This window comes from Actinia tenebrosa, unplaced genomic scaffold, assembly GCF_029948245.1.
Source record: "Actinia tenebrosa isolate PJP-AT-01 unplaced genomic scaffold, QUT_ActTen_1.0 PGA_scaffold12__29_contigs__length_12842862, whole genome shotgun sequence".
Classification (NCBI taxonomy): domain Eukaryota; kingdom Metazoa; phylum Cnidaria; class Anthozoa; order Actiniaria; family Actiniidae; genus Actinia; species Actinia tenebrosa.
This window is the reverse complement of record NW_028292572.1, coordinates 7,763,217-7,904,527: the sequence shown is the minus strand read 5'-3', so window position 1 is coordinate 7,904,527 and position 141,311 is coordinate 7,763,217. Positions and strand designations below refer to the sequence as shown.

At 38.1% G+C, this 141,311-nt stretch overlaps 15 protein-coding genes and 1 non-coding gene across 22 annotated transcripts in view; 7 read left to right on the top strand and 9 right to left on the bottom strand.

Moving 5' to 3' along the window:
• LOC116289017 (E3 ubiquitin-protein ligase MARCHF5) overlaps positions 1-1,522 on the top strand; it is a 4,556-nt gene extending 3,034 nt beyond the window's left edge. Inside the window, exon 3 of the mRNA XM_031695925.2 lies at positions 1-1,522. This exon is cut by the window's left edge and continues 750 nt beyond it. The gene's annotated coding sequence lies outside the window, so the exon portion shown is untranslated.
• On the bottom strand, positions 1,522-4,616 carry LOC116288833 (adenine DNA glycosylase-like). Its single transcript, XM_031695719.2, has 2 exons — positions 4,026-4,616; positions 1,522-3,591 (listed from the first exon to the last, which is right to left on the bottom strand). The coding sequence occupies exons 1-2, from the start codon at positions 4,413-4,415 to the stop codon at positions 2,533-2,535; spliced, it is 1,449 nt and encodes a 482-aa protein (XP_031551579.2). The 5' UTR covers positions 4,416-4,616; the 3' UTR covers positions 1,522-2,532.
• A 127-nt stretch (positions 4,617-4,743) lies between these two features.
• On the bottom strand, positions 4,744-13,496 carry LOC116288922 (3'-5' exoribonuclease 1). The gene is made up of 6 exons (XM_089027866.1): positions 13,203-13,496; positions 12,891-13,104; positions 12,647-12,730; positions 12,109-12,218; positions 10,366-11,999; positions 4,744-9,966 (listed from the first exon to the last, which is right to left on the bottom strand). Exons 1-5 carry the CDS (start codon positions 13,367-13,369, stop codon positions 11,729-11,731), a joined length of 846 nt encoding a protein of 281 aa, XP_088883992.1. The 5' UTR covers positions 13,370-13,496; the 3' UTR covers positions 4,744-9,966; positions 10,366-11,728.
• Positions 13,497-13,670: 174 nt separating this feature from the next.
• On the top strand, positions 13,671-19,677 carry LOC116292081 (uncharacterized). The gene is made up of 9 exons (XM_031699357.2): positions 13,671-14,196; positions 14,489-14,766; positions 15,153-15,238; positions 15,981-16,029; positions 16,151-16,387; positions 17,049-17,270; positions 18,202-18,357; positions 18,607-18,792; positions 18,928-19,677. Exons 1-9 carry the CDS (start codon positions 13,896-13,898, stop codon positions 19,135-19,137), a joined length of 1,725 nt encoding a protein of 574 aa, XP_031555217.1. The 5' UTR covers positions 13,671-13,895; the 3' UTR covers positions 19,138-19,677.
• A 186-nt stretch (positions 19,678-19,863) lies between these two features.
• On the top strand, positions 19,864-25,302 carry LOC116290429 (allantoicase). Of its 2 annotated transcripts, XM_031697491.2 has the most exons (11): positions 19,864-19,944; positions 20,068-20,130; positions 20,399-20,612; positions 20,881-20,966; positions 21,068-21,188; positions 21,353-21,423; positions 22,132-22,321; positions 22,452-22,501; positions 22,914-22,971; positions 23,429-23,520; positions 23,845-25,302. In XM_031697491.2, exons 1-11 carry the CDS (start codon positions 19,864-19,866, stop codon positions 23,998-24,000), a joined length of 1,182 nt encoding a protein of 393 aa, XP_031553351.1. In that variant the 3' UTR covers positions 24,001-25,302. The 2 variants fall into 2 exon arrangements, with proteins under 2 accessions (XP_031553351.1, XP_088884195.1); XM_089028069.1 differs by lacking the exons at positions 23,429-23,520; positions 23,845-25,302 and adding an exon at positions 23,148-23,384.
• Positions 24,074-28,376, bottom strand: LOC116286949 (dCTP deaminase). Its single transcript, XM_031693581.2, has 2 exons — positions 27,547-28,376; positions 24,074-27,187 (listed from the first exon to the last, which is right to left on the bottom strand). The coding sequence occupies exons 1-2, from the start codon at positions 28,063-28,065 to the stop codon at positions 26,261-26,263; spliced, it is 1,446 nt and encodes a 481-aa protein (XP_031549441.1). The 5' UTR covers positions 28,066-28,376; the 3' UTR covers positions 24,074-26,260.
• Positions 28,377-29,044: 668 nt separating this feature from the next.
• LOC116286849 (dCTP deaminase) lies at positions 29,045-31,613 on the bottom strand. Its single transcript, XM_031693471.2, has 3 exons — positions 31,284-31,613; positions 30,357-30,634; positions 29,045-30,203 (listed from the first exon to the last, which is right to left on the bottom strand). Exons 1-3 carry the CDS (start codon positions 31,471-31,473, stop codon positions 29,196-29,198), a joined length of 1,476 nt encoding a protein of 491 aa, XP_031549331.2. The 5' UTR covers positions 31,474-31,613; the 3' UTR covers positions 29,045-29,195.
• Positions 31,614-34,220: 2,607 nt separating this feature from the next.
• On the top strand, positions 34,221-41,478 carry LOC116286751 (signal recognition particle subunit SRP72). Its single transcript, XM_031693362.2, is given in 23 exon segments — positions 34,221-34,371; positions 34,439-34,553; positions 34,846-34,972; positions 35,208-35,273; positions 35,390-35,470; positions 35,678-35,789; positions 35,868-35,899; positions 36,062-36,105; positions 36,260-36,340; positions 36,648-36,705; positions 36,898-37,029; positions 37,621-37,749; positions 38,194-38,266; positions 38,521-38,585; positions 38,680-38,775; positions 39,327-39,436; positions 39,724-39,801; positions 40,103-40,243; positions 40,511-40,554; positions 40,696-40,806; positions 41,017-41,056; positions 41,199-41,318; positions 41,320-41,478. Coding segments are annotated over 23 exon segments (2,031 nt in total). The 5' UTR covers positions 34,221-34,226; the 3' UTR covers positions 41,351-41,478.
• Positions 41,479-41,480: 2 nt separating this feature from the next.
• LOC116287835 (uncharacterized) lies at positions 41,481-48,391 on the bottom strand. Of its 2 annotated transcripts, XM_089028041.1 has the most exons (13): positions 48,079-48,391; positions 47,738-47,868; positions 47,528-47,586; positions 47,266-47,351; positions 46,741-46,807; positions 46,388-46,450; positions 44,124-44,418; positions 43,894-44,019; positions 43,557-43,648; positions 42,764-42,819; positions 42,308-42,369; positions 42,068-42,194; positions 41,481-41,730 (listed from the first exon to the last, which is right to left on the bottom strand). In XM_089028041.1, exons 1-13 carry the CDS (start codon positions 48,250-48,252, stop codon positions 41,617-41,619), a joined length of 1,452 nt encoding a protein of 483 aa, XP_088884167.1. In that variant the 5' UTR covers positions 48,253-48,391; the 3' UTR covers positions 41,481-41,616. The 2 variants fall into 2 exon arrangements, with proteins under 2 accessions (XP_088884167.1, XP_031550430.1); XM_031694570.2 differs by lacking the exons at positions 41,481-41,730; positions 42,068-42,194; positions 42,308-42,369; ... (2 more) ...; positions 43,894-44,019; positions 44,124-44,418 and adding an exon at positions 44,427-46,080.
• A 55-nt stretch (positions 48,392-48,446) lies between these two features.
• Positions 48,447-51,364, bottom strand: LOC116287999 (uncharacterized). The gene is made up of 7 exons (XM_031694747.2): positions 51,190-51,364; positions 50,882-50,971; positions 50,720-50,809; positions 50,226-50,348; positions 49,910-50,041; positions 48,975-49,091; positions 48,447-48,906 (listed from the first exon to the last, which is right to left on the bottom strand). The coding sequence occupies exons 1-7, from the start codon at positions 51,319-51,321 to the stop codon at positions 48,793-48,795; spliced, it is 798 nt and encodes a 265-aa protein (XP_031550607.1). The 5' UTR covers positions 51,322-51,364; the 3' UTR covers positions 48,447-48,792.
• Positions 51,365-51,771: 407 nt separating this feature from the next.
• On the top strand, positions 51,772-55,347 carry LOC116287741 (kelch-like protein 20). Its single transcript, XM_031694461.2, has 2 exons — positions 51,772-53,326; positions 53,829-55,347. Exons 1-2 carry the CDS (start codon positions 51,958-51,960, stop codon positions 54,143-54,145), a joined length of 1,686 nt encoding a protein of 561 aa, XP_031550321.1. The 5' UTR covers positions 51,772-51,957; the 3' UTR covers positions 54,146-55,347.
• A 5,305-nt stretch (positions 55,348-60,652) lies between these two features.
• On the top strand, positions 60,653-114,827 carry LOC116298364 (histamine H2 receptor). 5 transcript variants are annotated; one of them, XM_031710851.2, is made up of 5 exons: positions 60,653-60,876; positions 73,765-73,812; positions 78,293-78,559; positions 95,569-95,648; positions 111,143-114,827. In XM_031710851.2, exon 5 carries the CDS (start codon positions 111,184-111,186, stop codon positions 112,756-112,758), a length of 1,575 nt encoding a protein of 524 aa, XP_031566711.1. In that variant the 5' UTR covers positions 60,653-60,876; positions 73,765-73,812; positions 78,293-78,559; positions 95,569-95,648; positions 111,143-111,183; the 3' UTR covers positions 112,759-114,827. The 5 variants fall into 5 exon arrangements, with proteins under 5 accessions (XP_031566711.1, XP_031563024.1, XP_031563756.1 ...); XM_031707164.2 differs by lacking the exon at positions 78,293-78,559; XM_031707896.2 differs by lacking the exons at positions 60,653-60,876; positions 78,293-78,559 and adding an exon at positions 65,038-65,112.
• On the top strand, positions 84,321-86,020 carry LOC148912185 (uncharacterized). The gene is made up of 2 exons (XM_089028300.1): positions 84,321-84,703; positions 84,996-86,020. Exons 1-2 carry the CDS (start codon positions 84,492-84,494, stop codon positions 85,411-85,413), a joined length of 630 nt encoding a protein of 209 aa, XP_088884426.1. The 5' UTR covers positions 84,321-84,491; the 3' UTR covers positions 85,414-86,020.
• Positions 85,591-88,708, bottom strand: LOC148912184 (uncharacterized). The gene is made up of 3 exons (XM_089028299.1): positions 88,586-88,708; positions 85,949-88,236; positions 85,591-85,908 (listed from the first exon to the last, which is right to left on the bottom strand). Exon 2 carries the CDS (start codon positions 88,194-88,196, stop codon positions 86,289-86,291), a length of 1,908 nt encoding a protein of 635 aa, XP_088884425.1. The 5' UTR covers positions 88,197-88,236; positions 88,586-88,708; the 3' UTR covers positions 85,591-85,908; positions 85,949-86,288.
• A 1,025-nt stretch (positions 114,828-115,852) lies between the features above and the next one.
• LOC116306006 (glycerol-3-phosphate acyltransferase 3) lies at positions 115,853-126,605 on the bottom strand. The gene is made up of 15 exons (XM_031716375.2): positions 126,462-126,605; positions 125,630-125,672; positions 124,825-124,952; positions 124,559-124,601; positions 123,979-124,033; positions 123,572-123,637; positions 122,019-122,093; positions 121,312-121,401; positions 120,509-120,602; positions 120,306-120,421; positions 119,638-119,693; positions 118,931-119,016; positions 118,272-118,400; positions 117,741-117,820; positions 115,853-116,685 (listed from the first exon to the last, which is right to left on the bottom strand). The coding sequence occupies exons 1-15, from the start codon at positions 126,597-126,599 to the stop codon at positions 116,598-116,600; spliced, it is 1,287 nt and encodes a 428-aa protein (XP_031572235.2). The 5' UTR covers positions 126,600-126,605; the 3' UTR covers positions 115,853-116,597.
• A 2,540-nt stretch (positions 126,606-129,145) lies between these two features.
• Trnay-aua (transfer RNA tyrosine (anticodon AUA)) lies at positions 129,146-129,218 on the bottom strand. Its single transcript has one exon. It is a non-coding gene; the product is annotated as a tRNA-Tyr (tRNA).
• Positions 129,219-141,311: the final 12,093 nt, after the last annotated feature.

The following is a 141,311-nucleotide window of genomic DNA, read 5'->3' as shown; positions in this document are numbered from 1 at the left end:
CTGCACACAGGCTAGTATGTGTCAAGCCACAGTTATGAGTTAAACAGTTTATTTCCTTTACCTCTATTTTGTTAAATATCCATAATTGAAACCCAACATGCTACTTGTCTTAGTACTAATTTAGATTTTCATTAACAATGAAGTTTGGCAGACATTAGATCTCTCCTTTTAGAGGATCTTGGAACACTTCAAGTGGAAATATTTTACTTAACTCCAACCAAGCTATCCCTATTGTCTTTCCCTAATTATAAGCTTTATATTATGTTTTTGATTTCTTTATCACACAGTTTTGTTTTAAAATCACATTTCAAAATCACTGGATTCTTTGAGAAAAGAAATATCAAATATCATTATGATAGTAATGCAAGTAAAGCATAATAAATATTACTCAAGAAGGAACTCAAAAATTTACTTGTAATTTTTTTTTTTAAATTTCTTTCCCTAACAATATTTTAGAGTGGTGTCTTTCCTGCTATAACCAGTAAAATAAAATCTGGGATTATTCATTGAAAATGTATAATTTTATTAGTGGTTTTTGATATTCTGCAAACTCCCAATCAATAATCAGTCCATACCTTTTTTGTTTTGATTGGCGGCAGTAAAAAAACAAGCCCTTCAAACTGTCTGAATTTCCAGAATATTGAAAAGCACTGCAGTAATTTTACTATCGTATTGCTGCAATTTGTATATGATTATGGATTACTAATAAGCCTTTTCATAGTTTAAGAATTGATTCCACTGCGCATGCGATTTTATCCCGAATTTCTCACCTTTTGTTTAATTAAGAACAAAAGAAGATTTAGACAAAAGAAGGTGAGAAATTCGGGATAAAATTGCATGCGCAGTGGAATCGATTCTTAAACTATGAAAAGGCTTATTAATGCTGGGTTTCTTAAAGGGGCACTTGGATGAAAATGGATAAAAATTGGAAATGACTTTAAACTTAATTAAACGTATCTATATGGCCCCAATCGTAGCCAAGCAACATATTTTCTTCACAGTAAAATGTCTCGGATAAAAATTATCAATTTTATTTAGCATATAAATTGTGAGTAAATGACGTCATTTAACCCTATTGTTCTTTCCACTTTTAACCCAAAGTTTCTCAACTGTGAGTGGCCAGGGAAAAAAATTTACTAATCTGGTTTACATGATCATAATTGAGTCAAATTATCCACAAACACTTCAATTGTTTGGACTTTGAAAAATTGGGCCATTTTCATCCAAGTGCCACTTTAAAAAAGTGTTAGTGAATAAAGGCCCTGATGAACAGTTCCAACATTGATACCAGCAATTGTTGGGAACTGTTTGAAAGGGCCCTTAATATAATCCATTTGCAGTATTGAGAAAAAAGTATGAAATTCTTGAATTAATTGTATACCTTAACTATCTTTATAGTTTCTGTACTGCATGTGTTTTTGGATTTATGTCGTAGATGTGACAATGACAATGCAGATTTTTTAGAAGTAATTTGAATAACTACTTTGTAATTTACTTGGAATAAAGACATTACATTATGCAATACTCATATTTTTTGTCTATGATCCTCAGTACGTAGCTGACAGTATTTTGCAGGGATTGTGCTAAAAATTTTCAGCCTTGGTCCTTGGGCCTGCATTCCTGATTAGGTCTGATTAAGTTAGTCATATAATCCATATGGTTTATATATGTTGATGAATCACAGGAATAGATCCATCGGGAGAGATGAAGCACATTAGGTGGGTCCAAATATTGACAACTCTTGTCAGCATTTAAAATACCTTTGGTATTTGTAAAAGAGTGCAATTTAAGAACTTTCAAAACATTACGAGTACTTAATAATTATGAATTGTATGAGGTCCTGCGTGGCATAATTTAGCAACGCTGTCATGGTTTTGACAACACTCTTGTCAGACAACGTTTGGCGCCACGGTGTGTTACATTAATTGCTCATGTGCACTACATGTACTCGGTTAAAAAACGGTTGTGAGACTGGATTTGTTTGTCCACGGTATATCGAAGGAACCACTCTACATTGGCAGAGTCTCCCTCCTCCCTGCCTAAAAGAAGGGAGAGAAAGAGGAGAGACTCTGCTAGCAGGGAATTGCCAAGTGTACTATAATATGTAAAAGTGGATGATTTCTGTATCCATATGATTCCTTATTGCATATAGTTTGAATTCAGCAATGGGCCTATTAGATGTATCTAATCATCTGTAAGCCTAAAATTAAAACAGTTTACAATTTAATTAGTACAAATAAGTAAATTCATTTGTACTGGTATAAAATATTAAAGAAACAATGATGAACTTTTAAGAAAAAGTAGAATAGATTTTAAAGCAGGTCATTGAGCTTTTGACTCAACTAGAATCTTGATCACAATGATTGCAAGTCACATTACATGAGCTTTCATAAACCTTGACGCATTTGAATGCAGTAAATAGTTCCAGACACAAGGTATGTTGATTCTACCCCCTTCCTGATTCAAAAAATGTGTTTCTATTCTGACGTGAATGGCTTCTCTTAGTTTTACTGTATAAACTTGAGTTTCTTTTTAATTCTTTGGTTTGAAAAATGAATCCATGGTTCTTTGATTTTTCACTTGAGATGATGCATTACCCAACTTTCTCTTTTTAGCAGCCTGACTGATAGTCTTCAAACTGTCTTCATATAACTTCAAAATCTTTCTCATTGCCGTTGGCATAGCTGCTTCTTCAAACTCATCCTTTGTCACCCATCTAGATGCTTGTCCATTTAGTTTAGTACTTTCTACCAAATTATTCTCAGTGTCTTCACACACATAACTCTCTACAATGTATGTGTGATAGCGATGTGAAAACTTGTGATTCACTTCACCTATTTCCTTTCTGTTATCCAACTTTGAAAGACCAAGTTTTTCTGACAAGAAGTCATTGGTGACTGTATTAGATTTTGCTTCTAAAGTCAGTTCTATGTTCGGAAATTCCCACATCCCTGCTAGTAATCCAGTCTTTGGTCTCTGGACAATCAAAAATTGTTGTTCATCATCAGGGTTGTTTCTCTGCACTATGAATGTGGCAAACTTTTCTTCCTTTGTTTCCTTCTTCTTTGGTTTCATTGGGTAGTTAAAAACACCTAAAGCTGGATCCCAAGGTACTTCTGATGACAGACACAGCTCACAGTTCTCAATATCCAATATTTCAAATGTCTTGGAGAGTTTGTTATTGTTCAGCTTGGCATTCAAGAGCTCAGTTGATTTCTTGTTGTATTCTTCAACTTGTTTATAAGCCCTGCAGTATTCATTGAGGGTACAGTTACTACAGCTGGGTGATTTTGGGGTACACACAGTTGCCCCAAACTCCATTAAAGCCTGGTTTAAATCACCGGGTCTTTCGCCATCAACGAGGGAATTTGCTAGTTGCCAGAACTTATCAATTACAACATTTGTGGTTGTGTCTGCACCAATGGCTCGCAATCGGGAGAACACTCTTATTACATTTCCATCTACCACTCCTGTCTTCTCCTTAAATGCAATTGATGCAATAGCCCCTGCAGTATAGCGTCCCACACCTGGAAGCTCCTTTTGTAACTTTGAAGCAGATGTTGGCATGTTGCCATCCAATTCTTCTAAAATCTAATCATGCAAAACAAAGTGAGCATTTTAAAAGATTCTGATATTAATTATACCCAGAACCAAAGGGGATGCAAGGACTACCAAGCACCCTGAAAAAGTGGGAGCGGGCTTAATTGGAAAATATGAGACTATTATGCAAAAAGCTGAAAGACAGAAGGAGTGGGACTTAGATAGCAAAATTTATATATTTGTAAGAAGTGCACGGAGGACTATAGCCAACCCCTCCTCCTCTCTCTCAAGCCCCTCCCCACTCCCTGAATGAGAGGGGGTACACTTTTTGGGCAGCTCTAACGAATTTTCCCCATTAATTAATGTTCTTTTAAGCAAATCCTATTTTTACAGCAACAAGCTATGAGATAAAACCCTGAAATACTCTGCCACTAATTGCCTAGGGTAGCTGTAAATCTAAAGCAAGGCGCAAAAAAAAGCTTTACCTTCTTGCATCCCTCATGCAAACGACGTCCTCTCGAATAGTACCCAAGACCTGACCAGCACTCGTTCACTTCTTCCAACGTTGCTGCGGCAAGATCTTTCAAAGTTGGCCACTTTTCCATCCATCGGTTGTAATAATCTATCACAGTAGCTACCTGAGTCTGTTGCAGCATTACTTCTGATACCCAGACAGCATAGCCTCTCTTGTTGGGGTCTTCTTCGCTCGCGTAACGCCGCCATGGTAGATCGCGTTTGTTTTGATCGTACCAAGAAAGAAGATTCACTCGAATAGACGACTCTTCTTCAGCTAAAATATCATGAGAATGATTTTGTTTTTCAGTTGATTGCAACTTTGAATCTGAAGCTTTTCTCTTGTTGTTCCTTTTTGGCATCTTTGTAAAATATACAACTTGAAGCGTGCTCACTTTCTAGTCTCGTTATGCAATGAAAAATCCCGCTAATTTCGCTTTGACAAATCATAACCTCAGGGGGTGAGGGTCAAGACAAAATTCTAATTTCCAGATAGAATTTAAAAAATAATAATACAATAACAGCAATCTGATTTCGTATAATTGTCAATGGTTAACAATATTTACCCGAAATGTGATTAAAGATCTAAGCTCTAACTGATTGCAATGCCTTTTCATGCGAAAGTTAAATTTCGCCACAGGAAACCCACTCAACATAATCATAATTGCTTGATTTCTTACCGAAAATGAATAAAGGAAAAACCATTTTATTGCATAAGTTCTTAAGTACCTTTTTAAAAGTTTGATGAAGTTCTAACTATAATGATTAGATTTTTAAATTAAATGTAAAAAAAATATCCCAAACATCCTTACATAAAATTTTTTTTTTTTGATCTACTCCGATTTAGACCCCCTTCTGAAATTATTTTATTTGGGAAGTATATGGATATTTTTTGGAGCTAAAAGTCTCAATTACAATTGTATATCATACGTGTATTATTTCTAATGTGAAAATTATATCTTCACAAACATATTCCTTTGTTTTGATAAAAAAGTAAGGATATTTTCTACAACTATCTGATAGCATTTCAGATTTTTTAGAATGGTGTGACCCAAAAGTGATCACATTGAAATGAAAAAGAGAAAATGGAGTTTTGATGAATTTCTAGTACCTATACATCCATTTTTTCACATATTCTTCACAGTTCTGTGCATCATCTTGAAAGATAACCATTCCTGTGAAAGCAAGGCAAGAATGGTGGTGATCTTATGATGATAGAGACCTTTTTCAACACCTTGGACAATTATTCACATGTTCATGCACAGGCCAAGATACCTTTTTGAGATGGTGTAGGGAACTGCCAGTCAAGTGAACTATTTTTATAATACAGTCCGCCATAATTCCATCTAACTGATGCTTGATCAATAACTTGTGACAGAGTCAAAAGACACTATTTTGGACAGTAATTATTTAGTCATAAATCTATATTTTTAATTAGGAATGCCTCGTGTACACATAGGAATGTAATTCTTTAGTTAACTGTTTGCGTGGAAAATGCGTAAGCAAGAAATAATTTCCGTACGTAATTACATTACAGTGAGTCATGCCTAGGTTTGGCGCTTGTTTACGTAAGTTCGTGTTTGGGACATCCTGTTTGCGCCTAGGGCGTGCAACATTGCATAGGATGTGTAAGGTCTTAAGAATGCAGGTTTTTCCATAAAAGTAGGCCCAAACTAAGCTTAAATCAGTGTAGTAAAAGTTCTTGAAGACGTTGCGTTGTCTACGGATATTTTCACATATCAAGACAAGGAATTCTCTACGATGTAAAGAGATATCCTGTAATCTCGTTCCCGTTTTTTTTTTCGAGTATTGTAAAGTTGTGTGAATTTTTCAATAAATTCTTTTGTCAAAACCACTTGCAATCTGATTCATAGCTGAGCGCCTTGCCGCCGGTTACATTTTTGGTGTCAGAAGTGGGATTGCAAGAAAGTTGACATTAGTAGTTACTGATTATTTACCAACGGGAACGAGACTGAAATCATGGCAGAAGAAGCTGTGGCTGCACTCACAGAGCAATTGGCTGCACTCAAGGCACAGCTGGATGGCATGCAGGCTGAAGGAGGACCCCCTGCCCAACCTGTTCCTGCACCAGTGGTAAAAGTGACAGTGCCAAGGGAGAAGAAGCTGAGGAAGTATGCTGGTGGCAGAGACGACAAGGTGCTTGAAGACTGGATAGCGGATGCACAGAGGTCTGTGGCTGCCCAGAAGTTAACTGATCAAGAGGCGGTGGATTTCCTGTACCATAGCTTAGAAGGAGCGGCTCGAGATGAAGTTCGACTAAGGCCTGCGGATGACTTGACAGACCCGGAGGGTTTCTTCAGGATTCTGAGAGACGTCTTCGGAGAGAAGCTCACCAAGACCCAGCTTCTCCAGAGGTTTTTCGCCAGAAAACAAGGTGACAGGGAGCCCATCCAGGACTTTGCCCATGCCCTGATGTCAATGGCGGAGCACATAACCAGAGTACACGTAGGAGCCCTGGAAAACAAGGACCAGAACCTCAGAGACACATTCGTTGAGAACTTGCGTGACAACCTGTTGCGCAGGGATCTCAAGCGCTATATCAGAGAACATCCCGAGAAGACCTTCAACGAGGTGAGGCAAGAGGCCTATCGTAGCTCGGAAGACACAGATAGAGGAGCACATCGCCATGCAGCAGCCAAGGAGGTGTTGGTGGAGAGCAACCAAGTAAATGCCATCCAAGAGCTTACAGCAGGACAGAAGGCCCTGGTGGAGAGGCTCATGCAGCAACAAAAATTGCTGGATGAGCAGCAGAAGCTGCTAACCCAACTTACCATGAAGTTAGCAAGCCCATCACCACCACGAAGTCCCCCACGTGGTCCGAGGAGATGTTACAACTGCCACGAGCTTGGACATCTTCGGCCGAACTGCCCAAAGCCCCTGAAAGACAAGGCACCAGCAGCACCACAGAAGGAGTCAAACTCCAGCTCTCCACGGCAGTGAGCCACGCCGTGGAGAGGAACTGTAGTGGCTCTAATTCTCTTTTTCAGAACGAAAAGTTTGTCGGGACAAGTCCCACAGTGGTGGCGAGGATTGGCGGAGTACCTGTGAAAAGCTTAGTGGATACGGGCTCCATGGTTACCCTCATCACCGAGTCGTTCTACAGGGAAAAGCTACAGCCAACCCTAGGAGACCTACACCCTGAAACAAGATTACTGCAGCTGCGAGGAGCTAACGGTTTGGACATCCCTTACATTGGATATATCGTCGCTGCAGTAGAGATCGGAGGAGTGGTGGTCCCTGGGTGCGGCATCTTCATCACGAAGGACACAGCAGCCACTACAGTCATGCAGAGGAGGGTACCTGGCCTACTGGGAACCAACGTTCTTGGGCAGGTGCCCCAATACCAACAGATCCTGCAAGATGAAGAGAAGAAGAGTAAACGTAAAACTGGGTTCGTGAAAGTAGCCGGCTCAGACAAAGTCTGGGTCCCTGCTTTCACAGAATCTGATATCTTGGTCACAGGCCCATCATGGGGCACTGATGCTGTGATCGAACCCCTTGGTGTACCAGTAGAAGGAAACCTCACCGTGGCCAGTACTCTCGTGGATACTACCAAGACGTGTTACTATGTCAGAGTTGCCAACCAGACGGCAAAGGACATATGGCTAAAGCCGAGGACGCGGATTGGAATTGTGCGAGAGGGAGAGATGGTCAAGAGAGGAGAGCAGTTGGAGTTCCTACACGGGAATAACATGGTGACAGTGTGCTGTAACCTTAGTGCTGACCCTCAGATGCCACCCCAACGGGAAGCTGTGGGCAAAGTACGATGGCAAAGGATACAGACACCCCCTCACGGGATTACCCTGGAACATTTCCCCGGGACGGAACTTCAGAGGGAGAAAGCTCTCCAGATGTTCGAAAGAAATGAAGAGGTGTTCGCTTCATGTAAGGAGGACCTTGGCTGTACAAAGACAACATATCATCGCATCTACACAGACGATGATGTGCCTGTCACAGAGCGTTACAGAAGGATTCCTCCAAACCAATACCAGGAGGTGCAACAGCATCTACAAGACTTGCTAGAAAAAGGAGTGATATGTCCAAGTGAGAGTAACTATGCCTCCCCAATAGTGCTTGTACGAAAGAAGTCTGGAGCCTTGAGGATGTGCGTCGACTACCGGAAGCTGAACCAGAAAACCAAGCGTGATCAGTACCCCCTACCAAGGATAGAGGAATCACTGGAGGCACTGCGTGGCGCAAAGTACTTTTCCACCATAGATCTGGCATCAGCCTACAATCAAGTTGAAGTCCATCCTGATGATCAGCACAAGACTGCGTTTACAACGCCCATGGGTTTGTTTCAGTACACTCGGATGCCGTTTGGACTACAGAATGCCCCAGCGACCTTCCAAAGGTTGATGCAAGGAGTCTTCCGAGAGGACATACTTCGCACCCTGATGGTCTACCTGGACGACATCATAGTCTTCTCATCCACCATTGAAGAACATCTTGAGCGGTTGGAAACGGTATTCAGTAAGCTGAAGCATCATGGATTAAAGGTTGAACCAACCAAGTGTCAACTCTTCAGAGATCGGGTGTCCTACCTGGGGCACGTGGTCTCTGCTGACGGTGTCGAGACAGACCCTGAAAAGACAAAGGCAGTTAACGAGTGGCCAGTTCCCCAGACAGTGCGCGATGTGCGATCATTCCTTGGTTTCGCGTCTTACTACAGAAGATTTGTCCCCAAGTTCGCTCAAGTGGCAGGTCCGCTGCACAAGTTAGTTGCTGAGCTCGGGAGCGGAGGAAGTAACAAGACCACCCGGAAGCAGATTGGCGTACTGTGGACAGAAGAGTGCCAAAAGAGCTTCAACAAGTTAAAGAATCTACTAACCTCAGCACCAGTGCTGGCCTACCCGGACTACACCAAGCCCTTCATCCTAGAGACGGATGCGTCCAACGAAGGATTGGGAGCCGTGCTGTCCCAAGAACAGGACGGAAGAGTCAAAGTGATCGCTTATGCCAGCCGAGGCCTGAGAGGTGGAGAGCGAAACATGGAGAACTACTCATCGAGGAAGCTGGAACTACTAGCCTTGAAGTGGGCTGTATGTGAGAAGTTCAGGGAGTACCTGCTGGGATCGAAGTTTGTCGTCTACACAGACAACAACCCGCTGACATACCTACAGTCAAAGAGTAAGCTGAAAGCTGTGGAGCAGAGGTGGGCTGCAGAGTTAGCAAACTTCAACTTCACCATCAAGTATCGCCCTGGACGTCACAATCAGAATGCAGATGCTCTAAGTCGCATCAACCGAGATGAAGAACCAACCACAGTTGAAGTAAGAAGTACCCTAGCCTACTCTACCAATACTACAGACCTACCAGAAGAGGTACGTCAACATTTGATGGTATCAGCAGCATTCATAAGCAACACAGAGACAAGTGCGCTGGAGGAGCAAGCAACCTCATTCCCAACCACACCTCTCACAGAGATCCAACGACTACAGCAGGAGGACCCATGTATCAGTCGTCTCCTCCACTACCGAAACCTTGGACGTCGGCCAAGTAAAAGGCAAAGCCAACAAGAGACAAGGGATACAAGGAAGTTGCTTAGTCACTGGAACAGGATTGAGGAAAGCCATGGAGTTCTCTACCGCCGTACAGGAGTCGGACAGGGAAGTGAGCTTCGGTTACTGCTACTCCCCACATCAATGAAATCACAAGTACTGAAGGGTGCGCACGATCAATGTGGACATCAAGGACAAGACAGGACAGAACAGCTCTTGAGAAAAAGATGTTGGTGGCCCGGTATGCAAGGAGATGTGAAGCAATGGATCTCAAATTGTGAAAGATGTGTCATTGCCAAAGGATCCTACCTTCCAGTCAAGACGCCGATGGGCAGCCTACTAGCTACTAGGCCATTGGAAGTGCTAGCGATGGATTTTACCTTGCTTGAGCCTGCAACAGATGGAAGAGAAAATGTCCTCGTGTTAACAGATGTGTTCACAAAGTTTACAATTGCTGTACCTACCCGTGATCAGAAAGCTACAACCGTAGTCAAGACCCTGATTAAAGAATGGTTCCTTGTGTATGGAATCCCCCAAAGAATACACTCTGACCAAGGCAAGTCATTTGAGGCAGAACTAGTCAAGGAGTTGTGTGCAGTGTATGGAATTAAGAAGTCAAGGACAACCCCCTATCATCCTCAAGGAAATGGGCAGTGCGAAAGATTCAACCGTACACTACATGAGCTTCTAAGAACTCTACCAGCAGAAAAGAAAAGAAGGTGGCCTGAACACCTGAAAGAGTTATGTTACGCCTATAATGCTACGCCTCATGCAACGACTAGATACTCACCCTTCTACCTGATGTTTGGTAGAGATGCAAAGCTATCTTTGGACATTCTACTTCCTGATGATGACAGACAAGTGACAGTAGACAACCAGCAATGGATTACCAAGCACCAGACTCGTCTACGAGAAGCTTATACCACTGTGACACAAAACTTGAAGGAAGCTGCTACCATCAGAAAGAAGATCCATGACCAGAAGAGCAGAGCACTGGCCGAACCACTACAAGTTGGAGAGCGAGTACTCCTTCGCAACCGTAAAGTCAGAGGAAGAAACAAGATTCAAGATAAATGGGACAACCAAGTGTACAAAATCGTCGAACGAAGAGACAACAATACATATGTCGTTGAAAGAGCTGATGGACATGGAGGAGATAAAGTTGTTAGTCAAGGAGAAATGCAAGTGTGTCCAAGACCAATGCTGGAGATACGAGGACGACACAGGCAAGCTGACAGGTCTAGACAAACATGTACTGCATCGCCAGAATCATCAGATGAAGAAGATGACATTGGAGGAATGACAATCGCCTTTCAACCAATGACAGAACCAGCTGAACCTGATGATGATGATGATAGTGACGATGCGTCTGAGGAAGAACTGGCTGCACCTGTACTCCGACGTTCCACAAGGACAACGGCAGGCCAACACAGCAACCTCTATAATCTTCCAAGATCCGCACTTCAGCACTGACGAGTCCACCTGCGTATCATTGTTCCTGAATTTGCTCGAGGACGAAGCAAACAAAAAGGAGGGGCAAGTGTGACAGAGTCAAAAGACACTATTTTGGACAGTAATTATTTAGTCATAAATCTATATTTTTAATTAGGAATGCCTCGTGTACACATAGGAATGTAATTCTTTAGTTAACTGTTTGCGTGGAAAATGCGTAAGCAAGAAATAATTTCCGTACGTAATTACATTACAGTGAGTCATGCCTAGGTTTGGCGCTTGTTTACGTAAGTTCGTGTTTGGGACATCCTGTTTGCGCCTAGGGCGTGCAACATTGCATAGGATGTGTAAGGTCTTAAGAATGCAGGTTTTTCCATAAAAGTAGGCCCAAACTAAGCTTAAATCAGTGTAGTAAAAGTTCTTGAAGACGTTGCGTTGTCTACGGATATTTTCACATATCAAGACAAGGAATTCTCTACGATGTAAAGAGATATCCTGTAATCTCGTTCCCGTTTTTTTTTCGAGTATTGTAAAGTTGTGTGAATTTTTCAATAAATTCTTTTGTCAAAACCACTTGCAATCTGATTCATAGCTGAGCGCCTTGCCGCCGGTTACAAACTGCTATAGTTTTGTAATAAATATTAATTTATCCACTAACCCTACCTCAAATAAAATGTGTGCTAGAATTTAAATATACTAATTCATTTCAGCTTTTCATTAAAATATGGCTCACAGCCATCCTCAATCAATTTTATCAATACTCTAGCAATATTCTTTGAGTCATCTATGCCAGAATGTGGCCTGCCTTCAAAGATTAAACCTAAATTCTCCAGCATTTCATTCAGCTTGCATCCAGTTTTGTAGTAATTACGATAATGCTTTCTAATGTTGATCCATCTTGAGGACCATTTTGGTAGAGTTATTCTACAAATATCACATTGTAGTTTTAGAAATCTTGATATATCCCAAGGCCTAGGAAAACAAATGGTATTAGTACATTGATTAGAGCTAGACACATGAATGAATACAATAATTAAATAATTAAGATTAAACATAATTAAAACATGGAAATTAAACCTACCCATCAGTAACAACAGCAAATTTATATTGTGTACCAAGTTCATGTTCTCTGAGCCATATGTTGAAATCATCAAAAACTTGAGGAAACGATGGGGATTTGTCTACCATTTCCTTTAAAAAAAAGAATATTGCAGTATGTCAAAAGTATCAAGAAAATGATGTTTATTAATACTAGACATTTACAAATATATCAAATTAGCTATCTTTACAGAGCTAAAAATATCAGCTGCTCAATGACTAAACAGGATGACTGGCCAGAATGGACTCATCAATGTGATCAGTCAATGTGTCCACTCAAGAAGAACAGCCAAAGCCACATTTTGCCAGACAAATGCCAAGTTTAGGTAGACAGTTTTGATTGACTGGCCATAATTTTAAGCTGTGCCTGGTTGGCTAGCTTGCATAGATATACAAAGGATCAAGGACTAGGTTAGATTTCTGCCACCCACCCCCACTCCTCAGGTACCCCCTTTTCATTTCCCATTAAAATTTTTGCAAATTTTGCAACTTTATCCATTGCCTTGAGCTTTAGTTCATACCTGAGTTATTCCAGTCAATTCAGTGCAGAATTCTGATAGAATTGGTTTTAGTAAAGGTTTACAGTATTGATGAAAAACATCCACCTTATACACACAAAAAAGGAATAATTAGTAATAAGTTTTCCTAATTCTTAATTAAATTAATTATTAATGATCTACTCCACCATGTAGCTCTTTATCCAAGTGGACTTTCATATTTTATTAGAAATGATGATAATGATAATGATTTATTGATAAAACCTACCACTTCCAAGGTCTTAGCATCGACAAGCACAGCAGGAAATTCAATGATCTCGTGTTTATAGCCCTCTGGGTTATCCTTTTCACAAGTTGCTTCAAAATCAATCACGCAGTAGTAATGTAAAACTTTCTTTTTCTCTTGTTCTAATTTAGCTTGTAAAAGCTTCTCTTTTTTGATATGACTTTTAAGTCGCTTCTGTACTACCTCTTTAACTCCTCTAATATAAATAGAAAATGTAATGAGCAAAAACGAACAAATTCCTTGAAGAAAATTTTGTAAAAACTTCTCAAACTTGTACATTTTTTTGACAGGTACCTTGCATCAAGACCCATTTCAATTAAAATGCTTCTCACTTCATTTTTCTTCATCTTATTGATCTTGCCATTAGTCAGTGATATTTCTTTATAGACAGGATGGTCGTAGTATACTTGTTCTTGTTTCGTTTCTTCAACGTCTTCTTCTTGTTCCAATCCTTCCGCCATTTTTGTTTTTCTAAACTAGTGAAGCCGCGTATCCGTTCACCGCAGGCTCAAAGTCGTTTCTAGATTCTTTGCGACAAAGTGAAATAAAAATTTTCCCACCTTCAATTTCCTATTTTACTCCATTTTTCAGTATTTATTCAATAAGTAATACTGTCCTTGATTTTAGGAAAAAATAGGTTTAGGTATAAGCATTGTTTATATTGATTTTCATAGCAAAATATAGGTCCCAGAATTCAATGCAGATTTGATGAACTCATATCCTAAATATAGAACACAGTTACATATTGAGCGTGAGAGACCGGACCCAACATCTACATGTTGATTTTTCCTTTTTTGGCGTTGAACACTCCTCCTCTGCAGTCTCCGAGGATACATATAAAAAAGATGTTATGAAATGCCAGCGAGATTACGAAAATCATGAATGTTGTAGTATGAACAAAGTTTTGAAAGAAGCTTGGCAAGGCATTTCATTTCATTTCAGCAGCAGAACTGAATCAACACCTCTAGTACATCAGTCAGTCGAACCATGAAGTCATTAGTGGATTTATGCCTTTTCTGTGTGGCAAACAACCTCAGTAAGATCAAAAATGTTGGAAATTTTCTCTCAAGAGCTGATAAAGAAATTTTAGTGGAAAGGCTGTGCGATCATGACATGTTATCGGCCGATCGCTTGCCCATCATAACGAAACATTTATTCTCACGACAATTACAAACAATTTCACTACAGTACAACTGTGATCAGGTGACGGACGCAGTGCTGGCGAACCTTGCTTCGTGCAAATGTCAGTTAAGAAGTTTGACGATTAAGTCTTGTCACAAAATTACAGGTAAAGATTGTAGTCTAAAATTGTTCATAAATCCATAATAAACGTGTAGATTTGAGTTTTCAATGTGCATACCGTGATACTATACTCTCATGCATAGAGGTTAACGTGCTTTTTTTCATACGATGACCTGTCTTTAGGGAAAGGTTAGATGCGTTGTACCCAAGCTAGACCAGAATGCTCTAGGGACCCATTTTATTGGATACATTTATTGCAGCACCCTGAAAGTGTTTTTTTGTTTCCTCACACTTTTTAACATTGTATGTTTGCTTATGCTTATTTGATCTACAAACAGATAAAGGTATGAGTAATTTCTGCAAGACTCAGAAACAGCTGGAATACTTAAACATCAAAGGAAACTCCCTAAATCAACTGACAGACAAATGGTTTTCTTATCTGCAATCACCTTGTCTATCAACTTTGATAATCAAGGGCTTGGATATAACAACTAATAATGGTATCCAAATGCTTGTAAAAAACTGCCCACAAATTCATGAGCTACGACTTCAAAGGTGCAGCAAATTGTCAGACGGAGCAATTGAAATCATTACTTTTGGACTGGCAGAAAACTTGGTTAGTAATGATTATTTCTATAATTTTTGAAATCATATCAGTACTTAATAACAGCCAGTCATTGGACATTGTCCAGCCAGAATTACAACTTATCCAGTCAAATATTAAATTGCCTTGTTGTGGAACCTTGAACTATAAACAAGGGTATGACTGAGGCAAAAATAATATTACTATGATCATGACCGGTGACTGACAAGCCGTTATTTTGCCCTGCATCTTGTAGAAATGTTCTCTTCATATGCATATCTTTCTCAGTCACCATGTTGAGAGGAGGAGGGAGAATAGGTGAAATTTGGAGTCACATAAAGAATAAAATTTTTAATGAAATTAAAGGCTTTATAAGTTAGAGCTTTAATTTTTAGTTACCAGCATATTTATATTTTCAGGAAATCTTAGATGTTAAAGATGCAAGATTGATCACAGATATGAGTTTAAGAGCACTTGGAAACGGGAACTGCTATAACCTTAAAGAGTAAGAATTATATTTGCATAGCCCTTTCTTACAATTACAGTCAATTCAAAAAACGTTGTCGTCGACCGGCTCAAGCCTACGCGACTCGACCGAAAGGAATATGGGTAAAAATCACTGAAGCGGTTAAATATTCGTTCTGAATTAATTGTTCCCGCTAGTAATAAGATAATAATGGCGAGAAACAATCCATCAAATGCATGTCTTCGGGTTTAGGTGAATAAAACAAAGTAGTTATGATTCAGTTCACAATTTCGAAAATATGAAGGCATTAAAAAACGTCTCCTTCAACACTTCCCGCTCGCCTACGAAGGTTCGTGCTGTAAACCAGGCATAACTAGTCAGATAAAATTATGGAGTCAACTCGCCTTCAATGATTACTACCCAGAGTTCCTTTCGGTCCAGTCGCGTAGGCTTGTATTGGTCGACAACATTTTTTGAATTGACTGTATACTAAATACGTTTATGAACATAAACTTCTCAGAAAAATTTTCTCTGCAAGCCTAGGAATTAAAACCCAGAGCTATGATTTATGTTTGTTTAGATAAAAAAAGTTAAAAAAAAAGAATAAAAAAGTAGGAAAATTAATGAACTAAAAAATAAAATGATATGGGAAAAGAATGTCAACATGTACTTTAGGAAAATCCTAGCTGTGGTTAATTTTGCCTATTAAGAAATAACAAGAGTGGTTTGCTATGGTTTGTATCAGCTAGAGACTAAATATCTTATTTCCTTATAAATTTAGGCTTTATTTGCAAGGTTGTAATCTTATCTCAGGAAATGGTTTAAAGCTGGTAAGTAAACTGAATTGTCTTTTTTTTTTCTGCATGGACAGAAACACACATCAGGAATTTTTCACTATACTTTAGCTTCTTTAATAAATACCTACTTATTATTATTTTTTGTTGTCTCAAGGTCCCACTAGGTTGCCCAAAGCTTGAACGCCTTGACATTAGTTACTGCTACAGAGTTATGCAAGATGGCTTTTCCTTCCTGCCAAAAGAGGCTTTCCCAGATACTCTTGTTGAATTGAGTGTCTATGGAGTACAGCTATCAGGGGTCCTTATCACTTCTCTTGTTAAGCGCTTAACTCACATTAAAACAATGAGGCTATGTGGGATTCAAGCTGTTACTGATGATGTCCTTGAAAGTGTGAGTTGTTGAACATAGATGTTAATGAAGACCCATGTCATTAGAGTTGCCCCTATGCCCAAGAAAGTTTCTTGAGCAATCTATCTGATTATACTTTGTGAAACCTTCAGCATTGATCATTAATAGATAATTACTGAGGCACGCAGCATTCGTAGGTATAATGCAGGCAGCTGAGGGCGTGCCGAAGTGATTATCTATAATAATTATTGTTCTTATCAAAATCCAATTGTTTTCTTTCTAGCTTGTTTATCATAGAAACAAAGCCAATAATGAATGTCTGATTTTCCTCTATGCATTTGTTGGGATAATGCAGACTGAAAACAATGGATTTTGATAAAATCAGTAATTATTCATGAATAATGCAATGGTCAAGTGTTATTTTGAACAAGATTTACTTAATGCATTGTTTCCTTTGGTCCTTTGGGGATTCCTAGATACAATATATATATTCCGCAAAGTAACTTGTCAGATAACCTGCTACATAGAATATTATCAACTGTGGGGGAAAAATTATGTAGTTATTTCATGTAGTGGTATATGCCCCTTGATCTCAAAAATCAACCATTAGCAACAACCTGCATTATTATGAGTTATGGCTGTATGTATACAAAGGATATTAGGAAGATAATCTATATGATTTTCTGTTTTATATTGTCATTAGGTTTGTGTAAGTGCTGGGAAGACATTAGTAGAGCTGGACCTCAGTGCATGTACAGCAATCACTGACTGTGGTCTTTCATCTATTCGTCGGCACTGCAGAGTTCTTGAGTCACTTATGATGGATTTCAGTCATAATGTGACTGGAAAAACACTGGAACCATTATTTAATGACCCAAAACGTGCAAGTGAGATAAGAGAGATAGGCTTCAGTGGCTGTAAAAATGTAAGCATCTTAAATATATGACTTATTAAATTTTTGGCTGTGTTTTCACTAGGACAATTTAAACTAGCTTAGATATAACACCAGAAATAAGGCAAAGTTAAACTACCTAGCAAGATGGTTTAAGTTGTCCTACCAAGTAAATTGGCCAATCACAGTGTTATTCTTGAAAGGTGATGTCGGATTAAAACACCTTCAGGAATTTTAGGCAAGTTAACATTTCTAGTGAAAACACAGCCTTTATGTTTAATTCCACATCTACATAAAATACTTGTTTCTGATTGGCTGTTAACTTTTTTTTCTTCGTCCGTGCAATAGACCAGTTTCGAATTCCAATTTACCGCTGTGTTCCTTGATTACAGACTCATTTGCACAGGGTTAGCCTCGTATCGGTGTTTAAATATTCACAAATACCAACGGTAAAGTAAAGAATGCACAACTTCAACAATACAAACACTTTGAAACTTGACGGACCTTGACTGGAACACGTGAATATTCTGCACGAACTCAAGCCTAACCCTGTGCAAATGAGTCTGTAATCAAGAAATACATCGGTAATTTGGAATTCGAAACAGGTCTATTTCTACTCTTAATCATGGTATTAAGCCACTTTCATCAAATGCACAATGGTATTTTTTATTAGTTCTTGAATGGTGTTATTTATTTATTTATTTATATATTTATTCATTTATTTATTTATTTAGCTTTGCCATTCAAACACTCACACATGAACCCACTCACACATACACACACACGAGAATAATTACATACATACATACATAATGGCTGGGAAACCACTACATTTCTTATACTAATATCTGTTATTTATAATAGAAATAGAAATTGTACCATTGATATATCATATAAGGAGGTCACTAGATATAATTTTATACCATGTGGTGTTGAAGTAAATGTTATTTTATTTCAATCCTAGTTTTCAGAAGACACCATTCGTCTAATTGTGATGTCCTGCCCTAACCTAGAGATGCTACTTGTAGCTGGAATCAAGAATGTAGATGATGAGCTCCTAATGTCTATGGCTAGGAATTGCACTAAGCTCGTAAAAGTTAATCTTAAAGGCTGCGAACAGGTGAGACATTAATAAAAAGAAAGAATAAGTGGAAACAAAAGAAATAAAATGTACAACCCCAAAATCAGTGTCGGTAGGGTGTTGGTAGCCAGGTAATATAAAATGTATGATTAGTGATTGCATGCACAATCAGCACGCCATCATACAGTCATACCGATTTAGGTAACTGAGACAATGAGTGATGGCATTAGGGATTTTTTTCAGGAAAGTAATGATAAAAAGAATTATTAATTGTTATTTCTTTTGAAGGTTACAGACAATGGTATATGTGAACTGGTTCGGTTTTGTCCTATCTCATGTATCGTTGTATCAGGCATACACAGTCTGACAGACAAGTCAGTATTTGCCCTCACAAACAGCTGTACCTCAACGTTAAAGGAGGTCTATGCTTCTGCCTGCAGTAAAATCACTATTCAAGCTATCAATTACCTCAAGGTAAATCAGTGCTTAATAAATAAGTTAATGAACTCAGAGGCATCATTGATTGAGAGTAGCAGTGTGTCAGATTGTCTTTAGCAAGGTTTATTTAACATAGTAGTGAAAAAATTGAATAGAAATTTGTTTTTCTAGGATTGTTGCCTAAGACGCATTTATGTGGAGCACCGTACACCTAACCTTGACCCCGATCAACTAATGGCCAAGAATCTAGACACTGGGGAATTCTGTCGTGCAGATCTTCTCGTTCAAGCTCATGCAACTACTTTTCCAGAATCTTTACGACATGAAACAACTATTGAATCTGATTTCTTACATCGGCTGATGTCAGTGGGACTTAGGTAGATAGGAATGAAATATTTTGATGTGTGGAAAATGTGCAAAATTTGTGCAAAAAATATTTACGAACCGTTAAGGAAGCATGGCTAGCCTGTATAAATTACTGGTTCCTGTCATAAACCATCCCAAACTAAATATACTACTAAGAGCTGGATAAGCCCATACAGCCCACAATAAACACCCGGTAATAAGTGATATTGCCAGCTTTAGGTTGGAATATATAAATGGATATTGCAGTAATTTAAAAGGCACACTTGTCAAAAAAGAAGAGACAAGTGCATGTGACATCTCACATTCCCAATTGTTAAAATATAGTTGAATTATTGAGTTAATGACTATGGTTTAAAGTAGTTTCTAAGCTGTTCTGGTTTGCTGTATATACTTTATGCAGAACAAGCAACTAACAGAGTTAATGTTAATCAGAGTTAATCATACTACGTCAATTCTTGTGAAAACGTTCTCATGCATAGTTTTCTCAAAGTTCTTGAAAACGGAGTTTGTGCTTTTTAAATGTAAAATTTTAAATAAAGAACAAGTTAATGTAAAGTACGATTTCTTTGTGCAAATACTATAATAAAAAGTACAAATAAGCACTTTTTTCAGCTTTTTCATCCCATTCATTCTGTTCTTGCTGCTGTGAGCATGTCCGAGTTAGAGTTTTGTGAAGTGGGCTTCCTTTGCTTTCTCAGAATACACAGGTAGCCCAGCATAGAATAACGTGTACAAATCAAAATGGCGGCTAGACCTGAGTCACGTTTGGATGGCGACGCCGCGCCATCTTTTACGGACTTAAACAACTTAGCTGCTGCTGAGGTGAGGTTTATTGCCATACAGAAGTAAGGTTAAACTACTGTAACAACCTTAGGGGGAAATCAAGACCAGATCTCTGAAATATAAGCTGAAAAATATTGTTATATAGCCTTGTTATTTCTTCAGGTTGGCGGTGACGTTGTCTTTGCCACAGATGACTGGTTTGCAATATCTGTCAACATGCTAAAGGTTTGCAGCTTGACTAATAAGATCTTAATCATTTCATATTAAAAATTATAATGATAAATACAGGTTGCTTGAATTTAAATGCAGGCCTGTTAATGTGGGGGAGACCCCCTGAGTATATGCACCCCTTAACTCCTCCCTCGCATGATTTTTCTTTCTTTGGGAGGCCATTCCAAAACTAGACTATGAACTTGGAACGCAATATTTTTCATCTAACTGAGGAATATACCAGTAACTTGGTTTTGTTGACTTTTTTTAACTTCACAAATAGTCCGATCCACCAGAGTGGAGAGAAGGGGTCTTCACAGCCTCTGGAAAGTGGATGGATGGATGGGAAACAAGAAGGAAAAGGATTGCACATCATGATTGGTGTATCATCAAGTTGGGTATTCCAGGAATCATCAAGGGCTTGGATATTGATACTTCGTATTTTACTGGGAATTATCCTCCAAGAGCGTCAATCCAGGCAGCTTGTTTACCCGAAGGTAGAATTATGAACACTTCATTTCCAGCTGTTTGTTAAACAATCGACTGTTTGCATGATGGCATCGTTATACTGTACTTACCAACCACTGTATGCACTTTGTATATTTTCCTACTTACAGTAGATTCAGGTTGAGCGTTTAGAAAAGTCTGACATTCTGAATGAGGAGTACAAATTTAACCATCACAACAAGCATGACAAAAAGTGCCATTTAACGCTCAACCTGTATCTCTTGTATTTACATTTTCATGTTTTTTACATGAAAATAGATGTGGAATTTCCAGAGTATGCAAAAGAATTAGGATCCTGTGCAACATTAGATCAGATGGAAGAAATAAAAACAATAAAATCAGAGGTAAAACCTTAATTATACTTCTTGTGCACATGAGAGGAACATTGGACAAGGTTTGAATCTTTCAGTGCTTTGGTAGTTAAATTTTTACTTTAACATTTTAGGAATGGACAGAAATATTGCCAAGAAGTAATCTTAAACCTGGATATAAAGACACATGTCACAACTATTTTCCAGTTAATTCAGAAACAAGATTCACACATCTGAGGTTGAACCTGTTTCCTGGTTAGTGTCATTTTTTCTCTCCCTCTACAATTTTCCTTTTCTCCCACTCTCCGCTTTTTTTCTCTCCTTTTTTTTACACTATTCATCAATTTTCTCCAACCAGTCTTGGCTCAAAAATAGAATATTTTTGATATACTGTAGCAGACTGGTTGTTAAATTTGTAGATGGTGGAATGGCAAGACTCAAGGTCTATGGGTATGCTCTAAAGGATTGGAGCAAGATCTCCCCAGACAAGGTAAAAGAATTCATCTCATAAAAGTGAAAAACAGTTGCACTTATAAAAGTCAAAAGGTTTTATATAGTCTTAACAAACAAACAATGAATAATTCATGAGGAAAACACAGTAGAAATCATGGGCATGAAGAGCATTCATTTGCACAAGGGCGGATCCAGGGGGAGGGTTGGGGGGGTCGCGACCCCCCTGTCATTCCTGAGGTCAAATGGGCTTCTTGTGGTAAAAATGGGACTGGGATTCCTTTGCCCACAAAATTTACCCCTGAGACCCCCCTTCAAAAAAACCCTGGATCCGCCCTTGTTGCATGATCTTTAACTTGGATTTTCATGGGCAGATCAACTTTTATCTTGAAAATTTTAGTGAAACACAAAAGAATTAACCTAGACATTTGTCAAGCAATATATGTTATTCATATCCGCTTACGCTCAAAGTTTATATATCATATGCAACATGCAGGCCACTCATACTTTATATTTACATAATGCTTTTGCCTCTGGAGTCTTGTTTGATTACCGAACTCTGTATGATGTCTGTTGGATTTTACCCTTGATTCAAGGGTGTTTCAGTTTTTCTCAGGCCTCCACTAAACTTGAACCACTGTGAGTTACCCAAGTCCTTCCTTATATTACCCCAGATGTTGTTTAACCCTTTTTTAAAAATTGATAATCATGGTAATGACCTGACTTTTCTTGTTGTTCTCTTCAAAAGATGATCGACTTGGCAGCCATGCTAAATGGAGGAATAGCCTTATCTTGGAGTAACAAACATTATGGTCACCCTAGAAACCTGGTAGCTCCAGGAAGAGCTCCAAACATGGGAAGTGGATGGGAAACAGCCAGACGACTTGATAGACCACCAATTCTACAGTACAGGAAAGATGGATGCATTGATTTTCAAGGTAGGAATTTGTAGAAGATTGCTGAGAAAACATTTCTCACTACATTGTATGTCAGTGCCAGTATGACCCACCTACTAAGTCAGTAAGGATGGACCATTTTTCATTAACATTTAAATAATTATTACTCCAGGTCACGAATGGGCAATCCTAAAGCTTGGTCACCCAGGAATTGTAAAGAAGGTAATTAAAAATAGTCATATGGCTGCATTTTGTTATTGTTTTAGCTGTTTTTTTGTGTAACACCTTCCTCCAAGATACCCTAACCTTGCGTCACTGTCAATGACAATCAATAATACATACATGGTTTGTTTAAGGCACAAAATAAGAAGTTACATGGATATTTAAAAAAAATAAAATCAAGCACAAGCAAAACATTACACTTGAGCAACACAAGCAAGTAATAAGCATCTTGAATAGGAAGTAATGAGGTTATCCCTATCTAAAAATTCCCCGAATACTGGATTTTTGTGTTACAAATGATTGGGTTATAATATAACTTGGATTCCTACTGCAGAGGAATATTTTATATTCTTCTGCAGTAGGGATCCAAGTCTATTGCTTAGTTCATGCTATTCATTTCCTTGTTTTACAGATTGAAGTTGACACTAATCATTTTAAAGGAAACTTCCCTGACTCCTGTATTATTGAAGGTACACTACTGTTGTGTAGTTTTGGTATGACTGTTAAAAGCTTGGTGCTGTATGTATGCCTTGTGATGTTTTCTAGAATTTTGGTTGGCTGTTTTTGTTCTTGCAAAATTAGATGGTCTGGCAGTGTCATGACCTTATCAGAATCATGTCCCTTCTGTGTTGATGCCTTTTTTCAGGTATTTGATTGAATGAAGAGTACGTTCTCTCAATTTGTGATTCATCTCACATATGCCTTGGCATGTCATGACTATGTTTGTGCCGTGAGAAAATTTCACAGTGAAACAAAGACTGTCTATTCCAAGTCATGGTTTTAAAAATGTTTGGAGGTACTCAAAAATTTGTAAAAGTGATAAAAATTGGAATGGAATGTGATACATTTTGTCAGAGGTTTTCTAATGAATGGTGTTCCTACACATGTCCCTTTGATGCAGCTCATTTTGATTTTTCATATTATAAGGATGTGCAATGGATGCTGAGACTGAGAATGTGTTTTCAAGTAGTCCAGAACATGTGAATTTACCTTGGAAAATGCTCTTGCCATCAAGCAAAGTAAGTTACAAAATCATAGTTTGTAGATCAATCTCTCTTATGTCCATCCCCTCCCCCAGGGTACTTACCTAGGGGCAATCAATGTCACCGACAATCATTCGTCATCATTCTGTCCTTTCTTTATCGAGCCTTCTGTAGTTTTCCACCCTGTGCCAAACCTAACACACTATCCCTTAGTTAGCTATGCCCTGATCAGCCCAGAGGTTGCTTCAAGGTATCAATAAAATTTAAGTTTGAAGGTCACATTAGTGATCCAGCATTGCCGCAAAAAGTTTGCTTCACTATTGACTCCCAGGTAATAGGTATTCATTTCTCTTGTTAAAGCTTGCACCACATAAACGGCACCTTTACACCAGTGAAGTACAAGACTGTGGTATTATCACTCATGTGAAGGTCACTATTTACCCGGATGGTGGAATAAGCCGCCTAAGGTTGTACGGCTATCCAAGAACATGGAATGGACACCAAAAAAACTTCTAAACTCTGAGATGTGCTAATGGCAGAATAACCCTTCCAACCCCTCCCTTGCTTCTAGACCTAAATAGAGATTAACTTGAAATAAATCCATGATATTTTATTAATATTTTCTACATATTAATTTTCTAACAATAATTACTATTTATTTCTAAACTCTTTGTATAATGCGATTGGATCTCCTAAAAAAATGTGAGACAGTTCTTAACTAATACTAGATACTAGTTCACTTCACCCTAATAAATTATTGACCACATTTAAAACTAACTTCTGAGATTGGAAAACAAAAGGAGAAATCAGAATAACGAAGCAAGCCACTCATGGATTTGAGGCTAAGCTCACATACAGTACAGTATAAAATGGATAATCATAATGATCTATAAAATAAGATAGCAGATTCACCTACTGAGAGCTTTAAACTATACAATCTAGTATAAGTAAAAATGGATTTGGATTTCACAAATGTGAGAACATTCTTGCCTAAAACTGGATTCAATTTCACAAAGATTTGAGGCACTATCTACAATTAAGGCAATTTCAAACAAAATTTGGTACAAAGAACAAAAATATGATAATATTCCTGTTTAATACTATTTGTGTACTAGGTACTTTGTTAAAAAGTTGAAATATATAATATTAAAATAATTACCGGTATTGTCATTGTTGTAATACTAGCTAGCTTTCAATGAATTAATTTATAATTAAACCTTGTATCTACATCTAATAAGAATGGTTGTATTATTTTATCAAAACATTAGGCAATATTTTAGTAATATACTGTATTATATATAGAGCTGTTAAGTGTGACGTAATTCGAATGAAAGACGACTTCCCGGTCCAATTTATTAATAACTTATACAGACATTTTTCTGTGTTTTTTCTTCATAGCAAGACTTTCTGTTCATATATCTAATTGTTGAAAGTAGAGAATAAAACCTGGGAATAAGTTGTTGCAAGATTTTAGCGATCTTTTTGTGTGATTGGAGTCGGAAATACGTCACGACTTAAAAAGCCTATAGTTTAATATAGTATTATTCTTAGAGTGGATTTTTATAAACCACGAAACAAAATGTACTAATTAGAGTGTAAAAGTCAGATAAAACACTACAGAAAACAAGAGAATTAGAGTGTAATAGTACTAAATAAGCTAAAGTGCATTTCATGGGTTTATGAAAAACACTCTATTTTTCATTGTGATGAACGATTGATTTTGAAGTGTATTACCTTTTCTTTCCTTTTCTTTTCTTCTTTCTCGGTATTTCTCTCTTCCTTTCTTTCTTTCTTTTTTTTTTTTTTTTCGTGGAAAATCCTCACTGTCTATTTTGTACGACCGACTAATTGGTCTATAAATATGTGTATTAATTAAATATGCAAAATAATCAGAAATTAAGATAAATAATTGTGCATGTCATTGTTAAGTTAATTGTCGGTTTTGCTATGATAAAATATTTTCTTGCGAAGAATTCGAATTTAATTTCCTGGTTGCTTTGCTTGCAACTAGATGCAAGTAATCATACAATATTGAGTAATTACCTTTAAACATATGAACTTTTCTTCTATTCTGAGGTAAATTTATAGGAAAAATGCTAAAACGGGGCTAAAGTGCCAATGACCCCTAACTCACTATTTTCAGCATTGATTCTACATGAAGTGAATAGTCGAATGGTGAAATATTTTTATATGATTTGAGTGATGCATCTTGGATATATCAAAGTTTATACTTCCAGTATGTCAATGATGTGATGTCATAGTAGGCATTTGGGTTTATTTGTCATTATTTTAAAACCAAAACACTGATTACTATGAGAAAACAAATTTGCAATAACCTTTCTATAAACCCTGAGTAAGATAATTATGTTTTATACAGGATATTTTACTACCCCAGTAAATTTTCGTATATTTAATAATGCCTCCTATGACGTCACACTCTTTAGCATACTGGAAGTATAAGCCTTGATATCTCCAAGATGCATCACTCAAATCATATAAAAAAATTCACCACTCGACTATTCACTTCATGTAGAATCAATGCTGAAAATAGTGAGTTAGGGGTCATAGGCACTTTAAAACTATATACTCGATGTCGAAAGTATGTCTAATTTGTAACTTTGTCTTTCGGACTCGAGTCTGTCATCTTTTAATAAAATTTTTTAACATCTTTTAATATTAATTTCATCCACCGAGGCGTAGTCATCTAATTGTCAGCTCAAAAGAAAATTTAACGAGAGTGCATTTTAAAACTTCGTGTAATTCATGAGACTAGGCCCTAACTTTCCATGACTAATTTTCGACTTCTTCCTTCAACCTCTTCATTGTGTCTTGCTGGCCAGTAGCCCTTGAGTTTTCCTTTCCTGAGGGCTGCAAGGAAAGCTTTGTTTTCGGGATCATCCTGTAAGGGCTCGCAAGGAACAACAACATTTGTCACACCAGCTTGAATCAGAAGAGGAACGCACTCTCCACAAGGGACCTTGTTGCTGTAGAGAATCGAAGATTTATGATTCATGTTTCTCTTATTTCTCGTCAACAAAGCATTCTGTTCGGCATGGATGACGTACGGTTCTTTTTTCTCGATGGCGCCTTGGTCAGCGGTTGACGCCCTCGGGAATTCTCCATACAGTGCCTTGGCAGGGAAGCCATTCCATCCGATAGCGACAACCTCGCCGTGCACCATAAGGATACACCCTACTGGCTTGGACGGATCGTCGCTTCTCTGTGACAACATCTGGGCCATCCTGACCATGTGAAGAGCATGCCCTTGCCAACTGGGCTCATTTGGCGTTGGAATAATTGGGATGCTTTCGGAGTCTTCAGTGACAAGTGTTTTGTCACCAATGTCACTCTGAGCGGCTGTCTTGAAATACACTCCCTCGAGAGTGTATGGGTCAATCTCCACAAAGACGCTGTCCGGAACGTCACCAATTGTTGCCCTTGCAATCCATTCCATCAAGTTGTACATATCTTTTTGTGTCTGATAATGCATCTTTTTATCGAAAGCAGGCCATTCCAGATCATAACCTGCTTTTCTGACCCACTCTTCACTCCAGTACTCGTCAATGAGTTTTCTTTTATATTCATTTATAGCATCTTCGTTGGGGCGTGCACTACCAAGGAACGGAGACCTTCGTTCTTTTACGCCTTTAATGACATTCTCGCTAACTTTTGGTATAAACACGGAAAGGCCTGTAGACGAAGCCTTTGAATAAATAACAAAACATAAATAAAAAATCAGGAAACCAACATGGATTATTTAAAAACAATTTCACCTAAGGATGATGGTTAAAAATTCTGTCTCGACTTTGATTTTTTTAATTTAAAAATAGTAATAAAATAATAATAATAATAACACATGCAGATAGAACATAAAAATATCATTTTAAAATGTCTTGTAAAAGAAAAAGAAAGAAAAAAATTGGTTTTCATTCTTAAAAACGAAGAAGTTTTACTTTCAGTTTCGTTTTCTCAAGGTCAGTTCTCTAACTTCCTGGAACATAAAGTTACCTGCAGCTGCAAGTATACTTTCTTCCGAAAAAAAAAATTTTTTTTAAGTCCTACCTTGAATAACTTATCCACTCTCTGGACATCCTCTTTGTCATTCAGTTCAGGTTCTATTGGAAGGTAGTAAACTTTAGCAAGCTCGCACTGGACAAGCAGTTTCGCGCAGTACGAACATGGTCGTCTTGACAGATAGACCTGACACCCTTTAGCTCTTTCTTGGCCGAACTTGTTGAGTGCGCTCACCGCTGCGTGAACCCCGTCTTGACTGCAGTCCACGGACAAGGCTCTGTCATTCGGCAGTACAACGACAGCACCGCTTTTATTGCATTTCCTAGGCTCATTTTCGTCCCTTTGTACCGATTCTTGAGTCGCCGGTTTCCCTAGAGCGGATAGATCTTTATAACGTGTTTGAACTTCATCTTCTTGGTTTCTCGACTCGGGTACGAAGCTGTTTGGACGTTCTGCTTGCGGAGATCTTTCCATCATCAAAGCCGTGTTCATAAACATATCCGGCTTATTAATTCTCGGGTGTTGCTTTTCGTAGTGGGAAGACTTAGCGCCTCGAGATTCAGCCATTTTTTTCTAGGTCCGCAACAGATTCTTCGCCAGTTGTTGCCTCAACGAAAACTTTCTTGCGAATGAAGGAAAGCAGCTTCTTTCCAGATATTTTCCTGCGAAATTTAAAGCCCCTGAATTTCACTTTCACTTTTAGAGTTGACTTGTCCTTGCCTGCATATTCCATTCTATATGATTGGTGCCCTTTGAGTTAAATATATCGGGGATTCCCAGAAAAAAATCGAAATCATAAGTTATTGGGTAACATTTTTAGATTTGACTGGCGGATCTGGTCTACGTATAGGCAGGTTCCAAAACATAAAGCATATGATGTCACTGCCGTACGAACTGAGACATCTCCAAAATATATGGTCGATCATTGTTTACTAGGAATGAAAACAGTTTGAATTTAAAATTTACCAGGTATTTTATGAATGAATGTCTCTTTCGCGCTTTACCGTAAGATGATATTCGAAAAGCACGGATTTCCCCCCGATAAATAAGACGAGGCAAAAATTTCATCGATCGTCAGAATCGAATTACTTGAATTATAATATTTGACTTAATAAAAAACATTTCCAAGAATCGAAGGAAGACGAATATTCAGTTGACGTCATACTTAAAACCATCTCGGTTTAAATTATTTCGCTTTCGTTTTTTGAATATAAAATACTGACTTAAAATATTCAGGAAAAAGATGCTTTTAATTAAAATTGCAACTATTCCTTGGGCTTTAAAAAGGCAAGAACTGCATATGAACTAGTGTAATGGTTAACACTTTTCTTTACTACGAATGTACTGATTCTGTAAATAATTTTTTTTAAGCAGGAAAGTGAAATACGAAAGCAGTACTAATTTGCATAATGCTTTTGGTCACTTGATCCTATCACTTTCGTGTACTTGATCCGAACTTGATCCAAGTGAAAATTTCCCAGTTTAAAGAGACGAGGTCACTGTAATAACAGTTTACATAGTCACAGAAATGACACTCAAACCAAAACGTGTTATACATGAATTTTTAATATCACACATTCTTGTTAGGATTTACTTTTTATTTTCTTAATATTTTATTATTTCCAATTGACATGTTACTTATCAATGGTTGATACGTTCTTCTCTTCGCTGTATCGTTAGATCAATCAGTCATCTGGTTATTGGAATAGGTTTCTACGAGCCGATGACTTTTTCGAGCCAAAACACTCAATTTCTCCATTTTCGAAGGCTCTTTTAAAGGCTTTCTTGGAATCGCTTGGACCAGATATTTGACCTTCTCCAATCTGTGGACCTTCAAGCTTGGGAATGACAAATTTCTTGACACCAGCTTGAATCAACAGAGGAACACATTCATCGCACGGGACCTCGTTGATGAAGAGTATGGAAGAGTCGTCGTGGAGGTTTCTGTTCTTTGTCAGTAGGGCATTCTGTTCAGCATGGATAACATAAGGCTCTTTCTTGTTTCTTTCTTCTTCAGTGTTCGATGCCCTAGGGAACTCTCCATAGAGCGCCTTGGCTGGGAAGCCGTTCCAACCAATAGCAGCCACTTCGTCGCCTACCATCAGGACACACCCTACTCTCCTGGTGGGGTCATCGCTCCTTTGGGACAGCATCTGGGCCAGTCTACTCATGTGCAGAGTATCAGCCTGCCATTGCTTGTCACTAGTAGACACAGGCTTCTTATTTTCTTTGCGCTTCCCTAGCCCTCCACTCTGCGTCACTGCTCGCTGTAGTGGTGAGTGTTGAGGAGTGTCATCTCTTGCACTTCCGCTGTCTTCACTTCCGGGTCCACTGCTAGCTGCCTGGTCGATGTTCTCTCCTGGGAGGTTTTGGTCCTTAGGCTTGTGATCTTTATCTTGAATCTCAACAAATATAATATCGTCGGGTACGTCCTTGACAGTGGTAAGTGCAATCCAGTTCATCAGGCTTTTCATGTCACTAGTTATCTGCTCCTTCAAATGCTCGTCAAATGCAGGCCAATTGAGGACATCACCTGCTCTACCCTTCCAGTCATCATTCCAGTATTCCGCCAACAGAACATCACCAAAACGCCCTTCAGGACCTGCCTGACTCCTATTGGTGTACGGAGACACCCTGTGATCAAGGTCTTGCACCACTGATTCTTCAATCCTTGGTACCTTGATTGATAAGCCAACACTTGAACACTGAAATTTCAACAGATACTCAGATCTAGGCAATTACAGTCGATCCGTCCATTTCAATTAAGGCATCAAGCATCTTCCTTTCCCCTCCTTCCCCAAAGCTAGTTTCTAACTGTGTGTAAATCATGCAAGTAAAACGGTGTTCATTAACCATACCTTAAACATGTTATCCACCCTAAGGACATCATTGGCATCATCAAGCTCAGGTTCTAGTGGAAGGTAATACACTTTGGAAACCTCGCACTGCACAAGCAGCTTGGCACAGAAGGAACATGGCCTTCTTGACAGATAGACCTGACACCCTTTAGCTCTTTCTTGGCCGAACTTGTTCAGTGCACTCACCGCTGCGTGAACACCTTCCTTACTGCAGTCAACCGACAAGGCTCTGTCATTCGGCAGTACAAATACAGCACCACTCTTATTGATCTTGATATCTAAAACACGACAAAGGGTGCTTTTCATTTATGATGGAATTTGCTTATTAGCTAGGAAAGTAAGTATATAAATAATTTATCCTTTGTCACTAGCTGATGAAAGGAACTCAGGCATGTCAGAATTCCTGATGGTTCTGCAATGTATGCACAGCTTGAGGTTTTCGGTCAAGAAAAGTTTGCTAGCAACGTTAACTATGGTCGAGATATCTTCAATTAATTCAGGACCCAAGAATTAATACTGAAAATATTGAGTTAGGTGTCATAGGCACTTTAATTTTTTTTTCTTTTTTTCAAGTTCTGTAGTTTCGTTTTTAACTGAAATTCGGTCACCCCCATCCCCCCTCCCCCAATGGCTGGATCCGCTCCTGTGAATTAATGAATGAACTTTATTTATCCACGGTTAACGACTACTCAGTCACACTGCTTTTCAGGCGTGCCGTGCTGATATGGGCCACGAGCCTGACCTTTTGTGTAGCAAGACAGACTTAAAAGAATTTGATCTAAATTGACTATAAAGCTAATCTTACAGACGACTTGCCCAAAAGACTGTTGTTTAGTGATGTGTGAATTGCTAGATAACTCACTACAAACTATCCAGTTGTCGCAAAATATTCTACTACATATAAAATAAAAACCTTAAGCGACCTACCCTGTTCTTCACTTGCTAAATATTCACTGGGAGACTGAGCGAGTGGCGATCGTTCCATCCATAGGGCTAAAGCCATGAATATATCAGGCTTTGATATGCGAGGCACTTCGTAACTTCTCTCTCGTCTTCCGTTCGCTGCATCTTGGCCAGTTGCGGACCCGGTTGCCGCATTTTGGTCCGCAGAAGCCATTTTCCTAGGTTTCTCGATGCTCTATAAGACTCAATGAACAGTCACTAGAGCGGATTTCTAAGAAACAGTTGTAAGACCATGTGGCGTGGGTTATTTATTAAAACGTACAACTTTCACTTTCTCTTTGTATTTCCTGTTTTTGTTTCGAGTAAGGGAAAATTCCCAATCCCAAGATGCAACAAAGAATTTTACAAGGGAGGGGTGGAAGGGGGTCATTCCTTCATGTATGACTACACGAATTGGCACTATCTTGGGGTTGTGTGTTGTGGTTGTGTTGCATCGTTCGGTGTCACCTTTAGTGATCCGTGTAGGTGCAGCACATGTAGTTGGTGTAATACCCGTAGTACCCGTGGTACCTGTAGTACCCGAAGTGCCTGTAGTACCTGTAGTATCTGTAGTAGGTGTAGTAGATGTAGTACCTGTAGTACCTGTAGTATCTGTAGTACCCGTAGTAGGTATAGTATCCGTAGCACCTGTAGTACCCATAGTACCCGTAGTAGGTGTAGTATCTGTAGTACCTGTAGTACCTGTAGTACACCTGTAGTACCTGTAGTACCTGTAGTACCTGTAGTACCCGTAGTATCCGTAGTAGGTGTAGTACCTGTAGTATCTGTAGTACCCGTAGTAGGTGTAGTACCTGTAGTACCTGTAGTATCCGTAGTACCTGTAGTATCTGTAGTACCTGTAGTACCTGTAGTATCTGTAGTACCTGTAGTACCTGTAGTATCTGTAGTAGGTGTAGTAGATGTAGTATCCGTAGTACCTGTAGTACTGTAGTACCTGTAGTACCTGTAGTAGGTGTAGTATCTGTAGTAGGTGTAGTATCCGTAGTACCTGTAGTAGGTGTAGTATCCGTAGTATCTGTAGTATCTGTAGTACCTGTAGTACCTGTAGTACCTGTAGTACCCGTAGTAGGTGTAGTACCTGTAGTACCTGTAGTATCTGTAGTACCCGTAGTAGGTGTAGTACCTGTAGTACCTGTAGTATCTGTAGTATCCGTAGTAGGTGTAGTACCTGTAGTATCCTGTAGTACCCGTAGTAGGTGTAGTACCTATAGTACCTGTAGTATCTGTAGTATCCGTAGTAGGTGTAGTACCTGGAGTATCTATAGTACCCGTAGTAGGTGTAGAACCTGTAGTACCAGTAATACCTGTAGTATCTGTAGTAGGTGTAGTAGATGTAGTATCCGTAGTACCTGTAGTATCTGTAGTACCTGTAGTACCTGTAGTAGGTGTAGTAGGTGTAGTATCCGTAGTACCTGTAGTATCTGTAGTAGGTGTAGTAGATGTAGTATCCGTAGTAGCTATAGTAGGTGTAGTATCAGTAGTACCTGTCGTATCTGTAGTACCTGTAGTATCTGTAGTATCCGTAGTACCTGTAGTATCTGTAGTACCCGTAGTAGGTGTAGTACCTGTAGTATCTGTAGTATCCGTAGTACGTGTAGAACCTGTAGTAGCTATAGTAGGTGTAGTATCAGTAGTACCTGTCGTATCTGTAGTACCTGTAGTAGGTGTACATAGTACCTTTCACGGCAGCCATGTTGATGGGTAGAATTAATAAAATTGTTCATTCTATTGTTGAATTCATTTTAATTTCGTTTTAGGAATGAAATTTGATTTTCCTTACTCTGAAACATGCCCTGCCTTACTGGGCGCGTCACCAGTAGCGTTCATTTTACCTATCATGGCGTACGCATATAGACTATAATAACTCAAAATAAATAGGTGAAGAAAGACTTATAATCATACTTTAGTTTATTGTTTTCTTTTTAATATATTTTTTCGATTGACTTGAATTATTTTGGAATTATCCCTTAGATTTCAGGATATGTACATCGTTAATCGAATATATCTACAGTTTCATCTAAAAGTCATAATGTCTTGATGTGGTTAAGGCAACTATGGATCTAACTAGAACTATATATATCTTAATACTTTATATCACTATATTTAGTTTTTAGACAAGAGACCATAGTGTGATTTGGTAAATCCTGTGAAATATTCTTTAGGTAGCGCATTTTTGAGTCTATCTGACTAATGCACTCTAATAAGTACACTTTGTTTCCCGTTAATGAAAACTGCTCTATGGTCTCTTGTTATCAAGTATAGTGTTAAGTACAAGCTAGAAATTCACTGAGGTATCAACAACGCGAAGAAACACAAACTACTACAGATACTACACCTACTACAGTTACTACAGGTACTACGGATACTACAGGTACTAAGGTACTACAGATACTACAGGTACTACAGGTACTACAGATACTACAGATACTACGGATACTACACCTACTACAGGTACTACAGGTACTACGGATACTACATCTACTACATCTACTACACCTACTACACCTACTACAGGTACTACGGATACTACAGGCACTACGGATACTACACCTACTACAGGTACTACGGATACTACATCTACTACACCTACTACAGGTACTACAGGTACTACAGGTACTACAGGTACTACGGATACTACACCTACTACAGATACTACACCTACTACAGGTACTACAGGTACTACAGTACTACAGGTACTACGGATACTACATCTACTACACCTACTACAGGCACTTCGGGTACTACAGGTACCACGGGTACTACGGGTATTACACCAACTACATGTGCTGCACCTACACGGATCACTAAAGGTGACACCGAACGATGCAACACAACCACAACACACAACCCCAAGATAGTGCCATTTCGTGTGGTCATACATGAAGGAACGACCTGGAAGGGGGGATCATGTCTCGAGCTGACCATATGCTACAGAAGGCTCATTTATCCAAGATGGCGACCACGTCACCTTCAGTTCCTCAGCTGTTTAGCGAATTAGAAAGGCTAGGAAAAGACGGGAACTTCGCAAATGCTCAGAAAATTGCTAATAAAAGTAAGTTTAGTTACTGATTTATCGATTTGTGTAGTTTTTGTTTGATAATTATATTGTTTTTCTAAAGTTTTGCAAGAGAAACCAAACGACCCGGATGCCTTTCATTGTAAAGTGGTCTGCTTGATTCAACAATCTTGCTTTCGTGAAGGATTGGACGTGATCAACTCTGGTAGTAGGAAAGGGTAAGCTTAACTTTAGTATTACATATGTAAGATTCAAGTCTTGCTTCTAGTTTTCATAAACTGGCATTAACAGAGAGCACCACGAGTTAATATCACAATGGTAAAATTCTAAAGATTCTCAAGTGAACAATAATAATTTATCAGAATGGATATACTTTATCATTAACGTGCATTTTCACGGATCGCCGAAAAAAGAAATCAGGAACTCAAAATAGCGTTTTATAAAAGATTATTATTATTAATACTTTATCATCAGCTGTTATGTATTTTTTGTTTATCCAACTACATGTAGAATAAAAGAGCTGCCCTTTGAGAAAGCATATTGTCTGTACAGACTGAACAGAACTGATGAAGCACTTGATATCCTGAAGACCATACCAGATCAAGGACCTAGAGAAAAGGAACTCCTTGCACAAGTGGTATGTACATTGAATAGCATATACAGTAGTGTAGTATATAGTGTGCCATATTATTACTAGTAAGACAGTGCCTGCATTTTTGGCAAGGACCATACACTGTATGAAGGTGAAATTCTTTAGGCTATGTGGACTACCCCACCACCAATAAGGGCCCATGGTCTTCTGCTATATCTTCCTTGTTTAATACCTTCCATTCATCAACTTACAGTATTTCAATGATTTAATCATATTCTAGCAATATCGACTTGGGCAGTATGAAGAGTGTAGAAGAATCTACAAGGATTTGATTAAAAACTCTCAGGTAAATCAAGATTTAGGTATTTCTGTCATTGTCTTCTTTGTTTCTTATATAGTGATTCATTTATTACTAGTTATTGAAGTATAGAATGATATTTGACTAATACTGTTCATGGATAGGATGACTATGAAGATGAAAGAGAGACAAACCTGTCTGCTGTTGTTGCTGCTTCTAATCAGTGGGGATCTAATCAGAAATTGGTAAATACTAAAATACTAAAAATATTGTCTAAAAATGGCTTCACAGCAGTCATCATAATGAAGGGCTAAACAATACAAATATTTCTCTTTTGAGAAAAAAATGAAATCTCTCTTTAGTATGAAAATATTGTATTGTTTATTACTACTGACACATGCTAACTTTGTCCTGGAAAGCTCATTCATTAGTGAAATAAATCCTTTTTTTAGGTAGAGAATGGTCTTCGTGAGGACACCTATGAATTATGTTACAATTCTGCCTGTTTGTCGTTGGCGAATAATGAGTTTCAACCAGCAAAGAACAAACTCAATCAAGCTGAAGGTATGCCAGAAAACTGGATTTAGGAATTAATATGGGTCCAATAAATTATATTATCTTATTTATATCTTTTTTTCTTAGCTCTCTGTCGTAAAAGTCTTGAAGAAGATCCAGTAAGTTGTTGTTCAGTTTTTCATTTTGTGTATTCATTTCAGCATTTTAATATTTCTTTCTTGGAAATTCTTTTTTTCAATGATGATATTATCTTCATAATTTTGTTGTTGTATGCTTTGCAAGTTATATCAGTTGGTTTTAACTGTAATATTTATCTTTAGGAAACAACTGAAGAAGACATAGATACTGAATTGGGCGTTGTGAGGTAAAGAAAATTTTTCTTATTGAATTTACACTAGCTGATTCCGATGAGTGAAATTTTTAACACTGACATCACTCTGTTATCTGAATGTATACATAAATATTTTATATATAATTCATTATATCAAAGTTTTTTGTTATTTTTTTGGTTCAAACAGGACGCAGCTTGGTTATGCTCACCAAATGTTAGGAAACAACGATGAAGCAATGAAACTATACAACCAAGTTCTAAAATCAAAGTAAGGAATACCAATGTGTCATCATTATCTTAGCAATTTATCTTAGCATAATTTTATTGTATATAAATAGAATGTTTTTATCTCCATAGTACTTATCTTAGCATAATTTCATTGTATAGTGTTTTTTTTAATTGTCTTATTTTAGGGCCTCTATTGATAACAGTTTTTTGCAGTTTTGTAAATACTGAGAGAGTTACCCTGTTTAAATAAAGGACTCTATCTATCTATCTATCTATCTATCTATCTATTATTAATAATTTATTATAATGCTATAAATTCATACCTTTGTATATTTCTTTTGTCGTAGGCCTAATGATGTTGCCCTAGTTGCTGTTGCATCTAATAATGTCATAACATTAAATAAAGTAGGTTATGTTTTTGAAACATTATAAACTTTTGATTTTTATTATATTTTTGGCCTACACATTCAACTGTATTGTTGATCCACCCAACATAGAAACTTTGTTTGGGCTGCCTTTATGGAATGGTGTTGTCATGAGTAACATGCACAGCTTTTCCATGATACAGTATTTTTCATTCCTTTTTATTACGAATAGGAAAGAGATGTGTTTGACTCTAAGAAGAAAGTCAAGGCAACCACAGCAGAGGGTCTAGAGAACAAGCTGACTGACCAACAGTACCAGAAAATGCAGTTTAATAAATGTCTACTCTTTCTGTACTCCAATCAGGTTAGTTCACCTATCCCCCAGCCACCCCTCCCCTACCCCCATCAGGAGATATCTAAAAATACCTCAACCAATCAACTCTAGCAGCTACCAACACCCCAGCCTTCCCACCCCCAACCCCAATCAGATTACTAAATACATCTCAACCGATCAACTCTGCTGTTATCCCACCTTCATCAGATTACTAAATACACCTCAACCAATCAGCTTTTCAACTACCTTAAACTAAGTTATTAAGTTAGTTAGTTACTAAGTTATTACAATTGAATTCAATTATGCATTCCTTTCAAGGTTCAAAGATTGAGGTTATATTTCAAAGGTTCAAACTTATTGTATTAACAATTGTATAACAACCAGTGTAATCCAAATTCAATTACCAACCATTTTAAACTGATCAGCGTAATTCATTATTAGATAAAGGAGTATGTAGCTTACTTTTTTGTTTTTCAAAACCCCGATCTCAAATAAACATTTTGAGGTAATGCCAGATTTGAAATTTTACGATGGTCGTTACCGGTAGTGCAAGAACCAAAACAAGATGGAAATCAAACTTGCAGCATTTTCTAACCTTTTTGGCTGTGTTGATTGTTTCAGCTGGAAGCTTGTGGCGCTATGATCAACTCCCTGGAAGAGAAATATAAAGACAGCGATTTTCCTTGCTTGATGAGGGCTTCACTATCATACAGAGAGAAGCAGTATGACAAGGCTACTAAAGTACTCCAGGTAGGTACCCAAGGAATAAAGAAGAGTGGTTCCTCAATTATACATAACATAATAAGCTAAACTCCAATTCAGCCTGTGAGTTACAATAGCTGTTTCCTGACTTTGATTGCACCTAGAAAATGTTTCAAATATTGATAAAATAGTACCTTTTCTTGAAATCTAGGTGTATTGAATATTAAAATATCACATTGGTGTGGCCATAGTGAGTTAGCCTGAGTTGGTTCTGGAATTTTCTTTGTAAAGTCCAAGAAAATTCTGGAAGCAAAGCAGGCTAAAATGAGTACAAATATTGGGGTCTATATCTTGCACCTCAGTTCTCACTAATTTACTTCATAGTTTAATGTTACATGTTGAGGTCTGTTAGTGAGTCTGTGTCTAAAATAATTGATAACTTATGGTTTAACCCCAGAATGTCTAATAATTCTATCATTGCTTTTTAATCAGGAGTATGCAAGAAAACACCCTAAAACAGCTACTAATGTGAAGATGACGCTAGTACAAATGTACCTTTCTCAAGGTAATGAATTGAATCACAGACTATTTAGTGGATATATATGCAGGGCATACATGTATATAACAGTCAGTCATCAGTCAATATAGGCCAGATTTGGAACTAAATTTCCAAAGAAATCTTTGCCTTGCTGGTCATTTTGACCGGAAACGTTGAGACAGAAATAAGGTGTATTGTATGCATGTGACCGAGCTAAAAATAATTTGGCTCATGATCATGACTGGTCGTTATGTGGTATTGAATACATTGTCTTTTTTCAGGCAATTTACTAGATGCTTGCTCTACATTGCATTCAATTGACGGACTGAGTCACAGGCCAGGAGTGGTGAGTATTTCATGCCGTATTTTATTTTGGGGCTTTCAGACAGTAAGAAATATACTAGTGAAAAGTTTAAAATTTTACGTCTGATTTTTTTCAGGTTTCTGCTTTAGTTACCCTATATTCACAGCTTGGAAATATAGACACTGCAATCTCTGTTCTTGATTCTGCTGTCAAATTTGCTCAAGAAAATAAGGTTTGGATATGTTTAGATTTCTCTGTACATCATCCATCCATCTGTCTACATCCATCCATCCATCTGTCTGTCCATCCATCCGTCTGTCCATCCATCTGTCTGTCCATCCATCCATCCGTCTGTCCATCCATCTGTCTGTCCATCCATCCATCTATCCACCCCTCAATCCCTCCATCCCAACCATTTGCTCTTTTTTCGCAATTATAAAAACACTATAAATACAGTATAGCAATGAGCACACTAGATTTATTATATGTTCACTTATGTGTAAAAATACTAAAATTAATATACACCTACTTGCAAGACCACATTGACATACGAAAATAGAACATAAGTGATTTAGTGAGATAGGAATTATATTAAAAAACAAAAGATCACTGAAGCTGGACTTTTTCTTTTGTCTTTTAATGTATTCCTTTCTCACTAAATTACTGTTCTATTTTCGTATGTCAACGTTCTTACAAGTAGGTGTATATTTGAATATATTATACAAGTTATATTAGACATTTTTCTGAAATATGTTTTGTAACAGTGATTTGGTTGTCTTATAGGATGTTCTCAGTCAGTCTGAAATGATTTCTCTCATGCGTGAAAATGTGGCCTACAAACTCTCTCATGGTCATGCAAAAGAAGCCATAGAAATGTTGGAAAAACTTCACAGGTAACAATTATTAAATCCTGGGAGCAAAAGGTACTTTTAATGATTGGTAGTGTAAGAACAATATATTGGTATGTTTTTCCTTCACCAACCAGTGATATGTTGTATTCCCTCAAGAATGGAATTTTGTGTTCGAGTTTCATCCAATATTAGTTTATCTAATCAAGTGTTAATGTTGAAGAATGAAATAATACTCAAGAGATTGAGGTGATTTGAAATAGGATTGATCAATAGAGTATATTCTATTTGTTCTGTATGAGGTTAAACTTTTCTCCTTTCCTTCCATTCAGGGAAGATCCAAACAACTTAAAGACCCTTGCACAGCTCATCACTGCATATTCTCAATTCAACCCTAAAGAAGCAGAAAAGTATCCTTTAGTTTCAACCTCATATTTTTAAAAAAACTGGTAAATATTAACTTGAGAAATCATTTTTAGCCAATGTTGTACTAATTTTTATATAGTCAGAGTTATATGCAGGTCCACATCAGCCTTTGGCTGCCTGAACTCCAACCTGCTTCAACAAAAAAAGTTGATTGATTGAGAGTAGATAAAATGCAGGTAAATGATCCAACTTGAGAGAGCTTGCATCTATAATACACCCTATACATTATATCCAAATATAACGGTAAGTTTAAACAAGGTTGTTGCAGACTTAACAGAAATATAGACACAGTACAAAGCTGCCGCCATTAGGAAATGAAACCAGTATAGATGTGGATGTCTTGGAAACAAGTAGTGTAGGCTCTGGGATGAGGTATGGGCGAAGACTGGGCCGTACACCAGATGATGCAAGCACCAATGAGGAAAGGTAAGTAAAGCAACAACAATATTTTCATATTTCTTGTTTTCTACTGTACTTGAAACTGTCAAATGAGGAAATTTTAAATTTAGCTATTTTGCCTTAGAACTTATTTTAAAAACCTTCTATTAAGGATCATTCTTGACATGTAGTTTGTTGAAAGAAATGCATCATTCTTCACATTCTGTAAACCTAATATTCAACAGAATATGTTTATCTGAGACAATTTCTCATATTGCCAATAAAATGATAGGAACCATTTCTTTAATGTTGTAGAATGGACATAATTATCAAGAGGAAAAGAAGAAAGAGGAAGAGAGGTTGGTCATGTTAATTTTATGTTCTCTGTTCAGTGTTTACAACTTGTAAAATCTTTTTTACAGTTTGAATTGACATTCCCATAAGAATCGAATGGTCCAGGTTCAGTTTTCGAATGTTATATTTCCAATTGTTTTTACTAGGTAAACTTCCAAAGAATTATAATCCTGAAGTGGACCCTGACCCTGAACGTTGGTTACCCAGGAGAGAAAGATCTTACTACAAGGGCAAGAGACAAAAAAAGACTGCAGTTGGTAAGAAGTGTTATTAGTCCTTTGTACATGAGATTATACCCTGTAAGAAAAGAACACAGAAGGAGAGATCTGAAAAGAGATCACTGAGATCCTTAGCCTATTGGAAATTTCTATAGAGGAGAGGGGAGGTGTGCATATTTTTCTTTGCCCTCATGATGCAGGTACTACCCTTAATAACAGAAAGACTTATTCATGAATAATTTCTCCTAGGTAAAGGCACCCAAGGATCTGCATCAGCTGGGACTGAATCGTAAGTAATAGTAGTAGTGTGTTGTATGGTGATTATCCATGAATAGGTGGACACAACGGCCCACTCTTGAGTAAAGAGACTAATGCTAGGGTATAGCTTTTAAAACTTGATACATGTAACTCTACTTTAATGTTGTTTACAGACCCAAGTCACCTGGAAGTCCTAAGCAATCCTCACCTCCAGGATCACCAGGGGGAAGTGCTTCGGTTCCCTCGAATGTTGTTCCCCCAAGACAACAACAACCACAAGCAGCAAAGAAAAAAACGACCAAAAAAGAAAAAGGGTGGCTGGTAAATAGAACTTGCTTTACCTAGAACTTTGACTAGAACCAAGATATACTGTCTACAATACCTATAGGAAATGAAACATGTATTGGTAATATTAATAGTAATAAGGATGAAATAAAAAAATATTAAAACCAATATTCTTTAAACATTTTATTTAAATTTGGGAAGGTTTTTTTGGCTGAATTTGACATGATAATCTCAAATATATTAAATTATAACGATGACAGTTTTCAAATAATTCTTTTCTTCATTCTTTAAATACTTTGGTGACATTTAGTTCTTCTTTACTATTTGTCCTTTAGCAAGAGCTATTTCTTCTCCTGTATATGCTCGTAGCCGATACTCTAAAGCTTTTTTTTCATCCAGTTCCTTCTGAAAATTTTGAGCCTATGAAAACAAAAAAAAATTTTTTTGAACAAAATTAGGTATTTTTTAAATCTATTATTTTAGTATCTTGTAACTCTCTTCTCAAAGACTTTTATATCCCCCTTCCATTACCATGCCTAAAACTTCACTAACTCTTCCAGACCAAAAATGCTCCTCCCTCCCCCCCCCCCCCCCCCAAAAATGCTTCCCAAAAAAATAATTAATTCATGGGTGGATAAGTGTATTCTCCGGCAATGATGATAAGCTCTGCTGCTATGAATTATTATCAATACTTCAAGTTTTTTATGTTTATGCAAGAACATTTAATTCACTATCGGATAATGGTGACAATAGTTACCAGTTCAAGATTTCGTCTTGCTGAAGCAAGTTGATCTGCAATGTCTTCATATGTTTTAGTACGGTGTTGCTGTATCTTTTCCATGTGTACTTTTATTCTACCCTCCAGCTTATTATCATTCAAGGCTCTGTTGATTAATCAAAATGCATTATTACAAAAATATGTAATACACTGGACCTGAACATGTCAGTCCATTGCTCCCTTTTAGTTAGTTCCCTTAAGAATTACTTTCTAACTTACGTTCTTAATGCATCTTTGTCTTTATCGTCCAGTATCTCTTTCAGCTTTGCTACATATTTTGACTACAATAGAGAAAAAATGAATATATTTTAGAGTTGATTTTGTGGCACCTATTGCATAGAACCAAAAGATTCATAATGTTCATAAGGAATGCAGATGGAGGCTATGATGATTTTAGTTTTTTTCCCACACAGGTTTTGGAAGCCCCCCCTCCCGCCAAATGTCGTGTATCATTTTCCTGGCCCCCCTCATAACATATCCCAAAGAAAAAGGTAAAATACCATAACCCACTATCAGGATTTTTCAATAGCCTCCCCCCTTAAAACTTAACATGGGAAAACATGCCCCCCCCCCCCCAAATATCATCATAGCACTACCCCTCCACAGAAATAATTATGAGCACTCCCTAATTTGATACAGTTTATAGCAAAATTACATTTTGATAGAGTCACTTACGTTTGGCTTTTCTTCTTTCATGTTATTTTCTGTACCATAAGGTGCATTAACATCAACTAATTAAAAAACAAAAAAAAGACATTCTTTAGTGCACACAGATCCCGGGGGGGGGGGGGGGGTACTCCGCCAGGATCTGGGTAGGGGTGTTCCGCTGGGATTCTGAAAGGGGTACCCTGTTTATGACAAAAAAAACTCAAATTTGTAGACCCTGTTTATGACAAAAGATATAATTTATTGCACTGAGTTCCTGTTTCAATTATCATACCAGCTCTCGTATTGTTTTTTTACGACCATTATAACCAGTTTCGGTCAATACGAAAGTAGAAACCCTGAATATGACAGGAAACTCAGGAAGAACTTGGAACTTGAGTGAAATTGCATACCCTGTTTATGACAAGAAGCTTGAGAAACCATACCCTGTTCAGCGGATCATCCCTGTATAGTCCATATACGGGAGTACCCCCCCCCCCCCCCCCCCGGGACACAGATAGCCTTGAGAATACAGCCGGCTCACATAGAACACCAGTTTAAACATAAACTAATAAAATGAAAACAACATTCTTTAGTGCATATACAAGTAGACTTGCAAATACAGCCAGCTCACATTGGACACCAGTATTACAACACCCGAGAGAGACGACATCTTTCTTGGGGATTGTAAACTGCAGCGTATGATGTAAGGAAGATGTATTCTCAAGGTATAGCGTGCAATCAAACATGAAGAATATAGTTTCAACAATAATAAAACTTCAGCTTTTGGAATGTTTGAGGGATATCGCTTGGAAGGCTTTACCTTTTGGTGGATTCTTTAATGTAGCTAACTGTTGTTTTTGCTGTTTTATTCTTCTTGTCTTGTCACGCCAATCACTCAGTGCCTTCTTATCTCTAAGATTGCAAACAAAATATACCACCATATTTCAGAAATAGATAAAGTATATTCTTAGTCTTGTATGCAGATGTCCTGAAGGTCGTCACACAACACTTCTCTTCTTGTAGGGAGTGCAGAATTACATGACATCTCAAAGGATGTCTGTATAAAAGATTAAGTATAGTTGCCTTATATTTAGAAACTTCTAGTTAAGTCACTAGGGCTGACATCACATGGGTTACTGATATTCAAAAAGACTTACTTTAATTTTTGTAAAACAGAGTCTTCTTTTTCATTCAGAATAGCAGTGATGGCCATCTGTTGATGCTCAGCAATTTTTGCTTCATAATCTGGAAATCTTGGTGATGCACTTGCATTGTACCTTGTTCTATATAATTTTAAATTTTAAAAAATCCAGTCATCAGATGGATTGTAGCAAAATATACTCACAGGAATAGTGATCAATAGCATATATAGGTCTTTATAACATACCGGTCAAATGCTGGACTTTGTTTCTTTTGCATCGTTGGACGTGAAAGTCTTCTTGGGCCATTTGCAGGACTATTTGACATTTCTTCGATGTTTCTTTCCTTGCTCCAAGAGTGACGCCTTTCACGCTCAGCAGAATGCTGATAAGCTCTTTGCCTATCATACTGCATGCGTATTTGGTCTGGCCTAGAAGGAGGACGATGAAATGACACCGGGGTGTGTGTTGGTCTGAGATCTGGATCAGCTGTTTCAGTGCTTGTTTTTCTTCTTGGTAGTGACCAAGATGAATGCTCTTTAGCTAAACAAGCATATATCATTTTGTTATGGGATTTGACTTAATCCATACTGTTTTATGTTGTAATCAATGTACACATGAGAAAATATCAATAAGTCTGTACTTTTCTGGGAGCTTTATTGGTTACTCTAGAAGTCAATACTTACCACTGAGTTGTTTATTTTTGATGGGTGAGGGAGAAGGCTAAGTGCACATGGAAAATGCAGGATATTATTAGCTAAATAACTACACATTCTGCCTTCTATAATATTAATTATTTATTGGTGCTCAGTGCTCATAAAAATACAATGAAATTATAATATGTTTATATGCCCTATCTACAATATCAATAAAAATATCTATATAAATTTTTCAATCATACTGTATCAATATCCAACGATTTCTAAAGATATTACAGTATTTGTCTTATGCTCATAAATAAAGTCTGTTGAATGCTAAAAAATACTTTTTAAAAATATTAATTTGCAGCAACTAATATCCATTTTTACAGAGTAGATCTAGAAAGACTGTAAAAAGCACATCTTATAGAGTAGGTGGTCTGGAAGTCATGCATGCATGTTATAGTGATGGAATTCTTTGGAATTCGTTTATCACTGTGAATACAATTCTCTTGTAAACTTCATTCGCCATCAATGATTTTTCTCACTTTGTTCCTAGTGATAGGACTCATCCTGCCATCACTAGATAATTTGAATTTACACAGCACGCTAGCCTCAGGAACTTTTCTCAGATAGGGGCTTGTCCTACTCATCATAGGTCGCCAGCACCCATCATATATCCCTGTGTAGTAGTGGACTGTCAATAATCCAAGTCTGTCAGCTGTGGAGGTTATCTTGCCCAAGCATGGCTGCCCCTTTATGTAGAGCTTGTCAGGCACTTGGATTGCTATGAAATCACCTTCGTTTAGCTTTAACGAGAACGGAGCATGTATTGCACTTTCTATTTCACCAGGATGAATTTTTTTGCTTGTCTCTTGATAGTTTTGTGGCATGGCAATTCTCTCATCCACATTCATGTCACTGGTTTTCAAAGTGATTTCTTTTATCGTATTGTCTCTATCACTGCTGTTTTGTGTCTCAATAAATGGATTGTCTGGCTTGCGATGAGATGGCTTATGATTTACAGCTTGAGTATCATGGCTCAATGCTAAATGATGTGGCTTGCTATCTTTTGTTTTGAAATTCTGTTCAGTATTCTTAGTGGGGCTTTGTCCTCTTGACTTTCTTCTCTTAGCATGCTTAGCATGTACACTTGGTTTTGCACCATGCTCAGCTTTTCGTTCTGATTTCTGTGACTCTAAGCTTTGCCTGATGCTAGAGTCACTATGTTTTTTACTCCTTGCACCACTGAAATTGTCCTTTCTTTTTCTTTCTTCCAGTGATGCAAATAATTCTTTCTGTGGTGAATTTCCTCTTGGTATCTCCTTCCTCTGTCTCTTAGGAGATTTTAAACTAACCTCTGGTTCACTAACTTGAAAATTATTTTTAGTTGTATTGGGCTCAAATTGCTTGGATTTTAGTCCTCTCAGTACATTCTCGTTTTCGTGGAAAGTTCTATTCCGTGATCTTTCTGCTGCTGCCTGGAATATCGGTGGCAGTTTGACCCTTTCAACCTTCACCCCTTCATCTTTAACCAGCTCTTTTTCTTCATCAGGGACAATGGCAACTAAAAAAGCAAAAAGGAGATGGATATCAGCACTTCTTTTCTTTTATTCAGTTTGAATTTTTCACTTTCCCTCTTGTTCACAAAGATGGAAATCCAAAAAAATACTTTTCCAAAACATTAAGTAAATAATATAAAAATCTAAAATTTCAAACAGGGGTTTTTAATTTTCTTTTATTAAAAAAATCTGATATCCATAACTCCAGTAAATGCTTTTATAGTTACCTGAAGGTATAAAATGTTTATTTACTCAAGTAAATCCCCTGATATATATAATAAAATGCTTTCTTATTCCTTGCGTGCTACTTACTTTGATAATCTCTGCTGCCATAGCCCAAATCTTCTTCACTTGAGGACTGCGACACTTCTTTCACTGTAACAAAAATAAATAAGTACATGAATGAATAAAGGTTTCTGTTATGGTGTATATTATAGATTCCTAGGCTAATTACAGTTTAATAGCCTTGTACATAATGGAATGAAAGTATCAGAATTTAAAATACAGTTAAATTACAGTTTAATAGCCTTGTACATAATGGAATGGAAGTATCAGAATTTAAAATAAAGTAAAACTCATGCACACTATTCCTGTAGCACAGTGTTCTTGGTATACAGCATAGTACAATTATAATAAAAATGATAGATATGCATAAAGCAACTTACAGAAACTTTCCTGGCCATTAAGACCCATTTTTTCTGCATACTTTTCTCTGAGAAACTTTAATACCTCCTAAATAAAACATTTCAAAAAGATAATATTAATCATATTATAAAATTGACAAGAAAAAATCTAGTAGTCGGTGTTGAAAATAACCAGATATTGTAATAACAATTTTATAATATAATATATTTTATTGATAAGTAAGGATTTTGAGATTAATTCTTGGTTTGCAATCAATCCCAAGAGAGCATAATAACAAAAGGGATGTCCACCATGTTGGAAGATATAACAAAAGAATTAATTGAAAAATCTTTTGTCGAATTCTTCCAACACGGCAGCTATGACGTCTATTGCAAACGAAGAATAATAATAAGAATAATCATAATAAGAAACAATACAGACAGTAATTCACAACGATTAAAGGTCATATGATGAGGTCAGCATGACCTCGAAACGTTGTGAATTACTGTCTGTATTGTTTCTTATATTATTAATATATTTGATATATTTATAATAACTGATAGTACCTGTGTTCCTCTCTCTAGAACTTGCGAGGGAGGCATCTCCAAGGGATTCGATGTCAGATTTAAGCCACTTAAACATTTAGCAAACCCTGTGACAAAAAGAGGATTAAATGTTATTAAATATATAGCTTGCTTGATTAAAACAATATAATAACAAAAATAATTTTCACTTCATAAATTTACATTAAAAAGTTTACGCGAGGTAAAATGGACACTACACAAAAGAAAGTAAAACTTGTTTGACAAACATAGTTATTTATATTACCTAGCTCTAGAGGAAGTTCTTTAATTTCGTTTCCTTCAAGAAGAAGATTCCTTAGACATCTTTTGACAAGAAGAAGAAAAAATAATTCAAGATTCAGTGATATTATTTTTCATCTACATGTATGGCATAGTATGGCTGAAAAATATGGCTGCCTGATCAAAGCATAAAAAATGTAAGAACAATTCTTGCTCACAATGAATTTTAGAATACCTGTGTGATCCTACTGAAGTTGGTATTTCACTGATACGATTATTTCTCACGTCCAACCATTTTAGATTAGGTAGATTCTCAAAGAATCCTTCAGGAAAAGCCGTTATTTTGTTTCCCTCCAAATACAGAAACTACAGAGATAAAAATAAGGTTAACGGACTGTTTTGTTTTATGAATCTTTTGAAGATAAGAATCTTTTTCAATACTAGTTGCTCATAGAGGATAGTTTAAAAACAATAATTTTCTATAACAAAGAAAAAGCTTCAAAATGAGCGCCATAATTTCGACCGATAACAACGAAATTTTAATCCTAAAATAGCTCACGATTATAAGTCACTTACCTCCAATTGCGGTAAGTCTAGAATCTCAGATGGTATTTCTGTAAGATTTTTACTTCCTAAGTCAATTGTAGTGTTTCCTAAAGCTATAGCTGTCTTTATAAGCTGCTCAACGCGTTTTAGACCGCTTTCTTCGCCGACCGCCATCTTGTTATGATGCTGCTTCCCCTTTGACATGTTGTCATAGTAACAAATAACAAAGTTTTTCCGATGATCAATCGATAAATAATCGGAAAATGACGATCGCGTCAGTCTCGTCAGTTTACGTCTCGGTTCGACTCGGAGATGTCTCGGAAGACAATGAGATAATGGGGTAATTTAGTCCAATTTAAAATATAAATAGCAGCAAAATTATACATTTTGTTAATTCAGATGTGTTTTATTAATCAAAGAGTAAAATAAACTATATGATCTTTAGTGGTTTTTTTTTCCATTTTTTTTTTCCATTTTCTCTCCCCCATCCACTGCATTCCACCTCAAACTTCATTGTGGAGAAGACTTCTGAATACTACCCTATCAATATTCAATGTCTAACATCATTTTCCTACACTTCCATCTACTTAAATATATTAGGTTAATTAAAAATACTAAACCCATGCATAAATTATCCCCAGCCCCAATCATAAAAATATATTATTTCATAACGTTATAGTTACGTACAACAAGATTCAAGTACGTTCCCTGCTGACAGAGTCTTACAGGTGATATTAAAAAAAACTATTGTTTTTTTCTAGCATAAATAAGTCCCCACTTTTGGTCCCCATCTTGACACCTGACAAGCTTATCCTTCCAGCCTTTAATGAGAGCATCATAATCTTCCTGTGTGAAGTCCTAGTAAAAGACAGAAACCTAAATTTATTGACAATTTATTACAAGTTTGATAAACTGGAGCAACTTACTTTGAGAAATTCTTCTTTATTTCCCTCTACTCTTTTTACTTCTTTTTGAAGCATATTAGTGAATTGCTGTGTTCTGTCTTCAGCTTTTACTTCAATAAAACCAACATTTTCAATCATCTATTTTTAAAAACAAAACATAATTGACCATATATATTGTTTGAAAATACTTATTGGGTCATGCATGTCATTTCATACTCTGCGAAACCTGGATACCTCAATATTAAACCAGGCTTAGATGCATGATTATATATGAACAAACATTATTCTCTCACTGTGAGGTATTAACAGCACAATTAGTGATATAATTGACCTATAACATTATGATGTCACAGCTTGTTTACATGGCCAAGAATGATAGGAATTTAGGCAAAATTTTCTTTTGTTTGGGATATTTAGTACAACATTTATCTGTTATCACCTTTCCCTGTCTAATAATTATTAACCATTTTTTATTGTGATTTAATTCGTTTTGATGCTATTTTGCCCCCTCTGGCGACCATGATCCATAGCGTTAAAACAATAGATTGCTTTGATGTGAAGTCATAGTGTTATAGGGCAATTAAAGGCCGGGTTTTACAGGAACATAAGCTAACTTAATAGTTCTTTCCTGAATTCACTTGAGTGACCCAAAAATCTATGGTTCCAAGTCAAGCTAAAACTTTATAAGATACAGTAAATCGATGTAATAACATATCAAGTTTAACCTTGACTTGAAACCATTGTTTCTTGGCTATTCAAGTGATTTCTAAAAAGAACAATTATGTGTGTGTGTTACTTATTCTTTTTAACCAACCTTTATGTAACTTTAACAGAAATTTCTCTAATGTATCTTTGTGGGCAAAAATGCCATTACTTACTTGGACCCCTGCCTGGATTAATTAAGCCTAAATAGAAGTTTCTAGTACCACTTTTTATTACAATGTTTTTCATTATACCTTTCCATAACTTGGAACAGTTAGTAAGTGATAGTGTCTTTGTTTGACGTAAGCTTTGAACCTGTCTGAATGCTCTCCTTCACCACAACAATAGTCAGAAATCAACAGCTGCCCACCAGGTTTTAACCATTTCTGATGTCAGAGAAATAATAGGTCAAAAAACTGAAATAGAAGTATAGTGAGAAAAATGCTGAACAATGATAAACATTATTTTATGCATGATTCTTTAAAGGCATAGCTTTCATTAGTTTTTCTTTATATCCTTGTAAGCCTCATTAGTCTTAATACTGAGAAAAAAAGAAATGAAGAGTCTTACCAGAAAATTAGCAAAAAGTTTCTCTTTCTCTGCAATGTGCAAGATAGTGTCTCTACTGTAGATTACATCAAATGATGCTGGCTCATAAGTCGCTGTAGTTATATCAGCTATTAAAAACTCTACCTGATGATCAAGAAGGAGGCAAAAGATCATTTCTGTACCAGATTAGATATAAATGACAAAAAGCTTTAACACCCTTGTTGGTGGTGGTGGAGGTGGGGAGGAGAGGGGGTGCAATTTCTGTGCTTTCTTAAAAAGATGAAGACATAATATAGTAGATCTATATCTAGTATTTTCCTTTAAAAAAAAAACATTTCCTGTAGGGAGAGGCTCCAAGACTAAACCTAGAATATTATCCTGACATATATAGCCAGTCCTTGGTAATAGGGAGGGGATTTTACTCTCTTACTAGTAAGTCTCCATCCCTATCCCATTAGGCTGACTACACAGGCTACTATTAAGGTTCAGGATGGTAACAATAAAACAATTCTAACCTTTTCACAGTCCATTTCTACTGCACGTTGTTTTCCAATGTCAATCATATTAGTTGACAGATCAACACCAAGGACATCAACACCAAAATTCTTGCAACAAAAAAAGAAATAAACTGCAACAAATTATAAATTAATAGAGTAGACAATATTTATTAGCGGTACCTTAATCATGAAAAAAGCACTTCCTCCAATTCCACAACCAACATCAAGGACCTTTTGACCTGGCTTTAAGTTTAGCATCATGACAAACTCCTTTGAAATTTAAACAAAAGGAAATATTATAGGAGGTGCTTGTCCTGGCCTTGGAGATAGCTAGGTACTATTCGCACTTCTTTTAAAAACATGGCATTATTATAGACTTCATTTCATGCAGCCCCCTAGCCGGTGTTTACGCAGGCCACGTCCCCCATACAAAGGTCCTAACCCATCAGCTTCCCTACCCCACCCCCATCAATATCATTATATAGTACCTCTGTAGTTTCTGCTCCACCAGTACTTACGAAACCACGACCAAATAGCTTTTCGTATCGCAATATTCCATTGCTTGAGTACTGATTTTCGTCAAGGAATTTTTGAAAATCTTTCTCTTCTTGTTTGGTCATGTTGGTTTGTGTTGATTGTACCCCAAAGACGTCCCAAACTCTTTCAATTTACACTTTGATTTTGAAATTTAAAATATAGCGTCCTGCTAAGCTTTTTTTTTAGCAGAATAAGTTATTTAACAATTGTAGCTTTGAACCAAAAAGCTTTAAAATTCGCAAACTTAACTTTCCCCAAACTCGTGATTTGTTATTCACTTCTCTTGTTGCACCACAGGTAACCCAATCTTAACATTGCACATATAAATACAGCGAGTGACAAATTACAACGCTCAGTCTAAAATACAATCTCTTTAGCCTGCATAGCTAGTGATTTAACCCTTTTAGCATGACGATATATTTTTTTACCTTCAATTCCTTGACGGGACTTTTCAATGTAAAGTCTGGGTTGCCTGTGCTGTTTGGATATGCGGGCTCAATCAAGTCAGCAGTTTCACGCGTTAAAAGTTTTTTTTTTAGATTGCACGTTCGATAATTTCTTTTGTTGTGAAGCGATAATTTTTATTTATTTCGTGATCGCTCAATGATAGTTTTCTGTTCGTCACGTTCCATTGGACCATCTTCCTTCTGTCACGAAACGCATTTTTCAGATAAGTTTAACAAAACTTTCCATCAATTTTTGTATTCCTTATCTTCACCATGTCAACCATTCAATATATTTCTAGTAGCAACGCACAGCGTACTCTTCTGGGACTTCACGCCATGTACGAACTACAAGAGCTCTGTGATGTGATTCTAGAAACAGAGGATGGTTTCTCTGTGTCGGTACATCGTAATGTTTTGGCCGCGTTGAGTCCGTATTTCAGAGCGATGTTTACTGGTCGTTTAGCTGAGAGTTCAAAAGAGAAGATCAAACTAAGAGACATAGAGGGCGAGTCACTACAAGGGATCATCAAATTTATGTACACTTCTTCAGTGTCCATTAATGATGACAGCGTGGAGAGCTTGTTGAAAGCAGCGCGTGTCTTCCAGTTGATCGAGATCGTCAATGTATGTTGTGAATTCCTAAAAGAACAGTTACATCCCTCGAACTGTTTGGGTATCGCAGCCCTTGCTGATAGATTTTCCTGCGAAGAACTTCTTGATGAAGCAAACAAGTTCACTGTTAAAAACTTTAACGAAGTCGTCAAGTTTGATGAGTTTAAACAATTAAGATTAGAAGAAGTAAAGACTCTTCTTTTAGATGAGAATATTTCCGTGCGCTCTGAAGAAGACGTCTATCAAGCTGCAATTGATTGGCTTTCTCTGACGTCAGAGCCCAGGAGTATGTACACTGCTGAAGTGTTAGGGTGTGTGCGTCTACCAATACTGTCACCTGAATATTTAACCACAAATGTCATAAATAATAAGCTTCTCGAAGGTAATGACGAGTGCCAGCTCATGGTTAAGGAGGCAGTTGAGTATGCCTTATCACCATCATCCGAAAAACGCAAACATGGTTATGTAACTAGGATGCAACCTCGCATGCCAACAGGTTTTGCTGATGTGTTGGTTGCGATAGGAGGTCTGTTTTCAGGTGAAGCAGTATCCTCTACTGAGAGGTACAATCTTTACACAGATGAATGGTTTACATTCCCAGCTATGAGGACCTCAAGATATGGTTTTGCTGTAACTCAAGTTAGAGGCCGTATCTACTGTCTTGGTGGCTACCATAATGGCCAGTTTCTAAATACAGTAGAAGCATACAATCCTGAAGACGACTCTTGGGCCTTGCAAAAACCCATGTTTACCAAAAGAAAGTACTTTGGAGCAGCTTGTTTATGTGGGAAGATTTATGCTGTTGGAGGGTCAAATGGACAAGAGCGTTTGAAAACAGTTGAATGCTATGATCCGTTCTCTGACCAGTGGACATTTGTTGCACCCATGTTAACACCTCGAATGTACCATGGTGTGGTTGCTCTTGGAGGTCTGCTGTATGCTGTTGGAGGGCACAGTGGAGCTAACAGACTAAGTTCTATGGAGTGTTATGATCCACAAACAGATGTCTGGACACCAGTTTCTTCAATGGGTAAGTATGATGTTCAGCCTTTCATGCAAAGATCAAAAGGTCTTGGGCTTCCTATGGACAAAAAATTGAGAGCACATCTCTTATCTTTTCCGAGTACTGTGTGGACATTTACAGCGCAATATGTGTTCATGATATACATATAATGACCTTACTTGAACCTATAAGTTGATGTTTTAGGGATATTAATCATTTTGCAAAAATGCCTTTTCTCACAATTCATTTAGCACAAGTTCTTTTGCACAAGTACAATAAAATTAATAAAGTTGGTATTACCATTTGACAAACTGAATAAAAAACCTTCTCATCCAAAAATGCTCAGACAAGGCAATCTCTACTGAATCTAAAGGGGAGTAATTCAGAATCCCATTTTTCCATCCAGTTAATAAAATTACTTTTTCCCCAAGGCAATATTAAATATAAGCAAATCCAATATTTCACCTTCTCAAACCCTCTCTTTATGCCACACTTACACCACCTCTAAATGACTACCTTTTTGTTACAGACAAGCCAAGGTCAGTTGCAGGAGTCGCAGCTTTAAATGGAGTGCTATATGTCATAGGAGGGTTTGATGGTTATAATTACCTCAAAGATGTTGAGTGCTACAATCCTCAGACTGACACATGGACAGTCTTGCCATCACTCAACAGACCGAGGTCTGCGGCATCTGTTACAGTCATGAAGGACAGGCTCTTTGTATTGGGTGGATTCAATGGCCAATTTCTTGACAGCATGGAAATATTTGATCCAAGAATCAATGAATGGAATTTTGCTTCGAGCATGTCTATACCTAGAGTCCATTTTGGAGTCACAGTTATTTAACTGTTATTCGAATTTAGTCAAATAAAAATTGTTATTAATATTTTTTTCTGCTCCAGAATTCTAGCAAATAATGTTAGTGGAAGGAAATCAAATAGGAGCAAGGTTGGATCCAGGGGGTGCATTGGGTGGCTAGCTATTGAAAAATAATAAGAATAACGACCTAAAAAGGAAGCTGGTGATGCATTTCTAGGAAACAGTCACCCCCTTCGAATCTTTCTGTTTTTTATTTATCTTTAAGTATTTTATTCTCCACCTGCTAAGGACATTAGGGTGTTGATTGGTCCACGTAAGTCCTCAGGCAAAGTTTTCGATGGACCTCCCAGCTCAACACCATTAAATGCATTATATTCTCAATTTTCTTATATATATATATATAACTAGGTGTTTAAAAATATGCTGAGGAAAAATATTTTTTGCTGTTATTTTTTATCTTTTTATTGAAATGTGTTTACAAGTATCAGAAGGCATATACATTCAACTCTTTTGCTGTTTACTTTTACGTTTATATAATAGGTTCTTGAGTGAGCAAAGGAGTGAAAAAAGAGTGTTTTGAAGAAAAATAAATATGACAAATAGCAACAAATTTTAAAATCCTAGTCTCCAGAAGCTCTCTCGATCCAGTGCTTTTCAGTCTTGGTTTAACATAGGTTTTGAGAAGCACTGAAGCAAGGGAGCATCTGGGACCCAAGGTACAATAGAGGTTTTGCACCATCATGTGCTGGTGCCCATAATATAGCTTGGACTGCCTGTGGTTTGATGGCAGAACAATAGAATCCCTTTGCTCTTGGGAATTGAATTCTTTCTCATGTAAAACGATTGTATTGTTCCTGCCATCTAACATGGCTGCCATCATGTGGTGGTGCAAAACCTCTATTAATTTTAATGTAAAAGAGAAAAATTCCAAAATCAATGGATATTGGTTCAATTGTTAGGAATTCCAATCTAATAGTCAATATACATGACCAAAAAGTTTATTCCACTAAGATAAATCAAAATTGAATATCCTTAAATCCCTCCAGGGCCTAATGGACAACCCGTACTCCTCTTTGGGAGTATGTTTATTTAGGAATAAATATTTGTTCATTGAAACTCAATGTTAGTCGAGTGCTTTAACTTTAAAAATAAGTCTATTTCTGTAAGCCTAATATATAATACGTCTATTTCTGTAAGTCTAATATATTAAAAATAATTGTTTTAACTAATCCTTAGAATATCTTATTTTTGAGACCTTTTTTGAAAATGTTTTTGCTTACCTATGAATAAACACGGCTAAAAGCAGTATTTTTCCGCCATTAAAAAAAGCCGGCGTCATGTTTCAAGTTTTAATTTTGCAAAATTTAGCAAAGTAAACAAAAATTACTATATGAATCCAAAAAGGTCGCAATATTGTAGCCAAGAGGCTACGCCCTTGCGAAGGTTGCAACGGTCCAGATGTGAGCCACATATTGATTTGAAACGTCATGTTTTTACACGCGTGGAAACCGTAGTCTCTTGTATCATTTGATAAATTCGTTTGATGTATCGTTCCCTCCTTTACCACGAGTTTTTTCCCGCCAGCCAGTCGGCCTGCGTAAAAATTCGGCGTATGACTATGTAAATAATCAAAGCAGTGGTAGTGCGCGTGGAGCAAACCTCACAAAAAGGGCCCCTTGCGGCAAGTGACGGCTGCAAAGTATATATAAAAACACTTTCCTACCTCCTACCCTGCTGTTTCTCTGAAAACTAGTGCTTTTTGAGGTCGTCGATTGCAATTGTAAAGGTGGCGGTAGACTGCGGTAGCTGAAGGACCGCAGCACACCCCAAAAAGTGTCATCAGCTGCCCCCTCTGCGATGTCCCCTCTTTTTGAGTGGACGGCGTGAATCTCAAATCCCCTCCCCACCCACCCCCCTTAGTTCTATACGCCAACAGCCTTAGACTCCGTAAAGACTCTACACGACCTTGTGAGCCAAGAAACTCCCTTCAACACATTAGATTTTATAGGCTTTGACGTCAGATGAACTGGACGTGCGTGATATAATAATAAGGATCGCACATTCATTCGCAGTAATCAGATTTTCTCTTAAACCAGGAAATGCTCAACTCAAAGGTAAATATTCCGTTGACGTTCCATTTAAGAAGCCTAATTCAACAGACAAAACCTGATTAGCTTAAATACACCCCTCTCTTCCTACAATCATCCTCCTATCAACAACACATACAAATGCCCATTACTGTTGTCAGTCTTGTGGCTCGCGATAAGTGAACACCATTCTTGGGAGTTTATCTATCAGTAGGATGAACGAAAAATAGCCAGAAAAATTAAATTAAACGAGGGGAACTAGAAGTGCCTCTTAGACCAAAATTCGATAATCGAAAATTTAAGAAGATTTATTCTGAGTTTAGTTGAAGGTTATTTCCTTATCTCAGCTTGTGTTAGCCGTGCGGGCTGATAGTTATCTTAATAATCCTTTGAAAAGCAGTTTACGAGGATTCTGGGGACAGCGAGACCTAAGGCCAGAAAGATAAGCGTTATAGGCTGTATGCTATGTGCTATGCTGAGCTAGTTAATTAAAACAAATGAATAAAACGTCTCCATAAGAGAAAGATCAATACTTTCCCTGCCACCCAAAAGTATTGCTTCTTTCTTTATTCCTTTTTCTTCTTTGTTTCAGTCTTCTTTCCTTCTTTATTGCGCCCCTGATCCACGATGTCTGACGGTTTTTGAACTATGAGTATACGTACTTACAAAATTATAAATTCGCAATCATCTTTCCGCACTTCTTAAATTAAGTCCTTAAGTCTACCTGACTATAAACCTTGTCTTTTATTTTTATTTTTCCTCTCCTTGCGTTTTTCCTTTCCTACTTCATTTCTTTTTCTTTTTTTCTTTTTTTTTTTTTTTTCTTTTATCTCAGACTCTCCGCAAGGCTTAATGAAAGCACTATTTTGGCTACAAGTATTGAAGCCTTCAGTGTATTTTAGTAAATCCATCAGTTCAAGTCGAAGTCAACAGCCCCCCGGAGAGCATGTAAGAACATCAAATGCCCCAGGGGCTGCCCGGTAGGCAGGACTACATATCTCTTACGTAGATTACTATCACATTTAAGTACAAAATCTAAGCCGAAACCCGATCATAATTACTTTTCAAAAGGCAAATTGAATTTTGAGCTTATTGGAAATTCTATATAAAATTCAAAAACAATTTAGATTTTTAGGTACACTTTCTTGTTATTTAAAAAGTATTGCAGCCCGGAAAAGGGAGGCGATCCATATTGTCGGTAAAGAATCATTAGGTTTCAGTCATCATTGATGCGAGTGAGGTGAATAGTATTTCGAAGTGACTTGCATCGATGTCATGAACGATTTCGTTCAAGGTAAGAGAATTTTTGGAGGGAAGATGAATAGCGCCCTTTACAGTTCCCTGCGCCATCTTGAAAGGTAGCCGTGCATGCCATTGCATCGAATTGAGAAGAACAGTGAACTTACAATGATAGAGACGTGAATAATTTTTCAAGGTGTTAAGAAAGTCTCTATCATTGCAACCACCGTTTGTCTCTCGTTTCGATGCAAAGGTACGATTACCTTTCAAGATGGCGCAGGGAACTGTGAAAGGAACTTTTGATAGCAGAGTGAATTACCACATTGCAGTTTTTTAAATGATGAATTTTCAGCTTTGTGAAAATAGCAGTTCGCCCAGTGGTATGATTGGTAAATACTGACTTTAGTTTGGGGCAGCAATTGGAAAAAAATGGAGGGAGGGAAAGGAACGGAAGAGAAGGGAACTGAAGAAAAGGAAAGAGAGCCCCTTAAAGACCTTACATTGAAATTACAGGAACTCATGAAGGAAAGGAGAAAAGGTAGGAAAGGAAAGAAAGAAAGAAAGTCCTCCATTCCCTTCCCTTCCATTCCTTCCCTCCCGTTCCTTCCCTTCCTTCCCCCCCCCTCCTCCCTTCCCTTCCCCCCCTCCCCCCCCTCCCCCTTCCTGCCCTGTCACTTCGCTCCCTTCCCTCATATACACGATTACTAACCCGTTTGCGTGTTCTGAACTTGGGTTTTTTCATCAACAAATATCCACTTATATATCTTCAGTGTTTTATGCATGCATTAGTCCATACATCACATCATTCAATATCCTGGCTTGGTTTATAACACTTGGTTATGTCATGCGATAATGAACACTCGTAGCAGAATATATCATAAGATAAACGTGCGGTACCTTTCCTTAGCAAAATATAAATCATAGAAACAGGAGTCTTAATTCTGTCCAAGAAAATTCAATGACATACTAAAATAAATTAAAAACTATATCTACCTAGGCTACTAAAAATGTTACTTAATTATGTTACAGAAATGGAAAAAGCTTTTAGAAAAATCTGTAGGAAGAAATTTAAAATATTAATAAATATTCAAACAAACAAACTGTACGAGTAATTCAAAGATCAGTTTATCATTTTAGCGAGAAAATGTAAAGTAATCCAAAGTCGTCGAGTTAAATTACCATGCAATAATCAGGAGTGATAGTACCTTATCATCAATATTCATGGTTCTGAAGAAAGACAGTTAAAATGTTCCCTACATCGATCCATCACATCGGATTAAGTTCTTTTCAGTGAAGTTTATACAGCTGAATTAACTTCATTTCAAACAAATCAGTGAAAGCGTCTGGCATTCTTCCGCGGCACCTCACTTCCACCGATAGCTGTGTTTTTTATTTAGAGCAAATTTTCTTTTTGTTTCTCATTTGCTTTCTTTCTTTACAGCCTTTATTTGAAATTAAGTGGATAGAACGCTTGCATTGTTTTTCCAATGTGCTGTACTGTCGGAAGTATTTTAATTTAGTTTTATTGAGTTTTTTAAAAACAATATTCATTCAGTCAAATTTTTATTGCCCAGAATCTTCCTTGGGTGCCTTTGATGCATTTTCTTACATTTTACTTAGCTTCGCAGCTTTGCTCTGATAAATCAAAGCTCTTACTTAATTCTAGTAATTTTTTATTATTATTATCATCTATTTACTTTACTTTACTTAATATCATTTTCTTTTTATAAATTCTGATTGCCCCAGAGATCGTCCTTGGGTCCCTTTGATACATTTTTTCTGCTTACCTAGGTTCGCAGCTTTCCTCTGATAAAATAGAAACAATTTGAGTTTTAAATTATATCCCATTTAATTTACTTAATACTATCTTTCTTTTCATAAATTTTCATTGCCCCAGAGATCGTCCTTAGGTCCCTTTGATACATTTTTCTTCTTACTTTTCTCCTCTAATAAATCATAGTCCATGTTTAATTATAGTAATAATTTGTAGTTTTTTTAAAATATCATTTATTCACTTTACTTAATATTATTTTCTTTTTATATAAATCCTCATTGCCTCAAGGACTGTCCTCTGTGTCCTCTGTTTCCGTTTTTATCCCATTTTAATGCTCACTTTATTTCTCAGTTAGTTAATCTCTCAGAAATCAAAGTCCTTACATAGGGCTTAGACTTTTGACTACCTAAGAAATAAAGTTACAAGCCAGAACCATCTTCCCTTTCAACTTTCCCCAATATCTATCGGCTCTACATTTCGTCTCGCTCTAGATTATTTTTTACAGTGAAATTATAAAACTAATTTATTCTAGCTAATAATGTAACTAATTTCCAGCGTCTACGGATTTATTTCCAGCGATTTCTAGCATTTTGTTTTTGCAGAATTTAATCATATGACATGATATGACAGCAGCCAACACAAATGAAAGACAGCCATAAGTTTTGTCTTTCAAGGCTCTCTAGATCTGGAAGAGCATTATTAATGAAGGGATTCCGATCCGTGTTTAAACAAAGTTACCATACCACCATACCATACCATCTTGCCAATCGAGGTCAGATAACACTGTCTACACTCAATTGCAAAATCATTGTCAGGCACATTCAAAACATGGAACATAGAAACTGAGTCCGAAATGGTACAAGGAAAGTTCACTTTCTTCTGTCCGCTGCAACCGATAAAAAACTTCGAAGCCGTGCAAGATGTCAAACGCAGGTCCTCTGCCGAAATACGCTTCGGAATCTCATATTTAATGCGAAGTGCAAAATGAATAAATAAAGCATTGTACTATTTTTTGGGGGTTCCTATTGATAGCCGTTGTATTATTACTGAAAGTATTCTTCCATCATTAAATAAAGGCATTAGAATACCTAACCATGTTATTTCCCAGAATACCATTCTGTTTCGAAAGCAGTCGACAATGCCGATTATCTAATTGAGTATATCATACACTATTTTACGGCTTTTTGATGCCAATTCTCGCCCTTACGAGGTCTATAAAGTAGTACAGATATCCTGGAACTCTAGCTGTCTGCTAAAAAGCAGGCAGGCGTGGTAGATAGATCAACGAGATGTGTTTGTTTTCATTAAGCTTATGCAAGACTTTTCCGGAGTCCAAAAGTGGCCGCTATTAGTTATTTCAATGACTTTGGTTTACAAAAATTAAATGAAGAAGAAATTCGACTGAGAGCTCGAAGCCGGAGAAGCTTAGGCTTTGATAAACGACCGTTGTCATGGTAACTAAAGAAGCAAGAAAAAATCTAAATGATGATTGAGGAACACAATAAGCACGCGCGCGCAAGACAGAGACTTTGAAGCATAACTTTTAGGCAGTTCAAGGGAAAGATTGATCTAATAGCTGCTTGATGTTATTCTGAAAGGCACGTCTACGTGCTATGAAACACATAAAAAAGATAAAAATTTTGCTGTATTCTCTTAAGGTAAGTTCGTTTTATTAGGATGAGAAATGTTGTCGCTAAAAGAATGTACATTTATTAGTTTTTGTAGTAACAAAGTGGTTTCATTAATAGCAAATATGTTTTTTTTACACTGCGTGTGTTTATTTAAGTTACTGCTTTGACTGCGCCATGACAGTTACGAATTTTAGGTTGTTTGTCTTAAATGCAGAAAAAGAAGAAAATTAAGAATTAAATGAACAGAAAACTATGATATGTATTTGACAAATGACCCTTTGGGTTGTATGGGATTATAAATCTTAAATTCGTAAAATAATTATGTAATTTTAATATATTTTTCACCCTCTCTCTCTCTCTCTCTCTCTCTCTCTCTCTCTCTTATTCAGAATCTGTTTCAGTTTCTGTTTGTGACTCACTCTTTCCTCTTTCTCCCACTCTCCCATCATTGAGAAAGTAATTGGTAAAGACGCGTCAAAAAACTATTGTTCTTTAAATATTCAAAGTATTCTCCAGTGATCTAGGCGTTGCCTCATTAGATACATGCTGTGTTCAACGCCAATACAAAAAACGTTTGTCTCACTAGGAAACGCGGAGTTTGTGTAGAGCTGCACGATGTTAGTATTGTAATTCTCATTTCCGCAAACAGTTCACAGAGCGATGACGGTTTTTAATCAGGTTTTAAGTCATTGACGACCGTCGTACGATTAAAGTGATGGCTATTACGAGATGCCTTACAATATTCATTTGTTCTAGAATCATAAGTAAAGGTTTCCTAGAATTTCAATTTGCACAATCATGAATTACACTAACGAACCAAGACATCTATCACAATCTAAATGTGCCAACAAAAAATTGCCCAACCAAAGTAGAAGTGACAGGAACTCAATATATAGAAGTTAGGATTATTTATTCGTTCGCGATAGCAGAATATTTGAGATCGGATGTCAGTAATGTTTGAAACGTGTGGGACTTCCATATAGTGAATGTAAACCTCATTTTATTAGGACTTCCTCATTTTTGTTTAAAAAGATTTAAACGACTTTAATCTTCTCGGTATTTCTGACATTTTTGTTCGGTAATTTAATTAAGGTTGACTAAATATGGCAAGCTTAGTTGGTTCGATTTTGATTTATCTAGGTTTTTTTTTTCTTCTTTCTTTCTCTTTTTTTTTTTTTCACTTTCCGCGCAAGATACAAGATACAAGATACTCCGAAACAAAACACGCGGATTTAGCAAAAGAAAATGTTTAGCTTGGTCAGGAAGTAGAAAGTATCAAAACAAGTTTTAGTTTTACAACAAAATCATCTTTATATATTATTTTTTAGGAAGCAAAATTAAAAACATAACATAAGCAAGTAGGCAAAGATGACGAATGATCATGCAGACGCACACTGCGCATGCGCCTATCAATATAAACAATTTTCTTGAAACACTCAACACGCAAGTATCTTTCTAGAAAAATTGTAATTAGTGACGTTGATTTAATATTCATAGTAACGTAAATAATTTCAATTCTTTATACATTATTTATATTGCTTTATTGTAATTCCATTTGCATGGTAAATTTAAGATGAAATCATAGGTGTTGGAAGTGCTCGTAATTTGACACATTCGAGAGAGCTTTGCCACGTTCTGATTGAAAATATGGTCATATTCTACAAATTGTCGATCCAAAATCTCTTGTAAATAAAGAAATGAGAACTAGTAAAAGCCTGATAATCCTAGCAACAACAGCAACACAAAAAAGGACCAAAAATAATAATTAATGATAAAATAATATTTTCAAAATCAAAAACAACGACTAAGATCAAGATAACAGATTTAACGATCTGACTATTCTTTCAGTTCAGTGCACTTCACTTAGCAACAGTTAGAGTCCCTCTTGGTCACGACAACTTTTAAATCATGTATGCTGGCACCTCTCTCCCTGCTCTGTCAGTATGGACGACAGGTTGCGAGTGTTGTTGCAACAACAACAAAAAAAAATCTTATACTCATTAATTATTCATGAGCTCTTCGACCAACCAGGGTTTTTTGTTTGTAACACGTGCAGTAGTTTGAAACCCCCATCAAATACGACCGCACCCATTTCAAAGTTCTAGTACTTTGAAATATTTCAAAGTCCTACTTCTCGGACTTTGAAATATTTCAAAGTACGCCTCGGCATTTGAAATTCCACTCGGATTTTGAAAGCCCAATAGAATACAGCAACTCGTATTTGAAACATTACGCATATTTACGCCAAGTTTGCTAATTACAGTTGATTGACATTAAGATATAGAAAAGCGAGTAAAGGTTACCTGAGATGTAGTCAGGTAGCCTAATACAAAAATAGTGAGGAAAATCGTACATGTGGCTTGGGTGTCACGATGAATTGCAAATATGATATTTCAATACCAATAATTTCAGTGACAAATAGGCTAATAAATAAACATATATTGAATATAAAAAAAAGTTAAATGAAAAGCATCATTAGTCATGATAAATCAAGCAAGTGGATTACAAATTATGTGTGTACAGTGTATATAGATGTAAATTAAAGAAAGTAATAAGCTAAAGAAAAAGAGAAAGTAAAAAAGCTTCTTCTGACTAAACTTTATCAAAAAAGCTTTTTTAAAATTTAGTTTATTTTTAAATATTTTTTTGAAGTGCTTGATTCGATATCCCCAACGATAGAATTCCAAATTATTATTAGACTCAAATTGCCAAAATTTTGGCAAGAGAAAAAGAAGAACTAGAAGTTAAACTTAATGAACTTTTGAAACTGGGCGAAAGAAATTGGATAAAGAAGCACGCATATTAACATTTTTTATGAAAATGCTGCTGTTGCTGTTGTTGTTGCTGCTGATGTTCATGTTGATTGATTTTTTCTGCTATTCTTATTGTTGTTGTCGTTATTGTCATGTGATGGTATGGACGCCTGGCTTATACGATCAATGCAATACGTACAAGCAAAATATCTCTCCCTCGGTGCAGAGCCAGACGTTTCCCCCCCTACTTTTTATATCGCTGTTCCATTAAGAATAGATCTGAATTAGACTAGTCTATTTTGGCAAATCTGGAAATCCGAAATCTAAAAGCAACCTGCGCCAAGAATAACTGAATCTAAGCAAGACTGACGCTTCGTAGTCAAACAATAATACTATTAGAACCATGCATCGAATCAATTATCACAAGTGGATACTGACAAACTACCTCAGTAATGCTGGAATCGTCATCGCTATGAAATCGTTTTCTTCCACAGACAAGCATTTTGATTATCAAACAGGTGAGGATAGACTCTCTTTGTGAAAACTTTGCAATTAAAAGAGCCAGAATATTATATATATTTCTATTTTTGGATTGCTGAATGTGACGATGAAGGACCCAAAAGTCATTTTTTTATCAAATGTTTCCGAATTCTTGATAATGTGCATTTGATTACAAGCGTTGTTTGATGTTAAAGACTAGCTAGGGCAAGGCGTAGTCGAGGTCACTTGATGTGTGTATTAATACTAGTGAAGTATGCAGAAAAAGTTTGACATGTGTGTTTGTTTTTCATTAAGAATGTGATTAAAATTTGATGGGGGAAAAACGACGCTTTCTGAAAACTGAGACACATTTTGAGTTGGAAAGTTATGTTGACGATAAAGATGCGTACAAAAATTCCCACTTTGCCACAATCTTCCAGCATTTTCTTGGCAATCACGAACGAATGTTATTGAGTGGTTTAGCAAACAAAAGGGTGCTTGGTTCGCATACGAAACAATAGCATTGCAACAATACCCATATGTTGAAAACACCAAAGGTGGTCTTGACTAACACACCTCACCTCATTTCGATTGGTTAACTCAGTCCCTACCACGGCTGCCACAGAACATCACGTATCCAAAAATGTCTAATAATAAACTCACAAACAGACCTCAAAAAACAACGCTCAATCCATTTGTAATTAGGATTTCCGAACCACCTTTCAACTGCATTGAAGATTAATGCGAAGATAAACTTTCTTAGAAATTTCAACAAATATTGAAATAAGCCGGACTGACTTGATCGATTGACAGTCGGAGCCTCGCCAATGAGCAAGCCCGGATAAGATTAAAAAAACTCTCTGAGCTTCAGAGGGGGGTAGATTATATCAAAACAAGCTAAGTACGATTTAATTGCGAGTGTGATTGTCCATCAGAAATAGGCAAAGCTCACTATCTGAAAAAAGTCAGTTGAGTTGTCTACACAAGAGAAGTTCAAATCCGCCTTGCAATGATTTGCAAATCTCTTTATGTGAGTATGAATATAATGACTTTAGAAATCTGTTTCCAGTGAGCTATCTTTGGATAGATCAACAAGGGTATAGCCTAGAATAATTGACAGAATTGAAAAGGCTTACGAACGAAGCTTTGTCCCATCTCGTATATAGTCCAATGATGTTGTCGGCTATCTGCCAGCGACCCAACTTATTTCTCAAGAAAAAAAATTAAGTCGTCTATAGCTTCATTTCAAGTCCTCAGTTGACTCAAATCTGGTACCACTCCGTCTTGCACCAATTCCTTATCTCAATGCCTCTTTTAATGATTCATATTACTCAAGAGCCTTCTCATTTGTTGGTATCATCAAACATGCTCCATGCAGATAGTCAAACGCGGTAGGTATTTTACGTCGTAGATATTCGACGCCATGGCAAACCTAGTTGTCTCCTGTTCCCCTAGAAAGTGGCACCAGAGGTTCTGCCCAAGGTTTCTGTATTACAAGAGCGCCAGTAAAAGTTTTGCATGTTTTGCTTAAAACTGTCCAAACATAAGCTCTAATTAACGTCTAATCTAAATTGGTCTTCAAGAGGGTCAAATGGAAAAGATTACCGACATCTAGGGATCCACTTGAGTCAGTTTGTGAAATATAATTGTCATTCTGATAGTCATCTCTGTTTTTTGTTTGTCACAATTGCGTATACGATATCGCTATAGCTGTATATCAAAGTATGATAGGCGTTCATATGCTATCAGCGATATTCCTTCACAATTTTTCGTAGTGCGAAGGCTAGATTGGACGTCATTATTGATTCATAGAGAACTCTTGCTTCGCTTGTTATCAGTATACTGATTCAGTTACAAAAATACACTTCACTTCAAATTGGAAAGGTAAGAATCAATTACTTAATTAAAAAATCGGCTACTTTTTAAACATTTTTTTATTACGTTGCAACGAAAGTATTGAAATAATTCATATTTCTAAAGGTTTTTAATTGCGTACGCTTGTTGATGATATCACGGAAATGAGAAAGAATGAGCTAATTCTATGGATTAACGAGAGATAATACTGCCCGAAAGCTTTAAGCCTCTTCGTACGTGCGCGATGCTTTTTCTCCGTACTCAATGTCTTACTTTGTGCCATTGCCATCTTGGAATGCCGACTGCTATCAAGAAAATTGGTAAACGTGGGATGTTTATATATTATATAATGAATAATGTTATATTTTTCGAAAGTTTCAACGGGGCAAGCCGCGCTCACAGCTGCATTAGAGACAAAATCTACATAAAAAATCTTGTAGCAAGATGAAACTCAAATGTCTCCATATGGTAAAAGCCGAGATTACTCACTTTTCACATCGCGAGCCTCAAGTCTAGTCTTTGAAGTACTGAGCATTCGACGGCCAACCCTTAGAAACTGAATTTTACTCTCGTTACAAAATGATCAAACTTCTGCTTACCGTAAACACACCTCTTAGTCTATACTAGAACAACTCAGAATTAAAATAGCCTTTTGTTAGTACCCTTCAAAAACGTAGGGTGCATAGTCTGTCTTTATATATAAGAAAAGTTTATCTATCTATAAATCAACATTTTATTTTTATGGCAATGAATTAACCCCTTATCGTACGAGCGCCAAATTAATACTACAACCTAGGCTGCTTCTGAACATATACTACAGGCCACATAAGTGTTTCCTTATATAACGAAGTTTATCTAATTATGATTTGAAATTTTATTTTTACGGCAATAAATTTACTACATGATTTCGTACGAGCTGTTGAAATGTGCATATGCTAAAGGCTACAGGTTTATCTATTTACAAATGAAGACTTTATTTGTATGGCAATAAATTTACTCTATTTCGTATGAGCGAAATATTAAGTCGCACTGTCAAAGCCTCCAATCGTGCGTACTTCTAGTTTTTTTTTTTAGTTCCTCGCGAAGAACACGTCTCCTTTAGTTGTTCCAGATTCCCCACAAAAAGATAACGACTCTATTCAATTATTTAAAAAACACTCTTGATTATTTAAAATTAATGTAACACGCTGCCTGTAATAAAAACGAACAATAGAAAAATCACCTGTAAATTGGATTTTTGTCTCAGCAAGTGTCCCGGACTCCTGACTTAAGGGTCTTAGTTCATTGTTTAAACTATTTCAAATACGAGTTTAAAAACGTATTGAGCAGATTAGCTTATATTCTAATTCCACTTTAAAGACCGCGGTCATTATATGCTCCAATTGCTTTTTAGTTTGAAAATCAAAAGGGAGTTGGCTTTTTTCCTATCAGCTTGAAGTCGGAGTATTTGACAATATCCTTTGCATCGTAGAAGCTGCAAAGGGATAGTATATAGAAAACAAAGTGTCTGGCTTACAAATAATCATATAAAGCCTCGAAGGCGCTTCGAGGTTCCTGTTTGAGTGCACTACTACACAGGAGGATATCTCGTCGTCACTGATCTAAACTTTTCTCCGAACTCTTTGGATGGGAATTTTTTATCCGTTCAATATAAAAAAATTCTGGCTTTTAGAAGTCGGTATGTTAGAGACGCTCTATAACCTTGACTTTGCGAAGTTCTGAATTTTAATTTATGAATTTTTCTTATCCACCCGCAATTGAAATTAAGGTTTTAGATTGCCTTCAGTGAAAAGCACGCATGCGCAGTGCACTCCAAAACCGTGCGGCGTTCAAAAGCCGGCGGCTTTACTACGACAAGCCCAAAGCCAACATTGATATCAAATTTTCGCTAAATTAATTACTGTTTTCGTTGGATTTACTTAGAGTTAACGATATGTTTAAACAGAAAGTAAAAACAGCAATGCATATCATTACAAACTAACAACGAGCCCAACCAGCTTTTTAGCCGGAAAGCGACAGAAAAATATCTAAAGATTTCCACGTTGGAAGTTGAATAATTTTCAGTGATTTGAAATGTGAACAAGAATTAGTCGATAGTAAATGAAATTAGCGGATTACTCGGTACGAAATGGGTCGTTATCGGCTACTCTACTCAACCCAGGAGGTCCATTACTGGTTCTATAAACGATTTTGAAACGAATGAGGTTTCGATCTTAGCAATTATATACGTACTGCTAATTGCTCAGTTAAACGTTTGAGGCCAGAAATCCAATTAGATATGAGTTTTGTGGTCTCTTGTTTTTTTCTACTTTTGGGATGCTAGCTTGACCTTAGCGTACTTAGTTTTCAGTTCAAACCGTCGTTAAGAATTCGGGCATCACATGGTAAGGGATTGGCTTGTTAAAGTCTCTTTTGAAAGAAACGGTTTTCTCTTATAAGAAATGTTTGGCTTTCATCTTACGTAACTTAGGCTAATTATTGTACTATGGTTTCACAAGTACTAGTTTTTCACGATCTTATTTTTTACTTTAGCTGGATATAATACGAGCTGAGCTCCAAATTTAGTACGTTCAATAAAAACTTAATTTTTTTATTATTGTTGTTATTATTATTATTATTATCATTATTAATATCCTTATTGTTCTTTTATTTCACAGCAAAATAAGAATATTACAACTCTTTTGCTGGTATACATTAATATTGATATTATTATTACTATTATTATTATTGTTATTATTATTATTATTATTTTGAGTGCAATCATTTTTATAATTCAAAATGAAATTATTTATCGTTAGTATAAATGAAATTATGATTCATAAGTATGTCGTTTCCTTCTGGTTTTCAAGTCTCCTTTAAGGTGAGGTATCTTTTATGATAACTGTGGCTTTTTCAATTAAGACACTTTTGTTCTCAAAGAGTTTTGACGTTAAATATGAAAATACTCACAAAGGACCAATCACAGAACAGTGTTCGGAACAACTGGAGTCCGAATCCAAATCCAAATCGATTTAACATGTTTGATAAAAAGAGCAATTCTAGTAATAAGTTTTCCAAAAATAAGTCCAATGCTTTCTTTTGGAGTCAATTACTAGGATCCTTCTTAAAAACTTCCTCGTCGATTGACAAAAGGAAAAGAAAATTACCGTAATTTCATCTTCCATTTTTATTGGTTGAAAAATAACACGTGATCAATGCTTACGTAAACACGGGGAAATTTGCAGCCGCCTAACCTCCCACTGTGAAATATTTAAATTCTACCATACATAATCTGGCTATTAAATTAACTTGACAACAATAAAATATCTCGGTGAATTGAATCGCAAAAGCCGTCTTTGATTACAATCTCTTGGTTAGATAGTAATTATCGAGATGAAGAATTCTGAATGTGGGCTTTTTTAATGAGGGGGGAATCTTTTGTCGGCAAAACCGTTAAAAACTACACTGGAGGAGTAATTTTAGCTCGATGAAAGTTGCTGTGTCAGACTTTGTATTAATGAATCGAGAAGTGCTTCCTTTAATTTGAACTTACAGGAACTAAGCATTTTGTGCTTCTTCAGTGTTCTTTAAAAGCCGATCCCTGTTGATGTATTAATGGGCTGAGGACCATACGGTAAAAGAACGATGAGTGAATTTAACAGCTTGGTATAATAGTGTAAAAAGGTAAGTCCCCTTGGAATTGTTTACAGCAAAAACAGTGGAAAGAAACAAATGAGGAACGTCAAAACCTTTGATTTCTGTCACGAGTGTTGAACGAAAATTCAAAATAGTTTCTCTTTATTATCGACAAAACTCCAGATTGACACACAGTCACTGTGAGATATTTCAGTTAATGATAATCATATAAAAGTATATTTAGATCTTTTTTTTTTCGCAAATCTTATTTAGTCATAAAAGTAAAAGTAGTTTACACTTTAAAAATCTCAAAAAACTGTATAATAAATACATGAACAAATCAGTTCGAATTCTTGAGTATAATTCTTGAACTTGTTATATAAGAACTGACGAAAAAAATACTTTTAAAAATATAGTCGTTTTTCATTTGTGAAGATTTCAAAAATGACGACTCGACTCTGGGAACACCTTGAAGAGTAACAAAAAAAAATGGATGTGCTTGACTATACAATGAATAAAATTGCTGAATTAAAAACGTATAATAAATAGATAAAACTACAAAAAAGGAAGACTATTGGCTTAACTTTCATGTGAATTTCTTAGACGACAAAATAGCAATTCGTCTAAAGATGCAGTCATAGCATTTCTCCTTGTTTTTCTTATTCAAAGATCAGTTTGTTTTCTTAAAAGATATTAAAGCCACGTAACAACTTACAGAAAACTAAAGCAATTCTTTCTAGGGTTTTCTATACTTTAAAGCAATGTTCAAAAACGTCTTTAAGTGCCCTTTTTTAAGAGACCCTTTCAAATGGACGCTAATTGTATTTTGTTGCAAAATTTCAGCAAAGTTTGAAAAATCAATCACTTGATATCAGCTACACTTTTTAGCTATAATGTTATTTTTCAACTAAAATGATATTTTTGGGGATGCTTTTGTTTTCGTTAAACGTGAAAGTCCATTCTAGTTAAAAACTGAGGTTTTGAAAACAACACTCTTAAACTACCAGGATGGTACTTCATTAGCTGAAGTTATCTCAGCCTAGAAAGGCAATTTAACTGAAGTAAATTAGTCTTTTTGCGAAATTCAAGAGTCATTCACTCTTTAACACCATAAATTTGTCCTCAGGATAGATATTAGGAAAAATATTTTGAATGCATGTATGCTTTTGTGTCAATACTTTTTCGAGTAAGATTTATTTGTTTGTTATATGAAATACACGTCTAATCTTATTAGAATGATCAAGATAATATCTTTTATTCTCGGGGATTCCTAATCCAGCTATATATTACTTTCTCAGTCATAATCTTTGCTGCCGCAATCCGAAGTTTCTTCCAACACTGACAATCTTAGGTAAAGTAAGTACGATTTGTTTGAACGCTTAATAATGAAAAACCTACCACTAAAATAATACTATGCCATTTGGAACAGACCCACTTATTTTGGAAAAAAAGATTTTAAAGAATAAACGTACGTCCTCTTATAAAATGTCAATGAGTAATGCTCTTATTCAGGAGACAACAAAGCGCCACCACTACCATTATCGTGAGAACTATCCTTTGTGGTTAAAAAGAAATTAATCACGAAAATAGGTTTCACATTTGAGATAAACTCAACAGTTTATATCGGTCCGCGAGACAATGTAGCGCCTGCAATGCCACGATTATGACCTAACCGTCTTGTTAAAAATCCATAATCCGTTATTAAACTGAAAAGTAATGCCTGTCAAACGAAGAAAATTTGTAAACGAGGGATAAAAGAAATATTGCTATAATTTGAGATAATTTTCCCTCTTCACGAAACAACATTCAACTGGTGAAACACCACATTCATTCATTTTTTCTTCCTTTTTTAATTTGTTTGTTGTTGTTGTTGTTGTTTTTTGGTTTATTTGTTTATTCGTTGCGCGTTCGTTTTCTTTGTTACTTTCCTTCCTTTCTTATTCTTTCCTTTGTTTGTTTGATTGTTTTATATCAGCAACTTGCGCTTTGACTTTTCTATGAATGTATAATTTCACAATATATACAGTATATACAGTACTCTTGGCCAGGGTGACGAGAGTTCAAGCTAAATATAAATGATTAAGACACCAGGATGGCCTTGATTCCTAGTACATGTCTCATCAATATCACTGAGAAAAACTGACTCATTTTTATTTAAATAAACTTGTTCAAAACGTCTTTTTAATTCTCAGTTTGCAAAATACATTCATGGTAAAAGAACTATTATATTGCTTCTCTTGAATAAATAAGAAGTAAAGTCATAACATGATTTAGTTACATAGCATAAAATATATCTTCCGTAATGTAGTAAAACAAAGATGGCTGCCGACTTTGAAACCGACGGATTATCATGTCAACTTCACCCAAAAGGCTTTTCGTCCAGTATCTGTTTTAATTGACCAATCAGAATCCTACCTGAACTGACCAATCAGAGATATCCTGTAGGACGTAAGCAAACGAGTAAGGTCAAGGTAAAATGATAAGAAAAAAATGACATTTTCTTTTACAAACAAATTCTAATTGAAAACTGTTTATAGAATGAGAAATATATCCATCGTTATATATTGATAATTCCAAATCTAAAATTTGATTAACTTGAAATAAAAATTATTCGGTCCGGCATCATTGATTTGTTGTTTTATTTTTTAACTTTTAATATTTTCTTTATTATTTCATCATCTCTACTATCCTGTGCTTTGGTAGTCGTTTCCAATTGCTTTGACAGTTGGCATAGCAAAAGTAAAGCCGTATATATCTTATTACCTTATATATTCCCTAACGTTATATGAAAAGCCGAACATTTGTTGTTGTTTTTTCCAATTCAAGATCGAATCTTACTATGTACAGCAGTTTTAACCAACACCTTAATGCGTACGCATGTAATATTGCGGAACTCATGAGAAAAATGTAGGGATACTGAATTCGTATACACATTTAAAAAAGGTTTTGTGACCATTTCATGAAGCGACTGTCAATTGATTACGGTATATTTAGCGCCTATATTAACTTCTTACTTCAAGTGCCTGACTACTTTTTTAAGTGACAAACTGACAACATCGTTAAAACTAGTTCAGAAGCTGTATGCAGTTTATAGTACAGCCTGGAATGCGAGCTTGAAAAATACAAAACTTGGTGATGAAATGAATGGTATGAATAGGAATCCTGAGGTTCGGTGAATTGATGCGAAAATTGTTTATAACGAGTGTCAAAATGTAGGTAAACAGTTCATATGGTTTTAAGCTCATTACCTGACTCGTATCCTTAAGAGATTTCTTGATTTAAGATTATTTAAAACCTGTTTTTAATTTGAGCACTGTATAGATGAAAATTGCAGATAGCTCCAATCAGGCAGGAGTGAAAACCAAATAAGATTAACTTTCTCGTGAATTTCATATGAGATGTCTTTTTGATCGATCGTTAGATCGATAGTTACCATTTGCAATTCATTATTTGTCCTTAGGAATGAAACAAAACGATGTTTTTCAAGGGGGAAAAATCTAGAGATTTTGCGATTAAATCTGAGATACGAATACATTGGCCTCTGAAAGCATGCATTTTTGAAATAAATATTTTCAATGTTACTGTTGCCTTTTTGGATTATATTTCCAATTTGGAAATCTTGTTTATATTTTCATAAAATTGCGATGATCCAATTCGTGTTAGTCACGGATACAATCAATAAATGTTGGTATTTGTGATACAAGTTTACTTAATTTTTTGACAAATCATTTGTCACTAACCATATTGTATATCGATACGCAGGAAAATACTGTCTTTGTTGACTTTATCAGACATGCGAATACGAAACAAGCGTAATCGATTGAACCAGTTGTATCTTGAAAATCAATATTTAGACCATCTCACGAGAATTGATACAAAGGAGAAAAATTATGTGTTTTTTTTAAAGAAAGAAAATCTGTTTAAAATGTAGACGTGTCCATTTTATCGTTAATATGTTTTTGAAAAGGAAATTGAAGCATGGTTAGTTATTTTTCTGGTTACTCGGCAATATAGATTATGCATTATTCAATTACAAAACTTAAACGAAAGCTCCGGCTATTTGTGCAAGCGCTAATGGTCGTGAACGACTAGATCAGGGGAAGGAAACACGCCTTTCTTAACAAACAGTACGTCAAGACCCTTCGATCTCTCCCTACTGGCTCTCAACACTCTTTACTCATTCTTATGTACTTCTCTCTCACTTCTAATTCAGGTTTAGCAGAAGACGACGAAAAACTGAACGCAAATTCAAGGCTTAAAGGTAAAATATCTAAAATCTTATTTACATTATTACATTATTCAAAAATATATATATATTCAAAATTCAGAGTATATTCCCTGAGACCATTTCGATCTAATACCTACAATATACTTTTGTAACATGTTCTATTCTCGTACAAAACACTTCTTGCCTAACACTTCTGAGCTTGAGAGATTTTACAATAACAGTTTGAATTGAAAGTATGGAGGCATGAGGATCGAGCGCCCGGCAAGAATTGAAAATCGATAAACAAAAGACAGCAATAGAGAGTTTTAGATTTACGTTCACGGCAAACGTGAAACGTCATTTGACCAGTAAAAAATTCTTTTGAATGACTGAAAAAGAATCGCAAAAAAGTCCAAGTAGTAGAAAAACAAAAGAGTATTTGCGCTTGGTGAGAAGGTTTGTAAATAGTAAAGTAAAATACAGGAAAACTATGAAAACGTGGTCCACGTTTGCCGTTTGCGGGAAGAAAAAAAAGTCAATCTAAAACTCTCTAATGATTGATGACCGTTTGTCAGTTGTTGTTGTTGTTGTTTTTTTTTTCGACAAAATTCTTTTCCCTCTTTTCTTTCTCCCTTCCTCGTGTATTATATGTAATTTAACGACCTAGTTTTTATTGTATTGTACAAATTGTATCTTAGGGTAAAATTAAAGAATTGCAGTTGTATATAAAGCAGAAATTTCTTTAATCCAACTTATGCACATGGAATTACCGCGGGTGGCCTAATAATGAGTGAACGTTCGAAGTTGTTTTTCGTTTGTTTGTTACTGTTTTCAATGTGGATTTTTATTTCTTATTTTTGTTTTTGTCAGTATCTAATGTCCTCAGCCAAGAGAGCTTTCCTACAATCACATAAACAATAACATTTGTTTCATAATAGTGTGTTATCAAGTCCTCACGCAACTACTTTTTCTAGCACACGAACTTTTCGTGGGTATTTCCTTTTCGATGCCTTGTCTGGGAGAATGAAGCTTCTTAAATTTATTCCAAAAACCAGTCAAATACTTGTGAAATCTCTTAAGAAACAGGCTTGATATTTTTGCTAGTCATTTACTTTTATCAGTGCTTTAATTGGTTTTGATGCAACTATTTCCTGGTTACATTAGCAAAGTCGATATTCGAAACAAAGAAAGATCTCTAAGCCCATTTTCTAAGGTTTGAAAATACTGTGCTTAATGCATTAAAACTTAACCTATTGTGGAGACGGCAAGCTTAATGGTTCCTCCCCCAACGAAGTAAACGGAGAAAAAAAAAACAGGTTAAGGAATTCTTCATTCATCAACTTTTACTAAGAGTTGAACTCGTTTTTTTATTGTTAGATAAAAGAGACATTCAGTAAGGCGACGACAGACTTTTACCGACTAAGAATTCAAAAAAAAATTAGAAAATATACTAATATAAAAGGCCACAATTTCTTGAAGTGAATATAGTTCTGGATAGAATCACGTGACAAATCTGCGTAATGATTGCACATGCGCAAAACTCTTCTCGCACGCTCCCCCTCTGGAAACTAAAACTAGAAATAGAGATATGAAGTCGGTAAAGATCGAAGGGTGGATAGCGCTATCAAATTGATAAAACCTTATCCAGCGGAGCTCGATGTTTTTCAGTATCTAATAAATTCATCCTCTGGATAGCGCTATGATCTCAAATATTTATCAGGTTTTACTCCTGTTTTTCGTACAACCGGGCCATAGCGATTGAGATTTTGAATAAATTTAGGAAATGAAAAAAAAAAAAAAAAAAAAAAAAAAAAAAAGAAAGAAAGAAAAGAAAAGAAAAGAAAAGAAAAGAAAAGAAAAAAGAAAGAAAGAAAGAAAGAAAAAGTCGACTCCGATATCCTATCTTAGCGTAAACTGTTTTATCGCTGTTGTTAATTGATAATCTTTTCTCGGCGACTGTATTTTCGCAACTGTTTTTGCCTTACGCCTCCGGCCGGATTCATGCGCACGTCATTACAGTACTGATCCATAAGCTATAACAACATTCTATTTTGATTAAATGTACATAATATGATCTAATAATAGTTCAGGTACTATTTTGGACAACATTGAAAGATGTGAGATACAGTATTTAATGAAATCACGCTTTTTTTGGTACTCAATTTATTTTTAAAGCAATACAGTTCCCTAGGACTCAGATTCATATTGTTAAAAAGCCACAGAATCTGTGTGTTTGTGTAGGGGGAGGGCAGAGGAATGGATGACCGCTTAATCGCTAAATATAAAACATATAACCATTTACAATAAATCCGACATGCATATATACTGCAGTTCGTTATGTAGATCCATGGCAAACGTGGTGCCTTTAAGTTTTTTTTATAGAAATTATGCAATAACAAAATGGTTATTCGATATTGAAAGGTGACCAAAGGGGGCGGTTCCGCATTTATCTACGGTCCGTCACGTGACTATGAGCTTAGAGCGAACGCCCACCACCTCAGAGTTTCTATCAGTATGTGATTTGTCAGATGATCTCATACCTGTGACGTTTCAAGGTAAACACATGCGAAATTTATGACACTGTTAAGGGCGCTGTTATAAGAAGGTCTGTTACATGATCTGTGATTGGGAAAACTATCGGACAATGTAGTGACGGTGGTAATCATTGACTCTCAAAGTACGCTATAGCAATATTCACGCTGACGTCACCTATAGAGGTTTTTCACCATGTGATGGCAATCATGACAGGAGGAACAACAAGTCTCTTTCCACCAGCTGGGAAAATGATTTATTTCTTGTGTAAATCAGATTAGACCAGATTCAATTGATCCTGCCTCATGTCATGGCTGCCACCACGTGATGGTGCAAAGCCTCTATTGATATTGTGTCAACCAGAGCTCTAATTGGCTACTGAAACAAAGATATAATGAACAAATGAATGAAATTGAAAAAAGACAAACCTATAATAGTCAGCCAAATGGCTAAAGTCGCTGAACAGAGGGAGCGAGGGCTCAAGGTACGAGATTGTAACATGACTAGTCGAAGCGGGAAGCAGAAACAAGTGTTAGGTAATTCATTTATAGCTGGTTATATATAGGTTATCGCATTACTAGCGGCATGAAGATTAGAACAGGAAGAGTCACTAATCCGAAAAATCATTAACAAAACTGTTGATCTTTCCGACTCCAAAAATCCTGAAAGTACCATATCACGGCGATGAAAGAAAAACAAGAGAAAACATCCTAAATCCGATATTAGATTATTTAGAATTATATTTATTCTGTTTTTTCTCCTATTTTGCTTCATTTTTCCTTCTCTGTGAGTTCGGCATTTTGCTTTGTAATTAGATGGTTATTCCTACTTCTGTTGTAGAGTTTTTTTTTACTACTGCTAGATTAAATACTTAGAAATAAATTTTTCCTTTTCCCTCTACATTTTGCTTCATTTTGGGTTCTTATTCTGCTTTGTAATGGTTATTCCTCATCCTGTTGTCGGTTTTATTTACGACGTTTGCTCCAATCAGCATTTCTCCGATAAAAATATACACATTTATTAGACAAATGCTATATAGATATACATAGTATGGCATAGATATCTCAGTGTTATCTGACCAGGGCCGATTGTACGAAGGGTGGATAGCGTTATTGGATAGATAAATCCTCATCCAGAGGATAAGACGATGCTGATATCCAATAACTTATCCACTGGATTAGATTTATCTGTCGGATATATATCGCTATCCAGGCTTCGTACAACAGGGCCCTGGTCAGATAACACTAAAAATATTGAGAACTGTGCTTTAAATTGCCAAATGATATCGTGCACTCATTATTATTATTAGCTAAACAGAGGAGATTATTAGCTTGTAATCTTAACCACAGGTTTGGGCAGTATTCATAACAAAGCCTACATTTATATCGAACAACATTGCAATATCCTTAATCTATATCTTTATCCCTGACATATGTGGAAAAAAATCAGTATTCTAAAGATAACATTGATTTTAACTTCATTATGGATTGAAAATCAGGAATTTTGGAAAATTGTTTTTTTCCCTATTTTGTTTTAAATAAGTATCTTTAGGATCTTGAATCCAAGCTATCATAGATTTTAACTTTTTTTGAATTGAAAATTAGAAATTTTGAAATATTTTTTCTCCTATTTTATTTCAAACAAATATTTTTAAGATCTTGAATTGATATTGTCATTTTTTATTATATATTTTTGCATTTAAGTAGTTTCGCTTTTCGTTAATCATTTGCTATATTTTTGTTAAGTGAACATGTTTATACATTGTTATTGATATATTATTCTTAGTTTGTGATTTTATGCGCTTTTTTAAAAATTACCAAAATGAAAGATTATAAAAATTCTGCAGTGATACTCCCGAATCACAGTGAGAGTTAATTTTACCAGAATGAATTAGGCTGCTAAATCTTCCTAAAAACTCCCATTCAAAACCTCTAGTCCTGTAAAACCCCAGTACAAAAACAAAGTTCCTATCCATTACCGCTCCGAACCTCTCTTTTTTCAGCGCTGAGAATGTGTCACATTAAACGTAAAGCCGAAGAATAATGGGCGGAAGGGAAGAAGGAAGTTGAATATCCAAAAGAGAGCGCTTTGGACACGGAAAGTCATTGTGCAATACCTATACCTTCTAGTTTCAAGGCGACAAATCTGTGGCTCTCATTTCAGTATTGACCAAGTGAAACTGTATAGCAAGCGCGTTCGACAAAGTTTAGATCGGTACTCGAGAGGAGATCACGAAATGTTTGGAAAACGAGGCTCAAGTCAACACGAGGTAATGGATGTTTAAGATAGTAATGTATTGTATATGATGTGGACAAGGCACAATATGGAAAACTGAGATAAAAATGTCTAGAATATATAACATGATTTTTGAAGAACCTCCCCCCTATCCCCCCATCCCCCCCCCCCCAAAAAGCAATGTCTTGTTTCTCTTCTGTATAGTCATGACATGTTTGTACTTCGATATTTCTCTTCTCGAAATTTTTCTTCTGCATCAAAATGCAATCTTATATGTTTAATGTTTTGAATAATGTTTAAAATCAAAACAAATTGTTTATTCGAAGGCGGCGGGAATTTCGAGAACACAGCCGCTTAAGAAGAAAATCTGAAGATAATGATACTTAAATTGACAACCAAAGCTAGTAAAAGGCTAACAAGAGAATTAACCTACCACTCGGTCATATAATAAGGAGCTGGACTATCTAGGAATCTGTTCGTGATAACTTCTCCTAGCATAAGGTATACGTCAAGAAAGCGCAACTACTGGAGAGAGCTGTTGTGACGTGATAAAAGACGAGGTATATAAAACGATTATCTCTGAGGACAAACAGAAGGGAATTTCTCATTGAGAGCATGCGATTTCGTGCGCGTGGCTTTTCAGTTTACCACTGCATGCAGAACTACGCGAATACATTTAATTATGGAACTTGTATTCAGTTTACGCACTTATTTGACGCATTTATTTAGATTGTTAAAGTATGCTTCAGTTTCGAATTATCTGTTCTTCAGAGTTAGCCGCGTATGGAATTATTTTGAATATTCATGCATTCCAGTGAGGATCCGTGGAATTTCAAAGCGTTTGTATTTTTGAAATTGTTAAATTTTTATCTTTATCATTGATATTTGAAAACGTTTATACAATGAAATGAGACTAACCCTGAGTGAATGAGTCTTCGATCAAGAAACACAGTAATATATTTAGCAAATCGAGTTCCCTTTTCTATGTTCTGTACTCTTATGTCTCTTATGGAACATGGAATGGCGTCAGCATATGATCCAAATTCAAGTGGAACCACAAGCGCGGTGGTAAAAACCTAATTTGAAAATAGTCTGTTGTGCGAAACATTACATAGTATTTTAATTTTACGGCTAAACTTTATAAATGCAGAGAGAAAGATTGTCTATAAATATGCCTGTACACTGAGTTCTATAAATACTTGTAGCTCTTGAGCCGTTGATTGACGTTTGATAGGATAACAGAGTGATAAATATAGATTGAGGAGACGCCGGTAAAGTCTCACGAAAAGGATGGCAAAATTGGAGCTCATTAGAAATATAAGAGGGGTGCTTATAGCGTTTGACTAACATGTAATAAAGTTTATCCTGGTGTAATGATAGAGTAATACGGAAAACGAAACTAATCGAGTAGAGAAAAATAATGTAAGCTACTTTGTGAGAAATCAGCTAATCAACATCGCAAAACAATATTTGAAGAGATTACAGACTCAGAGGAGAAAATAATGAGTATTTTCGGATTTTAAGAATTATTTTTGATTAATTCATGAGTAAATTGCACGAAAGAGGAAGCGGTAAAAATGAAATGTTTATGGCGAGCGTGGGAAGTTTGGATAATCACTTCGTAGGTCGTGTAATCCTGTCAGAGTGAGAGTTAACGATTCATTAAATTTACTCCTAATAATGCGCCCTTCGCGCAGTAAGATAACTATAAAGTTTAACTATAAAACCTTTTATTGAAACCTTAAAAAAATAATACAGTAAAATCATCAAAGTTCTAGCAACGTTTCTTCTTAAGATTAGATCGTACGTTCACTTTTCATTCATTCTGTCAAAATTTTATAATCAAGGAAAAAATTAACGTAGCCTTCACGCCTCGGGCCGATAATTAGCTGAACATAATGACCTTTCCATTTAGTCACACGAGCCTCGTTTTGGCTTCTTTTCTCAGCGCTTTACCGAGGCTCGATGAAGTATTGGTCATCGCAGAGGGCGGGGAAAAACGACAGTGATCTAGAAATATCGTAGTCAGGATAATTCAATTTCTGGGGACGAACTCACAGTGGGCGCACCGATTGAGGCGGGAGTGGGCACTGCTACTATTTCTTATCTACATCAACCCGTATAGATTTTCCCTGGAGTTTTTGACCTAATTCGGAATCCTAAATTCAATCATATCTGTAGTAGAGAAAAGCTATTTGTTTTTCGAACAGCGTTTAGTTTGTTAGCGATTAGCTCCAGGGCAAAGGGACAATCTGGGAGAGTTTCTCACCTCATCGATCCTAATTACCTATGACAACAGATATTAATTGCCAATTGTTAAAGTCTTTTTTAAACAATGTTCTCTCAGATAAAGGTCTAGATATGGAGTAGCCTATTGCCGCTAGCCATAAGTGACAGAAATATTTGTACATAAAAACCCAATGGCCAACATCTGCTGTAGATAAACTAAAGATAGATAGAATTCCGTCAGGAGCACTTCAAAGTAGTGTTGAATCACTCCATTTGATTAGCTTTAGTTTCGACCGAAAAATGGTTAAAAGAACCTTTGGTTACCTTTAATGGAATATCACAAGCCTAGATTTCGAATCCGTGCCAAATCCACTAAGAGTTTTCGCTTTAAATCTGTGTGTTTAGCCTTTGATCTTCAGTCTGACCCTCTTAACGTCGTTCACAAGGAGCTCGCAAAACATTGACTGTTCTGCTTTTAGTTTCATTATTTCTGGTACACGATTGCCGAATATTTGGTTCGCGATTAACTGTACATGGAAGCAAACGAACAAGTACAGCGCATCAGGAAAAATGTAAGGGATTTTTGTTCTTCGTATTATGTTACAGAAATCACAACCATACCACGAACAAACATACAATATCAGTGTACACATAAGAACTGCGGGTTCTGCATAACAACGAATAACTGGTGTAGCAATATATCAGTTCCTATATCGAAAATGCGGCGTTGCACGCAAGAGATGGATTTCAATTTCCATTCGAGTAAAAATCGTGTTATGACACTCGTTTTTTTTTTTACCCAAACGAATTTGATGTATCTATGGTACATCTACATTGAATCTATCTCTTCAGTCACCGGAAACTACCGTAATTAATAATCATTAGTTTCGAAGTGACGTGCGCCGAAAACTGAAGATGAAGACAGTCTATTACTTATCAAGTGCGGTTAAAGTAATTGCGCTGCGGTAAGACACCAGGTAACTTTAATCCGGCTATTTTGGTGATTTGATTCATTATTTTTTACGTGATTTTTAGCTAGTTTGTTGCTAGGAAGTGTTGGTGAAGTAGTCTATTTATCCGGATATAGCTTAGATACTTCTATTTCAATCGAATGTGCCGACCTAAACTCCCTGTCTCTCTCGAGTTTCTCACTATCATTGGTTTACGTTTCGAACTATAACTCATGCTGTACACGAATTATTAGCTTGATACTTTACGTTTCGAATTCTTTGATGACTAATAGCGTCAGTAACTCAAGATACTCGTGTCTGTGGACCTCTCGCATTGAATAGAACACATACACTAACCAAGGAAATGATCGACCTGGAATAATCTAGTCCTTGCTCAATTCCGGGTATATTTATGCAGTTTGCCTAGAACGATGCCAAGTAGAAGAAAAAAACTAACTTATCGTTTAAAAATCTGACAGCTTAAAAGTGGACCGCTTGAATGACCATCTTAAAATAAGATAATCTAAAAACTGTTTGTTAACAGAACTGCCACAAGCAGTGCGCAGTTTCCGTACAGGTCGCTCTGCATACACTCTTTTATTAGTATTTACTGTACTGTCCTACACGCTAGCTTATTATCATTACATCGGCTCCTAGTGGTTGACTGAGTAAACTTAGTGTTACACCTAGAGTGCGCAGCTTCAGTACTGGCTCTGCATACACTCTTTAGTTTTTTCTATACTCTCTACACGCTAGCTTACTATCATTACATCGACTCCTAGTGCCGGGTTGACCGACTGAACTGTTACGCCTAGAGTGCGCAGTTTCCTTACTGGCTCTGCATACACTCCTTAATTTTTTTCTATACGCTCTACACGCTAGCTTACTATCATTACATCGACTCCTAGTAGTTGACTTGGTAAAACTGTTACCACTTGTAAACACCCACTACCGCCGCTATCAATGGATCACCATATCACAGCCACGGTCTGACAGCAATAATTTTCCAATATCAATGGGTGGTCGTATGACCAGAGGCCATTTCCACAGACTATTTATATTCTATCCTCTTTAGGTTGCCGCCAACGCGATAAGAAGGTTTCCTAGTCGTGTCGTTTAGCATTAACCTGCCTGGCTAACTAAGATCAAATTAATCTTAAGGTTCGATAGAAGTAAGTGGTCGTTAAATTTTGCTAAAACCAATAAATAGATAATAGAACATCTTAAAAATATAATTTGAAGTGTGAAAGGCAAAAAATAGGAAGGGAAAGATCTTATGAAAATAACGTGTTCTTTAGCTTGAATATTAGATTTCTAAAAATTACCTTCTTGCATGAATTTGATTGGTTGCGCATGAATAATTGATAACGGTTGACTGCGCACTGTCCGCGCGCATGTTACTTAGTATGCATACCGTATAATACTCGACGTTTTGTCAGGAAATTGAGAAATATTGTCTTGCTATTACACTTGAAACAACGCGCACCAATATCGAAAAAAAAATCTTTTTCGTTAATAAAGCTCTTAGATTTGTTTAATTTAGTTTCTAGAGTGTGTACATACTGTACCCTTGATTTTACCTTTAAAAGTTTGGAGGACAATCATTTTAGGAGGGGAGGGGTGTAGTAAAGGATCACATTGCGCACAGGATCAGTAGTTTGATTGGCTATCTTAGAGAGGTATCAGATTTATCTGGTTCAGCATGTACATGTCGGAAGATGTCCAGCAACAGATAGTGTCTCAACTGGTGACTGCACGGGAAGTTGATGGGCGAGGAAAGGAGAGCTTAATTACCTGCACTAAAGGCTTGCTTTACGGAAACCTTTGAACATGTCAAGCTGAAATCACTCTGGCAAATGTATCTCAGGATTATCTTTCTCACGTCCACAAAAAAGGGATAAAACTAACAAGTATTTAGTATCAAAATTATCGCGATGTACTATAACGAGAGAGAAAAACACATGAGGTTGAAGATTGCTGGTCTGACCTCGGGACGCATTGCCTGTACATGTACATGACAAAGCGTCAAAGAGATAGTACGTTATAATTTACGGAGAAAAATGACAGATTTAACAAAATCACCTGCCATTCCCTTATACATTATTTTTTGATAGTTCTCGCTTATTTTCAAAATAATTTCGTCATTAGACCTCTTTAGTTTTGCTGAATAGTTCATTCTTTCATAAAAACGTGACACTCCTCAAGTATTGTTACTGACTATCTTTATCGTTAGATGCTTGAGATAAATTTATTCCACCGAAACAAAAAATCAACGAAAACACTTTAAATAGACCAATTTTCTTAGGAAACATTTCCTGGCAACAATTATTCAATAATACTAAAAAACTTTTGCTTAATGGTCAAATTTGAGACCATTAAGCAAAAGTTTATATTGGTTCTCAAGAGATTCGCCAATAGTATTCAATACACCTGAGGGAAGAGACTTGCTGACAAACTGCACAAACTAAAGGGCAACTTACCCCCCAAAATGACCCATTTTTAAGAGAAAGTACATCAAATGAGAAACACAAAAATTCAATTTTTAGAGGGGATAGAGCATCCGTGTTCCTAAAAAAATAATTTTAAAACATCGCATATATCGCTCTGGTGGCCGCCATCTTGCACTTTTATCGCGGGCTCAGAAAAACAGGTAATGACGTCACAACGTCATAAGAGTTCACGGCGTCAAGTTGTTTACAAGCGTTTGGTTGACTTCTTCCCCTGTTTCTGAGACGTTTTACTCAATATTTTACGAACGAAATACGGCCTGGTCATTCAATTAAAGGCATGTCAGAGTCTAATTCTTTTTCCGAAGACTCGGACAGCTCGAGAGACGATTTTGCTCAAGAATTTTTAGAAACGGACGAGTTTGTTTTACGGCCATATCAGTTCGAACCAGAAATAGAAATCTCCTCAGATGAAGAGTTCAGAGAAGGATCTGACAGTGACATTATTGAAGACGATGAACAAGAGAACAATCGACTAACAAATTCAGATTGGTAAGTTTTACTTCTTTCTTATCACGATAAAACTCAACTACGTATCCATTTTTTACAGTCGTGTTTACCACTTTCTTGCACTGTATATTTATGCATTTTAATCTGCCTCACGACCTTTGCAACCAAAAGCAAAACCAACTGTCACAATTAAACATCGCTTGGTTGTCAATAAGTTATATACTGTAGGACACAGATTCAGGGATATAGTTGTCACAATTTGTGTATATACTCTCACTTGGGACAATCATTGATAGTGTTCAAAAATACTAAGGATTGTTTTATTTGTTAATAGGTGTACCTGTGGTAGCTGCCAAATTATGGATACAATAGCTGAATGTATTTGTTGCCAAGAAATCCAAAAAGTAGTTGCAACATGCCAGTCTGTTGTTGAAGATGGAGATGCTGATGAACCACCACCATGCATTACTCAACATCCTGGATTCTTACCTGTTTGTGGCAATAAGTATGTTCTTCGAACCGCATGGGCTCAGTACAAACAGCAATACAGAGATGCTTATGAAGGCCCAGAGCACAAGCAGTACAGACACATTGCATATAGACAACTAGCAAGATGGTGCTGGGGAGTTCTTGGAAAGGAAGTTCGGGTTGTTCTGCCCTCTTGTGCTGTCATGTGCATCAGAGCACACTTCCCTCCCCCTGGACTAGAGGAGGACTTTCAGTTTGAGGGTTTTCATTATGCAGATGATTAGCTTGATATAATGTTGCATGGAGTGAATATATACATTTTATTTATTCCTTACTTCAGTTACTATACAGAGTGGATTTTTTTCTATCAGGAAAAATTCCTGGAATTGCAATTTTTTGGCATATTTAATTGCAAGATAATTGAAAACAAAAACATAGACTAGAAAAAGCTGAGACCAAAATGCATAAGAATCATGTATTCATTTAGGATGCAGTACACGGAAAGGTGTGTTATATAAATTTCTTTTTTATATAAAAAGCTTTTTGTTGGTACAAACATTTTTTGAATGTTTTACATATTTTATTATTAAAAACACACTAAACAAAATATCCAGCTGAATAGTGAACCTAGTGTACAAAGCACTAGTGAACACGATCACTAGCCAACCAAGCAAAATTTGCAGTTATACGAGTCCTGGCAGCAAAAAAGTTAAATATGCTGAAGCAAATGTCACCATTCAATTGGATATTTTTCTTTAATATATTCATACTGGGGGAGACTCCCATATATGGGGTAGTGTAGATAGGTAAAGAAAAGACCTCTTTTTTACAGTCAATTCTTACCTAAATGGAAATAATATTTTAATAAAATTTTCATTTGAACATCTAAAAGGTACTGCATACTTATCTGCCATTTCATCAGGTCCCCTTGTCATTAATTACATATTTTGTATATAGCATTTATACTTGGGTCTGTCGTGTACCTTTCCATATCTGGGAGGTTTTTTCATTAAGGGATATCTTTTACCAGTATTTTACACGACTGTCCAAAGATAGCCTGCAAAGCAGAGGGGGATTGGGACTTGAGGGAGGGGAAGAAGGACCAAACAGTGGAGGGTCATATGACCTGCAGGTACACAAAGGCTAATTCTAATTTAGATTATCTTGAAAACCTGGACCGGTGTTTCTGAATCAATTCCTGTTTATCCGGTGCAGGCAAACTTGCAATGTTTGCTGGCAGGTCTACTTCTTCAATTTCCTGGAGGTCAACTTCTGAGCCATCACACAATCCCAGCACTTTCTTTTGAAGCTCAGGAAGGAAAGAATAACTTTTCTTTTCCAACACAGGCTTAACTACCCAACGCTTGTGCATTTTTGGGAAACATGGGCGGTATCTTGCCTCTCCCATCCTCGTCCCCGGCTTTTGAATCACAGCTTGGTTCCTTCCTGTGTTGTGGTTGTTGTCAATGGCTGCCAGTTGTGTTCTAGCAACCATACCCTTGTAGGAGAAGTGCTCTCTCTTTGGGCAGTACTTCAGGATCATGGAGTGGTATACTTCAAGCCCACCTGCGTGACAGAAGTCAGTGAGCTTTGCCAAGTCCTTCAGCAGTTTTGGTTGAAGGACCACTTCTTCAAGGGCTACATGAGCTGCAGATCCTGGTTTTAGCCAGCACTTTTTACGAGCTTCTCTCCGGGTTAGTCGAGGATGGTCACATTTTTTGAAGATCTCTGCATCTCTCCAAGAATGCTTGTTTGTCACATGATGCAAGATAGAGACCCACTTCTCTCTCAACAGCTGCACACTACCATTGCATGTTGCTGCACACCACCACAGATGGTTTGAGACCGACTGGATCCAATGTGAAAGGTCAGCACTTTTTTTCAACTTGGCCTTCTTGTTGAGTTTCTTCACAACAGATTTTGACAAATGCCATACGTCATATTGGTGTTTGATGTGGCTGTAATCTTTTTCCATGGTGCTAGTGATTGAGGTATGTCTGTCAGTAGTTATCCTCTTGATGTTAATATCATCCTCATCCTCAAGACTACCAAGACTCCTAATGAAACCTTCTTTCTCCATAGCATTTGAAGATGTTGTTTCTGTGACCTGAACCACAGAGAAGGAAACTATCTTCCCTGAGTCATTGTCCATAAATGTGTATGTACCATACTTGGCATTATGGCCAGGGCTGTCACACCGTCCATCCCCATTCAAGTATACAAGAGGCTTACTTGACAGTTCTTGTAAAATGGCTCTTCTTTCTCTTTCCCAGGTATCATTTATTACAGGAAATAGATACCTATTCTGATTTTGGTAAAAAACTTTTTCACTGATAAATCGTAACCCAAGACATGAGGCAAAGTTTTGGATCCTTGTAAAAGTGTTACCAGTGAACAAAATAGATGAGCAGATTAGAAGGTTTCCTACCGGTGCACGATTGATGAGAGGCTGGGAATTCCACAAGCAGTTGTGACCTTTCATACATATGGTTTTAACCGTTACCATGCTTCCTGTGCAGGTAATGTTGGTGTCAGTTACGATGGAACCACAGTTGATACAAAACCTGAACAGTTCACCTAGGCATGCTGCAAATACCAAATACTTTGGCTCTTTGATGTAGGTGTCAAAGTGATACTCAGGTTCAGACTCTTTGTCTGTTGAAGAATTTGTTTCTTGTGATGAGATAATGTATTCATCCTCTTCATCACTTGAAAAAAGATTCACTTCTTCATCTGACAAAGGAAAAGACCCACAGGACTTTGCAGATTTCTGTGGTGATACATCATTCTTGCAAGACTTTTGTGGTGACACACTCATGGGTACAGAGGGAGCAGTATAGCTGTATGGATGGTCATGCAGGATACTGTTCAATTGCTCAAATGTTGAATTTCCTTCTACTTGAATGCAGGCATCAGAAGTCTCAACACTAACATCCACATTTTCTGTTTGGGTTGAGGTGCTTTTTCGTATTGAAAGCTTTTCATCCAGACAGCACTGGACTCCAAAGTCCCTTTTGTTGGAAGGTGTTTCATCGAAGGAAACCTCCATATCAGATTCTTCAACCATTTCATCAAGTGCATGTTGGAGTCAGTAGGTTATCCAATGTCTTATGGGAAAAAAGAAGTAAACATAATCATTTATAGAACAAATACAAATAACAATGAATGGCAGTTACTGGGGTTCTCACTGATTCCGATAGTTGAGACGACACTCAAGCTTTAATTGTTTATAGGACTTTCATTGACTCCATATGAAAGAGCGTATAACTTATTCATCCGCAATTCATCATAACTAAATCCGCAGCGGTAAACTTAGTATTAAGAATTTAATGTATTGGTTTGGTCTGAGCACAGTCACAGACCAGTCACGAAATAGCTCTAATATATATATAAGACTTACATATTACACTGACAATCTAGCAGTGCACGTGCGAACACAAACTACAAATCACCTACCTCTTTTTGTCGTTGTCGTCTTATACGGTTTTCTGTCGTAGCTCTTCTTTTACTAGGGATGGTTGAAAAGTTAAAAATACTTGGAATTGCATCAGCCTTTAACCTTCTTTTTCTTTTTTCGCCTGTTAGTTGCTCCATAAGGTCGGATTCGAAGCAACCATCCTCGAAGTGCTCGCTACATACAAAGCAATTCTTCAATGGCGGCAGATTTGCTCGTCTTAGACGAGAAATCCAAGCTTTCTGAATTTGTAAATCTTTAGGAATCTTGTGATAGCTAACATCTTTTGTTTTTGTCGAATAGTTAGTGCATTCAGGTACGCAACAATTAACCATTTTGTCGAAAAAGCCACTTCAAACTCTCATGCTTACAGAAAAACTCTACATATCCAAACACACGTTGACGTTGTGACGTCACATCTGAATGCGGTAATTTATCGCGGGCTCAAAGATGGCGGCCACCAGTGCGATATATGCGATGTTTTGAAATTATTTATGTAGGAACACGGATGCTCTATCCCCTCTAAAAATTGAATTTTTGTGTTTCTCAATTGATGTACTTTCTCTTAAAAATGGGTCATTTTGGGGGGTAAGTTGCCCTTTAACAAACGTAGCCGAATGATTGAACGATGACATGTAGAGTGAGTCAAAGGTAGATATTGATGTTATACTAACTCGCTGGCGGAAGAAATCAAAAGACCTGTGTTTCTATCCAGCACACGTACCTTGATACTAAGAGTAAACAACTGTCAGTATTCTGATGTAAGTGATAACATTCATATCGGGTTATCGCTGCTATTTACGGCCTTTATATTCTCATAAAACACGCGCAGCCAATTTTCCAAGACACTATAACGATACAGATATAAATTCAAGGCTTTCAAACGTTAACTCGCATTATTCTTAGCAGAACATTCTTAGCAGAATCAGGGTTCAATTTTAAGTAAGTAAAAGTTTACGTCGATGAAAGGACAAGTCAAAAGACCTGGTCTAAACTGTTGAGAGGCTAACGTCAAGAAATAGCTGATACTAAACGAGTGGTCCAAGGCGTCGGTTTAACGGAACTAGACTGGTGACAATGATTAACGATAAGTCTTCTCAGCCCCTGACTTAGCCAAGAGAAACACTTTGGGCAGATGGTTTGATGAACATAGTTCTAAAACGTGCAAAGACTCAAAGGGTATGTTATTTACAGGATATGTGTCGCATTTAGAGTTTGAAATAAGTTTGTCCTGATCGAGGGGCTGCAGATATCGAATTAATCTTTAGCGTTGTTGTCAGTATTGCTTTCAAAAGGCAGTATTAGAAAAGTTGTTAACGAGATGTTTGGCATTGTTGTTTCGTAAGAACAATATTTTGTTTTGGATATTAAGTACACCAGGGTCAGCTGAATTTCTTATAAAATCGACTGATAACTACTTCAGGTTTTGTCAACAAAAGTGAAAGTCACTTCTCTAGGTCTGTTATCCAGACCTTTCTTATCTATCTTCGTCCAAGACACCAAGCTCCTAAAACAGCAAACAAAGACACCATGAAAACAAAAAAACGTAAAAGTTCCCTCTAAATCGATTTTAAATGAGTAAAGCAATCCCTAGTTCAATTCATTAATTGGTGTGTACGACAACTAGGCTTGTTAGCTTAGGTGTTTGATTCACGAGTGGCTTGAGAGCTTCACAAACATACGTAAGAGATTGTCAGGGTCCAGTGATAACTATCGAACTGACGAGCTGGAGAAATTTTTTAATCAAAGCAAAAACACACGTGCGTTTATCTTTATTGTAAACATCCAGCTGCTAAAACAAACAGGGAAAGTGGAAGCTGTTGTTTGAGATATGACTCAGTACTATTAACTCAAAACGTGATTACAGTAGTAGAAACCTTTAACTACGTGGCTCGCTTCAACAGAAATCAAAGGTGCACTCCTTACTTTTAGATCAATACTTAAATCCTTGTTGACTAATCACAGCCTTTGAGGATTCTATCAGCTTAGTGATTGGCTGCCAGTGGTACTCGACGTCCGGTAAGAGCATACATGCTTCAAGCTTTAAATAAGTTCATGTTCACATTTTGGCTGCAATTCGTTTTGAGCTCACCGATGAAAAGTCCTGCCAGTTATCAAGAACGCCATTACATGTAGGAGGGACGGATTTGATGGTTAAGTTTACATCGAACTATGAAAATTTAGAGAAGGGCTTCAATGATGATGTTCAAAGGTGAGAAGAGAAACAACAACGAAAATATTTTACATTAGTTTTGTATATATAAAACTTGGTAAGACTTTTTCACGATTATTACAATCCAATATAGCAGCAAGGTTCAGTCCAGTGAAACATGTCCATTAATTTTTTCACGACCTACTTCTGAGCAGTAGACAATCATACAGGATATTTGAAATCAAGGAATGTAGTGACAAGGTCATTCAATATCAAAATTTGCTGATAAAATATTGTCCTGGTTTATCAAAGTAATATTCCAGTCGGTTCGGCCCGACGCCCCAGGCTGGGTTCGGCGTTTCCTAACCTTTATAGAGACGGTAGCTAAAAGGCCATTGTTAGCACTTAGATCAACATACGGTTATATTCCTTTTTTCTTAGTTTACGAAGAATATCATATTATATCTCAACTCTTTCTTATCGGGCCAATATTGTTTGTAAATTACTAGTTCACTGAAATATTTTGTTGTTTCATAAATCTAGTTTTGCTATTTTTCTTTATCATATGGTATTATATCTCAACTCTTTTTTATCAGGCCAATATTCACTGAAAAATCTCGATGTGTCGTAAGTATCTTTAAGCTGTTTTTCTGTACGAAGAATATGATATCGTATCATATCTCAACTCTTTCTTTTTCAGGCCAATATTGTCAGGAAAAACCTAGGCATTGAAATATCTCGAAAAGAAGCGTCAAAGTAGTAAAGTAGGTTTGAGGTCCAAGTAATACTTGTCTAACTTCATAGATCAGTATTCTTGAATCATATAGATGTTATGAGCTCAAAATGCACGGCTAGAAAAATAGTGGCGCACTGAAGATTTGTCAAGAAAACGAATATAGGAAGCATGCGTTGATAATAGTTTCTGATGGTACTTATTTTTTCAAGCATTTTCAATTCCAGGCAGGAAACGTACATCAGTATCAAGACTTACATTAATTAGCTATATATTTTACACTGAAATTCTTTATCTTCATTTGTTCATTCTATTTCTTTCAATTTCGGTCAAGTATTTTCCTTTAATCTCATTCCTTACCTTTCCATGTTATTTCATTTCGATATTTATTATTTTATTCGATTTTTTAAAATCGTAATTTACATATTTCCTTTCCCTAAAAAATATTATTAAAAATATAGTGCCTCTTGGGGGGGGATCAGTAAAATGATGTTACAACAAAAGTCATCCGACCCCCTCTAAGCGATAAATAATGACGGGTCCTAAAGAAAGGATCATTAGTCGAGTCACCTTGTCTACCTAAGTCACCTAATAGAACCTTTCAAAAATTGTCTAAGATGCGAGGCTAACACGAGGAAAATACAAAAGAAATGGCACACATTCCACTTAGAAAAAACATGGTTTCTTTCTTATGTTTCTGTTAGCATTGCATGCGAGAATTTGAAAAGGCCTTTCTGGGGACGTTTAAGAAATTAGAACATTGTTTTCTTCAATATCTATGTAAATTATTAATTTCGGAAAAGGGTTAAAAGATTTAGATTTTTTCTCGGCAAGCACCCATGTCATACAGTCATACTTTTCGAGTAATCTCTCCATGCTTATCGGTTTCATTGATGTATTAATACAGAGTTCGTAACTTTACATTCTACATAAAAAGCCTAGCAAACCACGTACTTAGACCAACTAAATTATTAAACCTTTACGTGCGCATTGGTTATTGATGGCCGAGTCAGAATACTCAGACTCCACACAACACACCATACGGCGTTTTCCAGAGTCACGACACTGTTATGTTGAGTGGTTAACTTTAGAACGACACTGAACCATCTATAACTGACGACCTACTTCACATTAGCTCAGATAAAGTATGAGATCAAAATGAGTGTCATCTGAGTGGACCTGACTTAGATAGAAGGGATTGCGATATGCCCTGCACTAAAAGTAAAAGTCAAAACGCAGTAATAAATGTAATATCTGTTTCAAGGTATCATATACGATGTATTTATGCGTAGAAATCTTTACTAGGAATATGTGCTCAGTATCACGTATTTTATAAAGTCCCTAGGAATGGGGTAGGGTCCTTTAACAGGTACCCCTAGGCTAAACCAAGACAATCGTGTCCCTACCCAGAGTGCCTACACACCCGGTGCCATCGTTTTGACCTCATTGCTCAACTCATCTTAACACGTGTCATTCCGATCACGGAGAAAAATACGGTTATATTACGGCCACTAATGACAAAATTTACTGAAGAAGCGATCCTCAAACTAGGCGTTTAAAAATAATGCATGTGAAAGCAAATGCAGTTTTCAATGCGGTATTCACTTTCAGGCGGTTTGTAATTGAGAGCCGGCGCTCTCTGTACTCTGTGTTTTACGATAAGTGATTGTTGCATCTCGAGGCGATATTCATAGATCCGATTATCTCCTGAAACATTCTAACGACTTAGCAAATAATTCAGTTCTAAGAGCATTAATAATAATCGGACATGTAATCTGAAGAAGTGAAAATTGGATTTAACGATTACTTTAACTAAGCGAACAAATAATAGGGAATAAACTTCTTTAGCAATAGGCGTAATGATTTTGCATTTCAGACTCTTCAGGATAAGATTTTTTGTTTGAGTTGTATCCCTACTCATGTGTCTTCTCATGCGCAACAATTAAACGGATGATGATGATGATCTGGGAAATGACACGTGGTCTGAATGCCCAAGTAAAAAAGTCTATAAAAAGTGATAAATCGATATGAGCTAGGAAAGGACTTTCATTTTTCCATCATAGTCATGTGTTACGTTGTTGGTGTGTTGTGTTGCTATTCAGTTTTATGAGAACAGAGACAAAATAGAAGAAGGAAAAAAGCAGTATGAGAGAGGGGAAAAAGTGGAAAAATAAGAAATGGAAGAGGAGGGGAGGGAAGAGTGACGAGGAAAAATGCCTCGTGTTAGTCTTTCTTTAATTTTAGGTCAGTTCCTGACAATCATATCTAAACGAGTATAGTTAACTAAGATGTACTATATTCTGTCTAAAACAAGGTGAAGTATTATTCCGTGGGTTTTACTGCAATCTTTAACCCCTCCTCTTAAGGTAGTGAACATTGTGCTTGACATCATTTAAGCAAACATATAAAACGTTTAACCTTTGAATGAGCCTGTCATAACAAGCTGCTTACTTGAGATGAACCTATAACCGAAAAGAAACCAACAAAGCAGGTTTTTTTCGAGCAAATCGCCATTGTTTGAAAAAAAAAATCAATGCGGCGTTCTCCCTTTTCAATGACGTCACTTACAACGTCGAGGATGACGTTTAGTTCTAAAGATAAATCCTGATTTTTTTAAGAACTCCCGAATTTCCACCGAGCTGACATTTTAGTATGATAGGTCAGGTGCTACAGAATATGACTGACATTGAAAGAGCAGACATAAACTGACATCTAAATTCGTGACGTCACTTCCGCTTACGACTAATTTTGGCGCGAAAAAAACTTTTCCCGCCAAACTTTTATTCACGATGAAACCATTATTCGTAAGTCTCATTATGAGTTGATATTTTTCGTGAAAATATATTTATATTAATTATCTAATGGTACTTAATAGTGTTTTAGTATATTTTCAGTGGCAGGGTACACTGATACGAAAGCTTTGCTGACAATATCCGGATTATAGAGCTTATAACTGTGTTTCTTTTTAAGAATTTACTAAAAATAGACATACAAAATTTTGAAATTAACTACAATTTATAGTTGCGTCACCTTCACAGTTTTTTAGTCTATTTATATGACATCTTTAACAATTTGCGCGTTTTTCATAGCCTACTGAGCGGAAACCAAGGGATTTATTGTAATCTTCTTTACTAAAGATAATCAGAACTAAGAGCGTTAAGTTCCTAAAGGTTGTAACCTCTTCAAGGGTGATGTACAATCCTAGCCAACATGTACTTAAGAATGTACAATGTTATAGTAGAGAGAGTATTAGGCTTTGATGTACGTGTTTACTGAGAAGCGACGATTGAGGATGGCTGTATGCATGTAGGAGTGCGGTATATTATACATAGCTTGTCAACGTACATCCCATATCTCAACGATGCCTAATAATCATTCAAAGCACGTTAGTTATGCCTTGCTCTGTAGACTGGAAATCTAATAGTTCACTAACAGACACCTCTTATGATGTTTGGTGAGATAACGACAAAAAAAAAAAAAAAAAAAAAGACTAGCGAAATGTTAGAGCTCTAAAAGTCTCGGGTGTCAGATCGATTTGGAGAGATGGATTGATCTGTAGAGTACGAAGAATCGTTTCTGCTTTCATATACAAGTTGGAGTTGAAATTTTTTTTGAAGTGTCAACAAAGGTATCTTGTGTGCCTCAGGCAACGGTTCCCGTCATTGGATGATTATTTTGGTTTGTTATTTCGAGGCTTCGGGATTATAAACAACGGTCAGTTCCAAGGGTGCGACATACTGAATGCGGACGATTGTATGTTATTGATAGTACACTCTAGTACTTGGCATCGAGATAGAGTGAAGTCACTAAACCCGCGAAAAAAAATATCACAACTTTAATAAACCCAAATTCCATCGCTTTCTTTGTGTGTATCTGACTATTATAGGTTGACTAGTATGTTTTATTTCACGGGTTAATTGCCTTCACTCTATAGTTCAAGTAATTCCCTAGACAAGCGAGAGTTTACGCTAAACAAACTTTGTAGTGAAGGCTATCCTTGCTCCTTCTAAACACAAGAAAAGAGATCCTTAACCCTGAAATTCTGCGAAGGAAAAATTGAAAGACTTTTAGGATGATAAAGACTATCTATTTTGTTTCAGGTACACGAGTGAGAAGCTGAACCGATTGAACCCTAGCCAGTTTACAACTCCTGTAACAAGTCAGTTAAATAACGCAAATAGTAAGTACCTAGCTCAAAAAATATATTCAATTAATAGTGAATTTGAAGTGCTGAAAGCCACTGCTCAACTCACTTATTTCTGTTGTTCTCTCGCATTTTTACGCCTATATTTTTGTTTTTGTAAATTATAAATTGAAATATTTGAGGCAGAAGAGGCATTCAACATCAAGTAGCTGCACTTGACATGAGTTTAACTTAGGTTGGCCGCTCTTTGAAATACTGTAAATTTGTTGATCAAGACCACGACTGACATGTTTTTCAGAGGATTGTTAGAGAATTGCTGCAAATTTCTTGCGATAACCGCGGTAAAAAATCCTTTCTCGATTAAGCCAGGTTTTTTGGTAAAAAGGAAGGACTCATTCTCTTAAATATCGGAAGTATTCGAACGTTTTAACCTTGTAAATAGCGCATTTAATTGTAAATCACATTGCCTGTTTTGGTCGTTTTTCGACAGACTGTTCTTTCCACAACGACACATATGGAAAAAATAAAAACATTGTTATCATTAAGTAGGATAATCAAAAATTACCAATAAAGGGCTTAATTGATGCGTCTTTATTTGGGAATAAGATTACTGGTTCAAAACGGATTCTGTAATGACTAGCCAGTAATCCCTTTGAAAATGCTACTAATCGTTAAGGTGAAAGATGAAAGAAAGGAATTGAAAAGTAGCATAATATGATCATTTGGATTTTCGGATTTCGCCTTCGTCGAGATAAGAATCCAATCACTAGTATATTTAGGGTCAAAATAACATTTAACTTGGCCAAAGTAAAAATTTTTTACTATTTACAAAAGAGCAATGACAAGACGAATCGTCGACCAAGTATTCATATACGAACAATAGAGTGCTCACACTAAATCCGTGAAACAAATACTAATTTTTAGCACTAAATAGTGATAATTAAACAATAGAAAACAAAGGATTCTGTATGAAATAGTACTAATTAGTACTATTTAATGTTCACGGTTTTAGTGCGTGCACTCTAATGCTTAGCTTGGAGTATTTAAAAATCGATCAACTGTGATGGTAATTGAAGTAAAACTAATCGATGCAGTTGTGTGGTATTTTAATACCGGTGTAAAAACTAGATCTGGAACAAAGAACAGTGGCGAGTCCCTAAAGAGATAAGTAAAGTTCAGATATCCTTTACGTTTAGCGAAGAATCTCTCTCTCTTATCTTGCTGGCTTTAATTAACATCCTTGAAGCTTAATTTCAATGACTGACAACCGCGTAGTGATTAAAACCACACTGAAATATTTCGCAATTTTGACCAAACCTATTTACTAAACTCGGCTCGTTTCTTTTTCTCACGTTTATACCGTCAAAAATGAAGTTATAGTTCAGGAATATGAGCCAAAACAGACATTTATTTTTCGCGAGCTCGAACACTAAATGTTCTAAATACATCATGGAATCTATTGAATGTGCTATCAAGATTTTATCATCTTATTTGCAGCTATTATTATAAGCATAAAATACTATGATAATAATGGACTGTCTAGGAAGTTGACTTTGAAGGTTATCTGGTACTCTCTTTTCCTTCTTGGGAGTCTGACTGAGGAAATAGCTGCGACTTGATGTCGAAACACAAACTAGCTTTAAACATTTGGACCTTCGTGATCGAGAGTGTAACCCTGAAGCACTCGAACTTTGAAGTAATTTCGTTACTCTTCATGAAGACGTCACTTGAAGAGCAGGAATAGAACAAACTCGAAACTACAAACCAATGCCAAAAAAAGTATCAACCGTGCTGTCAGAAAAATTTTTTTCTTCTCTAAACAGTAAGAGGTCCGACCTTGGAGAAGTATGGTACTAGGAGGACAAGGTTAAACTTTCTGGATATATAGGCAACTGTATAGTAATATTATAGTAATATGATAGTAATAGGGAGAGGAGAGCGAGAAGTCGCGATGAGCTGCTGCTAATCATCTCACGCAAATCAATCTTAATGCTTTGCGCAAATTAACTTCCTATTTAAGATTTCGATTATAGATTTGTTATGGATTCCCTTTAAAACAACGAAGAAAACTATGATAGATATATCTTCAAACCTTCAAATTTGATCGACACTCTGGAACGACCTCTAGGCTGATCAAAGTCAGGGCAAGGCTAACTAAGATCGAATTGGAATTTAGCGTGTTAGGTTTTGCAGAGGGAGGAAATCCGGTGAAAAACCCTCGAATCAAGAGAAACTTAAGAACGTCTACTCACGTGATGCTTAGATATTCGAACCCTAGACTACGAATAGCTGGTGCATAGGAGTCACCACGACTCCATCCCTCTTCCCTGAAACTCCACGCCTATCAGTCTGTCCATGAATCCCACATTATGAAACCTGTTTTCGTTGATTAGATATATATGAGATTTAACAGTGTTGTTCAAGTCGTATCATTTAGTAGCTTACAATTATTATAGTCAATGGATAGTTCAAGATTATTCAAGAAATGCTCAAGTGCAATCTTGGGAATGTCGCCATTTTGATCGTACCGAAATATGGCTACACCTTATTAGTATACTATTGAAACAAATCTATATTATGGCCGTCAGTGTTAAGGTAGTGTAAACATAAACGTCATGTTTACCGAGCTAGGATAACTTTACTGTATGTTTGCTTGGGCCACATTAAGTCATGTTTTCTTTCTTCGAGAGATGGCGCTTAAAGTAATAGCTAAGGTCACGGCCATACCACATACATGTAAACAGGCACCTAGTGTTAAAGTTGAAATATGAAGGGAGGCAGTGAGAAAGAAAACGCGATAAACGATACAAGCATGCAAGGCAGTGTTCCTACCGATTGTGACCCACAAATGTACACAACTTTGATATATTATTGATGGTTTTCAGGGCGGCCATGTTGGAGGAACTTAACAAAAGAATTGTCAATGAATTCTTTTGTTATATCCTCCAACATGGCTGCCGTGTCTTTTGTTATTTAATTCTCTTGGGAATGGTTGAAAACCATCAATTGGGACTTCTGGAAATTTTTTATTTCGCGAAATGAAAGCTAGCACAACATTCAGGATTTTTACCTCGAGTGGGAAAAACTAAAAACGCACCAACCTTTCTGATACATAAAAGGAAGAAATAACAGAACAAAACGATTCGATAATTCACGCTATTTCAGTCAGTTCAAAATCTTAATTATATAGTTCCTAATGGTGTTGCTAGGCTTTCTTTCTTACAATTAACTCTTTAAACAAATTCTTGTTCAATCTTGTCTCGGTTATGGTGAAGGCAAAACTTGCAGGATCAACTTTGCATTGTAATTTATAACTAACTCTAACCTTTATGTTTGTTAACAAGTCTCTTGGGGTTAAAGGCTACCTACAGCAAGCATTCATGTGCCTAAAAACTATCTTAGATATATAGACCAGACTGTTTACTTGACTCTCTTTTTCACTGCACCTTTTTGACCGATAACGTGGACCTTTGGCCAAACAACCGTAAAATAGCTTGTATCTAATTAAGGTGTCTTTTTTATTCCACTGATTGAAGGTTCGTGTAAGTGGTTTTAGGTCTACGCTAGCCTTTATGATCACTCATGTGTCTATGCATGGCCAAAGAATCTTGACTAACAACCTCATGTCTAGATTAAGTTCATACATAAGTTTATATTCCACAGGTCTTATACAGGAAATGACACTCGAATGCGTACAAAATTATTACTATGTAATCAATAAAAAAGCATGTAAGCTCCAGAGTCTTTTCCTATAATATACTTGGGATCATAGAGAGAATGGGGACACGCCTTTACACCCAGGGCCAGAGTCCCCATCTTCTCGGATTATAAACAACTAATAAACCTTCTTCGTAGACCGACATTTCAAAAATCATTTGGTTTTATCATATGGGTTGGTTCAGTAATACATGCAGAAATAATTCTTAGTAGTCCTTGGTTTCTTTCGTTATATCAATCAACATGGCGGCCACTTTGAATTCTATCGTTTTGGGAAAGATTGTAAACTAGTAATAACGAACGTACTGTGCGAAGCAACGAATGACCTTAAAGACGGTGCAACGGAGAAGTAGCTGTTGCCAAAAGTAGAAATTAATTTTATTTTTTGCAACAATTGCTGCAACTTGTCTCACAACATTTTACACGCTGCAATGCTCCATGCAACTTGCGTCGCAATGCCGTTCCAAGACATGTTGCATAGAAAACTGCTCCGTGTAATGGAGCCTTAAAACTAACAACCTTCATAGTTCCGACTCAGACAACAAGCAAGCCAATCACCGTTGCAGCAGTTTTCTCAGTGGAATTAAAATCTTGTCCCACAAACAACTACCTTTTATCTGTACGGTAAGGTATAGTTGGAACCATGACTTCACAGAGAAACTCAAAAAAGTTAAACAGACGCGAATAGAATCAAACAGTGATTACGTGGGGTCAGGGTTTCGTCGTCCATCAGTTTGTGTCTGCAGGGCCGAACGATGAAGGGCAAGAAGGAAAAATAACAAAAGACAACTGCGAGAAATGATTGGTTTCACAGATGCAAATAAGTGCGCCGTTGGTAAACTATATCACTTTAGACATTTTGTTGTACTTAAGGACTGAAATCTTAGAATTTGTTAGAGAAATTTATTTAAAAAGTTAGAAAGATATAAATATCGGTTAGTTGAACTTCTTTGCTACATCTTCTCTCTCTCATTCAATGAATGGATATTTAAGTCCGCGTTGACGCAATATTTACGTTATAAAACTCCGTTTTTACGCAATGAATATGGTTTAGAATACTGTTGTACTGTTGTGCCGCATTCAAGCATTTTAATTGGATGGTGATTTTTGGTTTTGATTGGTTAAGAGCGGAAGCCATTTATTTCCCTTTTTTTAATGTCATGGTCCAAAACGTCTCGTTCAAGAAAGGAGCTGCCCTTACTGAGCCAGTCAACTTCTCACCAACTCAATTTTGTTAAGAGTCATTGCTACGATTTTGTTTTTCTAAATCTTGTTCTGTAAATAATCTCCAAGCCCACCTACACGGTGCGCAAAATCGGTCGGCAAAATTAGACTGATTAAATGGCTCATCTCGTAAATCTAAATACATCAGCTACTCGATCGTATGGCTAATGAATTAACTCCTCCTTAACCAAACCAATAACCTTTTTTCATTAAGAAGCTACTAAACTAATCACCAGTGTTCTTAGTTTTTGTTGTGTAAACAAACGCCTGGGTGATCGGTATTTTACCGGTGCCTCGATCAATCCATGGCTAAAAGTAGATTTTTTGTGCTAGTATGTTCCTTAGTTCCAATGAAAAAAAAAAATAACGAGATAGTAATAACGAGAAGTTGCACTCATAAATATCAAATTTGTGTATTTTGAAATTAGAGTATTTCAGGCTGCATCCATCCTCTTCTTAACAATTTGCAAGCTAACTACCTCGTGGTATACAAGATTATCATTACATAGCATTACGTTAACAGCAACTCTTGGTTTTTATCTTTTGTAATACTTTTTTGAGAGTCTTTTTTGACTGGAAAACTACCGTAAAAATCCCACTGAATCAATACTGGATCTATAGTCTACATTAGAAGCAGACCAGCTAAGACGACACAGTGACAGAGTTCAAGTCGGGCAACACGCAGGCTACTGTATCTGGAAATTGGAGAAACTTAGAGCACTAATTGGCAAAAGATTGTAATAGCCGTTTTATAATCTCAAATATTAGCGACAGCCCGATCCAGGGGGTGGCTGGTATCTAGAAAGGCCGTGTATAAAAGCTTGTCAGTACTGTCCTTTTTTGCTCTTATTTGTAGACTCCAAAGGGAGTAGCTCGCCATCAAATTCAACCCCCCCCCCCTCCCCCCCGATCCACCCTTGCGAATGTTATAATCATCAAATCAAACCACTTAACGTCATGCAATTTCTTGAGTAGACTTAACAATAACAATTACTTTTCTAGGCAGTCATTTCCGTTATCAAAGTTTATTTGGTCTTATATAAACAAATATCTGTTACCAAGGAAGCATGCAACGTTTCAGTACACTGGGGGTAGTGGTGGGTGGTTATTGACTAGTACAGGTTTAATATGGATGGGAAACACAACAACGACAAGTCAAAAATGAGCCTATGCTTACGGTTTTAGTTCATTAATGAGGTATAAAAGTACAATCTCAAAATCTTCACTTTTTCGTATAGTATTTAGACGGACATCGCAATTCAAGGAAGCTAAAAATCCGGCCAGCTGTAATCGTTCGTTAAGGAGATATTTCATGTATAGTGCATTCTGTATTCCAGTGCACGTAGAAAATTTTTCTACAGCCTCTCTTAGACAAGAATTCTATTTCTTAATAGTTTGGATTTTGCCGGCAAATTGAGCACAGATTAAGATCAGTTTACGTAATTTTATGTGATTCAAAAAGTGTTTAAAAAAGTGTACAACATAACAGAGTAAATAAAGTACCTGCTTAAATGTCCTCACATAATTTTATGCGACAAAAAAGTTTACATTATATTGGATGGTACATGAGTACAGCATGCACCATACCATTTGACCCTATCTACGCTACCCCTAGGTCGTAGGGAGACTGCAAGTACTTTATATCAAGCAATCATCAAGTTTGGAATGATTTATGGCGTCCTAAGAATACTGACACACGATATGCTATAAGATAACAAAAGATTCCTAAGCTCGTTCAGATGTGCATGGATTCAAATAAGCTTTATACTATTGTAATTAAGAACTGATAACCAGGAATGATACCGAGAGAGCTTTCGCGGTAACAATTAATAATAATGGTAGGATTGTCTTGTTGGCATACTACACAGAAGATGCGGTATTCTAAATAGCGTTGAACTTTGAGCAAAAAGGTTCAGAAATCATAAACAAGTTTGGAAAAGTTTATCAAAATTACGAATGCTCAGAAGGAGCTGAAACTGAACGTCATACATAAGGTTAGTGAGAAGGTTGACCGTGTTATCGCTTGTTTTCCACTCTTCTGGTCAATGTTTTTGGATCATGCCAAGCTATAGATATGTTGCAATCATTCCCAAGATAATAAAAAACATGCCATGTTGCGGGTTGTTGTGACAAAAGAAGCCCAGCCAATGCACAACCCCCAACATGGCGTCTATGAAACTGGCAGAAAAAGACGTTCCATCATTTAACGGGATTTGATAATAAGGAATCTTTAGATTTAGATTTAAAAAATCAATGTTGTGCCGTGGACTGAGATTTCCGAAGTAACTTGAGTGACCACAAAAAATGAATGGACTTTGAATTGATGCCCTTTTCAGTAATTACTATGCAAGTGTTCGAGACAAATGAACACTTTAACGAAGGAAGACACATGTATGATTTTTATTTGGAATCATAATCTACGTTTCTCTGCATGCGTTTTTCTACAGTCCGCCAGACGAGGCGATGATGTCGTTGTCACTGGAAAAACGAACTTTGCATGGAAACGTTCTCCTGAGTGGAAACTTTTGCAAGGCGCATCAATCGACTCCGTGTGGAGGCGAAAAAAGCAATTGTATAAACGGGCCCCGAAGCACCTATTTTTGGTATCGATTCAAGTAGATAACGTTACCAGTGAAGCGATTTCTAAAGTGATTGAGGAAAAATGACTGTATAATCTAATAATGCTATCAGCCGAAGGCACAATGGTATGATTTATTGACTCGAAAGATTCGAAGTAAAATTGTTAAGTAAAAGCACTCGAGTTGATAAAAGTGAAGTAGATGCTGTCAGGCAGAAATTTCCAATAATGAAGTTTGCAAAAAATTAGATATCACACCTTCTTGATTTTAGATTATGGATTTTAGAATATTCTTCCAAATCAATGCAATTTACCAAACAAAATGTCAATTCCATCGATACCATGAGACGACCTTTGGGCTGATGTAAGTCAGGGCACGGCTAACTTACGGAATGGGAATTAAGCGTGTTGGGTTTTGTTGATGGAGGAAAAGAGAAGAAAAACCCTCGAATCAAGGGAGAGTTTTATAACAAACACTGCTCAAATGTGAACTTGCTTGCTTAAAAGACGAAAGAAAAATTGAAGATAGATTAATAGTTGGAGTTATAGTAATGGAGCAGTTGGTGGGGTGGTTATCCAAAGGATGGAAGGACGAGAACATTCACTCTGAATAAATATACAAGCAATATAGCATTTCCTTTGTTTTGTTAGCCATAACTTCGACAAAGGGGATGTACGAGTGCAGCAAATGACCAAGACCCCAAAACGTGTCCCAAAACTTTTCCACACAGAAAAATTAGTTTGCCTTTAATTCTGCAACAGGAACCAAAGTACAGCAAATGACTTTGAAAGGAATACAAAGAGATAAGAAGCTCAGAATCCAAGGTCGTTGCAACAGGAACCTTGCTGAACGGGTACGACCAAGACCCCAAAATGTGTCCCAAAACTGTTCCACACATAAAAAACTGTTTGCCTTAAATTCGCATACAGAAACCAAAGTACAGAAAATGACTTTGATAAGAATAGAAAGAGAGAAGGAGCTCGGAAGTCACAGTGCTTGCAACAGGAACCTTGCAGACAGGGTACGACCAAGGACCAAAAAACGTATCCCAAAACTGTGTAGTTCATGAGATAAGAGATAAGAGTGTATTTAAAAAGTAATCAGTTTTGGGAACCCAATTAATTAGTACATTTAAGATGTCTTTGATACCGAAACGATAAGAAGCTATATAATCACAATGCGAACAGGATTTGAGTGACATTAATCCTTGTAGGTCTAATGGGAAGATGAAATGGTACCGAAACTTCTTCAAAAATGCTGAGGAATGAAAATATTACGAGTTTCGATTCTTCCTGGATCAATTGTCTCAACTAAACTGATAACAGAGGGATTATAGATAGAACAATGTACGCTTCAATGTATCCTCTTTGTTCAATTCCATTTGTGAGTTATTCTCGCCCCGACTTTGATCAGCCCAGACACTGTTCCAGGGCGTTTAATCTGGGAGTTAGCCGTGCCCTGACTTTGATCAGCCCAGAGATTGTTTCAGGGTTGGATCTGTGCATTAGCCATGCTCTAACTTTGATCAGCACAGAGGTTGTTTCAGGATTCGTTAAAACTCTAACTCAACAAATATTTAGGCCGTTTACTTGCAAAAAAGAATGCGTTGTTCTTTTGGTCAATTTAGCTGCAACTTAATGGACTTCTGCAAGACAGATTTCATTTTTAGTTATCTTTATCTTCTATAATTGTAATTTTCCATAATTGTCGTTCAAGCAAATGGTCCAGAAGATACAAAATCAATTTGTATTTAAACAGTGCCATTAAGGATTAGGTTTTTATCTTCCAGAAACCAGTGACGATCAACAGACGTATTCTCAGCATCATTTCTCATTGATAAGCGAGATCTACGATAATCATTTGCTTGGCCATTCGTTTTGAATTCATTAAGTTTAAAGAACGATTACAAACTGTATCATTAGCACGGTCATTCCAAAGCAATCTGCTGTGAATGTGTTTGATTTTTGAGTGATTGTGGCGATTAAGCTATACAAATAAAAGCGCAAGTTAATGCTATGGAATTAGCCTTGAAAGTGGCCAAATTCCTTTTTCGGGAATTCTACAGAACTCTAAACAGTAATTTGATTAACTACGCTTCGCTTTTCGCCTTTTGAAGAGCATCGACACTAAATGATTGTGAAGTAAATGAATCGTCAAATATGCACTATTAATACCATATACAAGAGGTTACATCCCTAGGTAAACTTCTAAATCTCATGTCGGGATAACAGTAACCGGAGAGACATTCTTGGAGATGTTTAGTAAATAAACTAGACTATGTATAGGGCTGTAGAAGTACTGTCATAGCTGTTTCTGTGCTGGGAATGAAATCACAGCAAATGATCCATACCTACTCAGCCATGAAAATTTGTAAACAAGAAGAGACAGAGTCACGAACATCACGACAAAGATCACATACAATTTTCACAAAGACTAAATATTCGCTAACAAATTTCTCTACAAAACAAAATATTTTTCACTAAAAATTTATCTCGAGACTATAAATTTAAGATTTTACTTAAACAAAATGCTTAAAAGGGCGATACAAAATAGCTATCATTTGTTCAATTATTTTCTTTGAGATGCCCGTTTTCTGTGGCCATCCATAGCTCCCTCAGGGCCAAGACTTTTCAATCTTTACCACAAGTTTTTGTTAATCCCCAAGGTCATTTTTGTACACTTTGAATATCTGACTGAACGAAAGAATCTTTTCGCCACCTCATTGAATTGCCCTACAAAAATTGGTCTTTGAAGGGAGATTCAAAGTTTAGTCTAGAGCTTCCTTAAATAGGCTGCTCAGAGGGAGTTTAGAGGTAAGAAAAACCTTTGGTCCGTCCGGGAAAAAGATAATATGCATGCTCGCCAATATAATAAGCCATAACAGTTTATGCGATTTATGACGCCGTAGAAATTCCGACGACCAAAAGTGATGCAATAGCTTTGACAGAAAAGATCCTAAAAAAACTAAAGATTTCGTAAAGTGATTGTGTTTAATTACTGAGGAAATAAATGCGGTTTTCAAACTTCATAGGAATCATGAAGAACAAATAAAATGTGAACTGGAGGTCAAATAACAGCAAAAAAGTCTTTGTTACGATACTAGTTGATTTGCAATTAATAAGAGACCCCCTATGGAGCATTAGAAACCGATGCCTATAGACTAGGGAATGAGTTCAAAATCTGTAGTGTTACGAGCACCTAAAGTTAAACCATTCAGCTAAGGAAGTATCACAAATTATTAAGCTCGTTGAATGGTGGTTGTTGGTGCGCCATTATATTGAGTAAGGACCGTAAACAACCGCAGACAGATATTGTCGCTTCTTATCGAAGTATACTGGCGTATCGGAGGATACTAATATCGCTAGATCTCAGGTAATAATTATACCCTAGAAAACATTCTTTCGCACAAAACCACTGAGATTTCGTATTAAGATAAAAATGTACCACAACGTACACTAGTTAATCTTATTAACACAGTATTTGTTTTAAATACTGGAATCTTTTTAACACGAGAGTCCAAGGAAATGAATCATTAGTATTGTGTGTAAAGTAGTCACAGTTTAACAAAAAACAAACAAACAAACAAAAAAACAACAAAGAATAGTCAATCAATTTAAATACGTCGGGGTAGGTTAAACAGTAGAGATAGCGTCGTATCACATGGAAATGGACACAGTATGTATTTTTGTTCGCTATATAGTGCATACAGATTCCAGAGGACTTCGTACGTGCCGAAATTGTTAATTTACAGGAGTTTGCTAATCAGCGCGACATACTATTGATGTTTATTTATGTACTCTAGAAAATATGATGGTAATGGGCATAATAACGAAAGAAAAACAGCCCCAAGCGATTGACAAGAAAGAAAATAATTAATTATATAGTTAATATAGGCCCTGAAGATTTTAAACTATCTGTGGTTAGCGACACTGTTATTAAAATGATCAGTTGCTAAAAAATTAAGATTTTTTATATTCCGGAACCACGTGTGAGTTTATATATTGTTTTGCGCGTTTTAGGATAAGACATCGGCGATAGAAATGAAATATAAACTTGTGGATTAAGATTAAATTTCAAGAATAGAAGAGAATGATTTGTAATGGTTGGGTGGGCGCGGATGTGCCCCCCTGCTCGCGTCTACTGGATTCAGAACAAATTCCGCAACCCTTCGTAACAATCAGAAATCAACGTTGCATCACATGTTGAATGTGGAGACATTATTTAAGAGAACCGTTCGCAGATGTTGATCTTTAAATCGATATTTGAATTCGTAAGCAATTTCAGCGCTATGTTTTCTGTTAGAAAAGAGTATCGCATCGAGAGTTTCGTGATCATCTTCTGCCGTCCCAAGAGGGTCTATTCCATGTACTCGTCACTACACTAGTTGAACATTACATTGTATTTTTTGAAATATTTTCTCATTTATATATTTCTTTGTCATCGAAATGATCTTATACTTCGAGGGCCATAAATGATAAATGCGAGGTTAATTATGTTACCCTCGTAAAATGAAGATTTATATAAAATGAATAAAATAAAAAACAAGTGAAATCAGAATAGAAATGTAAAAGAAGTTCTTCTCGAATGATCCAAGATAGGACGCAGTAAGGGGTATAACAAGATACGTCTGCAGATCGAGTGATTTAAATAAGATAGAATTTAAAAAATCAAACCTACTGATAATCCACCAAAAAATGAATGTAATTTTTTTTTAAATTATGGCTTTCAACTGTTGGGTAACCGTTCTATCGAGCATTCTATTAGGCGAGCGTCATTTCATTTCTTCGTTTTAACATTCTAAATCCTATTGGTTTAATATAAAATAATTTATGACGTCATCTATTATGAAGTAAAATTAGCGATTTGGTTGTTTGGTAAAAAACCAAGGTGCAATTATTTTTGTACCATCAACTCGAAAATACCTGAGAATTATGACAATTTGGTCGACTCATTCATTTTTCACTGCTACTTTTTGAAGTATTGTGATCAGACCATGTTAAGATAAGCATTTGACGCTGAAATTTAACTCTACGCATGCTCAAAGTCCATATGCAAATTAGTCAAAAACATCTTCATACTATTGTAAAAATAAGTCAATTTGACGCTCAAACATGCCTGACAAAATGCCAAAACTTAGTGTCCATGCTTGAAACTTAAGGCTAATTCTTTCATGATGTCTTTATTAATAAAGGTTCTTGGTCTCTCAAAAACCGTTCTGAAAGGCACGCATGCGCAATGTTTTGTCTTGTATCACAAATGTATATCTTTTAATGTTGCTAGAGTGGGTTTTATCAACACGTGAAGCAGATATCATTTGTTAGAGTATAGTAGTGAAATGACAACAGAAGAAAACAATGTAATTAGGGTCTACTTATTTGCATTAGGCTATTGTAGTATTTACGTACAGTAACTAATATTAGTACAGTGCTTTCCTATGGTTATTAGGACTTTATTTTAACCTCTTAAGTGGACATTTTTGGCTCTTCATTCTAGATGTCTTTCAACATTCCAAAAGCTAGTTAAAGAGTTGGCTGATTCAGAAAAACTAAGGGGTTATATTCAAATATGTTAAATATAATTTCTGCGCTCTCTGGCGGATAAATTAATTTTTAAAAAAGATTGGGTATCAATGGAAGAGGAAAACATTCAGTTGACTTAGTTATTGTTATTTTCTAAGTTTTTTCTATAAATATCGTCAATATTAGTTACTAAGAAAAGAAAGAAAGAATACTCAAATGATGACATGTTGTTCGGGAAAAAATGAACTTCATCTATTACAAACGAAAAGAGAAAAGATAATACTTAAGAGAAATGACACGTAATCCCAAATAGGGATGAATATAAACTATTTGTTAGCAAGAAAATAAAGAAATTATACTCGAGAGAATGCCTCATGGCTTGTGATATAGAAAGACATTAGCCCAGTTAGAAAGGATGTACTCTGATCCACAAATAATTAATTGGCAAAGGATTTATGGTAAAAAGAAATGTGTGAAGGATGTGGACATCAAGAGTCATTATTGGATTATCCTACCCGCCAGAGCCAATCAGAACCCAGTAAATCTCTCCTTGGATATCACAACTGTTAATTGCTTTATCGTTAGTGTATCACTCTGCTATATATAGATTTTCGAGTTTGTTCTGTAAGCGTAGTACATATTTGAAGGCTAAGCGTATTTGTTATTTTGTCTGTTTCGTTTCGTGATAGCCGGCTAGCAAGGTTAACGTATCTTCAACACAAACCGTGCTGGAATTACATTACCGTTTACTTTACCAGACAAGAGATAAGAGATAAAACTGTTCTCATCAGCAGTTAGATTTTAAAGATATCAAGATAGCAACAGCAAGCGGCCCTGTTTAGTAAAAATTCTAATTGTTCTGTCCCATTGTTCTAAACAAAAGAAAAAAACAGTTATTCTTATTAAAAGTAAGATATTAACTATATCAAGACAACAATAGTAAGCGGTCCAGTTTGGTAAAAATTCTTCTGTCCAATTTGTTCTAAGCAAGGGAAATGAGCAGTCCATTGTTTGCAACAGTGGTTCCCCTAGTTCGCAGGAGTAGGCATTTAGGATAACTTTTGAATACAGAATTTGAGTGAAATACGAACGGGATTTCATTATGGTCGTCGTAACGATGAACGTTTTATGGTCACGTTTTCAACCAATTGAATTTTATTCAAAGCAAATAAGGAAAATATAATTAATCTAAGTGATTGATAGTAAAATTAAAACTCTTAAAAGGTCGTTAAAAGGGATGGTCGTTAAAAGAGATGGTCAATGGAGATACGGTTCTAGTTCTGATACTATTGGACGGCGTGATTATACAATACGAGACCCATTTAACTTGCTTCATTCTTGTCGTATTAATATCCAGAGCACTCAGAGAGAGGCATTGATTTTTTTGGTTCTTTGCCTTGAATGAAGGGAATATGTGAGCAAGGTTAATACAGCTGATCGGGGAGTTTAGTACGAAGTCGAGAACAGTATTGAAGTAAGTTAAATGGATTTTTAAGTGCTTTGTCGTACAGTTCTTCGCTTTTCTATCAACCTATCATGATACACGACTAAAACAGTTTCAAGAAAAGATAGGACATCCTATTTTTAGGAAAGTCTTTTTGGAATTCATTGGATTGGGATGAAACACTAGTTTAAGAGGAGATTATGGCTTTAGTTATATATTCTTTTCCCCCAGAGCTTTTTAAAAACCTTCCTCGATTTAAAGCTAACTGTTAATGTTACTTATAAAACGGATCCGTGGAAGCATGAAGAAATTTGAAGCGTGCAAGTAACTAGTGGGAGTCAAGTATACAAGACCCATGCCTATCGTTCATTTGCAGTAATTACACACAAAAAACTCAAGGTCTCACAACTAATCATATAGATGGCCTGTTTTATGGGCGCCATGTTGTGAGGCAAACGATAGGAATTTTCTTATCTAGGAAATGAAATCTCTTGTAAAAACATTGCACGCTCATGCCCCGACTGCCACGAAACCTCTCAGACTTTAGGTTCTTTAAGAATAATCCAGTTTATAGTTCTCTGTTGCTCAGGGTTAGCCGCGGCTTTGTGTAGAATATTGATGTGTTCCAGTGAAGGTCCATGAAATTTTAAATTGTTTTTGTTGAAGTTGTGCATTCTTTACTTTACCGTTGGTATTTATACACTGATACGAAGCTAACCCTGAGTAAATGAGTCTATAATCTAGGATCACAGCGGTAAATTAGAACTCGATAAAGGTGTATTCCAGCGAACTGTCCTAGGCTTGAGTCACGTGACCTGCACCATATGGACGGCAAATGTTCAAACGCTTTCGGCTTTTAAGCGCACATTAAATCCCATAAAAGTCACCTTCGGGTTTTCTTATCAGTACAGCAAGCCGTAATTCCTATCGTTAAGGTTACTTTCAATTACTTTGAAATTTCTCATTTACCACCAAGAGAGCGGAAAACGGTCACGTGACCTAAGAATGGCAGCACGTCTGATCTACTTTTTACAATTTGTTTTACAGATTAAAGAGTGAATCAGCACATTTAGCGTAGAGCAGGAACGATGAATTCTACGAATCTAACTTTGAACGCTACTCCAAATGGAACAATGCCTGCTCCGTTACCATCGCTTGCTCAAAGAGTCATCTCGGCCATCGCAATATCGGCCTTGATAATACTATCGATATCGGGCAACGCCCTGGTCATAGCGTCTTTCTACTTCTACAAGAAGATAAGACGTAGTGTGACAAACTGTTTTATAGTCTCACTGGCCGTCAGCGACCTAATGGTCGCGTTCCTATCCGAACCATTCTGGCTGTCCTACGAGATAGATCACTGGAATTCTTTACCCAAGAATTGGAATGCTAAGACATTCTCCATGTTCTGGGTGATTTTAGATATAACATGTGCAGTCGCGTCTATCGTTAATTTAATGTTCATCTCAATCGATCGGTACTTCGCCATTAAGAGTCCGTTATCACACCACACCAAAATGACCCCAGAGACGTCGATATGGATTATCCTGGCTCTATGGATCTATTCGATAGGGGCAGGGTGTCTGTTCTTACTGGGATGGTACTGGAAGTTCCTCATGATATTTATTATCGGCTTCTTGGTGCCATTGATTATAATGGTTTTTTGTTACGTAGGAATCATGGTCGTCATCTCTTCCAAAGCCAGACTTTCCAACCAGGTGGGCACAACCCGACTGGACAAAGAATTCAAGACGGCCAAAAGCTTGGGGGTGGTGACTGGGTCTTTTGTCCTCTGCTGGCTACCGTTCTTTATGTTGTCGCTAGTGTACAGGTATTGTATACCTTGCGTAGGTGACATCGAGAGACTCCCTGCCCTCACATCAGCCGTCAAGTGGTTACACTACCTCAACAGTTGCCTCAATCCTATCATATACGCATTTTTGAATCCTACCTTCAAAGTCGCCTTCAGGAGTCTGTTTCGTAAATTCTGTACGAATCCGAACAACTTCCATGACGACATGACGGTCTCTGCTTCGTTCTTTCAATCTGCAAACATCAAGAGAAATCGCAGCACCTCACATCGGAATGGCCAAGTTGGAAATGGTGTGTTAAAGTCCAAGGGCAAGAAAGGATTTTTTTTTCGTCGGAAACACACCCTAGATGAGTCTTTACAGGATTCCAGCTCTGAAAATGTCAACAAAAAGGTCAACGAGAACACATACATCGAAAAAGCCGATGTTTTGACACCTTGTGCAACAGAATCGAATATTAAAGAACCACTTTGCTACAGCCCAAGGGACAGCCAACCCCCTACAGAAGACAACGCACGGCAAGAACGTCATGTTCATTATGCCGACGACTTCAAGCCGATCGAAACAGTTCCTCGACCATTGGAGAACGTAGATTGTAACTCGATTCTGAGCGACTCAAATAATTCAGAGAACAGTGAAAAAGAGAGTAAGGAAACAAAGGATCCATCTCCAAACGGTTACAGGCTGTTGAGTAAAAGAAAGAATTCTACGGATGAACTAGACCACCATTTAAGCACCTTGACGGATACGACTGAAATTTGTACATACCATGATCAAGAAAGCGATCAATTTTACTTTTACGTTGACGGGGAACTCATAGCGGACAAAGATATCAAGACCTCCAATGTTTAATCGAAATCCCCTGCGGAATTGGGCGAACCTGCAATTCGCGAGGACAAAATTAATGGTCGTACTACTGGGAACATTTGTCCACCAAGGCATATAGAATTCGAACGTTTGATCATGGCACAAATCGAAGCTTTGAACATAGTCCTGTTATCATGACAATGAAATATAAAGTCAAATCAAAACATCAAAAACGAGAGTCGGTGCCAAAAAGATCTACTTTGTCTGCCGCTCAGACTTACAGAATAGATGAGTGTGATGCGGGTACCATGGTTTGACACGTGACCATATCTGGTATGTGACGTCAAGGATTCATTCATCACGTGACCAATGTAATGTGCAGTATCAAGTTATTCAAATGCAACAGCTTCAACGTATAAGATACAGCACTCATCTATAAGGGGAAAACAAAGATTATAAAAACCCGGAGGTAAATTTCGTACAAGTGAAAGAAAACACATAGCTTTGTGGCCTGAACCAATCAAAATGCACGAAATGGCAAGCGGACCAATCACAGTGCTTGTATACATTATAGCACAGCACGTTCCGGCATGATTTTACAAATTAGCCATTCCGAGGTTGAGCGAAAAAAACTGGGTCGAGTTGGCTTTGCAGTGCATTGTGGGACTGTTTGAGGAACATTTTCAAGATAGCGTTTATTTCATCCCACAATGCACTGCAATGCCAATTTGACCCAATTTTTACCTCAAACTAAGAATAGTTAATACAAATCGTGCTATGATAATATCCATATTATTGACGCATATATTTATAGTCCCCAAGGACAAAGTTATTCTCATCGTTGTTTAATGTCTTAACGTATTTCTCGATTGCCAGGCAGTAGAGATAATAAGTAATAGCAAAAGTTAATATAGACAGAATGTACTGGTCAAGTTTTCTGTAAAGTTATCACTCATATTTGGGCAACAAATGGCAATTCAGTTGCAACCTATCGCGGGATTTTGAGAAGTCTTTTCATACGGATTCTTCTTAAGGCTGCGCCGCCCAGATTTCCCGCCGCGCCCGTCGCTTTAGATATCTAGTTGATCATTACCACAGTGCGTAATCAAAGTAGTTGAATCCTGTGCTGCCTAGGTGTTTGCAACCACAAGGTTCTTCTTACCTTAATGCAAACAATGGCCTGCAAGCTTGAGCATTACTAAAGATTAAATATTAGGACTTAAACATTGCTAAACAGTGTAAAAATCATCAGGCGTTTAACGTTCGCGCGATATCCAAACTATTACAGCTGTACGTATGAATTCTTGCTTCAGTAATTTCTGTAAAGTTGGAAGCTATTCGGCGTATTTCTCGAGAGGATTAGCATAATATCATCAAGATCGTCATTATGACAGTCATGACAAATCATTCGCCTTTGCCACAGTCCTTATGACGTAACCATGTCTTGCCATGACGTATAACGAAATGTAGCACAAAACCATGCTAAGAAGTATGTCATCCTAGAACACACACATAACGTGCATTCATAACTCATGACGAATTTGACATACTCTAATTAGGTACACGACCTACTTCCGCCTTGTGCAATGACTTACACACGTGCCACAACATATACATGACGTAACTGACATGACGTTTCATGTCACACATATGACGTGTTTTTCGAGTTCCAAATTGCCGCTGTTTTTCATGATTACATGGCTCACTTACTCAGGCTTAAGCCTAGTATCAGTGTCTAAATATCACAAATACCAACGGTAAAGGAATGAATGCATAGCTTCAAAAATACAAACACTTTGAAATTCCACGGACCTTCACTAGAACACATGAACATTCTGCATAAAGTCGAGGACAACCCTGAGCAACCGAGAACTCGAAACTCATACGTCATAACTTACTATGATGTCATTATGCTGGCTCTAGTCTAATCCTACGCTAATGGCTTTCAAATACTAAATACTTGATATTATATAAATAAATTTGTAAGAAACTGGGTTTTAAGGAAATTAAGAATATATCTACTTGATTAGTTCAGATTAGCAATAGAGAATGCGAAGCTGATCAACTCTTTGGTCATCTTGGTAATCAACTGAAATAAAAGCGCTAGACAAGTATGCCATGTAATCTTTGAATGCCGCAAATATTACGTACTCTATACGAGATTGCAACCAATGCGTCACTTGTTTATGAAGGTCTAAAGCGCTAACTGAACCACTACGATTAAGATCAAGTAGAGAAAACTGACTTTTATCAAGGCTACTAAGATAATATTATGCATTTATAGCAACGCGTTTGGAAATGGGGAAAGTTCTATAATTTAAGAGTTCTGCAATATCGGCCGTCTTTGTGTTGAATATGAAAAGGAAGAGAAAAAGAAAGGAAGGTAGGAATGAACGAAAAAAAGTACAAAAGAAGGAAGGAAGGAGGAGAGAAAGAAAGAGAAGAATATGAAAATGAAAATGAATATGAATATGAAAAGGAAGAGAAAAAGAAAAAGAAAGGAAGGAAGGTAGGAATGAACGAAAAAAAGTAAAAAAGAAGGAATGAAGGAGTGAAGAAAGAAAGAAAGAAAGAAAGAGAAAGACGGAGAAAGGGTACGAAATGAAGGGAGATGGAAAATGAGAGATGGAGAGATGGGAAAAAGGAAGTTAACGTGCCTTTATTGCAATCAGTGAAATGTTCTCCAACCAACTCGTTTCTTAAGTGTGTTCATTGCATTCTTTCTACTTTTGGTTTCACGTACAGATTTAGACTAGATTAATTAAGGACGTGAAATTGGTCTTATTAATCACTTTATATAGTTTAAAAAGATTATTAAATTATTGGTATTGATGGCTTATATGTATCTACTCTGAATGGATAAAAGTAAAATGCTCACAGTATTTGGTAATTTAACATTTATAACGCTTTGGGAACCCTGTGGTGAATATTCCTTAGGCAAGGTATCAACCAAGAGGGACGAAAAGCTCGATACCATGCAGACAGCCCAACCTACTCAGACCACCATATTGGAGGACATAATAAAAGAAGCAATTCAAAAACGTTTGCTTCCAACATGGCGGTTATGACGTCATCTGCACCCTCAAAAATACACCGTTCACGCAACATAAATTCACTACATTAAAAATATACTAAAATATTATGTTTATCTGTTTATTCATTGTACGTTTATTCATTCATAATTAGAAGATCTCTTGAATATGTTATATTCTCTATGTGGTTTATTCGAATAAATATTTTCTTTGAGGTCCTGGCTCACGATCCCACCCCACCTCTACCAATGACAATAGCATAGCTCAAGCTCACACAAGGACAGTGTAAGACTAGGTATACAGTATCAGTATAAGATAGCATAGACTGTATATTATCAATGAGCATCCAATGGATACGATTTAGATAACCATTCTATATATTATAGCTGAATGACCCTCGTATTTTAAAACTACATCTATTTAGATACGTAGGCCACCTAAAGGAACTCCTAGTAAAGTAAATCGTGATTTGATCCAAAAAAAAGAGTAGAAAAACTGCCGATATTAAAAGTGTAATACAAATGAAGACGGATCATCGAACTGCTAGACACTTCACTTAAGTTCTTTTTAGATTTAGTTCTCTAGATTTTTAGAGCTGAAAAAGCAAAAATCACTGATTTATGATTCTCATTTAACCTGTCGAAGACGGTGTATAGTAGCAAATAATCAGCAAACGAATCAAAAAGGAAACCAGACTGGATCCTCGATCAGGATTTCTTATATACACTATCATACATGGGAAATGGGATAAATGCAAGGAAAAAATAGTGGGAAAAGGATGGGAAACTGCAAAGTGATCTGATATGGTATTTGCATATAAAATACATCTCTCTCCTTTAGCTCTCACGGGTGTTAGTCGATCTTTAATGTACTGGCATAGTCTTCTTGTTTCTTTTTACGATATTCCGGTTTGACGCTCGTTCTTTTAAGTTGTCCATCCCTAAGTTGACAACAGATATTAGTGAAAGGGCGCTAAGGTCAAGAGGTTATGACGATGGTGACATTAATGATGATATGATGTGTCTATTGAAGGCAACGGTGATGATGAATCTAATGATGATTATTGATGATGAGTCTAATAAGATGATGAATCCTAAGATAATGATGTGTCTATTGAGGGCAACGGTGATGATGAATCTATTGAAGATGATGATTATTGATGATGAGTCTAATAAGATGATGAATCCTAAGATAATGATGTGTCTATTGAGGACAATGATGATGATGAATCTAATGAGGATGATGAGAGTGATGACTACTGATGATGAGTCTAGTAATGATGATCGCGATGACTATAGATAATGACATCAATGAGTCAACAGTGCTATGGTCAAGAGGAAGTTTTGACGAGGGTAATGGTGATAATGAATCTAATGAAGATGATGATTATGATGACGAGAACAGTGATGATAACATTGATGTTGAGTGTATTGAAGACGACGACGATGATGATAGCAGGTAGTGACGATGGTCTAGTATGGGACCATAATAAAGATGCTCATAACTCAGTTATTATCTCTGGAAGTTATGGTAGAATAAAACAGAAAAGACATCTACAGTAAGGTATGGTTGTGCATCGTTATTTCACCTGAGAAAGTTCATTTTCTTTAACATTGGTGCGTTGTCATGAAAAGCCGCATTAAAAGATTTAACATTAAAGGTGATTTTTATTATGTAAGTGTTATTGTTAACTCAGTAGTCTTGTTGATCATAACTTGTAGCTTTAAAACGGCTAGGTTTATGGTATTAATTTAGGAGTGTAACTTTGTTAAAGCAAATCAGCTCAGAGCCGAAAAAAAATTAGGGCAAGCCAACTAAGCAAGTTAGCTTACTCCCATTATTTTCGTTTTCGTTTTCTTGAAGAAAACGAGTTTGTTTTTAGCAATTAATTGTAAAAATTATAATTTTTCTTATACATTGCATGTATTTCTTACAAATCCAAAATGACAATGATAATGATAATGACAAGTATAAGTGAATGTATCATGTACTTACCATATCAGGTCCACTAGCCCACCTCTAAATGCTATTTCACCCTTAACACGATTAGCAAACTGTATTGGCGTTTCACCTTCCTGTAACAGATTAGAAGTACTGTATATCAAATGATATTCTAATAAAACTGATAACGATGATGATTATTATGCTGTTGGTGGTGTTGATGATGATGATGATGATGATGATGATGACTGCAATGGCCTATATTCCTCCTCCCCCCTCCTATTACTCTGCACCAAGGCAACTTCTCACATAATCGAACACTGTCAGTCTCTTGTACTACTATTTAAATGAAGGCTCAACCTACTAGCCAGGGCTGAAAGTCAGGCATTCATTCTGGTTAAACCTGCGAAGACTTTGATAATCGCAGACCATTTTTAATAGGCTAATTGTCACCCACACCATCCCAGAAATGAGACCAATATGTTTGTACTTTGAATCAAAGTACCAGATATCAGACGATTGCCCAACTTTTCAATAGGCCTATTATGTCACCCAAACCACCCCAGGATCCTTTGCAACACTAACCTGTATGACCATTGGATCCAAGTACCAGACGTCACAGACGATTGCCCAACTTGTCAATAAACTGAACAAATACTGACCAAAGCTTTCAGAACTTGAATTCCAGAATGCATCAGCAAATGTGGGATCGTACTGAAAGAAATAAAATTTCTGGTGTTAAATTTTGCATTAGGTACATATGTGCCATCTGGAGTCAAAGACTATGATTCTCTGGCTGGATTGGAGTACGCAAAGGTATCGCACACTGATTCATTTACTGTGATTGTACCGTGCCCTCTTTTTTAAGGGTCACACAAAATCCCTATTTTATCTATGGTCGAATACATTCTAACTTGTATCACCTTGTAAAGCCTTGGTACACAAAGAATCGAATTAAGTAGAAGGATTTAAATAGCCCACTTCTGAGATATGCTTTGCTCGTCAGGCACAAAGGTTTCATTATGAGGCTACAGTGCTAAATGCTCAGTCATTTGTGACAGGCGGTAAGCATATTTTAAATTTAGCACTTAGCCTTTATACTGAAACCTTTGTGCGTGACAATCAAAGCATATCTCAGAGGTGGGCTATTGCTATAGTTCCTTCCCCCTCCCCTCAGGCTCACCATCTGAAGTGAAGAAACTGTATTCTGAGGTACTATGTGATAAATAAGCTGGTGGTCTTACCTTTATAGCTACAGGGTATATTACACCTCCTATTTCAAAACTTCCTTTTTTGAACATCATGACCGAAGTATTGTTAATACAAGTACCTGAAAAACATGATCATGCATGGGTTAGGTTATTACTACAGCTGTATATACACCTAATTCAAAAAACGTTATCATTGCCAAAGGCAATAGGTCATTCCGACATGGAATTGGTTTTGTTGAATACAAAGAACATTGAATCAACTTCAGCAGGAAGGTCCATGTTGTTGACGAGAATAAGAAGCAGAAACACAAGTCATTCCAGCTATTCTTGGATCTTGGAATGACATATATCCAATAGCTTTTTGCCTATTGCCTATTGCCTATCGCCTTTGGCGATGACAAAAAATTTTTGAATTAGGTGTATGTATACAGTACACTGAATCAAAATATGGCAACCAATTTGAATAACTATTGTTCTGCACTGACTAGCGACTGACTATCCTCTCTTACATATGAAAATGCTTTTGTGTTTCCATGTGAACACGAGGCCAGTCAGTCGCTAGTCAGTGCAGAACAACAGTTATTCAAATTGGTCATCATATTTCAATTCGGTGTACTGTATGATGTTTTATGAAATGTATGTACAAGTCATGTACATGTAGAAATGTTTAGGAAACGGTGCTGGCAGTGCAGGAGAATTAATAACAAATGTTTATCAACATGCTGTATACATGTCCATACCTTCAGGAAAAATTAACATGGGGTTTTTGCTGGGATCCTCAACATGTTCTCGCAGTCTGTCATAATGAGAAAATGAACCTGTGTTACCACATAAGGTATGCCTACCATTGCAACCACATGTTATAAACAATCATAACCATCACCACGGCCCACCAAGAACATCCACCATCAACTACATGTACATTACCTTCACCATCATTATAACCCTCATTATCACCATTATAGTGCTACAGCCACCCACTACCATCCATCATTATAACCATCTACATTTACATCAACACAACCTCCTGAGACTGTTCATTACCAACCACGTCACCATTATCATAACAACATCAGCACCATCACCACAGCCCCAAAAATTATTCATCATCAACTACATCACTATCACCATCATTATAACCATCAAAATTATCATCATCATCATCATCACCATCATCATCATCCCCACCATCATCACCACCACCACCATCATCATTATCATCATCACCATCAACATTACCACCAACATCACCACCATCATCATCATCATCATCATCAACACCATCAACATCACCACCATCATCACCACAAACCTATCATCATACAAGAGCTTTACCAATAAAATCATCTGATCGCCATAACTTCTATAATCAGACATACTGTATTACATACTGCTAGGTCATAATTACCTCTTTGTGACTATCAATCTGTCTTTCATCTCGAATCTTTCAAACCAAATATGATCCTGTGATCTTGCTAACACCTTCTGGATGAAGCCAAAAAGACCAGGCTGACGCTGTCCCACCTTCAACAGGTACGGTAAACCAGTTTTAATAATTAAACACTTACAGCATTAAAAGTTTAGCGTTGGACTGACAACTGGCCAACATACCATAGAATAGCAGTTATCACATGCCAGGATCAATACATCGATAGGTGAGGTGTGGTTTGCAACACATATGCCTCCTCCCTTGGCCATATTTTCACTGATATATAACAAGATAAATACAAATGATATACTGCATTAGAAATGTTATTCCTGAAGTTGAAAAAAGTAAGAAACTTGTTTTATTTCTTGTGCAAAAACGTTATTCTTAGAGTGCAACCAAATGACCCAAAATCCCATGAGATATAAATAACAATGAAAAGCCAATCTTGCAGAATTTGATTATCTAATGGAGGTTTTGCACCATCACGTGACAGCAGCCATGACAGGGGGCAGGAACAATACAATCATTTTACATGAAAAAGAATTCAATTCCCGTGAGCAAAGGGATTTTATCGTTCCGCCATCTAACCACATTCAGTCCAAGCTCTATTATGGGTGCAAGCATGTGATGGTGCAAAACCTCTATTCTAGACTAATAAACCTGTTCAAAAATTCTTTGGTCTGGCCTTGTACTGTATACAGTACCAGCTGAGCAGAGAATTTTGCTTTGGCCAATCACAGCGCGTTTAGCTGTTTTTCTACTGTAACCCAGTTTTTGCATATTTTTCTGTTTTCTTTTGAGTAAAATATAATACGTGCCTACGAGAAACAGAAATATGGAAAGGAAGAATAAAAACAATTTCACTTTACTGCCATTTACTTTGTTCTTTCAAGCCCCAAAAATGCTTAGGGCCGGTCATTTTGTCCGCTCATGCTTTGTGTGCGGCGTTCACTGCTCAGCTGGTAAGTACTTTACAACAACTTACGTATTATGTGAAGTAACAACAGCAGACAGGGCTCTTCCTAATATTCTAAATGATGCCAGCATACATATTCTATCCAGCTTCTTTCTAAAACTAGACAAAGAGAGATATTGCACTGTGACATACAGCTTGTGAATAATGTTTTCCCTTTTCAAACTATATGTCATTCCCTTGAGAATAATATTCTTTGTCTTGTAGTATCCATATTTAGGTGTCTTCTTATGTACAACTGCTCTTGTTTTTTTAGGAGGGTAATACTTATTATCCAGTGGCAAACAAACTTGTGGGCCTGTTTGTATAAAGCCTGGATAGCGCTATCCAACGGATAAATCTTTTCAAGTGGTTAAATTTATTGGATAACAGCATCAACTTTTCCACTGGATAAGGATTTATTCACCGGAAAGCACTGTCCAGGCTTCCCACAACTGGGCCATGGCCTTTAGTACCATGGCCTTTAGATACCCATTAATTGGAATTTAGGAGTTGATTTTTGTGGAGGGAGGAAAACCAGAGAACCAGGAGAAAAACCCCTTGAACAGAAGAGAATCAACTAGAAACTCTACTCAATATCGAACACGGCAGGATTCAAACCCAGGTTGCACTGATGCTTCCCAAAAAGAAAGAGATGATGATCTAAGGAATGACATATACAGTAGTTTGAAATGATACAAGGCTACACAAGAAAACCAGTCATCCAGCTGCAGACATACCTTGATTCAGGAAGCTGTGATATAACAGCTGTGCTCAAAGTTAATAATCCAAAACCATATATCACTAGAGTAAGTCTGTAAAACATACAAAATAGGAAAAATAGTTGGACAGAGAATTATTAGGAATGAACAACAAAATGTTACAACAGCCAGCCATGTTTGTGTATAGCTAACTAAACAGATAAATAATTTCTTGTTGGCTTCAATAGTCCTGTTCACAGTTCCAGGCTCCATCTTGTAAGGTAGCCATGCCTTCGCATCAAAGTGAGAGGAATGGCGAGCTTGCAATGATATAGACCTTTGAATAATTGCTCAAGGTGTTAAAAAAGGCATGGCTACCTTTCAAGCCCGGGGGGGGTACTCCGCTATATTCGCTATATGGGTAGGTGCCACCAAACAGGCTATGGTTTTCAGCGTTTCTACTGTGGAACAGGCTATATAAAATCGCGCTCGCTCTGAAACAGGGTATACGAAATCACGCTCTCTCCTCTCTGAATCAGGGTTTTCAGCGAACTTGCTCTGGAACAGGGTATGAGTTTCAGCGATTTTTACTCTGGAACAGGGTCAGGCTGCAGAGGGCTCAGCGGCACATCCATACCCTAAAAGGGCAAGAGTACCCCTCGGGCTTTCAAGATGGCACAAAGAACTGTGAAGGGGACTACTATTAAAGAAATAAACAAACATGGCTGCCATGCCTTTCTGATTACATTGTATTTCCCTACTGGAACCGTAGAGAACCTAATGAAAAATATATATAGTATGTTGGAGCAAATTTGGTATTCTACTTTTAGAAGTATGGTTAAAGTTTGCACCATCACACAGTGTCAGAAATGTTAGATAGCACAAACAACAAAAATATTTTACATGAGAAAGAATTAAATTTCCTAGAGTTCTATCCTCAACATGGCTTCCGGTATGTGATCACGCAAAACCTCTATTAATGGTTTATGAAAGATAAACAGTTCAGATAAGCTCCACCCTTAAACCACAAATTTCTCGAGCCTCCAAATCTGGATGGGTGGCCTAACCATGATCGTCCCTTTATCTAAGGGTGTCTCAGCATCAATCTATCTTCACTAGCAATCAAATATAAGTGTATAAACACATGTGCAAGTACAGACACAGCTACCACTTTAAGGTTGGCAAAATGTTTTGTTCTACCCAAATGTATAGGGGTAAACTAACAAAGAAAGACTATCTGTGCTAAGGTTTACATGTATGCTAACCTTGCATTACTAGTGAATTAATTGTACTTTTTTTTCTGTTCCAGTACCCTAAAAATTATGCATTTGAATTGATTTTTGGAGCAGGCAATATTATGTATTTGACTCTGGTCTGGTATCCTGGCTGCTTGTGTCATCCATATGCTCGCACATGGGATAATAGAATTGCAAAAGAAGAAGAAAAGTAAATGGGAAAAAAATTTTTTTCACCAGCCAGAAGGTTTGAATGGGGAAAAACTGTGCCCTCAGCCTTAACCTTGGGCAAAGTTTTTTGCTATCTGCACTTCTGGGTACATAAATTACGTAATCTCTATACCTATGTATACTGACCTCAATGGCAATAAGATACAGTATCTGACAAAGAATCCAAGAACCCAAATTATAGAAAGCTTTGAACTGAAAAAGGAATTGTTTTAGAAAAAAAGGGTTATAAATTAAAGTACAGTAGAGTAGGTTGCAAAAAGTATCATTCTTATGACAATGTGGTAATCAAAATTTCTTTCATTGTCTGGTATGCACCTTTCTCATGGGTTCTCATTTGGCAGATATTTTATTCCACTTAAATAAAATCCTCATTCTGAAGTGCCTGAATGTGAGTCTAGGCTGGGGAAAACTATTGTTTGAGGCAACATAGCTGCTGCATGCCAAAGGCTCATAAAGTTGCATTTAGGGAGCCAATACAATAAGTGTGTAGTAAGAATCATTATCATCATCATCATTATCAGCAAATAACATACCTTATATGGTGGTAATTCTTATTAGTCCTTGTTAGGAGATTCCATGATTCTAGCTCTATATAAAAAACATTATTAATTCACATAACTAATCATAATAAAATATAATTCCCTTGTAAATTTATCCAATTATGTAGACATTTTAGGATGCAGTACAGATGTACATATATGTCAGATTGTCAGGGCAAGACAAAATAAAAAGATCATGAAAAAATGTCTACCCATATTGCATCCTATAAAATGTCTAATAAGCTGTTATTTATTAACAAATATTTTTTTTCGAGGCCAAATAGTGCAAGTACTTGACTTGTGATTCATAGAATACGAAATATTGCAGGATATTTGCACTCTTTCCAGGCTTTCTCCTCCAATATTTGTATACTCTATTGAGTATAGTTGGATTATAAAGGTAGTGTTTAATGCACTGTCACATGGGGGTGGGGGTGGGGGGTGGGACAGGGCAGAGAGGGGAGAGGAAGCAGAGAAAGAAGGAGGAGTAGATAAAGAAAAGAAGGGACGTTTTCTAAAACTACTAACAATTAAGAGAAGTGCATAAGAGGACCACACACAAAGAAGATTTTACCTGCAGCAGAAAAACGCTTAGTGACTTCATCATCTATGATGGCCTGAAATTCAAACAAACCAAAATTTAAACTTAACTGACCAAGTTCTGGGTTTACAATGTGGGTTCTTGGAATTGCATATTTACTCAAGTTAGGATCAAATTAGATTAAATTAGGATCAAACATTTTTGGAGCCCAATATTTTGACAACCCATGTTTAAGTAGAGCAATTCTTTGTAATTTGAGAATCATATATAAATATAATGTGTTATTAATAGTATCTGACCTCAAAGCCACTTTTAAAGAAATCTAAAGCATCTGATAGCTGAAATTCTCTCTGAAAAGTTCCAAATGATCTATTTCTTGGTATTGGCGTATGAGGCCCAAACTTTTCGCCTTCTTTGTCAATCAACTCTGCAAAAAAAAAAATTTTGAAAAATTAAAGTTAGTGTTATCATTGGAGTTTTCTTTGCATAGAACTTGAACAAACGATGAAAGCCCAAAGAAACAAAACAATAAAAAAGAGCTTCTGAGGCTAAGTACATGCACATGTCACATGACTACACAAATATTAATGCACCACCCTTTTATTCATTCATAACAAAAACTACATTACAGTTTATAATATGTGACAACTATATTGTTTTAATAAAGAAGTGTAGGCTTATAAAAAATATTGAGGCATATTTATTGCATAAGTAAACTATTTTATAAAAATATTAGATTGCTGAGTTGAAGTGTAAAAAATCACTCAAATGCACAGAAATTAAAGTTCAATATTAAAATTCTAGGTTAAACCTCATTGCCATATTTTCAATTCCAGTTTTCTTTTTTGAATCTTGGGTAAAGGTACATGGTCTAGCAATGCTGGGCTTAAAATAATAAGCCGCTGTTTATTCCTTTTTTTTGTTTGTATTTTTTTAGTTCCTTCCCCCCCCTCCCTCATCAGTAAAACAGAGAGTTGTTTTGGTTGGCTGGTGATGTTATGATAAAATAGGGACATTACTAGTAGCATCCAGATACTCATATTCTAATAACATTTTCTAATAACATATTCTAAAAAACAAATAAATAAATACTAAAAAACTTACCACTATGTAGCAATTGCTTTGAATCTATTTTTTTCCTTCCAAACTGAAAATATTTTAAAGACAGAGTTAATAACTTAATTTGATATTTCAACAAGAAATTAAGTGCTTACACCAGGGTGAATTTTAAAAAGGAGCAAGCAAAGGATTCATACAGTTGAATGTACATACTGAACCCAAAACTAAACTGCATTTATTTATTCAATTTTTTTTCAGTATAAATAAAATTTTTATCATCAGTTTATAGACAAATGGCCTGTATTTTAGCCATTAGTTGACATTCATTTTTAATCCTGAAATAGCAACAACAAGAATATACTTGTTTTCTGTGTTTTTGTGTGCTTATGTCATGTCATAAACCAAATTAGGCAAGAATACAAAGCAAGGTATATAACAAAAATGAAAATAGCCTGTAGAGTGTCATGTGAATGTTGATATTTTGTAAGTCCCACTGTCATCCATGATAGTACTAGATTAAATGTATTCTCCAAACAGACTAGTATTTTAGGAATATAGCATGCATACATATAATTTAATATTAAATTGAGGTATCATAATTAATTGAGGACTTTTTCACGTCTCAATTTACGCTTTCTCGAATACAAAAAAAAAAAAAAAAATTTGGTCATAAATTTATCAAGAGTATTTTATCACTTTTTATCTAGTATTAGCTTTGAAACTAAAATATGAATACGAATTAATTTGAACAAAATTCTTAAATTTTTAAGGAAAATGATAAAATGGAGACTTTTTTGCAACGTGACCAACTTCTCTACAGTCGTCCACGTTTCGTCAAACACGACCACAAATTAATCATTAAAAAAGCCTGTCTTACCTCAAAAACCTTTAACAATAGCTTGATATATATATTCCTGATACCAAATGAGCCTCCAAATACTGCAGGAAGGACAATAAAGACTACAGTAAAGAGAAAATAGGCCACGCAACACAGCAAGAGAAAGAGAACAGCCATGTTGAAATCCTCTTTAGGGGATTACCTCTGACTGCAAAGGTCAACGGGCACTCGTAACTTGCAGTGCGTCATGGGAAGGGATAGAACACAGGGTAACCAACACACTTGCGTGAAAAAACGAGTATAGTATAGGTGAAATAAATATTAATTAAATTATTTAGATAAAATTAAAAAACTATGGTTTCCTTATATATTGTTCAGAACTGAATAAAAGACTAAAATATCAGGTAGAATAGAGCTTTCTTGAAAGTCAGATTCCGAGATTATGCCTTAATGTGAAATCCGAAGCTTGCGATTGGAATATAAGTTTATCAAATTATAATCCATATTGTAATGGCTTGTATATTTGTATCTTGAAAAGAAAGCAAAAGAAAACAATATATCAAAGGGAAAACGTAAAAAAGAAAGCTAAAAAAATGATAGAAAAAATAGAACAAAAGAATTTTAAACAAAAAAAAGTGGCGACCTTTAGATGCACTAAATCACCGCAGAGGAAATTCACTCAGTGCCGGTCTAAAACTGACAGAGGAAACTAAGGAGTTGTAAATAAGAACAACTAATAGACAGATCTGATCTCGCCAATAGCAGTTGGATGTAAATGAAATGGTTACATGTGACTCTCTATCACTGAGATTATTCAAGAGAAAGCGTAACATTGTCTTGCCCCGATGGAGACAGCCTTCGGCCGGTGACAGGATTGGCAGCGTTGTGGCACCCGGTGACAGGATTGGCAGCGTTGTGGCACCCGGTGACAAGGCAGTCATGTTTGTCACCGGGAATGATTCGAAAAACCAACATTTGCGTTAAATAATAGTCTTAGTAATTAGTGATAATGAGAAGTATTCACTGTTGTAGGTTTTGAAAACTTTCCGATGGGACGAAAACTTTCCGAAGTTTCAAAGATATTAAAAGTACCACAAATAAGATTTTCGTGCGTGTTTTTACATTTGCCAATGTTGCGCATTACTTTTGCGATCATAACGCACTGCTTCCGGCATCATGAGTCTGTTCTATACTTTTCTGTTCTAAATGCGTAGAAAACACTTTGCTATAAATGTAGTATGGTGCTACTTTAGAAAAGTCCTATTGATGCGCTTCACTTGCGCAATATCGTATAAAACTCCTGCACATGCAACATACATCACTAACACCGAAGCCTAATCAGACTACTGGGTTGTCCTAAATCTCGGATAAGTCAGGGAGTCAGGGCAAGGCTTACTTAAAAAATACATTGGAATCAGTTAAGAATTGCACTTTGTTGCACGTGTATTAGTATGATGACAATGATTCGTGGTCACAGTACAGTAGTAGAGCAGCAGTGTGCTGATGACGCTCACTAATAATGTCCCAAGATAAAAGTCCTTAAGATAGCATGCTGCGCTCAAGTTTGCATATTTTCAACCATTTAATGAGACGTATCAACAGAAATTAAGAGATACGCAGTACTCATCTACCTTTGCGACAAGTGATAATGACATCCTAAGAAGTCAGCTAAGAACAGGTATCTTAGCTTGCTTCGCGCGTATTTGCAATTACGTCTTAACGTGCGCATCAAATAGACAACGGATGCGCATTGATCATCCGTTCGCATAAAAACTGATTGAGGAGTTTCTTAATTTTTATTCCAGTCTGGTTATTCACACAAAGTATTACAACAATTTTAACGCTTTCCTTTTCGTGCGATCCAAGACATTCCTTGCCTTAGGCTATTTGTTGAAAAAACCCAAGCTTCTTGAATCACAAGGGTTGCGACTAAGGTGGTCGAACGCTACCCTCTTAGCCAACTCCTTGACCTTTGCGGAAAAACAGTTTAGCGCCATTTACATAAATAATACGTGGTCCAACATTGCCACGCATTGAAAAATGTGAGTGTCTTTTGAGTTTGTAAGGTACTACTCTATTTTCAGTCCTTTACACATTATTGTCATAAATATATGACGTGTTGGTTCAGTGAGGCACTCGAAATATTTTATCCTTATCGAAATTAAGTGCATGTAAATGCTTGATCAAATTAGTAGATCCTAGTCAAATGGCAATTGCCTTCTGACATAAGACCAATCATGTCGAATGCTGTGCAATGTAGTTCCAAATTTTACACGAGTCAAATCTAATAATAATGGGCTCGGATTAAAAGTTTATTTGGTTCTTAACAGATTCGTCCAAAGCTAAGATAATTTCTACAGTTTTAGCTATCATTTTAAAGTAATTTGTGTAGTATAATGTTTCGTTCAAAAGGTCCTTTCACAAATGAGCATTTTGATGTTTTGAGGTTAAGAACGGGATTGCAATTATTTTTACAACGTTCGTTTCTCTAATGCAAGTTTCAAACATAGTTAACCAGTAGTAACATATGTCTATGTATAGGGTCAGGTTAATTTATTCATGAATTAGATATTCATATATTCCTGTTGTCATAGCAAATCACCGGAAACGGAAACGAATGGGGTGATGGATCGCCCAAGGGGAGCCGGGAACGGGTGACGTAACGGGTGACGCAAGTGGGGATTTGATATTTTATTTTTTATTTTATTTGAAAAAGTATAAGGTCCCGCGAGCTGGGTTTGAACCAGCAACCTTCGGAACTATAGTCCGACGCTCTACACGTTGAGCTACCACGAGCACTTACTTAGGGAGGTGTTTAAAAAGGTAGTCAAGACGTTGGTTTGAGGTTAACGGTTTTTAATAGGTGGGATATTCATGACATTTACAAGTACAGGTGTTACAGGAACAAACACAGGTATAACCCTTAGAGGTCATCCATCGGTCACGACTTTCTTTGATGTATTGCTTGCGTTGTTCCCTGCGCTCTTCTACTTTGCGCTTTTCTTCTTTTTGCTCGTACGTACGGAGGGCGTCATTGGAAACCTTGATTTTCCATTGAGCGTACGCTTCAATGAGGCTGGAATCCCCAGAGTGGATGTGGGGTCCTTGGGGAGGATTGACCATGGCAAAGGTATAGGTGTTCCAAGCAGGAAGGAAGCTTATGCGTCGTAGGATGCCATGGTTGGTGACGAGGACTTTGCCAATGCCTCGAGCAAGGTCGTTGGCTATTTCCTTGGGAGTATCAGGGCTGTGGATGAGATATTTCTTATGGGTGTCAGGATGGACGAACCACTTGGCGTTTTCTTCTTCTTCGAGGGTGGGTTTGGGTTCTGCTTTGTGAAGGTCATTTCCACGGACTCGAATGAGACTGGCCGTGACTTGGTCGTCAACGGTGGGAGCAGGCTTGGCTTGTTTGGAGACCTTAACTTGAGCCTTGAATTGAGTGTAAGCTTGGATGAGGCTAGCTGATGATTGTGCCTAAGAAAGTAAGAAAATGAAAAAAGTAAAAAAAGAAAAGCTCCCCTGCGAGGAGTCGAACCTCGATCTCCAGCCAGCTAGGCCAGTATCATACCATTAGACCACCGGGGCTGCTATGAGATAGAGAAGTAAAGTTAAGGTAGTCTAGGGTAGGGGTCCGGAAGTAAAACTCAAGTCATGGGTGTGTTGAAAGGTTTTTATTGGCCAATGAAAAAGCAGTACATAAATTTAATGAAACAAAATGTTTTTTAATCAGATAAGTCGTGTCGTCGGATGCGTTTGCCATTGCGAAGAGTTTGGAAAGGTGTGGTACAGTTTCTACATTGGGGGAACCATCCGGGAAGGTAAGCGAGACATGCATCACAGCGTTTGTAGCGGAGGACGTAACGAGTTAGACCAGGGAGAGGACTGAGGTCGAGCGAGGTCAGGTAGCGACGCATGTGGGACTGGTAGTTGAGGGAGAACTTGACGTGGTTGAGAGGAGTGTGGGGCGGATGGATTCGTTGATGAAGTCGGACGAGATGGAGTCGTTGTTTGTGGAGGAGGATGACGTGGAAGGTGTTGGTTTGAAATTCTTGGATGCACAAGCGACTGGCCCATTGGACGGCCGCGGCGTCTCGGGTGTGACGAATGAACGTTTTAAATAAGGTGTCTAAGCGAGTGACGCAGATTTGGTGTGGAGGTCCAGGGAGGGAGGAACAAGGACACGGCATGGGATAGTGATGACGGTGTTGATCCATGTAGCGAACGAGACAGAGGGAGTGACAGGCTTGGACGGGGACGTGACGAGGTGCCGGAGGCATGTACCCTCGAAGAGCAAATTGGCGGCAGTTGAAGACGTGGTATTGACCCGTGTAATCGATGGTTCCTTCTTGACCCGAATAAGGGATGGGCTTGCGGCAGAGCAGGCACGGCGGAGGTTTGATCGTGTTGTGGAAATTGACGTGAGCGATGGGACGGATGTGGATGAGGTCGTGAATGTGACGCAAGAAGAGGAGCATGATGCGGGCCATGGTGGGTTGAGCCATTTCCCAGACGGGGTCGCCGCTGTACACTTGAGAGAAGTGGCCTTCGAGGTAGTTGACGAACAAGGAACCGGGCCATTGAGGCAGTGCGTGAGGGGCACGGCAATAAGGACAGGTGTAGTTGAAGCCCGTGCTGAGGATCCACTGCATGAGGCACTCGGTGTGTATGGGTTGGGTGCAGCAGGAGGTCATGTTGGTGTCGGAGTAAAGTGTTTCGGTCGGGAGGTGTCGTTGAAGCGGATGATCGGGAAGAGGCGAGTAACACACGCAGCACTGTTAAAGAGCAAAAGAAGCAGTCAGGACGGTAAGGAGGAACGTGGGTCTGTAGCGAGCATGCGGTCAGGACGTGCACCAGCCACAACGACAGGGGCTGGAGTCTTTTGTCTTGTTGAAGATGGATAAAAAGCTGAGGAACAATTGGAAGGTGGGGCATGCGTCCAGGGCGTCGGCCACGTCAGTGATGAGGTGTGAAGGAGTGCGTTTTTGGAAGTCAGGAGGGAAGAAGAACCTTTTGTTGTCCACTTCGGAGTCCTTGGCCGCTTCGGTGCATTGGAGGCAGTCAGGATCTTGAGCCTCTTGACACGTACATATCAGATGAGAGGGGCCGTCTGGGGTGTCAGGGCGTGTAGTAGAGGCCTTCTAGTGAGGGAAAAGGACAACGTGGAAATGCTTTTAGGAATGATGCTTTGGTAGCGCGTAATGGTTTTTTGGTGCTGACCCCCATGATGTAGATGCTGGGATTGTTGTTGTCCGTGTGGAAGTAGGGGGCCACGTAGACGTAGACGGACGTGTGGGCATTGAAGTGGGATAGGGGAAGGTCGCGATTGAGACCATCGACCAAGGGCAGGTAAGTAAAGATGATGTTGCTGTCGTCTTGGTACGTTCTCCACATGGCCGAAGCAAATAAGTGGTGGTTGATGGTGCCCGAGGTGGAAATTTGGACGCGGATGAATCCCGAGGGCGGGTATTCGCGGGCCTCGTGGGCAACGAGTAGGTAACGCAGAGGCGTGGATGGCGTTTGCGTGAACTGGAAGTTGTGGAGACGCGTATAGGTAGAATGGAGGACGATGGGGCCGTAGGCATTGGGGGTACGGTGGTGGCAGCTGTAATCTTGAGCATTTTCGAGAGCGATGGTGGTGGAGGGGATGATGGTAAAGGGGTGAGCTTGGTGGTTGATGTCGTCCTGTGGAGGGGTGTCGTTGGCTTGGTAATCGTCGTCCTCGTCGGAGTCGAGAGGCAAGAGTTCCAGGGTAGTGAGGAAGGGTGGATCGGTGTGGATGGGTCGGGACCTGCACATGGGGCACTGAGTGTTTTGACGAGTACGCCATTGGTTGAGACAGTCGTAGTGAAAGTGGTGTTTGCAACAAAGGGTCATGACGGTGTTGGGACAGTTGAGGGGCACGTTGGAGAGGCAAATGGCGCAGGTGATGGTGGTGGCGGTGGTGGCCTGAAGAAAACACAAAGTGAAGTTCACAAGGTAAAGGCAAGGGTATCGAGCCAGAACATGCCGGTAACAAAGTCCCCTCCTTCGAGCTCAATGAATCTTTCGATGTCGACGCCAGCGACTCTGAGTTTGTTTTTGAGGCATCGTTCATAGCATTGCAGTTGGTGAAGGAGGGGGTGGGTATCGCTGCTGAGGCGGGTATGAAGTAACCAAAGTTTTTTGTCGTAGAGGAGGTCGTGAAGGTTGTCAAGCAGTTGGGTAAGTACTAGGGTTCTTCCAATGTGTTTGCGTAGGACGTTTGTAGCGGTGGTAGCGATTGCGGTCTGAAAGAGTAGAAGTCTTTTAGGTTCTGGTGTCAGGAGGAGTGAGGCCTATCTTAAGGATGCTGCAGGAATGAAGTTGCTTTTGAAGGAGTTCGTGGATGCCTTTCAAGTCGCCTCGAAAGAGTTTCCACTTTTTTTCGAATGCGGTGACTAGTCGTTCTTGGCGACGGAAGAAGAGGTAGATGTCGCGGATGTCTTGTTTGTTTTGTTTGTAGCCGTTAGAGATGAAGTCGATGACGCGACGAAGCGCTTCCTAGGGGTGGGCAAGAGCATGTGAAACATTGGAGCATAGGTATGGTAAGGTTTTCTGTAGGTTTCGTCATAGTACTGTTCGTAGCACGAACGGGGTAAGCGAAACATGACGTAGTTGTGAATGACGTAGTTGTAATCGTCTCGGTCGGCCACCCCGTCGGGGAATTGTTCGGGCGTGACGTAATCAGGACCCACGCATAAGTTTTGGGTGCAATGAGGACACATGATGCTAAAGTGGGTACGCTTCATTTCCAGGTAGTGCAGGATGCAGGCGCCATGAAGGGGATGATTGCAGCAGGGTGTCATGACGAAGGGTTCTGAAGTATTGCATTCGCAAGGCAAGATACAAATGGTACATACCAGGGTTTCGTCCTGACTGGCCTCGGCTTCAGGCTCATCATCCTGATTTTCTTCTTGTTCCACGTCCTCCCGCTTACGTTTAGGAGCAGAAGGACCTGTTTCTTCTTCTTTTTCGGCATTGGATTCATTATCCGAATCATGATTATTGATGTAGGCATTACGGGCGTTAACCACCACGGGATCATCAGAATCATAGGGATCATCAATGTTGAATCGATTAAACTGAGGCATCGGTGCAGGAACGCCGGCGTCGGTAGGCAATGGTGGTGGTGGTGTTCCTGGAGGAGTAGGCACAGTTTGATCCACTTGATTGTCTTCTGGATGGGGGATGACCATGCGGCGGTTGGATCTCTTGGGAGGCATGATGAAGGTCGGCGTTGGCTAAGTAAGTAACTAAGTACTAGGTATCTAGGTATACGATTTGGTGATTGGGTACGAAAATGGACTTGGATATATAGGGGTAGGGAGGGGAGGGTAGGGGGTCCCCCCACCCCTCTAGGTGGGGTCTATATAGGGGGACCAGGATCTGTGATTTGCATATGTTTCGTATAGTGAATCACCAGTAAAGCCAACGTAGTATACGAAGATACCAGTGTGGTAAGTACGATTAAGCGTTACGTGTGCGTGGCTTTAGGCATGAGCTTATGTTTTGCTTTTTAAACACTGCAGTACTCATCAGTATGAAAATGACAAAGAGATGCGATCGAAAGCAAAGAATGAATAAGAGAATAAAGAATACCATTTATCAAGCCATGGATGCAGTGCGACAAGATGATTATAGCAATCAAGACATGTTATCAAGCACGCAATACATTCTAGTTCGAAGAACATTTTTTAATGTAATGGAGTTGTTAAAGACTAGAGGCATTGAAGAGTTAGATAAGTTTGATGTACTATTGCTTAAACAATATGTAACCGAATACGTGAATAAATACGGTTATACCGTTGAATCTTAACTTGGTCTTTTTTGTTTTTTCTGAAGGAAGGTTTTGCAAAGGCATTATCCAAACATTATAAAGAAGGTACCGCCCCCGAACCCCAGTTTTTGCAAGACGCGAAGGAATACGTCAAGGCGGTACACGGCCTAGCCAATACGTTAACGGGATGGATTGATGCTATTGAAAAGCATCAGGAGCGGAAGAGGAGGTTGGCGTTCGTGTTAGCGCGCCGAGCCAGAGAACGGGCCCGAGTAAAGCAGGCATTGGTGGATCCAGAACGAGGGCGTACAAAAGTGTATGTCATAGAGGAGTACGGTGTGGGTAATCGTTTAGTGTTTTCTCACCATGGCATCAGGCAGGAGCACGAGGAGCTCGTCTCTAATTAAGAGTTGTGCTCGCTCGGTGTTTGCAGTGAACGTGCCCATGAGAACGCGGGTCATTTCGTATCGGATCGAGACGAGGTCCAGCTTGGAACAGGCCGGTCGGCAGCGTAGACCGTACGTGGGGCACGACGACGATGACGACGATGACGGCGACGAGGACTTGGACGAGGGAGGAGAGGAAGGAGAAGACGAATGGGGGGTTCGATGGGTGGAACGTTTGTTTGATCAAGTTATGGAACGCATTGCCGGCGAGGAAGGATTGACGGCGCGGGATCAAGTAGGCATGACCCTGTACGGTGGGGACTTGGAATACCCGGTGTCGTTGGCCATACGCCCGTACCACACGCCTCAATTTCAAAGGCTGATGTTGACCAACGCCATCGAAATGATTCAACAGTCTAAGAGGGAATGGATGTTGGGTCGATCGTTGGACATTACGGTGACGGTGATCAAAGACGTGAAGGGACGAGGACGGGTGTGTACGACGACCATCATGACTCCTGAACTGTTGCGGGATCGATTGGAAAGGGGAGTCCTACGGAAGCCGCCGGCGGTGGTGGGATCGAAGGTAGCGGAGCACGTGATTCAGATCTTGGCGTGGCGAAGCGTGAGAACGAGGGACGAGGTGAGGCGAGAGTTGGAGGTGCAGCACGAATGGACGTGGGAAGAAATATTGACGCGTTGGTGCGTCGTGCACCCTACCACGAACATTTTGGTGCTTTGTCAGAAGGGAGGCCCTGGAGCGCATCACGAGGTCATCTGGAAAAGCGTGTACGGCAGCGAAACGGAGGGATGGGTCATGTGGCTGGACGAAGGAGACCCCGCGATGCTGGACGTCGTGTCGCCCAACGTGTTGTATGGGGAGGCCGAGTTTTTGCACCATCGGTTGTGCTTGAAATGCGGCATGATTTATCGTCATCAAAGAACGCATGCCTGCAGCGAAAAGAAGGCCTTGACCAAGTACCAATTGGGCAAGAGGAGGCCGCACTACAAGGCCACGGAGGAAGCGAAGCGGCGCAAGGTCTCTCGGGTTTTTGGCGACGAGCACGAGAATTGCCTGGGTAGGGCCTTGTACCGGGCGCTGAAGGGGTTGGGGTTGGAAGTGACGGCTGAAGGAGGGTATGAGAAGTCGTTGCAGGATTGGTACGACGAGATGGGCATGGAGGACACCTGGGATCAAGCGTGCGGGTTGGACGACGTCAAGCGGTGGTGTGCGAGCATTAACGAGGGCTACGCGATGGATGAGGAACACGGATTCGAGTTGTGCGTGTACGACGAGAAGAATCGGTACGTGGTAGCCTCGTTTGGGAGCAGTGTAGGAAAGAGCAAGGGCACGTTGACCCCCATTTACTTGAATTGGATGGACGAACACTTTACGTGGATCGAGTCCATGGCGGGGTGGTTGGGACGGGTGTACTTCTGCACGCAATGCAATAAGGGGTACAGCAATAAGGAAACACACAAGTGCGTACGTCCTTGCTTGCGGTGTGGGGAAGAGCGGAACGACCACTACATCAAGTATTCTAACGAACGCATCACGTGCGACGCATGTCACGTGGGGTTTTGGTCCGGTGTGTGTTACCGTTCGCACCTGATGCGACGTCACAAGGGATCGCTGGCCTATACCACCTGTGAACGACGGTACGTGTGTCGTCAGTGCAAGACCACCGTGGATCGGATGCGCTACGACCAAAAAACTAGGGTGTGGTACATGGTCGACGATCACGTCTGCTACGAATACGATTGCTTGGTGTGTCGGGAGAAGAAAGTAAAGCGAGGAGAACACTTGTGCTACGTCAAGGGAGTGAGCAGTGACCCTACGGAAGGGAATGCACGGCCCAAGAAGAAGAACGAAAAACGTAAGTTCTTTCTAGCGTTTTTTGACTTTGAGACTCGGTGCCTGGAGGAACGGCACGTGGTCAACAAGGTGGTAGTGCTGCTGACGTGTCACGAGTGTGCTTCTCACGTGGAAGAGTACCGTACGCGAGGATGCGCGGGAACGTGCGGACGACAACGGATGTTCGCGTTTGACGATGCTTCGGCCTTCATGGATTGGTTGTTGGGACCCAAGCGCGACGTGCATGCCTTGTACACGTTCATGGCCCATAACCTCAAGGGGTACGACTCGTACCCTATCCTGGAGGAGTGCGTCAAACGAGGCATCAAGCCCAAGTGCGTGTACCAAGGGAGCAAGGTCATTACCATGACGCTGGAAGGGATCGTGTTTAAAGATTCGGTGTGCTTTATTCCCATGGCTCTACGCAAGTTCCCGGCCACCTTCGGAACCTCGGGAGGCGACAAGGGTCACTTTCCTCACTTCTTCAACACGTTGGAAAATACGCAGTACGAAGGCCCTTACCCCGACCCCGAGTATTACGGCGTGGACGACATGGACGTCCGCGAGAAGGAAACGTTTATGGCGTGGTGGCGCGAGCAGGAGGGCAAGACGTTCGTCATGAAGAAGGAAATCGAGAAGTATTGCATCCAAGACGTGATGGTGATGGCCCGGGGGTGTCTAAAATTTCGGGAGCTTTACGTCGACAAGTTCGACGTGGACCCCTTTGCCGAGTGCGTCACCATTGCCTCGACCTGCCTGACGGTCTTCAAGAAGAACTTTTTGGAATCGGAAGTGATGGGCGTCGTACCGCCGTTGGGGTATCGTCAGCGGGACATCCAATCGGTCCAAGCCCTGGAGTGGTTGCACTCGTTGGGTCTGCCTGAACTGCGTTGGGCCGGAAGTACGCAGGGCGAGGTGACCTTGCAAGGCAGCAAAGTGGACGGGTACGATCGGCAAACCAACACCGTGTATCAATTTCACGGGTGTTTCTACCACGGGTGCGAAGTGTGCTTCAAGCGAGGTCAAGTTCATGCTCATTTGGGCGTGACCATGGGCGATCTGTGCGACAAGACGCGGGAGAGAACGTTGGAACTGCGTGCTGCGGGACATCACGTGGTTGAAATGTGGAGTCACGTGTGGGATGCGGAACGCGAGTATCACGTGTTCCCCGAGTGGATCAAGAACTTGGACCCCATTCAGCCTCGCGAAGCGTTGATGGGAGGACGCACCAACGCCGTGGGGCTCTACGCGTACTGCGAGGGGGAAGTTCAAGTCGACGAGTCGGACGACGAGGCCATGGCCTTGATGTTGTGCTCGGATCCCGTGCATCGCATACGGTACGTGGACGTGGTGTCGCTGTACCCTACGGTGATGTGGGAGGAAGAGTATCCCATAGGCCACCCCATGGTTTACTTGGGCGAAGACTTGGACTTAGATCCCGAGGAGATCGCGGATTGCATTCTCGACGAGGAGTGGTTTGGCTTGGTCAAGTGCGACGTCGACCCTCCCCGCGGATTGTTCTTCCCCGTGCTTCCGCGCATCGCCGACCACAAGCTGATGTTTACGCTGTGCGCGGCTTGCTGTGACGAAAAGGACGTGGACGAGGGTGGAGAGTGTACGCACACCCTAGAAGAGCGGCGCTTGCGGCACGGCGTGTGGACGACCCCCGAGTTGAAGGAAGCGCTGAACCAGGGGTACGAAGTGGCTCAGGTGCACGAAGTGTGGCACTACCCCGAACGCAGCAGCGACTTGTTTCAATCGTACATTCGTGAAAATCTGAAAATGAAGATGGAAGCCTCGGGGTGGCCGTCCGATTGCGACACGAAAGAAAAGAAGCGGGAATTCATGCGGTCCGTGAAGGCCAGTCAGGGCATCGATCTTCAGTACGAGAACGTCGTAAAAAATCCGGGGCTGCGTTCGGTGGCTAAGTTGAACCTGAATTCGTTGTGGGGCAAGTTCGGACAGAATCCGTTTCGCGGCAAGGTCGAGTACGTCACGGAGCCTTGCCGCTTCTTCGAACTGCTGCACGACGATACGGTCAACGTGAAGACGGTGCTGCTGTTGACGGGCGACATGGTACAAGTCAACTACGACGTGCACCGCGAGTCCACGGCGTGCAACCCCAACGGCAACGTCGTCATCCCTGCGTTCGTGACGGCCTGGGCCCGTTTGCGGTTGTACGACAAGCTGAGTGCTCTGGGGGACCGCGTGCTGTACCACGACACGGATTCCATCATCTACAAGACGGTGCGGGAAGGGGACGAGGAACTGGACACGGGGGATCAGCTGGGGCAATGGTCGGACGAATGCGGCGATTCGGACACCAACTGGATCGTGGAATACGTGTCCTTGGGCCCCAAGACGTACGCGTACCGCACCAAGAAGGGCGAGTGCGTCGTGAAGTGCAAGGGCATCAGCTTGACCCCCTGCGCCAAAGAACTGGTCCACCTAAAAAGCATGAAACGTCTGCTCGTCCAAGAGAACGAAAAGGTAACGGTGAGTTACCCGCGCAAGATCGTGAGGGACAGCACGCACAAGGTGCTGCGAACGGTGTCCATGGACAAGGACGTGCGCTTGGTCTATACCAAGCGACAACGTATTGACCAAGGCCTGACCACGTTGCCTTATGGTTATTAAAGGTCCATAAAAGAAGGGGGACATAAAGGGAGACGTGTTCATCGTCATGACTCAAATCGCCGCAGGACGAATCGGACGTTGGTTGGTCAAGAAAGCCGCCGCCATCGTGTCGGGAAGCAACAAAGAAGTTCAGCCTGATGGCGACATCAGCAACAACCGCATCGGGTGCGGACGTCAAGCACGCATCCGATGCTGCCTCTCGTCGTGCTGCGGGGGATCCATCGTCATCCACGCGCAAAGGTCGATCCGCCGCTGGAAAGACGAGAGGGAAGAAAGGAAAGAAGAGCAGCATCGGAGCCGCCGCCGCTGCCACGGTGGCCAGCAAGAAGCAAGCGTCCAAGTGGTACAGTCGGTATTTCGAAGTGGGGGCGGAACACCCCCAAGCCCTAGCGGGAACCTCCGCGTTTTTGTCCGACCCCGGCGACGTCTCCAAGGGGTCTCGAGCGAAAGCCATCAAGAAGAAATGGCTGGAAGCGCAGACGACACACCAAATTCATCGCCCAGCACGGCGTAATTATCCTCGTCGTCCCTTTGTCGTGTTTTCCATGGACGAGCAGTGGCAAATGGATTTGTCGGACATGACGTGGGACAAGCCGGCCAACGATGGAATGGGGTGGATCTTGTTCGTGGTCGACGTGCTGTCTCGGTACTGTTGGGTACGGCCGCTGAAACGGAAGACGGGGGAAGAAACGGCGCGGGGCATTCGCGAAATCTTTGAGGAAGTGGCCCAAGACCCGGACAAGAAACATACGTTGCCTCGTACCGTGTACGTAGACAAGGGGAGCGAGTTTTACAACAAGGACGTGAAAGACTTGTTTGCCAGCTGTCCCCTTCCACCCAAGCTCATGTCGGGAGAGTCCACCACCAAGGCCGCCATCGTGGAACGGTTGCAGCGGACGTTGAAGGGGCGGTTGTGGAAGTACTTCTACGAAAACGGGACCCGACGGTGGGTGGACGTGATTGGTCCGTTGACGGAGTCGTACAACCATCAGCGACACGGCACGTTGAAGCAATCGCCGGCCTCGGTCCATCGCGGCAACGAAGGGGAGGTGTGGAAAAAATTGTACGGCGAGTACGGTCCCGAACGAGGAGCACGACAAAAGCTCAAGGGGCCTTACAAGTTTAATGTGGGCGACGTGGTCCGGATCAGCCGTCAAACCACGATCTTCGACAAGGGCTACTTGCCTCAATGGTCGGAAGAATGGTTCAAGATCCGAGCCCGCGATCCCGGCCCTCCCGCGTACTACCGCTTGATGGACTACGACGGCGAGGATATATTAAAGGGCACGTTTTACGAAGAGGAGCTGCTCAAGGTCGAAGACGAAGAAATAAAGCACATGCGTTATCGCATCGAGAAGATACTTCAACGCAGGACGGACCCCGCTACAGGTCGTCCCCAAGTGCTGGTCAAATATCAAGGGTGGCCTGAAAAGTACGCCAATTGGATCGACGAACGCCAAGTGGAAGATTTGGGCCCCAAAAAGAAACCATGAGGTTGGAACGCAAACCATTTATCTACTGGTTCAACAGCAAGCCCGATCCCGAGTACCCCCAGACCAACGACAACACCGCCTCAGAATTCGTGGTCCAGTTGCCCATAGGATGGCACTTGCCGGGCGTGTGGTCGGTGGAAATCCAAGCCATCATGACGCCGGAAACCACACAGACCAAAGGCGACTTGCTGCTGTACACGAATCTCATTCGCTACGAGATCGTGGGCCACGATTATTTTCCGCTGATCGAGCGCATTACCACGTCTTCCGCTCAAGCCATCCGCTACCAAGAATCCAAGCATCCCTTCCGCCGACGCGTCAACCGCAGTTACCTAGAGAGCGTAGGATTTAAATTGGCCGACACCAAGGGCCGACCACCAGTCTGGCTGAAAGACAGACCTACTAAAGACACGACCCTCTGCCTTCTCTTCACGCCTCAAGCCGACGAGTACGATTCTTCCTCCATGAGCTTGACACTCCTGTCCAACCAATCCAAACCTCGCTTTCCTTCCAATCGACCAGGAAATTTTACAGGCGAACTACCGGCATCCCAAAGAATGAGTGATCAATGGAGAGTAGGAATGACCAAAGTAACGCTGCCGCCCGTGGCCAGCACGTCCAAGTCCACGCAGTGGACCTTTAGACTGGATGCCGGCGGGTACCTGAAAAGCAAGCTGCCTCCTGGGGCGCAGCACACGTTTACCCTAAGCGACGTCAACA

Excerpts from the sequence above, each read along its gene's own strand:
- LOC116288833 (XM_031695719.2), bottom strand. The coding sequence starts at position 4,415 with ATGCCAAAAAGGAACAACAAGAGAAAAGCTTCAGATTCAAAGTTGCAA. Across the intron at positions 3,592-4,025 it reads TGCATGAGGGATGCAAGAAG|ATTTTAGAAGAATTGGATGG; the intron begins GTAAAGCTTTTT and ends TTGCATGATTAG.
- LOC116288922 (XM_089027866.1), bottom strand. The coding sequence starts at position 13,369 with ATGGCGGAAGGATTGGAACAAGAAGAAGACGTTGAAGAAACGAAACAA. Across the intron at positions 12,731-12,890 it reads ATGCTAAGACCTTGGAAGTG|GTGGATGTTTTTCATCAATA; the intron begins GTAGGTTTTATC and ends TGTGTGTATAAG. Across the intron at positions 12,000-12,108 it reads TTTGCTGTTGTTACTGATGG|GCCTTGGGATATATCAAGAT; the intron begins GTAGGTTTAATT and ends TTGTTTTCCTAG.
- LOC116292081 (XM_031699357.2), top strand. The coding sequence starts at position 13,896 with ATGAAGTCATTAGTGGATTTATGCCTTTTCTGTGTGGCAAACAACCTC. Across the intron at positions 14,197-14,488 it reads GTCTTGTCACAAAATTACAG|ATAAAGGTATGAGTAATTTC; the intron begins GTAAAGATTGTA and ends ATCTACAAACAG. Across the intron at positions 16,030-16,150 it reads CAGGAAATGGTTTAAAGCTG|GTCCCACTAGGTTGCCCAAA; the intron begins GTAAGTAAACTG and ends TGTTGTCTCAAG.
- LOC116290429 (XM_031697491.2), top strand. The coding sequence starts at position 19,864 with ATGGCGGCTAGACCTGAGTCACGTTTGGATGGCGACGCCGCGCCATCT. Across the intron at positions 19,945-20,067 it reads ACAACTTAGCTGCTGCTGAG|GTTGGCGGTGACGTTGTCTT; the intron begins GTGAGGTTTATT and ends TTATTTCTTCAG. Across the intron at positions 20,131-20,398 it reads TATCTGTCAACATGCTAAAG|TCCGATCCACCAGAGTGGAG; the intron begins GTTTGCAGCTTG and ends CTTCACAAATAG.
- LOC116286949 (XM_031693581.2), bottom strand. The coding sequence starts at position 28,065 with ATGGCTGAATCTCGAGGCGCTAAGTCTTCCCACTACGAAAAGCAACAC. Across the intron at positions 27,188-27,546 it reads GAGTGGATAAGTTATTCAAG|GCTTCGTCTACAGGCCTTTC; the intron begins GTAGGACTTAAA and ends ATTTATTCAAAG.
- LOC116286849 (XM_031693471.2), bottom strand. The coding sequence starts at position 31,473 with ATGGCTTCTGCGGACCAAAATGCGGCAACCGGGTCCGCAACTGGCCAA. Across the intron at positions 30,635-31,283 it reads TTTAGCAAGTGAAGAACAGG|ATATCAAGATCAATAAGAGT; the intron begins GTAGGTCGCTTA and ends GTCGTGTTTTAG. Across the intron at positions 30,204-30,356 it reads GGGTGGATAACATGTTTAAG|TGTTCAAGTGTTGGCTTATC; the intron begins GTATGGTTAATG and ends TTGAAATTTCAG.
- LOC116287835 (XM_031694570.2), bottom strand. The coding sequence starts at position 48,252 with ATGTCAAAGGGGAAGCAGCATCATAACAAGATGGCGGTCGGCGAAGAA. Across the intron at positions 47,587-47,737 it reads ACTTCAGTAGGATCACACAG|ATGTCTAAGGAATCTTCTTC; the intron begins GTATTCTAAAAT and ends TCTTGTCAAAAG. Across the intron at positions 46,451-46,740 it reads TAATGGCCAGGAAAGTTTCT|TGAAAGAAGTGTCGCAGTCC; the intron begins GTAAGTTGCTTT and ends TTTTTGTTACAG.
- LOC116287999 (XM_031694747.2), bottom strand. The coding sequence starts at position 51,321 with ATGACCAAACAAGAAGAGAAAGATTTTCAAAAATTCCTTGACGAAAAT. Across the intron at positions 50,810-50,881 it reads GTGCTTTTTTCATGATTAAG|AATTTTGGTGTTGATGTCCT; the intron begins GTACCGCTAATA and ends TTTTGTTGCAAG. Across the intron at positions 50,349-50,719 it reads TAGAAATGGACTGTGAAAAG|GTAGAGTTTTTAATAGCTGA; the intron begins GTTAGAATTGTT and ends CTTGATCATCAG.
- LOC116287741 (XM_031694461.2), top strand. The coding sequence starts at position 51,958 with ATGTCAACCATTCAATATATTTCTAGTAGCAACGCACAGCGTACTCTT. Across the intron at positions 53,327-53,828 it reads GACACCAGTTTCTTCAATGG|ACAAGCCAAGGTCAGTTGCA; the intron begins GTAAGTATGATG and ends TTTTTGTTACAG.
- LOC148912185 (XM_089028300.1), top strand. The coding sequence starts at position 84,492 with ATGTCAGAGTCTAATTCTTTTTCCGAAGACTCGGACAGCTCGAGAGAC. Across the intron at positions 84,704-84,995 it reads CGACTAACAAATTCAGATTG|GTGTACCTGTGGTAGCTGCC; the intron begins GTAAGTTTTACT and ends ATTTGTTAATAG.
- LOC148912184 (XM_089028299.1), bottom strand. The coding sequence starts at position 88,196 with ATGGTTGAAGAATCTGATATGGAGGTTTCCTTCGATGAAACACCTTCC.
- LOC116298364 (XM_031707164.2), top strand. The coding sequence starts at position 111,184 with ATGAATTCTACGAATCTAACTTTGAACGCTACTCCAAATGGAACAATG.
- LOC116306006 (XM_031716375.2), bottom strand. The coding sequence starts at position 126,599 with ATGGCTGTTCTCTTTCTCTTGCTGTGTTGCGTGGCCTATTTTCTCTTT. Across the intron at positions 121,402-122,018 it reads TCACAGCTTCCTGAATCAAG|TTTTAGAAAGAAGCTGGATA; the intron begins GTATGTCTGCAG and ends CTCTTTGTCTAG. Across the intron at positions 120,603-121,311 it reads GTTGTTACTTCACATAATAC|TGAAAATATGGCCAAGGGAG; the intron begins GTAAGTTGTTGT and ends GTTATATATCAG.